At 39.5% G+C, this 123,354-nt stretch overlaps 2 protein-coding genes across 5 annotated transcripts; both read left to right on the forward strand.

Annotated features, from left to right (window-relative positions):
* Positions 1–22,340: 22,340 nt before the first annotated feature.
* On the forward strand, positions 22,341–94,962 carry glceb (glucuronic acid epimerase b). 3 transcript variants are annotated; one of them, XM_061739655.1, is made up of 7 exons: positions 22,341–22,499; positions 48,534–48,605; positions 51,793–51,935; positions 60,234–60,763; positions 77,637–77,882; positions 88,694–88,986; positions 90,197–94,962. In XM_061739655.1, exons 4-7 carry the CDS (start codon positions 60,247–60,249, stop codon positions 90,926–90,928), a joined length of 1,788 nt encoding a protein of 595 aa, XP_061595639.1. In that variant the 5' UTR covers positions 22,341–22,499; positions 48,534–48,605; positions 51,793–51,935; positions 60,234–60,246; the 3' UTR covers positions 90,929–94,962. The 3 variants fall into 3 exon arrangements, with proteins under 3 accessions (XP_061595639.1, XP_061595630.1, XP_061595648.1); XM_061739646.1 differs by having other exon boundaries at positions 51,793–51,905; XM_061739664.1 differs by lacking the exon at positions 48,534–48,605 and having other exon boundaries at positions 51,793–51,905.
* Positions 94,963–106,172: 11,210 nt separating this feature from the next.
* On the forward strand, positions 106,173–119,241 carry paqr5b (progestin and adipoQ receptor family member Vb). Of its 2 annotated transcripts, XM_061739710.1 has the most exons (8): positions 106,177–106,404; positions 106,931–107,058; positions 111,621–111,826; positions 112,062–112,188; positions 113,847–113,891; positions 115,056–115,152; positions 116,507–116,651; positions 118,077–119,241. In XM_061739710.1, exons 1-8 carry the CDS (start codon positions 106,351–106,353, stop codon positions 118,325–118,327), a joined length of 1,053 nt encoding a protein of 350 aa, XP_061595694.1. In that variant the 5' UTR covers positions 106,177–106,350; the 3' UTR covers positions 118,328–119,241. The 2 variants fall into 2 exon arrangements, with proteins under 2 accessions (XP_061595702.1, XP_061595694.1); XM_061739718.1 differs by lacking the exon at positions 113,847–113,891 and having other exon boundaries at positions 106,173–106,404.
* The last annotated feature ends 4,113 nt before the right edge of the window (positions 119,242–123,354 follow it).

A 123,354-nucleotide genomic window follows, 5' to 3' on the forward strand; every position in this document is an offset into this window, starting at 1 on the left:
GCCATGTGAGATGAAAATGGAGGATAATCATCCTAAATAGGTGGAAGCAGCGTGAAACACCTTCAACAAAACCTGTTCATCATCTCCAGGGAAAAAATAATTCGCAAGATGCTATTACAAATAAAATATAAATTAATCCTGCCGCTTTTATTACACATAGACATCGTAATGAAACAAAACGTAACAGTTTCATCCCAAGTAAATGGTTGCGACTGTGTCCACGGGCCACTAGAGGGGGCCATTTACTAAACTGGGTTCAGCATTTACCAGCTCATTTGTGCTTAACGCTTTCCTTTAGGGCAAAATTCCCCCATGATTTTGAAAAGGTCAGATAAAATGGACAAACTATTTATACGGTTCAGTTACAACAGGGAGGAAGAAAAGCTTCTGCTCGTCTTCTTGTTCTTCACAGCTCTCTGTTCCAGCTTTAACCTCCAACACAGCACATTGTGCTTCAAATCTGCTAATGAACAAAAACATCTTTTACATTTTGAAGTCTCTAGTTTAACAAGCTGGGTACAACTAGTCATTGACTTGTAATATGCTCACTGACAGAACAAAGTGTGATGGAAATGCAGATCAACCCACCTGTAACATTTAAAGCCGTCAAACAAAATTGTCCCATATATTCAAAAAACATGTAATCAGGCAACTTGCACATTTAAATATGCTGCTGGCAAAAAAATAGTAGATGTTCCTACTGATACAGCGCTTTTTTAGCATATGCTTCTACATTGTATTTCTTCTTCTTGTATTTACTTGTTGACAAACACAGAAAGCAGAGCTTCTTCTTATGTGACGTCTGTATAAGCACGCAGCCCCTTTAATATTTTTCTCAACAGTCACTCATGAGCACATCAAGACGTGTAATTAAAACTGACAATGGCTCTTTCAGCATCTGAAATTCCCCCCTGTTCACCAGATTCGGTACATGTACTCCATCTCAACTTATTTTTTTTATCTATTAAACATATTTCACCTATGTTTTTTTTCAGCTTTACCAGGTAGTGTCTTTTAGCTTGACATTTCCCGAGAGCTTGGTGGCCCGTCATTGAAGCTAGTCTGCAGTATTTACAGTGACAAAATCTGGGACCAAAATAGAAAACGTATTAAATTGTCGTAGCATGAAACATTATAATGTCATTTGAACTGAGGAGCTAATGTTTTTTTGTTTTCTTTACTGCTTTATCATTTTATGTATATTTTTCTTCTATTTATTCCATAGTTTTATAGATATAGAAAATATATTACATCATATAATATATTATATCAAGTCTCCAAGTCTGTAACTGCATATTTATTTGACCCTATACTGTTCATCTTATCCCAGCTGCATGTATTTCGGTATTTCAGCTGTTGTACAGATTTACCTTTTCTTTGTTTTTTTTTCCTAACTGATGTACAGATTTTATATTCCACTACTGTACATTTTCATTTTAGATTTTGCTTATGTGTTTTGAGGAGTTGCTCATCATGATTTAGTTGCATTTGTGTATATCAACACTAAGGTATAATTTGATTCTGATTCATTTCTATGCGTCTTCGGCATTGATTGTACGAAAGTCATGCAGATGTAGCATACCATACTAATAAAGTGCAACAATTCTACAGCAATAGCAAGTATTTTGCTTAATGGTCAGTGCAGAGATGCTCAAAAAATGTCATGCAATTTGATTTTGATTACATCTTGACTTTTGTTTTTTTCGATTTACATATCTCAATAGTTTTGGGGAGCATTTCCATGAAATGAAAGTCCTGCTGAGGATAGTGCAGTCGTTAATGTGGTTCACACACACACACACACACACACACACACACACACACACACACACACACACACACACACACACACACACACACACACACACACACACACACACACACACACACACACACACACACACACACACACACACACACACACGTGTATATATGTATATGTATATACACTGCCCTCATTCCACACTGGAAGACCTCCACCACTCCCGTTGTCAGTAAAAAGCCCAAAATATAATAAAAGACACACCCTGGACACTCACTGTTTGAACTGCTGCCATCTGGGAAACGATACAGACTCATGAAAACAAGGACAAACAGACTCAAACACAGCTTTTATCCAACAGCAATAACCACTCTTAACAAAAACAGGAGCCAATGTGCAATAACAAAAAAATTATGGTATGTTGATGAAAGTTCTTGTAATGTCCGTATGTTGATGTATGTGTGGAGGGGTGAATGTGTCTAGATATATACATTTATTCTATTTGTTTTTATTTTATTTTATTGATTTATTTTTCAGTTATTTTATTTTTATATGATGCGCTAACTAGAGAGCACATTTAATTTCGTTGTACATAGTGATAATGACAATGGCCTGGTTTCCCAGATCAGTTAAGTAGCTCTTAACAGCGAAATACTTCTTTCACAGGCTCCTTAAGAAGGTTTGAAAGAAGTCTTTCGCTGTTAAGAGCTACTTAACTGATCTGGGAAACCGGGCCAATAAAGATCTATCTATCTATATCTATGTGCGAGTGAGGTTGAGGTGTCCTTCACCTGTCCTCCTGACAGTTTGATCGAATAAACCTTATTGATACCTGAGACTGATTCTGTCAACGAGGACTAAATTCATCGACAGTGAAGCACATAAAGACAAGACAGTAATGGATGTGGTGTGTGCTGTTTGATAATGTACTGTATTTAGTGTGTGTGTGTGTGTGTAGCGTGTTGGGATGTTGGATGTCAGAGCTACAGTCTCAGCTCTCGTCTCAGCAGCTACTCATGCAAGATCTGGCAACACTCATATCTGTAAGAAAAATAAAATGTAACCTCCTCATATGTGGACATCACATGGGTTGTCTATGCCACAGTATTTGATTATGTTTAAGGTGGGCTAAAGCGACAAGAAATAAAAATACCAAACAAGTGCCCAAGTCTGCGGAGGATGAAATTAAACGGTAACGTTTTTCACTTGAGCATTAAAATAAAATGATTTTCTTTAAATCTCTATGTTCATTTGAACTCATTTTTTAGTTTAAGAACTCTCCTCAACACTGCAAGATTGAAGAGCGACTGCCTGCTAAAGTTTGGGGACCAGTACCAGCGACTGGGTGAACATGCCCGAGTCCACCAGCTGAGGGTGTGTGAGTGTGCACAGCGATCTCAGTGAGGCGAGTGATGAGACTGATGCGTGTTGATTTCATGGATCACTTCCCTCTTTAAGAGCCTGGGCAGCTCACGTTTGCGGGGCTGGTGACTGCAGAGTTTGTGGTGTGCGGCTTGTTGAGAACATGCCGTGCCTTTAACCCTATACAAAACATCCTAGGCATCATATCTGCCGTCCACAAAACAATTAGCCTCTTGTTCCCGCTGCAAAATTAAGCTGCTCTGCATGTGTGGGAACAATGGGAGCTGGAGCAAAATGAGCACTCAAGACCAACTGCGTCAGTGAGCATTCATTATTCATGTTAATTGATTCTGGCAGTTTGGAGACGGTACGTTGCAATGCAACACCAGTCCAAGACAGGAGGGTGATAAGCACACAACTCCAGCATGAATATTGAACAGGCCGCTTCCTTTTTATGTGACTCTCTCCTCCCACATAAAACTGTAAAATGTGTACCATGGGATTTTTATTGTTTTGACGTGCATGTGTCTTTACATCATTCAAATGAGAAATGTAATTTTTTTGAGTGTTTTTATGCTTACTATTAAAAGAAAAAGAAAAAAAAACAACGTATGAACATTATTCACCTCCATAATTTTTCTGGCATCAACGTCTTAAATCACATCCTGAAGAGCACGTATAAGATGCTCACACTCATTTGGTGGAAACCAGAAAAAAAGGTCACGTGCATCTTGATGATGGCAATGCACTCAACATCGTGCTGCAATTAAAATTTAATGAGGCCTCTCATTTCTGCTCCGCTAGAGCAGTCAGATGTTGCCGTGCACACTCTCTGCTCTTCAGCAGCTTCTGCTTGTGCTCGTGCTTTCCCACCAGGATGTCTTCCACTAACATGCATTTTCAAAAGAAGCTTCTTTCAGAAGAATTCAAGCTCAGACAGGTCTTTGAAAATAGTACTTCTGTTTAATCTGCGTTGGATTAGAAGTCTCTAAACGGCGGACGTGTGGTTCAGTTCGAGAACAGAGGGATGTTTTGGATCTACTTCTCTGTAGCTGAGACTAATGAGACAGCACATATATTAACCAGAGAAAAAGTGTTTGGTATATTCACTTCATATTCTGCTTCAACGTTTTAAAAACGTATAGCATCCATGTTTTTACTGTTTCCTTTGGTGCATTTACCCCAGGTTATTTCAGCCTGCACTGCTGCTGCACACGTGAAATTTCATACCAAGCCAATAAATGAATGAACAGTGAGTCCACACACAAAGCTACCACTAACACCGGCCATTCTTCCTTGATCCTGATAATATCTAAAAACTGTATAAGATGTACAGTCATGTCGTATTTGCCACGTCCTAATCTACAAAGAATAGTTTTCGTTTATAGTTTGCACATGATCCCAGATAATTAATCATTAAAACTTAGAAACATAAGTATTGAACAACTGTTAAACTTTATTTTTTCTCATTTTATCTGTATTTAGTACGTTTTTGTAATCCACCTTGTATGACTTTGTCACATCAGATGGAGAAATGTCAGCAAAATCTGATGAACCTTGTTTAATGTCTGATAACTCCTCTTGTCGGGCTTAGGACTACAGTGTCTCGTCTTGAATATGTCAATGCCATCAGGAGAGGAAAACCAGTCAGATGTGCCCAGTGTTTGAGCACATAACATCGCAGAACGTCGAACTGAGCGACTGAAGCAGCCCTGGAGTGGTTAATATCTGTTTAGTCCCAGGATCTTGGCTTTTCTTCACACTGTGCATGCGAAAATATTCATACTGTCACTATTAAACAATGCTGTGAGTTCTACAGTTGTTTGTTGTTTTTTTTATTAGATCTCCAGTCTACATTTCTTCATTGATGTTGTGATGAGATTTGGACGGGATTCAAAACAAAAATCCCAGCACACACAACAAAACCAGAACTGAAACACCAGAACGGATGAGAGCCAAGCTGCAAGAGGGGAAGACAAAAACAGATGAAATAGTAGGAGAAGAAAAGACTCAGAAAAACCTCAACGAAGACAAGAAAAGAAAAGAAAACCATAACAACTGAAGATGAGGGTTAAATAAGTTATTGATCACTAAACCATAATCAATCACCAAAGTTCTTTTGTAATAAGAGATTAAACTGTTGGGTTATGGATCATTAGATTTCAGTCCTGGCAGTTGTCAGGCAGGTTGGTCTTTACAGTAAGGCCACAGTGTCCGTTTTAAGGGAACCAGTCAGAACTACATGCAAAACCTATTTTAAAACAGTTATATGGTAATGACATTCTGGGGGCTGATTTGATTTGTTATCACAGAATACCTGTATTGAGAAATGTTTAGACTTTACAAAAAAATTATGCAAGTAAAATGCAAGTTAAGAGAGCAAGCCCCAACCATCTAACATCTGGGTTGAAGCTCATGTGGAACTAAGATTCGTTGCAGTTCCTCGGCTGGCCACTAGAGTTTGGCTGCAAAAGCAAGTCATCCTTCATTGACTCCTGTGTTCAAATGTCCAACCGTAGAAATGAACATTTGTACAGCCTTGTTAAAAAAAAAACTATTTTGTTCTCAATTGTTTGACTTCACACCCATGGCAATGTTGAGGAGCTTGAATTTTTTTGTAACACGCCAGGAGAGTTTATATCCACGAGTGTTTATAATCCCATTCACCATAAAATATCCTCTAAAGCTCCCCTTGATTTTCCGAAACCCTTCTTGATCGGTAAACTCTTCAACTCATTTGATGTTTTGCAGTTCTCAGGTTCCCCGATTTCATTAAATGTCAATTTAATCACATAACTTGTTGTAAACACATTTCCTATCCTACCTACTGTATAGCTGGAATAATTTTGTTTTCAGAAACATTGTATTTTATTCCTCTTTTCAATCAGAATCATTTCAAGAGGTTAAAACCTTTTTTTCCCCGAACTTTATAGATAACATTGTTATATCCTCCCTTTTCACAGAGGTTTTCATCATAGAAGTTGTGATTCAAATTCTTTCGGGGTCAATGAAAACTTCTATTATTATTATTATTATTATTATTATTATTATTATTATTATTATTATTATTATTATTATTATTATTATTATTATTATTATTATTATTATTATTATTATTATTATTATTATTATGCACTGCAAACTGCATCTGTATTGGCTCCTTTGAAAGGGTGTAGCACCTTACTTTGTTAATAGTTTGTGAAGTCATGTCAGTCACATCCACTGCAACCTTGAAACCTCACTATACAGATGAAACAACAAGCCGTGAACCTTTTTTTCTTTTTCTTTTTTTGGCTCCTCTGCAAAAAGGACCAAACAGAAGGCTGAATGTTATTTGTAAGAAAAGCAATATTTTACAGTTCATCTGTGCTGAAAGGAGACTATTTTGGTATGGATCCACTTGCTGTTTTATTTGTTCCTTTTGTTGCTGACTTTACTTTCTTTTTTACTGGAAGCAACCTACGTTTTATTTCATTTTCACATAGAGAACCATCAAATACATAAGAAAATATATCTAAGACATATTTTACATAAAGAGATCTTTCCAAATATCCTGATAAAACTGAAACATCAGAAATGACATTATCCAGTATTTCACAGAGAGCCAAGTGAAAACTATAGCTGAAACAGAAGACACATCGATGCAACAGACATTCGAAACAGCAACGCCTTTACTCCTGTAAAATGGACGCATTTTATCCCTGGTTTCCAGAGAAAAACGTAATTCAGCTGAACATCTCTAGAATCACGGCAGAAAAATTAATGAGAAACTGCGTGTATTAAGAACTTTTATAATTTGCATGACATCTCTCTGTGTTAATTTAGTTTTTAAAGTCTGCCCCTCATTTGCATAATTTCCATTATCCCTCAAGAGGTGGCTCCAGCTTCATAAAGCTGCTCCACTTTTTTAGTTGGACTCATCAGTCTCAACTCCATTCTTGCGAGAAAAAAAAGAGAGGGAGAGAAAAGAAACGTATTCTAGCCTAGCTTTATGAAAAATAAGAAGCCATAATTGTATTAAAAATCACTTTGAATAAATTAGACCTCTTTCTTACAAAAACTGTTCGCTGTTTCATATTGTATTGTTGTTTTATATAACTTTTATACTGACTACAGTGAAGGCGACATGGTCCTTTTTGAAATGCTCTTGTTGACAAGCTGTTTCATGGATGTCCAAGCTGAAAATGTATATGCGGATAATAAGCTGGTAGAAGGAAAAATAATAACGATAATAAGCCCACTAAACTGTGACGTGATTGTTTGAAATCCCCTCAAGCCAGCACCCAGCCAACTATACATATATGCATATATACAAATACATATCTAATGCATTCATTGCCAGAACACACGTTTCTGCTTCTTCAAGCCCAGAAAGGGGATTAGCCTTTGCTACAGATGTTACTGTGGTTTCTGTGTTGTTTTTGGATCCATTCATAAGGTCACATAAACTGCAGCCCTGCAGGAGGTGTATAAATGTATACATGCAAAAATAATGATGAAAACACTGCCTAGTTTCTTTCGTAATACTCATAGGATTCATAAAGAATTGTAGCTTATAAAAATGTATGAGCTCACATCCTGCTCACAAGCACAAAGACAAAACCGGAGAAATCAAAACCCAAGGTTGTCATCTTCATGCGAGCACTCCGAAGTTAAGTTTTAAAAACGGGTGAATTTCCGGAAGTACATCTGTGCCTTCGAGGATTAGACAGCATTATGTTGCAGGCAGTCTTAGGAGTCTTAAAATACAGCAAGCAAAAGCTCATCTGTGAACAACCACCACTTAATCACACACACACACACACACACACACACACACACACACACACACACACACACACACACACACACACACACACACACACACACACACACACACACACACACACACACACACACACACACACACACACACACACACACACACACACACACACACATAAATTTGTGTCATGAAATGATGCGTCTTCCAAACAGAAGCCAAGTGCACACAAAGGGAGCTTGAGGTAGGCTTGCAAAGAAAGCAATTTTACTTTTGGAGCCGTTAAAACAAAACAAAACAACAAGCAATCAAAGGAGGCAGCCCCTAGTAATTGACTCTGGGCAAAAACCAAAACAGCCTGGACCACTGAACATCAGAACAAAAGAGACAGTTGTGCAAAGACTAACATAAGACTGAGGGCTGGAATATGGAGGCTACATTGAACATTATGCACTAGAGTCTTTGTTAGTGCGTAGTACTAAATAAGTAGGGGATCTAATTACGTAATGTATGTTGCAATATTTGTGGCCATCCATCCTGATACTATAACTTTTTAACAGAAAGCATTAGCCCGGGTTCTCTGGACTTGACTCTGACCTTTCACGGTGCAGTGCCAGCGGTCAGAGAAGAAACTGCACCGGACAAGCACGCGACCAGTCAGAGAAATGAAGCATCTCTGTTGTGACCAATGACCACTGCAGTGACCAATTCCGTTATGTTATTCAGCATAACTTTATCTCATCTGGCAATCATGAATTTCTAAAACAACATTTTTGACTTTATAGTGGGAGCTAGTACAAAACAGCATGGGTTTCAGATAAGGAGCAAAAAACAAAAAAACTGTATAAAGTAGCAGAAGCTACAGGAATGGTTCTAAAGCCACGTGTGGAAAACATACAGGCAGGTTTTCAGTCACCAACACATTTGTTTCCACTTGTTTTGCTACAGCAGTCTAGAACAGTTGAACAAAAAAAGTGGTTTCAGACAAAGATGGTGTTTTTCTACATGTTTGCGTCGATGGGTTGAGCTTTTGTCAGTTTTGTGAAATGGTTCATGTACTGCATAGGGGGGTTATGTTTTGGAAAAGTTAATATATTTTAGTAGCATAGTATCCATTTTTACAAACAAATGGCCAAGATGAGCAACAAGGAAGGGGTTTGGATGTCTGTGCTGTTTCTGTGGGGGGTGCCGAGCCAGCGACTCGTCTGCACACTCACAAGATTTTTGATGGCAAAGCAAATTACATCCTTTCTGTTTCTGAGAGTATCAAATGTACTAACTTATCTTGAAGAGAGATGACAGGAATGAGGCAATTACGCATTGCAAGTTATTTGAAGCCAAGTTTTCTTCTGAGAGTCTTTATTGGCTCTTTAAACAAATCACGGCAGGTTTCCTCTCTGTGCATCCGTGGATGACACAACATATCCACCCTCTGAGAAATGAACAGGGCTCACATTTGCCAGTGCACTTTAGCTCAGTGATGGATTGCAAGGGAAAGAGCTGAGTTTTCGTTTGGCTGTCAGGAAGAGTTGCCAGCTTCAGCACTTCTATAAGCTGTTAAAAAATGAGCTACTTTCTGGTAATTGCCTCAAAAGTAGTAAGGTAATAAATAACAAAAGTGAAATGCTGCAATTCTTTTGACCAAAGCCAGTAATTGCTCTCTATCTATCTTAGCTAGTGTAATAAGTGACATTATTGTTGTTACATTTTGCCCCGGATTTGTCAAATGAATTGTGGCTGTAATTATGAAAGTACATCCTTGTTGTGATGATTTTAGTTTGTTCTGGTTAAACAGAACTTCCTGCATGGAAAAAGAAGCGTGAGGATATCTGTAAAAATCAGCTCACCTCTCTTCTCCCTTTGTGTCTCTCAGCAAAGCTCTACTTAAAGTAAATGAAATAAAACTGAAAGTCACAGCACATTAATCTTTTATGACCCTGGGACGGCAGATAAAGAAAGAGACAAAGGCGTCTCTGCTCACAGTGCACTCTGCCTGGATGCTGAGATCAATCAAAAGTCAGACAGACAGACGCACCTTTGTGTGGACTACTAATTGACTGTGACTCAGTGAATTGAAATGTAATTTGATTTGTATACATTCCTGTAAAGTGTTCAGTTTAAGGTCTTAAACACAAGTCTTTTTCATTGGTCATGTTTGTATTAGTTGGTTAAAATCTTTACTTCATGCAATCATCTTATTTTTCCATACATATGACACTGTAGCATTCGTTAATCCTGGCACAAATTGTTCCCAGTTGACTTTGTGTCAGGAGAGCAGAGTTAACCAGACAGGCTGCACAAGTTTGGCCATGTCCAATAGAATTGAACTGAATTCAATTCAATTCAATTGAATTCAATAATATATGAACCCTCAAATGGAAATCATATTGTTGCAGTATAAATTGAAAATGAATAAGATGAAAAGAAAAAGAAATGTTGGAAATATAGCAGATAGGCATGGCTGAAACTTGCAGTGATCTCCATGAATTCATAAGGGTGGTATGTTTGTTGCCTAGCAACAGCTGAGCTCATGTCACATGTAGTATTACAAGGAAACAGTCAGTAGTTAACATAGACAGAAACTCAAACCCAGCAGTTTAATATCTGGAGTGCAGAGATGCTCCTTCACAGTGACATGTCCAGGATTGCCTCATCTGTTGTTAGGATGCACCGTAGTTTTTCTTTCTTTTAGTTTTCCTGCTCTGACTAAAGTCTCCATCTCTAGAATATGCTGGAAGCTGCACAGAGGGGCGTTGGAGGTCCAAATAAACCATCTTTGTCTTCATCAGTGCTCTTACCCTGTCAGCTTTATGTGCCAGTGATCTTACATTCTCCATGACAACTGAAATGGTTTAACCCCCCCCCCACTACAATTTCCCAGTTTAGGATAAATAAAGTATATCTGCTGTACTACTGTATCTATTTCTCTCTATGTCACTCCTTTCCTACTTCCTTGAAGTCTCCTCTTCAGTTTGGTGGATCTGAGGTCTTATTCTGAGCATTATTTGGTTATTTGGTGTTTAGAAAACTCTCATTTGTAAACAACTTTCCCATTTCCGCTGCCATCATAACAAATGTTGAAAGATGAGAGAATAACAAGCAGAAATCCTTTATGCAGCGCAGCTTGCAAATTGGCACAGAAGAACGTTTAGTTTGTATAAACTCTCAAGCTGATGTAAAGAAAAGGACAGCATGACCAGATTTACTGCAACAGACTGGCACAAGTGCAGCCCCCCTCAAGAACTGAAACTATTTGGTTAGATTAATGAGCCAAAACATGGATGAGAAACATTTAAATGCCACGCCCCTCTTCTCTGTATGACCACGCCGCCTTTCGGTGAAACCAAATGCATTAAAACTACTGGTGGAAAGTTGGAAAAATAGATAGATTCATACCACTGGCTACTGTGAAGTACTTTGCACAAGTGATTTAAAGAAAAAGAAGCCTACTAGGCTTTTTGTTGACTTTCTCAAAGAGAGGACAACAGTAAAAAGAGATATATGTGGCTACAGATAATCAGCAGAGAAGATGAAAATGGGAAACTATGCTCAACCAGCTGGTATGTACATATCTGACATCCAAACATGTGGACCTAACTGTATCTATAGTCCTGTGTCTTTTCTCTGTTTCTTTTTTTTCATTCTTCGTTTCTTCTATTCATCCTGCTGTGGCAAAGTCTTTGCTCGAGTAAAGAACATTAAGCGACAATCAAAAACGTATGAATTACTCTTGGCCCACAGCCTCTGACATCTGTGTCTCCTGCACAGCAAGATGTAAGAATGAACTTTAAAAGCTTCATGTATTTGGTATCAAGGCAAGAAATTGCTGAATACAGCAGTAAAATGAACCAGAAGTTATGGTATAAACATGCAAGTCATGCAAAGAGAAAAAAGGCAGATTTAGGTGGTGATGTGGAATACAGTTTTCATATTTAGATGCGGTTATTACAGTTTATGCCCTTCTTAATCTTTATTGAAGGTCTATTTTTTATCTCTGTGTAACATATTAGTGATCTGTGTTTTCATAGAAAGGGTTGAATAATTTCAGGCATAAAGCATTTTAGATTAAGAGTTAACCAGTCAAAGGTTCTACTCAAATCACCTGCGAGTCACCTGCTAGTTCTCCTCAATTAATGCATCAAACGATGGGCCTTTACATATACTGTATATATATATATATATATATATATATATATATATATATATATATATATATATATATATATATATATACCATTTATTTATTTATTTTTTAATTGAAATGAAGAAAACAACCTAAAACTGCAGCTTTGGAAACGACTCTCATACTGAGCTAAGTGAGCAGTTGTCTGATTTTAATGAGCGGATGGTTTCAGGTATGGAAAGGAAAGTACTGGTTCACCCGAGTCGGTTGTCTAACCATGAAACAGGAGGCATGAATAATCTGTGCCTCCACTGTGCCTAATGTTAATTTCATATTCATAATGATACTTACTCCCTGCTGGGTAGGCGGCTTTTTAGACTCCAACTGAGGTAGAAATATTCAGACAATCACCCATCTGGGAGCGAACTGGATGAAAATATGGACGTGATCTAACATGGAGTTCTGAACAGGTGTAGCTCAGTCTCATTTTAATTGTTCCCTGTCACACAGTTTTCCAACAGTAATTAACTCTCTCAGTCTCACTTCTTTTCTGTTTTTTTTTTTAAATTGTCGTTGTTGAATCTGCTTCAGTGCATCACTTGAAGCAGAACAGCTTGGATGCATATAAACTCCTAAAGTTAACTGCACACGGGCTTGTATCAGTTATGTCCCATGGTGCCATGTGTTAAAATTACCATGTGATTATTTCCCTTTGCTCCCCTTCTTCCTCCATTAACAACACAGCTCTACTGCTGTCAGGGACTACGAATGCAATTTAGCTATCTAATAAGCGATTGCTGTCATCAGAATGGTTACTGTGGTTATTGACAGAAAGCAAACCAACCTTAATCAGTGTGAATTGGATAACTCTCAACCCTTCTTAGTCTGGTGCTAAATAAAAGAAATAACGATTTAACTGTACAACTAAGAAGTTTATTTTGAATGGCTCTATCCACAGTAAGACCTCTGTTTCTCCATCTTTCTTTCTCCTCATAGCGCTGTCAGTCAGCTTATTTCTCTTTCTTGTGCCTGAGGTTGAAATCAGATACAGAAAGCTCCACAATAATGTAGCATGCCTAACCTGCTTCTCCAAAAATGTAAATGAGAGATATACATAGAATACAAATAGCAATCAAATGAAGGGTGGGACCGTATCTCTCCCTGCCAGTCAGTTTGGAGTTGACATCTATTGGGCCGCGTTCAGACTGCATGCAAATATCCGATTTTTAGCCCATCCAGATTGAAACTGGATGACTCTTTTGAAGTCTGAACAGTCCCAAACCGCATGAGATCCGATTTTTGCAAACCAGATGGAAACCACCTCCAGGAGGTAGTTTCATATCCGATCCATATCTCATTTGGGCAGATGCGTGTCAGTCTGAACAGTTCCAAACACTCAGATCGATCATGCTTCTGCGTCAAAATGGCGCCGTGCCTACGGCGTGTGGTTTGGATCGACGCAGAGGACACGCCGTCACCTGCGCCGTCACAGACGTGCACCTCCCGAAAATTGTAACTACGCGTTGAGGAGACGCAGACCACACGCAGACAGAGAGCGCTGTGATTGGTTCGTTTGAAAGCGAAGCATTTCCGGTTTCCGGTTTGAATCAGTAGTGAACTTCCAGGGCTCTTTTCTTCGTTTATATGTGATTTTCTTTGTTTTGGTTTTTTGCACAATAGTTGTCCTTATCTCTTTGATTTACTGTGACTGGAAAAAGTCGGATAAACCATTCAGAAAAAGATCGCTAATTAGCGGCCGCGGGGGGTACTGCACCGCGACCAAATGGAGAGACGGAGAAAGGCTGAAATATGCTTCTGCGTCACACCAATGCAGAGCACACGCCGCAGCCGTGACGCCGTGCTGAACCCTTCTGACTTCTGACTTCTGAGCCTGAACCTGCAGCCCGTCAGCCCCTCTCCTCCTAGGAGGAGAGGTTATGGAGCGGGGCTGCCAGTTATTAATTGCTGGTTCGTTTTGTTAACTCTGAGCTTTGTTGGTTGGTTTGTTAGTTTGCTGGTGGTTTTGTTCTGAACACCTTTCTCTGTTTCTCATTTTGCTGGGACGCCGGGTCCCTCCGCCGATCACACAACTTTTGCGGTATGCGTTCATTTTTATGTCTAAAAATGATGCGCAGTGCCGACCCAATCAGAAACGGTAGGCTACAGATATTTGGGGATTTTTTATATATATATAAAAGAAATACATGACTTCACACAATACACGCGCTGGGTGACGCCTCCGCTCCGACGTCGTTGCTACGGCAACCCGTCAGATCAGTCAATGATGTGGCGCAGTCTGAACAGAACCATATCCGATATGGACACTTGCTAAAAACAGTGTGGACAGTCAGCCCTGAAAATTGGATATGAGAAGGAATCAGATATATATCAGATTTGCCTGCAGTCTGAACGCGGCCTTGGAGAGTCAGAGATACTCCAAGCAGGCTCTCTGGCTTCATGGCAAACAAGTACACCTTTGACACATCATATTGAATTTTGCCTTCAATATTTGATCCTGCTTTGATAACTTTTTGTTTCGAAGTGGACGCCAGACGGCCATTTCTGCACATTTTTGTCTTATCTTGGGTATCTACACTAAATTTGCACTCATCATAAATCCAAACAGATTGGAATCTTTTAAGAACACCAAAGAAAAGAATCACGAGTGTGAAAGTTCATTGAAAATGTCGAGGTTCTTAAGTATCTTCTGTTTGGTTACATTTCTTTAAGTTTTTCATAAGCAGCAGAGCTGGTTCATGCACAGCACCTGTTGCTGGTCAAAGATGAAACACCAAATCAAGCCAAACAAAACTCGATAGATTGCTGTAGAGTTGGACCCGAATTATGAAAGTTGTCACCTGAGGAAACAGCACCAACAAAGAAAACGGAGCAACGCTTCCATTTTCGGTGAGGTTAAGCTGGAAATTGCCCCACAACCAAAACTAACCTCGATCCCCGGATGTTACTGAAACAAAAAAAAACGCAGTTTGTTCAAAGCAGAAGCTGATGACTCCTGCTGTTATGGTTTGGATTTAGTTTGGTGTTAGGATCTGGGTTTTGTTTACGGTTGATGCTCCTGGGTCATGTCTTGTGTTCTTACCTCTGTCGTCTTATGTTTCTGTTAACTTCCCTTCCTGTCTTACTTTGGAGGTCTGTCTTTGTCTTGTTATATTCTGTCTGACTTTACTTGACCTCATTTCCCTGTTGGTTTGCACCTGTTTCTCTTCAGCCTCTGTGAGTATATATAGTTTTGTCCGCCCTTCCACCTGTATGTCTTCCTGGTCTATTTGTTTCCCTTTGATGTGGTTAGTTCTGATATATGGAGGAATGCAACTGACATAATTAAAAATAAAAGCAGAAATATATATATATTTTGTTTTTCCTTTTCCTTGTACATGGATTCCTTGTACAAGACTTATGCATCGTAACACTCCACTGGCCATATTGCTGCTTCCCACTGGCCAAACTGGTGACATCGCAACTCAGACAGGAAGACGTTCTCTGGAACATAGATGGACATTATTCATCCCCAACTGGTTAATTTAAGTGTTAAAGCAGCAATGTCAAGGCACAACATACTGAGATAAGAAATAATATACTAGAAACATCTATTCAGGATATATAACATGAAATAAACTCATATTTCAGTGTCAATTCTACAACATGTAATGATTATGAACATACAGACTGTGAAGTGTACAGATTTAAAAGTATGTTATTACTAAATACTAGTAGATTAAATCATGAAATGTCCAGGCTATGAATTGTACACACTATGCTACATATAAAATGAGGTAGAAGTAAAATGTTGAACTCAAGTTAAAAATCTGAATGTACATGTGAGAGTGCAGGTCGTGTGTTATGTAGTATCTGTAAGTTTGGAATCAACATGCAGAGGCCCTTCAGCTGAAATCCCGAAATATGGTCTCCCGCCATAGAATTTGGAAGACTTGGATAAACTAGGTTTATTCTGCACAGACATAAAAAAATGTCTTATAGTTTTCTTTTTTGATCTTATGTAAGTAAGTAGAGTTTATTTATACAGCACTATTCACAAGTTAAAAGCCACAATGTGACCCAAAGACAAAAATAAGACAAAATGGTTTTGTTTTGTTTTTTTTATAAACTTAAAACATGGTATAAAATGAACAGACATAAAGGGCCTACAACCAAACCCTAGTCTGATGAAAAGCCTGTCCAAATGAAAGGGCCTTTAGCAGCTTTTTAAAAGCTTCAGCAGAGTCGAGGCGCCATAAAGATGCAGCCAGCGCGTTCCACAACCTGAGGGCCACTGCTTTCAAAGCTCGCTCGCCTCCGCTCTTAAAATGGTCTCGTGACACCACCAGCAGCTGTTGACCAGGCGACCTCAGACTGCAAGAAGAGGTGTGGAGCGCTAAAAGGTCGGACACGTCGACCGCAATCTGGCTTTGAAAGTGATGGTGCAAGGATATGACATCTAAGGTAAGAATTCATCCTTGTAACACCTCAGATACATTAAGTCCAAATCTGTGCAAAATCCTGTGCACCATACTTGATTACATTTAATTCTTTAAATCATTTTGTTGAGTGCCTGTGCCATTCAACTTTAGAGAAGTTGTTTAATGTTTAAGAAGACTGTTTGATTCCTAATTCTGATTTTACGCTGCTGCTGCTGCTGCTGCTCTGGACTAATCTTAGACAGGTATTACAATTTGAACTGATATTTTTCTTTTTCTTTCTTTTTTTAAAGGTTCACTGAGTCCACATTTCAGCGATGGGTATCTAGACTGAGAACTTGAGGCAGCAAAAGCATCCCACAGATTGTGGCCATTGCTTGTCAGCGGAATTGTGATCAAGTTCATGAAGATATTTAGATTTAATAACTTGACTCTTTCCCATAACTACCACAATTCCCCATTTCTCACTTTGCATTATATAGTCCAAAAGCAATAAAGAAAATGATCTTGTCTTTATTGGACATACATCTTCGGTATGCAGAGAGAGGGCTGAATATTACGCTGCACAAAGGAAATGACTGTATTTTCATGATATATACATGTCGATTTAAGAAATTAGCTTTTATTGCCCATTTTCACTTTAAACTGGTTTAAAGTTTATACGAGATGATGACAGTCTTTACTGTAATAGTCTATCAATATGGATCATCATAAAAACGTACAGTTCACTTTAAAAAGACAATGTCACAAACAAGCCGTATAAAATCAAACTGTCCTCACAGACTCATTTAAATGGTGAGTACTCGTTCTCTTTTCAGCTGCTTTAACTCTTATCTCCTCTTTAATTTCATCAGCTGGAAATAAAAACAAAGTTCTTGAGCGAGCTGTATGTAATCCCTGAACAGTGTAAAATAAAGCCCCTATGGTCATACACACAAAGTTATTTCCAAAAAGTCATCTTGGGCTTCTTTTGGAGGGAATGAGGGGTGCACAGAAATAAAAAATAGTGAACAAGTGGAACATCATGTTAAAAGTGAAAATACTGGACTCTAAAACAGCAAAAATGCTTCACATGCCCTCTAGCATGCTTGATATTGTCATTACACATCTTCGGCTTGGTTCAAGGACCAGCGAATCAACGTCACTCTCAAAGAAAGATGAGGAAGAATAAATAAATCAGCAGTGTTCTTTTTGATTTTATAGAAGATCAACAAAAAGGATCCTGACTGGAGATGTCATAAGGTAACAGGGCACTGCAGAACAGGGGAGTCCTCTCCAGCAGGTGTTTAAAACTGACCAGAACATCTGCCAAGTCTCTAGCATGCTTGATCTGTCTGATTTTGCTGATCATATCATTCAGTTCATGTTTGGGTTTAAATCCAGCTCGACCCCAGGTACCAGTTAGAAAAGTATTCACTGGTGAAGTGGTGTCTGAAAACCTGAGCGTTAACAGAATAAATCACAGTCCACTTAAACCATAATATCTCTGCTTTTACAAAACACTAAAATACAAATGACATAATTTAACTGGGGTAAGCTTAGATTGTTTTTGCCACATGTTTTTTTTCTTTGCCACAACTGATCACCTGTTTCCGTTTTGATTTCGTGGTTGTGACTCTCACTAGGCCCTCTCTTGATGTGTCCAAACGATGCCTATCTAGCCTCTCTTACGTTATCTCCCAGACATCCTATGGCTGTTCCTTTGATGAGCAGATTCTTAATCCTAAAGAAAATCTCACCATCCTCTTCTTCCTGTCTGTCAGTGCTGGTGTCTGTAAGCAACAAAGAGGGGCTGGTCTCGTTAACCTTTACCTTTACTTCACTCTTAACGGCTGCTTTTTCACCTCTTCCACACACTCCCCCTTGCTCTGAAGATTAAAACCCAAGTATTCAAACTCCTGTACCGTCTTCACCTCTACTGCTTACGACAAGCCTGTTCACATTAAATTTGAGTCGATTAAAATGTCTGCAGTGCTTATTGCTTCCCTGATTCCCTCAGGTCAACATGCAATGAGCAGAGCGATGGGCTGCTGCTGCCCCTCTGCCCGGAGTCTGCGGAGTGGGTACAGTCTGTAGACAGAGTACCCTGCTGCTCATTGTCCAGGAGTCATAAAACCAAGAGCCGGGTTACTCATTTTATACAAACAAAATCAGAATTGTATAAATATATCCTTATCAGTGAGTCAGATGCAGCTGATGACCTGCTTAATATTGCTAGCAGTAAATATCACAATCCTACTGCATTAGGTACGTTAGGTAAGTAGGTAAGTACAAAAGGTGCAAATTTGAGGTGTGAGTAAAAAACACTCAATAGAAACATTTCAGTTTTGCAAATATTGTATATTGCAAAGATGCTTCAAAAAAACTGCAGTGGAAACACCTTTCTTGCATCTACAGGTCATGTGATGTACATGCTTTTCTGTAGGCTTCCTTAGACATGAAGCAGCAGGCACAACAAGAGGAGTTATTGCCTTGTATAAACCATCAAAAGTTGTGCAAGTCATGCCCTTCTGAATCCCCTGCTACTTCATGAAATCATGGACCATCCATAAATCCATCAGACATGGCTGGCTCCATGTATAAGAAACTTGCCTTGCAAAATTTCCTCGCAGACATCTATGTGTTTCTCGAGTAACAATAATGATAGGAAGTCGAGTGGTTAGAGAAATGGACATTAACCTGCCAAAATTAGAGGCTCTGGACATCCATCTGCATTTTTCATGGAAGGACTTTTCTCAAGAGAAAAAAAAATCCAGAACTTTCTTCCATAACAGGCATGTTAATGCAAACGCAAGCTCTTTTCAGTTCCGTTTTATCGAGCTTTTGAAATATTGCTTGCGTTTTAAGCCAAAACTGTGGTGGAAAGCACAGTTAATATTGTCATTACACATCTTCGGCTTGATTAAAAGGATCAGTGAATCAACTTCACTCTCAAAGAAAGATGAAGAAGAATACATAAATCATCAGTGTTCTTTTTGATTTTATAAAAGATCAACAAAAAGGATCCTGACTGGAGATGCCATAAGGTAACAGGGCACTGAAGGACACAGGGGGCCTCTCCAGCAGGTGATTAAAACTGACCAGAACATCTGCCAAGTATGACTGATATCAGTAAGGCGTCTGCACAAAGCCTAAAAATACAATCTGTTCACCCTGATGCCGTCTTGCAAGTGATGTCGAGCTGTTTGTTTCTTCCCTGGAGCTGACAAGACTGACTCTGCGTAAAATTAATTTCACGTTTGTTGATCATCTGTTGATGATCATGCTATTGTGAATTGCATAAGATGTACTATATCCTTAATGTAGATACACAACCAACGGTGACATGATGGTAACTGAAATGAGACGGCAGTGATTAGTGTTTTTTAAGAGCGATGTTGTTGTCTTGCATCATGTTTGTGTTATACCCTGGGTTCTTCTTCTCTTCGTTTGTAAGTGAAATATCTTCAAACAACCTCATGCAAGAAACACAAAAACTTAAAGAAAAGCTTTGAATTGCAGTTAATGCGATCCCCTTGAACATTCTAGCAGTGTTCCTTTAATCCAGTATAAAGCACTGCAGAACATTTATTGTAATGAAGAACAGAGGTGCATTTAGTTCCGGGAAACTTATTCAGGGTTGCAGCGGATGGGGAATACGTAGAACAGAGAGCAAACAAAAACAACAACAACCTGAAGCCAATATAGTAATATTAATGAACAGTAAATATGATAATTGTACTGGCTTTGTTTTGAAATCACAGCAGGAATTAGAACCACAAATCAGACAAAGATGAGACGACACAGAAAATGCTCAGTACAAGTACAAAGGAACTCCTTCCATTCAGCAGGTTCAGAGGGTTCCTCGTGTGAGTGTGGATCTTAAGTTGCTTTTACAACACTGTCTGAAATTTACATAACATTATATTTACCAGACTCTTTTATCCAAAGCGACTTACAACAAATGTACTTTCGTTCAGTCTCTTGCTTGGCCTCTGTCCCGTTTTCTATTTCATTTCTTTCTTTAGTCACTTCTGCCATGATGCCCACTGTAGCTCTGCTAGCCAGTTACATCATTGTTGATATGTGACATAGTACCGTAAAATGATGCACCGTTTTGCAAGAAAGCTTTTGTGATTGACAGTGACAGTTCTGAACAACATATGCCACATTTTCTTTCTCCTGTTACAGTATACACAATGATGCAGTTTGATATTGAGCCATCTTGGTTTATGAAATCAAGCCAGAAATCTTGGTGTAATTATTGACTCAGACCTGAACTTCAACAGCCATCTAAAGTTTATCACTAAATCTGCCTATTACCACCTAAAAAACATTGCTAGAAGTAAGGGGATTCTGTCTAAACAAGACATGGAAAAACGTATTCACGCATTAATTTTCAGTAGGTTGGATTATTGCAATGGCATCTTTACAGGCCTTAACAAGAAATCTATCAGGCAGCTGCAGCTGATCCAGAAAGCTGCCGCCAGAGTCCTTACAAACACCAGGAAACTGGACCACATTACACCGGTCATGAAATCACTACACTGGCTTCCAGTGAGTCAAAGGACAGAGTTTAAAATCTTACTGCTGGTCTACAAAGCACTGAATGGTCTTGGACCAAAATACATGGTTGATCTGTTAGTTCCCTATGAAGCTCCCAGACCCCTGAGGTTCATCTGGATCTGGTTTGTTGTGTCCCAAGAACCAGAACCAAGCAAGGTGAGGCAGCGTTCAGTTATTCTGCTCCTCACCGGTGGAACAAACTTCCTGTAGACCTGAGGTCTGCTCCAACTGTCAGCTCCTTTAAATCAGGACTAAAAACATTACTGTTTACTGAAGCGTACTCCTAAATTAAATACTTACCTGCTGTACTCTACTGCCCTTATTTTTAACAACTTGTGCTTTTTATTATTTTACCTCTTTTCTTATCATTTTATTTCATGTATTTGTTATTTAAGCGTAGTCTTAAATCAGCAACTTGTGCTTTTTATGATTTTACCTTCTTTTCATATAATTTTATTTCATTTTATTTGTTATTTACTGTCTAATTATGTCTTGCCACTTTTAATGTCGATGTAAAGCACTTTGAATTACCTTGTGTTGAATTGTGCTATATAAATAAACTTGCCTTTGCCTTGCCTTTTTACAGTTACAGCGTGATTGCCAAAATGCCAAAATTTTTATAGAACTGCTAATATGACTATTGTAAACTGTCCTGTCAGTCCGTTTAAATAACTTTAATAAATAACCACGAAGCATACTCAGAACCAGGGTATATAAATATAAATAGCAATAACAAAAAATGTAAATAAACAAAACAAAGAGGAAAATGTATATTATATAATATTCAAAAGCACTCTGGCTAAAACATATTAGAGGATCAGAGAGGTATCTAAATGTTTTGGAAATAAATCAAACAAATAAAATGAGAGCATTTTTTTTTTTGTCAGTGGTTAGAACTGGAGAATGTCTCCTTGACAAATTACAGATCCTTCCCTCCAAGTGTTGCAACAAAGTATAAAAGTACAATAAGCCTTGAAAATGTATTTCAGTATCCTTACATGTCCCAAATATATTGTGTAAAGTAAACTTATACACAAAATTTTGTTTTTAATTAAGATATATGGCAGATATAAACATTACACATAACTATCAGCAGGTATTTCCCTGCCAAGTTGAGTGATAGGCATGCTGTACAAGAAAAGATATATTTACTTGAATATCATACAGTGATACATTTTTGATTTGTATTCATCTTCATAGGAGTCACACACACACAAACACAAACACAAGTGCCTCAATCCGTCAGATCTGATTGGTCCACAGATATCCATGAGATCTCGCATTCTCTCGCGATACCGAGGACCTTTCCTAGTGGGAGCCAGGCTGAAACAGTTCAGTCGCTGTTGTGGTGAGAGGAGCAGCAGAGCAGAGGAGCAGTCCTGCCGCTCCACCTCCATCTATGGTCCCCGATCAGTCCGCCCGAGCCACGCCGGGGGGATTATTCACCCCACCGACTCATAAACACCAGCCACTCGGCGAGGTGTGCGGACGGCAGCGTTAATCCTGCAGGTGAGGTTATTTTCGTGTTGGCTGCTTCTCTCCAGACACTCATCTGCGCTGCTAGCTGATTCTAGTTATTTATTTATTTCTAATTTTATTTTGGAGTTTGTGCATCAGCAAAGCAGTGTTTAAACCCCGACAGTCTTGTGGTTTTCATCTCCTGTCACGTCCCTCTTTGCACTCGGGTTTTACCTTTAAAGTGTGTGTTTTAAACAGGCTCGTCAGTGCTGTGGGCAGGAACTTCAAAGATCAGACTCTGTTAGCTCGCATGCTAACTCACATCTGCTGGGTTTGAGAGCAGCAGCGTGGATAAAACCAGCCTTTAAAGGGCTGTCCTGGTGGGGGAGCAGAGGGGAGCTGGGCTGGGAATTAAAGCAACTTAACTTGTGGCTCTGGTGAGGTGGTGGTCGCTCGGCTGTGTGTGTGAGGGCAGTTGTGTGTTTGGTCTCTACAGGTTACAGGGATGTTTTACCTGGTTCATTCTCAGTGATCTGAGCCTCCTGCTGCCCTGCTACTATATACTGAAACTAAGATCACCTCAGTGCTGTCGAGAGTACACTATAATCATAAACACACTGACTTTAATTTTGACTTGCAATAGTAACTTGTAGTTGTGGGGAAACATCGTTGTTGCAATATATTGTTGTGCTCTCTGTTGCAATAAATAATCGATAAACTGATGGCAAATATCGATATTTTATTACAACACACATAATGGATTTACGCGGTTGTCATTGCACTGTTGTTCATGCACTTTAATTTGTCCAGCTGTCCAGTGTTTACAAGCCTAGGAGGCAGTGAGGCACTATACAAATGTACTTTCTTTGTACATTGTATGAAGTTTTGGCATTTAATAAATGCATAACTACAGATGTTTTCCTTTTTATGGGTATTTTTTCTTTTTCAGTCACATAGATCGTGAGTTATCGTTGATGAAATTTCTTACAATATATGGAATATCGTAGATATCGTGTATCGTGATATTATCGTTATCGTGGCCACATATCGCTACAGTATTGAATTGTGAGTTACTTGTATTGTCCCACCCCTAGTAACTTGTAGTGTATCCAAACTAACTTTTATTGACTAATTCTTTCTCGTTTTGGTATACAACTATTCTAAAATGAATTTAAAGAAAGTATATTAATTTCTATGGGAGTCTTTTGAAGGCTCCTACCACAGACTCTCACCCATAGATTTTCTGAAGAGACGTTTTGAAGCTTCTTTTTCCTAGTTGAGCCAACTGGAACACACTCACCACATGTCAATGAGAGTTAAGCTTGAGTTATGGTTCTGCGTCAAAACGACGCCGTGCCTACGGCGTGTGGTACGCGTCGACGCGTACCTGACGCCGTCACTAACGTGCACCTCCCGAAAATTGTAACTACGCGAGTACGCGTCGAAGCGACGCAGACCACACTCAGACGGAGAGGGCTGTGATTGGTTCGCTTGGTAGCAACGCATTTCCGGTTTCCGGTTTGAAGCAGTCTGAACTTTCAGCGCTCTTTTCTTCGTGTATGTGTGATTTTTCTTTTTTTTTTTCTTCTTTTTTTTTGGGCACAATAGTTGTCCCTATCTCTTTGATTTACTGTGACCGGAAAAAGTCGGATAAACCATTCAGGAAAAGATCGCTAACTAGCGGTCACAGGGGGCACTGCACCGCGGCGAAATGGAGTGACGGAGAAGTCCAAAGGGTTCACGACGGCGTCACGGTGATGGCGTGTGCTCTGCGTTGGTTTGACGCAGAACCATAATTCAGGCTTTAGCTGTGGCGTTTACAGCAGATTGTCCTGTTTTTAAATGTCTTTTTGGTTGTAAAATCAGAAACAACAATTGGCTTATGTAAGATGCAGATTGCTCTGGTAAGCTTTGTATCATGATGATGAATGATGAGGAAGTAATGATGGCTGGCCATCAGGCATTTTTAGATTAAACCCTGTTACATCCCTGGAAGAAAAACTCAGGTCCGACATGTGCCGGGCAGTGTAAATATTACTGGCTCCCTGTTGGCTGAAGCCGAGTTGAGGGGGGAGGGAAGAGGAGTCGGGAGGTGTTATCAGCTGGTACTGTGTAAAATGATGACCCCACTGTGTGTTTGGTTGTCCTTGGCCTAACCAACATCAGAAAAGCTGGCTGATGCAAAGCTGGGTGCAGGAAATGGAGCAGGTGCCAGATCCATGGTACCCTTAATAGCAATTTGTGAAGCGTCTTCCCCCAAATCATGTAGCACAAATTGAAATATGACCAGTTATATATACTGACTATATATAACTATAGAATACAATTTGCATGCAAAATAGAAATGGTGTCAGAAACTAAAGAAAGATTCATGTGGTATTCCAGAAACCGGGTTTTGTCTTTTACCTGGTAAAGTAAACTTCAATTTTCAATGTTCTTTCAGTTCCAAAAAACACAAGGCACATTAATCTCCATGAAAACTGAATTTACCGGTAACCTTGTTTGAGGGAAAGTTTTGCTTAGTTTATGTTGAGTCCTTTAACTGCTTTTTCACCAAAGCTGCTTGCTTGATCACCATCATAAAAATGGCATACCCCCATCTGTTTCACAGGCCTCTGCCTTTTTCCTGTTGTAAAAGGAAACTTTTTTTTTGTTGAACTGAATGAAACACAAACTGATACACTATCTGATTTAAGAAAAAAAAAAAGAACATTCTTACTCTTTTATTTTCACATGTTGGTACATACTTTTGGATTGCATCTAATTAAAACAACACAGCCTATGCCGTGAGATCCACTAAAAGGACATCATAAAAGTGAATTCTAGTAATAAATGAATAATCTACAATGTCTTCAGGTTTGTTTTGGGTATAGATTTCCATTTACTTGAATCACACGTGGTCAGTGATTCTATGCCAAGCAAGTGCCAGCTATTTGAAAAACATACACGTGTTGCATTTTTAAATTACTGTAGTTTTGCCATCTCTAGGTGGACTTGTTGCTCTTAATACTGAGTAGTGTCTTGCCTTTGTTTTTCCATTATAATAGGGTCTTCAATTCCCCGTATAGGAAGTCTCCATTGGTTTGCTTTGAACGTGTGCAAACCTATGTTAACTAACATGGAAGTTATTGAACTAGTTCAAAACTGGTGTTGTGGATTTCACAGCAAGGGGGTTTAGTTGATCCAAGTATAGTTGACGCAGGTTGAAAAACGTCAAGTTTAGAGTTTTGTTGCAGAGTTTGTTAAACCTGCCTTCTGGACTACCCCTCAAATCCAAAATTAAGAGCTCACAAACATTGTTTAAGAAAGGATGATACATTTTAGACATGTGTCTAAAGGACTTAGTTTTTTTTGTATATTGTATTTGATACAAGTCACCAATTACGTTGCTGGGCAGTAATGCTACACATACATTAGATTTAGGAATAGACATAAGCTAAATAAGAGAGAAAATAACGCATTCTGTCTACCCCAGTGTGTTGTTGGTTCTTTGTGAACGTGGCTCGTACAGGACCTCTGAAGGGACATGTTCCATCATGTTCTGTCTTCAGTACGTTCAAAGCACATCTCTTAAGTCCTGTGAGTTGTTGAGGTTAGTGATGGAGGATTAGACTTAACATAGTTTGGTGTTGATTTGTCTCTCTTAGGCCGCTGCTGGTATCACTTGCCACTTTTTTCCCTCCTTTTTTATGGGAAGCAAACCACTAGTCTTGTATTTTCAAGGACACCCATATTCATTTCTTATTAATTACTGTTCACAATATTGATTGTCTTCTTCATACATACAACTAACAAGCACAACAAATTGTTTTCCTAAAAGAAACATATTATGCTAACTTTTTTAACAAGTCTGACTTTTGAGGTCTTAATAACATGCATGTGACATGCTTTAGTAAAGATACCAGAGATAGATTACATTAGTTTTCTTCCCAGTCATGTCTTTTTGTTCTTAGCAGCCAGATTGGAGGGTTTGAATGAACTCCTCTTCCTTAAGTTGGGCAACCTTTTGAAATTTGGATAGAAATTCATCTCAACCCTTGAAGTATGTTATCACTGCATGACAGAGCATACAATACCCAGCCCGAGAGCTTGCAGTAGTAAATATCAAACTGTATGAACTTGAAAGGGCAGTTTTAATACTTGGATGTGCAGCTCAGCCGCAGATAGTCGTAATCCCTCTTTTAGACATAAACTTGTCACAAGTCATGCATTGAACTGGTCTAGGGGTGACAGCGGAAGACCAGACCAAAGATGAGAATACTGGAATGATAGCCACCCTGCCGTTAATAGACTAGTCATAACTCCCCTTTCACCTGTGGGTTTGATAAACTATGGACAGGGATGGGCATTAGTTGCCCATCCCTGTTTTTAAGGCTTTTAAAGAACAATCCTAAAGCAACATTGCTGTTGCTTGGTTAATCTTGTCATTTTTTCTTCCTTGCTTATTATATTGTCTCTTTTTTGAATCTCTTAGTTTCCTCTGCCTTGACGTCCAGAGGAGCTATGCGAGCAAGTTCCATCCTATATCACTGACCGTCATCGTTAGTGTGTGACATATTTGTGCAGTGTTATGCAGTTGTCATGAGAGATGACAGGATGCAAGTCTAAAGTTATTTTTGGATAGTTTTTGGCAACAGTAGGTGTAGGAGACAACAAGAGCTAAAAAACACTGCATAAAGATAATCAAATATTTTTTCATCTGAAATTGAAGAAATATTTAATATTTTAACATGGAAAAAACACTCCTTGGATTGACTTTAACAAGTCATGAAAAAACTTTTAACTCAAGATTATTATTTCTTTTTCTATTGGTTGACTGGAAAATATCAAAACAAGAAATCAGATGTCCTAGGGGGAAATAATTGAACAGTGTATGTTTCACATATTTTATCTTTTATCTCATTGACTATGTAAACAATCATTATGCGGTACTTAATTTGTTTCTGTGAAAACGAGGGTCTTCTCCAAAGGAAATTGCAGCCTACGTATTTAAAGGTAAATTGGTACCAGCACATGCAGGCTGATTTCCATTTAGATTGGTGGATCAAAACAGAAGGACCGGAGACATGTTGCATATGGACTGTCTTTATTCTGGGAAGAACTGCTTGTGATTAAAAAACAAAATATTTGTGAGACAGTTCATGATTGGTTAGTTGTTTGATAAGATTTTGATTATTTTTTTATTTTATTTATTTATTATTCTTTCTTTGCTTCTCAATATTTGTCTATATTAGTCAGGATCCTCAGAGTTTAAAGAAAATATCTATTCCTTTATGAAGCCGGTTGAATAAACATAGTGAGTGTAACAGCTTTTTATGGCTGATTTCAGGGGGACCATCTTCAAAATAAAGTGGCTAATGTTGTGTTTTACGTTGGTTCTCTATGCAAACTACTGTGACAGGGATTTTTGATGCAAAATGACATCACCCATAACATTTATTTATTTGTATGGTTGTAAATGATTAAAAATGTATTTCTTGTTGGTGATACTTTACTTTGTAGCCTTTTTTCTGTATGCTGTATGTGTAATATGTAATTGAAATACATCTCTGGGTGGAATATTTATAATAATGTGGGTTTTCTATAGGCTCTAGCAGATTCCCATGACCCTGCACTGGAATAAGTGGATATAGATAATGGATGGATAGACATAGGTTTACTTCAGCTGGCCTCTGTAGAGAGATTTACTAATATAAACTTAGAAAAGCTCATTAAAAGTATAAGATGCATAATGTTGTGCCAGCTGGCAGGTGGAAAGAAACTATCAAATGTGCATTAGTGAAAGTTGATATAGTTAAGAAGTTAATATGTTGTTTAGTGTTTTTCTGAGGGTCTCTAGAAATGTGCTAACTGCGGTAAGATTTATAAATAAAACCAGTAATCCATAGAGAGTGAGCTATTTTTGAGTGGTGACAGATTGAAGTAAGACTCACAGAAGCTGGCAGCCTGTTAATTAGACAGCCTGCTAATGAGAACACAGTTGATAGAAATGCCTATAGAAAACAGAAAACAATATGTCAACCTGCAAAATATTTGTGTGCGTTGGTGAAAATTTTGGAATAGATTTTGTTATATTACTTAATAGGAAAGGATGGATGAGATTGCACTTAAAGCTTAGAACAGTTTAAACCCCAGACTAAGAGCTTTGAAATCTATATGTCGGCAGCGAAAAAAGTAATCCTTTAGTCACTGGTATTGATCAACAGCTCTATCCACCCTCTCAGATGTATTAAGGGCATTTCTCGCTGCGATGCATAATGTACCTTTTTTTTTTTCAAAAGTAGAAAACCTCATCCCGAGGTTATTTTAAGGCAATGTCAAGCGATGGCTCTGCGCCACAGTATTAAAAAGCAGATTTCATAATGCTTCATTATGATTTTTCTTTTGGCTTCATTTAGTAAAAACATTATTTCATATTTTACATGTTAAATGCAGAGATCAACATTAAAATATTTTATCAAACTCTTTTGCATTTTAAAGTTGCACTTAAAGGTTGATGGAAATGTAGTAAAAAAAAAAGCTTGTTTTGTGTAGTTTTTGCACATTGTCATTAAGAAAACAAACAAAAACAAAACAAATTAACATTGCCTGTCCACATCTACTCTGTTTCAAATCCACGTCAGCAAAGATCTCATCCACACATTGCACCAACACACATCACATGAGTTTCCATACTTGCTGGGCAAACATGCATGACTGGTCTTACTCAAAACCAGCACTCTATTTATGGCTGAAAAAGCTGCTGAAAAAATAAACTTTTTGTTGCAAGTTGCTCTTATAATGGCTTTCCCCCTGGGAATTTAGGCAGTTGCAGTATTATTAGAGACAGACTTAAGATGCATGGAAGCTAATGACGACAACCGCAAAGTCAGCAGAACTGTTCCGTCTCCAGATGCCAATGTTTGCAAAAGTCTCTATTTTGTCTATTCATGCAAGACTATAACCCCAGCATTTGCTATTTGTATAGTCTGCAGTAAATCTAAAAAATAAAAGTTTTCAGGGAAAAAGTAACAACAGTTTCATAAGTAACAACAGTTTCATAATTTAAAGTGAAATTGCACTGGTCTGGACATAGCTCTAGTTTTAAGCCAAAGGTTTGGTGCTTAGGACCCTGGAGTTGTAACATGGCCAAATTCTTCCTCCAATCCTGTCAGACATTAGGCATGTTTCCACTAGCGGGAATTTGAATAGATTTTTTGGGGGCCGGGCTGTTTGAGCGTGTTTCCATTACCAGGAACAGACCTGTAATGTGGCCTTCACCTTTTACAGGGGCAAAAAACATCCCTGTAGGAGATGTTTTTCAGCCTAGGAGCGCTACCTGGTGGGTGGTCGCTGCTGATTGGGTATTCTAAAAGCAGGAAATTACGTTCAGCCCTCTCGTGTGAACATAAATCATGTGACCACAAATCATTTAAGAATTCTGACCAGAGATATTTTGCTACAAGTACATTTGATGCAGTTAGAGAGTACATGAAAAAAAAAAAAAAAACGACGGATAGACGAGTCGGTTGAGGTCTTTGTCATATTAGACCAATATGGAGGTCCGGTGGTTTCTTTTAATTTCAATCGCTACAACTGTGGTGTATGTTGTTTTTTGTTGATGTTTTTTTTTTATTTTAAAAAGCAAATAGCATCTGTGGTTTGTGTTTCTTCTTCTTTTCATTCTTCTGCTGAACGTTTGTGAACTGCAAAAAATGTACATTACTGCCACCTGGTGGTCAGCTGCGCTATTTTTCAGTCAAAGGTTGTTAAGAAATGAGACTCATTAGCGCCAACTTCGCCACGACGGCCGTCGGGGTTACTGCAGCAAACAGCGAAGCCGGCACGGGAGAACGCGCATGCAGCGTCATGTGACGTCACATCTGCAGGACAGCGCAGGAAATTGGCGCCCGGAATTGCAGCACATTTTGCAGCACACAGCCTGTTCAAGGCAACAGAGAGATACGCTAGAGGGCTCATTCTTTTTGGTGTGGAACGCTTCATCTGACATTATTACTAGAAAACTTAAAATGTATACGGATTTTCTTCTCATAAATCCTGCCTCAAGCTCCTTTTAAGTGGCGTAATAGTGTAGGTCGGGCCTGTTGCAGATTTACCCTGAACTCCTGCTAGTGTGTCTCCATTTACAGTGATGGGCCCATTAGGATGACCAGACTTTGTAGTCTACCTCTCTGTACCACCTGATGGTGGAACTACACCTCATTCACTGTTTGACAACAGCCGATAAAGGAAGAGGAAGACTTGTGGAAAAAAAACAAAAAACACTATAATCATGCGACTATAGTTGCTCAGATGGCTGCTGCATTTCTGTTTCCTGTTTGCATACACTCTCATGGTGGTGATGAATATGAAGAGTTGACTCTTACTCAAACAGGACATGAAACGGCAGATGAACGTCATCTGCCAATATCATACCCACTCAGCACTGATTCAACACACTCCCCAGCAGTCTTTGGCGACCACGCTGAGTACCTAATCAACAGCAGTGAAATGTTTCGTCCCCGTAAAAATTCCCAAATTATTCATGTTGCGGGGCAGTTGATTGATGATAGACACATGCATCATTGATTAAGGCCCCTGTAAAATACCCTACATCCCTGCTAATGGAAACACACCTTATGTCTAATCAGAATTTTATCTCTCAAACTTTTGATCAAACAGATTTTTTTAGTTATAACGACTTTAGTTTGCTGCACTTGCACTGAAAGCACCATTGCAGTGATTATATAGTAATTCAACCACAGTTCAAATATGTGCCTCAGCTTGTCCTCTGCAGACACAGCCTAAGCAGTGAAGGTGCTGCTGGAAGACATTTGATGCTCCCACTTTGCTTGTAGATGCACTGGCAAATCCACATTCATCCCATCAACAACCCCCAAATATTAAACATATTTCTTTATCTAGTACTTCCTGCATAATTTAATTGGCTACCATTTTATGTCAATGTAAATTTGAGTTACTGTTGTCCTATGTCCTTCCAAAGGAATTTCAGTCTCCTCTCTGATGTGAGTGCCCTTCACCAGCACATTTCACCACACTGCGCAGAGCAGTCAAGAGTCCTTTTAGCTCAAGTTCTTTCTTGTTTCAAATGCGGGGGTTTGAAACATTTAGGATCCCAGTGCAGAGAGCTGGCAAAAAGAACATTTTCACTTTTATTTATTTTTTTCCCCCCTGTGACAACAGCGCACGAAAAAAGGTACAATGGAGGTGGAACAAAATGGCAATCGGGTACTTGTAGCTCGTTCATTGCACTACTCTGTAATAATTGCCATAATTAAAGCTGTGACTGGTCTCAAGGCGAGGTTTCTTTTTATCGTTTTCTGTTTGGCCTGTTCCTTAAGGGAAGATATTGTTGCCCACTATTGTCAGGGCCTGAAATGCATCTGGATGGATGTATTATTGGGGCTTAGATGTATTTCTCGAGATTGGGGGGAAATTCACCTTCTTATCTGCCTGTCATAAGGGGGGCTAATGCACATAACTGTGTGAGAGAGATGAGTAGCAGTACATTAATAAGCTTAACGTTATTAATACTATGTTGTAGAACTGTCACAATTATGGCACTTCATGAAATTCTTTTTTTTAATACAGATAATTGCAAATCATAATCTAATTGTCATTTTATACCACTCTGATTGTATGAAGCCACTAATAATTTACTAAAAAAACGGGTTTCCTTTTGGATTTTCAAAATTTGTTGTCTACAAACAAGCCATAATTCATATCAAGATTAAAACTCAGTGTTTCAGTTTATGGATTATTTCACACCTCTCATTACCAACACTTTACAACATATCATGGTGATTGATGTCAGAAAGTTTCCAAGCCCACTATTGCGGGGAGAAAAAAAAAAAAGGAAAAAGAAAACAATGGACACATTTCTACTCGCAAGAGTTCAAGTTAAATCTGTCAGACAGGAACCTGTAACAGGACTGACTGTCTTCTCATCCCCTTTAGCCGGCGTGTCTCCATTACACTGCAGTGCCACACAAAAACCTTTGACTGAAAAAATAGCTCAGCCAACCAGGAAGTGGCGATAATGCACATATTTTGCTATTTGCAAAAGGCCAAGAGCAAAAAAAGACTTGGAAAAAGCTCTCATAACGATTTTAAGATTAAAAGAACCCCCCCCCCCCGCCAGGAGTTTCCTGTTGGCCACCCTGAGGTCCTCTCCGTCAGGGCTGTTTTTCCCCCTGTAAAGGTTCCTGAAGGCCACTTTATAGGACCGTTCCTGGTAATGGAGACGCGCACAAATGGCCCATCCCCGGAAAATCTACCCGGAAGTCCCGTTAGTGTACATGCGCCCAAAAAAATACTTGTGTATGCATACCAATTTATGTTTTATATCCACAAATGAGCACTGTTCAGTAAATGTACTATGTCCCAGAACATTGCCATTTGATGTCCATCTGAGCAATGCAAGGATCTAAACAAAAGATTGTTGGGTTCGGAGTATAAATTCCTTGTTAACGTTAGGTGTGGGAGTAGGAAGTTGGCCTTGCTGTGTCTCTGTGGGAAGCTAATGATGTGCTTGCCCTGTGGCCTCCATAGTACAGCAAGCCTCAGCCTGCTCTAAAGGTAACAGACAGAGGGCTTATGTTGCATACTTTCGAGCCTTATCCCTCCCCCAGGCGCTCTGCATACTCCTCTCCGCCCCTAAATTTTTGCCACTGTGAAAACAAAAGAAAGTTGGCCTCAGTTACCCTCAGGCATGCAGGCATCTGGAATCATCATCCAATCTACGTTTTGGCTTTCAGAGAAACAAGGCTTTGAGAAAAAATTTGGGAAATTTGGGATTATAAGAATCTGTCACTCTCAGCAGCTTTCAAGTGTAACACTGCAGGGAGCTGCTCTGCTTGACTTGCCGTGATCGTGTGTGGAGTGCTCGTGACTTTGTCATCTGACTTATACAAGCCCTTTTTTCAAATTCTTCAATTCAAGCCCAATTTTATATTTTACTGTAGTTTTTTTGTTGATGTGTTGTCCAATTTCTTGCTTTCAAGTGTCCAAGAATTTTGTCATTTGGTGACAAAGCACGAGCATGCATCCTTTGTGATGGAAGCAGTTTATACTTCACTTCTTTTTATTTCTTTATCTCTGCAGACTTAGTTCTGAAATGTGTTCATCATAGTCTACCATGGAACTGACGTTAAGTAAACAAACAATACAGTTTTAGCAGCAGATACACAAACCACACGCTTGTCTAGGCTGTTTTTATTTGTTCCATTGGAGAGTCTTTTCATGTTTTTTTTCTCATATATATATATATATATATATATATATATATATATATATATATATATATATATATTCTACATTTAAAGTAAAATTCCTGGACTCTTTCACATGTTTTTTTTTTTTCCCCTCTTTTTCCCTGATAGTAGCAACCATTATAACTGTGCATTATGCTAATTGCACTCAGATGTAGAAATGTGGGAATGTGGACTCCGAAGGCAGTTTCAGGCTTGTATAAATCTACCTCGGGGAGAAATTAGCTGCAGTGCATAATATTCTCAAGCCAATATCAAATTGGAAATTAAAAACAGCCTAGAAATTAGCCATGCATAAAGCAATGAGTACCAACATGAAGCAGTTACAGGATATATTTCTCTTATTTCCTGGTGTGTTTAACAGTTTTGGATTGCAACCTTTGTGCACGGGTCCTGTTTACACCAGCCAAAGCCGGCACACAGCTCTAGAGACAATAAAACAGTAATAATTTTAAGTTATCTCCCTCCTGTTACCAGTTAATTTTTTTACATTTATTTATTTATTTTTTAAAGACCCTTTTACTGCCGACACACATTCACACTTCATCTGCCACTGTGGACTTGAACATTAAATCTCCCAAAGAAGCACCTTCCTACAGATTTCTGTGGAGGTGTGGAGTTGCTTGTTTTTAATCAACTATTCTGCATTTTTATGCTGCTCAGTAGACTTTTAATGGGTAAAGATATATTCCCTTGGAAGTAATTGATAGTTTTTGGTTAAATTTGACATATGAATACAGTGATTGAAAACACGCATGTTAGTTACAGTCCTATGTCATTGCAGGGGATGTTAGATGTTTGTGAAATAAATACAATATATATGTGTGGCAATTTTTAAGGTAGAATATGACTTCTCCAGATTACAATTTTAAAATTATATTACAAATGGAGAAAAAGTTCTTCCCCAGTTATTTTGATAATTGAAAAGCTTGCTGCATTGAAGTTGTGTTGTGAAACGACCCTGGGCAACCATTCTAGATTCACTCTTATAAGAGCTTTCCATTCCGGACACACAGTCTGGATAAAGGCTGTCTTGGGTAATTGTTTTAATAGCCGTCTTTACCGCCCCACACCCTCCAATATTGCAAAACTGGGGGACTCCAAAGCTGTCTCATCTTCCCTGAACAAAATTATTTAAACATGACCTTCAGTTGCAACACCCCTGTGACATTCACACTTAATTAGGCTTGCAAATAAAGTTTTTCTTCTGGGGCACGAGGTATGACCTTGCCCCAAGAGATCCCTTAAGTCTTTATTGGATTTGCTGGACATACTAAGCTATGGAGTTTTTTTTCTTTCCTTTCAGTGTTATAACTAAGCTTGGAAGATGTCCCAGTAGCCTGAGCTATAACCAATTCACCTGTTTCATCAGTTCTTTATCTCCCCCTGGTAGGATTCAGATAGCTGAGTGTTCCTCTAGGTTTACATTTTGGGAATATGGATTAAAATTAAGATTTAAAAAAAAAAAAAATGTTTAAATATCTATATATATATATATATATATATATATATATATATATATATATATATATATATATATATATATATATGCACTACTAAAGTAAGAAACTACTTAAATTCATAATGTCATCTACTTTCTGTCTCTATCATTTAAGTATTCATTTCGCTGGTCTTTAGAAACAGAATTTGAGACTGAAGACAGTTTAATGTTGTAACTTGTGGCTCACTGACATGAGGGATATACACCGACTAGATTGTATCCTGCAGCTGGATGTATGCCAGTGCACACAGCAAAGCTTTATTCTTTTTTTTTTAATAACCATTTTCCCCATAAATGAGCAGCTCATTTGTTTTGTAATTTCAGCAGCCTCTCTGATAATGAGCTTCAGCTGAAGTTAGCAGGACAAAGAGGATTTAAACTTTTACTAACTGGTCGATTTCAAACTAGTATATAGAGCCCAGAGACACCGCCTTTCCTTTTCTTTCCCTTCCCTTTCCTTTCCGGTGGGTAAGCACATTATGGTGACGCTTTCACCAGGAAGTGTGTGTTTTGTTATGAAAGTTTTTCTTTTTGCGTGCACAGTACCCAAAGGTGGCTTTGTGCTGCCTGTAAGGTATAAGAACGCTGTGGAGCAACCACAAACATCTGAGACAACAAACTGAAAATGATCATCAAGACCTCCTATAGTGTTACATTTGTGTTTTTAGATGATGAGTGAGGTGTTATTTGTTACATTTTCTCCCATTTTTGTTCACATAAACAAACAAACTGGGGCCATCTCATTTTAAGAACAGAAAAGATGTTTTCCTTTATCACCTTTACTTATCTAAACATTAGCCACTTATACACAATAAAAAAATACATTATTTTGCTTTTCTGTTTAGAGTTGTACGGTTGAATACATGTATATTTTTAGCAAATACAATGCATTTCATTTTCAGAGTGAGAGTGGATTGTGCACAGAACACAGACACAACATCTAAAAATAACTGCAATCATGTGCAGTGGCAGCTGCATTTTAAAACTTTCCCACAGCAATCCAACCAGCTATATATATATTTATAAGAATTTGATTAAGGTTATGTTTACAGCTTTGTCCCATACAAAACCACTTTCATGAGGATTGACATTGATAAAAGTAGGATGTGCTTTTTTTTTTTTCCTTTTGTAAATCTGTTTTACTTGAAGTTCCCTGCATCTGATATTTTATCTGTTTTACCAGATTTACTCACTTATCAAAATACTCACTATTGACATCACACACAACATGATAACATTCCCATTTTGAGTAAAGTAAAACTAGTTTTAGTGTTATAGCACATGGTGATCCAGCCTGCTCTCATGTTTCCAGTGGACATTTGGTCGGACATACTTGTGAAAGCCAAGCCATGTGGAGATTTTTGGGTTACAAACTAGAGTTATTCAAGCAGCAGTTCAATTCAAAAGAAAGCTTAAAGATTGGTAGGACTGCTCTCTGAGTATTAATTTGTTTTAAAAGGCCAATTAAATGTATTCTTGCAGAATAAAGGAAAATCAAGGACTGTTTTGAAAGAGACATTCTCTGAAATTACCTTGCAACATCTCCACTTTCATACGTTTAACCAGGTATGGCAGATAGTGTTCTCTTTCTTTCCGCTTTCTCCCATCCTCGCATGTGGCACAGGTTCAAGATGACAGGGCGTGTAAGAAGCAAAAAATTGCATGTTTTTGAATGGTCTCAGGTTGGTTTCAAGCCTCGTTCATATTTGGAAATAAATCAGATGGGAATCAGATATGTGTGTTTGCCATCGTAACAGACGGATCAGAAATTCCCCTTTTTTAATGCAACTCTTGCATCCTTGAAAAAATAAAAATCGCAAATGGGATAAACACAAGTGGGCAGACTGCCCTCTTCTCTGCTCTAAAATATGCCTAACCATTTCCAGAGCTCCAAGAAGGCTTTAAGGAGTAATGTCATGGATGATATGTACTGTTGTGTTTTTCACCAACATTAGCTGGATAGCTCAGTGGGCGCCATTTACAGAGGCTCTTGTCGTCGTGCAGGCAACGCAGGTTTGTACCCCGGCCTGACGCTCTTTCCTGTGTGCCCCCCCCCTTTCTAAACTCATTTCCTGTCCATCTACTTTGAATAAAGGCCACTAGTGGCAAAAAGGCTTAAAAAAAACAAAAAAACAAAGCAGACTCAAGCCTCTTTTTTATAGCAACGATTCAGACAATTGACAACATAGCAGTATAACGCAGATATGTGGAACATTGAGGAGGTTGTTTGAATACGCCAGTGGAAGTAGATCCGTATATTACATCTTTTAGTGAATCTTCCTTGAATGCCATTTCCCCAGCTGAAGATACAAATATCAGGAATGAGTCACTTTTTAAAAGATGATGCACACAACAAAAAAAAAAATTGGATATAGGCAGTAAATTGGAATTGCAGTGTAAATACATGTTCATGTTTTTCAGTTATGTCACCATTTCTGTCATTTTTCTTGCAAATATCTTGTATTGGTGACTATTTCAGTTGTTACCTGTGGTATTTTAGTTTCGCCTAGAGAAAAAAATAGTAGCAGCAGTGATTACACCCTGCTTGGCTCTGCTCTTCATCATAAAGAAATGCCTCCCCACCACATCATTACTGTTCCTCCTCTATGACAGGAACGACTGGAATCGGAAAGCTAATCTTCCATGTCACATTGCATTTACTTTCTAAAGCTTGGTTTTCCTTCTATTCAGCTGCTTCCTTTTCCACATGGAATAAAGCGGGAGCGGTGCCATGTCTTAAGGCATTGAGCAGGATGGGCATTTGAGTGGCTATTAACGACTGCGCCCTGCATTTGTACATTGCTGGGAGTGATACAACTGCCCTATTAAAGTGCATTTTTTATGATGAAGTGAACTGACCTGAAACATTTTCCTGCCCCCCTTTTTGTTTCTATTTCTGTCTCTGTATGGCTCTCCATCTTTTCTGTCACACATTTATTGACATTTTGAGAGTGATGCTCTGATTTGAGATATGTGCATATTCAAAATTCTACGTAGTGAAAAATAACGTCTGCCTCCCTCATATCTTCTTTGTTCCACTGCCTTTATTTATTTTTTTTCTTCCACAATATCTGCCGGAGATTGAGTGATATATATCATCAAAGCCTTTTTGAGGCTTTTTACTCTCCTCCAAAACCCCTTTGCTTTTCTGACTGCATGAGCTGATTAATATTCCAAACTAGTCTGTGGCCTTTTTAGAGAACTAACAAGGTTCAGAAGATGCACGTCTTGTCTTTGCATGAAAGGCAGCTGGGGCACAGCCCTGTTCTTATTCTGAGCTCTCACTGCAGTCTCTTTGCAGTTAACAAGTTGAGAGCTGTGCGAGCTGTTGTCAAATACAAAGGGCTGAGAATACACCCACTTCTCATTTGTCTTTCACCACATAGGAGTGGCCACATTACGTTATATGTATGGCTCCTGATTTTGTCTTGCAAGTAGGGGTGAAAATGATTAATGGACATTTGACAGGCAATATTGTACTGTCTTGTTGTTCTAAAGAAGAAAAAAGAAATGTCTCACCTGAACTGGTTTTTTTATGTTGTTTCAGATTGTCTATATTTATTTTCTCATTCTGCGGCTTATTGTTTAAAATTCAGCTTTTGCCCACCACAGAGAGCCCCTCAGAGTCTTGACAGATACCATGGGTATTTGTTCAGCATCCAAAAACTGTTCTGTTACTTTTGCTGCTTCTCTCTCCAAAACATATCCTGCCACAAACACTTCAGCCTACTATTCTTTTTTGTTTTTTGTTTTCCCTATGTACTGCGTATCGGCTCTGCCTGCTTCCCTAGGGCGTGTATGCTTATTCTCGCTGTCTTCTGCCTTTCCCCCGACTCCGGAGCCCCTTTCAGACATGCGTTGCATTTCGTCATTTGGACTGTAACTGAAGATTGGTCTCGTGTCTGAATGAGCACCCTGGTGCTTTTCTAAAACATTTTGTGACAACAATCAGCCAAGTTTAGACCTGATAACATACGCATATCACTTTCAGTATGGCATGAGCCTAAACTGCTGGACAAACATTAACTAACACACGTACATGCACACAGAGTAGATGTTGATTAATTTTGTATATGGTTAGCTTTTCAAAGTAATCAGACAAAATGCATTCTTATGTTATTTTACCTGAAGTAATTGGGGAAAGCACCGTTTTTTTTTTTCTGTTTTATGGTGTCTGAACCAAAGTGCTAGTTCTGCAGATGAGGCTGTCTGATTATACCTCAGACAGAAAGGAAGATATTTTGCAATTTCAACCCAATGCTGTATATTTTCTGGCATGATGTTTCTTTTCTTTTTTCCTTTTTAATGGCAAAACAACATTATGTAACAGCAAAAAGTAACTTGAGCATGATTTGCAGAGTTTTATGTGGTGCACATCATCTTCTGCGGTGATGGTGAAGACAGCATCCTCATGTATCTTTTTTTATTTTTTTTTATTTTCACCCACCTTTAACAATTTATCATCATTCTTGACTGGACTTGTTGTCCAGTCTCACCCAAATGGTAAATATCACACACACTGTGGCCCCCTCTCATTTTTAATGGGCATGTCTGAACATAATTTACATTGATCAACAACTTAATGTCGTTAGTGTTTTGTATTTGTATGTCTGAAAAACTTATATTGCTGATATTATAGTGGTCTAATGATTCCATGCAAATCATTCTTTTGTTCTAGGTTCATCTTTTTCATTTTAACAGTTATGAATAAATAAATGAGCAATTGTTCTTCAAAATATAAGCAAAAGACTACTAAATAACATTAGCATTTACGATCTATAGTCCTAAATGCTTGTGACAGCCACAACGCTTCTCTCAGCTTGTGACGCAGACCAACTGAAACCCTCTTTGTTTTGCTTAATCCGGTGTGAAAATTACCCTAATGTTTTGAGAACTGGAAGTGGTTCCATGGGAATACAGCTTTTCGGAGAATATGCCACGCATTGTTGACTAGTTTTTGCCCATGGGTTTGTGTCCTTTAAAGAATGTTCATTGACTGAACTGTCTGCGCGCCTCCATGCGAGGTTCATAAAAATTAAGCAGTGAGTTGGACCTAGTTTGTGACTTGTTGTTTTGGAAATGTCTTGATTTTTGGTATATTTGTGTCTAAATTAGACCAGGTCACTTTTATTGTTTTGAGAACTCATCATACATGGCTAATGAGGATATGTCTATGGTTCACTCAATATTTTACACTAAAGATGATTTAAATTACCCTGAACACTGACATGTTTTCTCTGTCTAATAACAGATCTTTCTTTCAATACATACTGTATTACTGAGTTGTCTGTTTTCATCTAGCAGTTCCTTTGGACTGATTTACTTCGCTAAAACAGCATTTTATAATACTTTTGGTTTGGTTTGCTTCTGCACACAGGATGAGATGTAATTAAATCTAATTATTTCAGTCCAGCCCTGCAAGCAGAAAACCTCAGTTTTATTGAGTGCTTCACTTTGCAGACTCAGAATTCTTGGATATTTCTCCGGACATCAGATGGTCATTGATGGCTGGCACCGTAATGGTATCAGTGGTGCTATCGTTCAATGTTTGGCCAGCCACAGACTCTTTAGAGCAAGTGAATGTGTTATGAGAGCCCAACAGATGGGTCTTCATCTCATTTTACTCTCACTACTAGTCCTGATAGATGGCTGCATGTGTCAGGATGGCTACACATGAGGAGGAACTAGAATAATAAATGAATCAATATAATTTCCCAGTCAAACTGTTATAAAAGGAATGTCCTCAGCCTTATGTTCAAAATGTACTCACAAGAGAGAGTCATAAAGTTAATCTCCTTGATTAATGTGCTAGATGTCAACCACTTCCATCAGAGAGGTCAGTTGAATGGTACGATATGTAAAGGCGATGAAAATGGCATCGGCATGGTGCTAATCTCAAGAGTCATGTGCTTAAGGACTCTTGTAGAGAAGTTGGTGCTGCTTTGCTTTCTCTGACCTTCCAATAATCCTGAAGAGATTATTGGCATTTTCTTTGGCTGCGTTCAACCTAAACTTTAAACATGCATTTTAGAAAATGGAAATACAAAATTGTGCAAAAAAAACAAGCCTGCCAATTATTCAGTTGATAGGCTCCAGCAGATCCCACTGAGTCTAAGAAGGAATAAGTAGGTACAGTATAATGGATGGATCAGGAATGGATGGATGGATTATCCAGTCTGAAGTAATCGTGATGTATATTTATTAGTGGTGGGACTCGATTAAAAAAATTAATCTAATAATTAATTAGAGGTTTTGTAAATAATTAATCACAATTAATCGCATATCAATATTTGACACGAGAAGCAACATTTTTCAATTTAAATGGATCTTTGTATATGACTGAATCATTGAATTGACACATAAATGAGCTTAAACAACAAAATTGTGTTTGTTTTGATAACTGAGTGTTAACATAAAGTGGAATATGAATATGATTGCATTGTCCACAAGGCACAAACTTAAATTCAAGTTAGTGTGTATGTATGTACAGTATGTACACACACATATATATATATATGTATATATATATATATATATATATATATATATATATATATATATATACACACACACACACACACACACACACACACACACACACACACACACATAAATAGAGGCACAATAGCTAGCTAGTGCACTACAGGGATGACTATATAAACAGATGTAGGCAGCATGGTCAGGTGGTCAGAGGGCGGGACCACAAGCCAGGATGTCGGTAGGTATCAACAGACATCCAGACAAGTGGAAGCAAGCAGTGTGGGTGGATCTGCAGGGCAGCAGGCAGCTCCTGAAGCTCTGGCCTGCAAACATGAACAGAAGAGAAAAGGAGAGGGTAGACCAACACAGCAAACTACAAGCACAATGCAGAACAATTATGGTTATAAGATAACTCTAATTTATAACTGAGGGTTGATCTGAAGAAAGTAAAGAGGAGGAAAGATGATGGGCACCGCTCAGTGGATCATGTTGGTGTCCCCTTGCGTAGGTCTACAGCAGCAGAAGCTATCTTTAAGACGTTATTTGCGATATTACGGAGCTGTTTTACAAACCTGATTAATATACTGTTTAAATGACAAATTCAATGTGGACTGCTTCGAGAGGAAGGCAAAGGTCAGTTCCTTCCTTGGTTTGAACGTGCTTAATAAGGTCATGTGTATTCCACCCTCCTTGTTTGAGAGAGTGTCGTTTGTAATCCAGCAGGTCATAAAACCAGGCCAGGATCACTACAGTGGGACCAGTGTTTTCTGCTATGATAAAGCAGTTCAATCAATCACTGTGGGGCGTCCCTTGAAAGTGGACGCGAGTTGCATCTTCTCTGAGAATTCCCACATTATGCATTTATTTGGATTTTTGCCCTTTTACCAGATCACTATGGTGGCTTTTCCCCCTTTACATTCGTAGTAACTTTGAACAGTTTAATTCTTACTGGAAACATGTTCTTTTTGGCTTCATTCACAAATCACTGGGTGATATTGACAAAATTTGTATCATGATATACTTCTTAATTTTGGCCAATATATTAGTCCGATATCAATATGAATGAATGTATATGAAAATCTCAGTAAAACTGTCATGAATGCCCACAAAGGATAACTGTAACCACAAAAGTTAAATTGTTCAAATAAATCAATTTGATTTTTTTTTTTTAGATTCATAACCAATAAATGTGGCATTACCATCAAACAAACATTTCTTTTTTGCAGTTTTCAGTTTCAGCTTATCTTCTCAGTTTATAACAGGCTTATTCCTAAATAATTCAACTGCTAAAAAATATGTTAAGCTATGTGAGCTTACTGTAGTTTATTGAACGGCACACATGTGAAATACTTTAATATAAATATCAGCTGCAAGAGTAAAAAAAAAATGTTTGGTCTTGTTACAATGCAGTGGTCTAGTGGGTTTATGAACCGATTGTAAATACTAGTTAAGACCCAGCACTCAGTAATGATTACCTCCAAAAAACAATGGTCTCACCCTGAAGGAAGATGCATCTGCTAAACTGAAAAAAGTCTGCAAAAGAAAGTGATTAAGAAAAAAAAAAAAGGCACTCAAACAAAAGACCCAAAGGAGACTCCATCGATGTGCTGGTTCAGAGCTGTGAAAGCAAGTAGGCGTGCACACTCTGACAGGTGCAGAGTCTCAGTCATACCACAGTAATCCTAAAAATCTTAAGGGAAGGCATGCAGACTTTTTTTCTCGGTTGTTACAGGCGCTGCTGTCAGCAGCAAAAGAAAACACAAAAGGCTATGTATCTGCAATGATACACGCCACTATGGATGCAAATCTTTGACATAATTGAAATTAAAATGGATTAATAAAAATGCTTTTTCATTTTCAGAACATAGCTGCTTTTTTTAAACTCAAGTAAAATTAATAATACATCATGCAAACAGCTTTTTAATTTTCTTCTTCTGTGACTTAATTAAATGATAAAGAAAAGGTCATTTAAGATTCAATTTTCAAAAAGTCCCCTAGCAAATAATTACCAAAATTCAATTTGAAATGTCAAATTTGAAAATCAAAATGCATCAGCAGAAATACTTTTTCAGTTTCAGAATACAGCTGCATTGTTTGACTCAAATAAAATGTATAATAAATCATCCAAATTTAATTTTCTTTCTTCAAGACTGCTTATTCTGTGACTTAATCAAAATGATAAAGAAAAGGACACTGCTTTTTCGTTTTCGTGTCCGCCCTGCAAAAGCGTTCCCCAATTCAAAATTAATTGAAGGAAAATTACGTCAGTGGTTGCTTTTCCTCAGTCCCCAGTCTGACCGTGCTACGCATCAAATACGTTACGGGGCGCTGTGCATATTTGACCTGGAGCAATAGAGGAAAAGTAAGGCGAGGAGAATGTGAACCGTAGAGCAACACACCACAGCTTGCAACATGATGCGAAATGTGCTGCATGGTGGTGCAAACAAGCAGTAGTAACACTAACAATACAGATGCTGACAGGCCGATACGGGCACTCTCACGTTTGTGCACATCGGGGCAGAACTTTGCCTCGAGCAATACAAAGAAAACTTTTAATGTGTGATTGCCAGAGGTGGACAGAGTACTCGACCCAGTACTTGAGTAAGAGTACAAATACTACTGGTCAAAATTTACTCCGTTACAAGTAAAAGTAGCTCAGTCAAAATATTACTCGAGTAAGAGTAGAAAAGTACTTTCTTTTAAAGGTACTTAAGTATCCAAAAGTAAATGCTTTTAAATTTACTTCAAGTAAAGGTAAGAGTAAGAGTAAATTTCTTATTTTCCACATCAGTAAATTACTATATTTTTTCTAAATTAATTTAAGGATCTTTTAACTCTTGTTTCTGAGAATTAACTCTTTGAAACCAGCTGCACTGATGTGCTGCTTTTAGAACCACAATGTTATATAAAACCTGCAGAAACACCAAAAACAAATCAAATGAATGGGATCATAAGAGGACAGCAGATGATGCAGAGTTTATTAACAATCATGAACTGAAACCAAATGAACCTGCACCATCCAACTAAGTCTGGATCCCCCTCAAAGACCACTGTTTACCAAAAACTACATCTCTGCTTTCAATAACTCAAATGCAGCTCTGTTTTGACAAACGCAGGCTACTTTGGCGGTATCGTTTTGAGGAGGCTTGACGTATTTCCGCTTTACGTACATCCCAGTGGAGAGCGTGCACTGTGATAGGTCTCCCCCTTTTGACAAAAACAGCTTGTGTCCAATAGGATTTTAGGGAAGAAGAAAAAAGACTAGACCTGAAAGTAACGAGTACTTTTCAGCCTTCCTAGAAATTTACTCGAGTAAAAGTAAAAATATTTGTCTTGGAAATGTATTCAAGTAAGAGTAATGAGTACCAAAGAAATCTAATACTCAAGTAAAGTACAAATCCTCTGGATATGTACTTAAGTACATTACTCAAGTAAATTTACTCCGTTACTGTCCACCACTGGTGATTGCGTGTCATTTGCGGGGCCAGCTCAACACGCCACCCAGTGTAGAAAGGACAGACAACGCGCTAGATTCAAGTGTATAATGTGGGGTACCCACCAAGGAAAAAGGGGCTATTAACGGCTCTTGAAAACATGATAAAATTCTCACAAAAATCTGCTGCCGGTCTCCATCTCCCTCTCTTCACTCACTGAGAGGGTTTTTAGTTCTGGCGGCAGTATTGAGGGATGTAAAAGTGTGGGTTTAATGCCAGACAACATGACATAACATAGCTTAAGTTCTTTTAAAAAACGTAGTTTTCCACATGAAGTTAGTTTTCTCGTAATCAATAACCTGCTAACTTTTCATAAGTCACAATCTACTTCAAGTTGGTATCAACGTACCAATCGCTTAGCTCCATCACTCTATAAATGACCTTTGGCGTGTGACGAAGGCCCACACATCTTTTCCATGAAACTTAGAATAATGTTGTATAAAAGGCCACTTTTCATTTGACATGAGTCAGGTTTTTGTTTTGTTTGCTGTTAAGCCAAGAAATCAATTATCCATTTTAGACACTCAGTTCACACTCTGGTCACAGATGTCTTCAACCATTCAAAAGTAAATGGCCCTCTCTCTGGGATGGCCTTTTTTGGGGTAACAGAGATTATTACTCTTTTAGTCATCCTTTTTTTATTACTATTATTATTTCTTTATAAATGTATGCCTCTTCTATAAAAAACTGATAAACCTAAAAATGATAGATCGATAGATAGATAGATAGATAGATTTCAGAAAACGTTGCTTTTCAATTATCTCAAACCAGATGCTGCTACAAAAGCCAATTCAGAGCTGCTTCATGTCTGCCTCATTCTGCTGCATCTTTCACTTTAAAAAAATTGATTACAAGTTATTTTATTTTATTTAGAGCCGTCATTTTTCTACCTCATACTGCTGCACCTTTCAGTTTTTTGACTGTATATATGTTAATAAGTGCCACATCTGTTTATTTACTGTTTTCTATTTTTAAATCTGGGTACAGTGAGCGAAATAACCGGAGTCAAATTCCTTGTTAGACAATGTTCAAACTTGGCCAATTAAGCTGATTCTGATTCAGATTCTTTGGAACATTTAAAGAAGTGGTAAGCTTTTCCGTGTACACAGAGCCACTTCAGTAGGTCTTTATCTTGTGATATCTGTACCTCCCTTTACGTACCCCAAATTCCTGTATGGGACCAGGGTGTATAGCTTTCATTTATCTTTTTTTTTCTATCAAAACCATTGTCTTTTTTTCCATTGCTGCCATTTACCATAATATGAAAGACAAAATTATTTGTGCTTTAGCTATCAGGAAAACGCCACCTCGACAACATTCAGACTGGAACGAGCTTATGCCTTTTCATGTCAATTTACTCTACAAATAGTATTTGTATCCAATGGTTGAGTGGGATCCATGAATACTAGCACGTGACAAGGGAGACACCCAACGATGCTCATTAATGAAGTTGAATTCAGTCACTGAAATCTCATGTCAAAGTTTTTCTTTCACTGCTGCTTCCACTACATTTCCATGTTAAAGCCCTTTTGTTCAGTCGACAACCAATCAATAAATCAATTTATATTATTTAATTTCTCTTCTACTACCTTGGCATGGACACAACTTATCAATAACATCAATTAATTTTTTGATTGGTTACTATTATCCCACCTCCCTCTACTGACAGAACTGGTTCTTGGCATCTACACCTGCAGAGGTTTCGTGGTCAGAGTAGCTACAGTTTTTATTGCTCTGAAAACCACAGCTCTTTTCCCTGTTGGCTGTCAAAAATCAAAAAACTGGGTCTGAGTTGCACTGAGCCCCTGGCTCTGAACCGTGGTGGAAAAGGCCCAAAGTTACTTGCAGTTGCAACAGGGACCGGTTTAATTTCTTAAAGACATGCCTGAGAATATGCACACTGTATTGTAATATTTCATATGATCATTGTTATCCGTTATGGCCAACATTAGTATCGTTTTGTTTCAGCTTAAGTCGTATGATTGAGATGTTACATGCATGTAAAGCTGGAAGAAAATATTCCCAAAATGCAAATATGTATGAGCAAATCTTTGTAATAAAGATTCAATATCAGTTAATAACAGAGAATACCTGACACATTGTATTCTATTATTCTTAGTTTGTGAGGTTTCCTTTAAAGGTGCTTGAGGCCGGATTGTGGCAAGATTTATGAAAAAAATCCGTATACATTTTAAGTTTTCTAGTAATAATGTCAGATGAAGCGTTCCAAACCAAAAAGAATGAGCCCTCGAGTGTATCTCTCCGTTGCCTTGAACAGGCTGTGTGCTGCAAAATGTGCTGCAATTCGGTCCCGAATTTCCCGCGCTGTCCTGCGGATGTGACGTCACATGACGCTGCATGTGCGTTCTCCCCGTTCTCCCGTGCCGGCTTCACTGTTGGCTGCAGTACCCCCAACGGCCGCCTTGGTGAAGGGTGGCGCTAGAGAGTCTCATTTCTTAAAAGGAGCCTCAAGCTCCTTTTAATTGAGAAAAACAAAAACAAATTTCCAGCATAAATGAAAAAAGAAATCAGAAAATTCCCCAAACTGGTATGGGAACATTTACAAGAATGCAGGAAATGCTTGTTGCACTGCTGAAAACTCTCAGTGGGAGGTTCTGTTTATTGTATTTTCCCCCAGTGTACAAACAACATGCCCCTTAAAAAGATGACAGGAGTTGTGCTGGATAACCACAATTATCTGCACTCCGCAGATGTTTACTTTCATTTCTAATTTCTTACCTTTAGCCTGCAGCAGACCTGCCACAACAAGCTTTACTGGCCTCATACAGCAACCTGGGTATATTGATTACAGCTGCTGACATTTCTGCTTCCTTTGTGATCTGTTGGGAGTGTTGCATCTTCAGGTGAAAGCTGGTTTCATACTCTGACAAGCAGTTACATCCTCCTCATATGTCATCAGAGTTAAATAGGGTCTGTGACAATTTTAATTATTCTGCTTTTTTGTCATCAGCCTTGAATTTTTTTATTACAGGTTTGAACATTATTTAGCTTTAATAAAATCAATGTTTGCCCTTTTTAGACAGTGGCTTACTTCAAATTCACCAACAAAAATTGCATCCATCATATTTGGAGTTTGGATGTTTCATGGTGAAAGGTATAACGTTTATTTAGGCACACACCTTGCAGAAGAAATGTGGAAGTCTGGGGGAAAATGCCAATGTTAAATTTCAGAGATTAATTGGAGATTAATTGCTATGGTAATAAGCTGTGCTTTGGCTAACTTGACTCTAAATGCCTGCAATATCTTGGATGGAATCTACATTGATTTGTCCAGTTAATCAAGACTCATTCTTGGCTTTGTGTCTGTTTTCTCTTCAAGCTCCGTCAAACTGCAGTGGGCCATGCAATGACAGAAGGGAGCCCATCTGGTTTTATTTCTAAAGTATCTCATGTAAGTCCCTTGTCAATAAGCACACATCAATTAAAAAATCAATATGTTGTTGTATTTTATCTGGCAATTTTAATTGAGTAACTTGTTTCAGCTGGGGCTAGAAATGAATCAGTAAGATTAATTGTGGTGTAAACTAGCCATGCGACCCGCTGCATATTTATACTGATGAATTGTCTTTACATTAATAACCCTGCTCTTCAAAAGCATGTAAATGAATCATTGCTGCTGTTACAAATATACAATTGCCTTCTGATCTTAAATGATTGTGCAGTGTTAAAGTCTATGGAGCATCGATGTAAGGCCATAATTAGCCAAATTGAAAAGAAATTAAACCGGTTATATATGATTTTGTTTCTGAAAATGTATTGAAAAGTTGCTCCAGAAAAATCTGTCATAATTTAACACATATTTCTAAATAACTTATTTTATTAATGAAAAGCATAAATAAAGCATGACGCTATAGGAAATATTGAGGAAACATTTACATATCATTTTTATCTGTTGATATACAAACTTTCCCAGCACAGATTTTACCGGACTGAACCATGTCTAGTAACAATAACCAGGACAGTGCATTTCTCCTTTAGCTCATTGCTTTCTTCCGTTTCATATCACTCCTAATTAGTCTGGCTAGTCATCCATATTGTTTTCCTGCTTGATCCACAGAATTAGTTTGGTTCCCCTGGATTCAACTTTGATTTCTAGGGGGTGGAGTCAGCAGACGCAGATGAAAATGCGCCTGGACAGTCAGATATAAGAAGCATGTGCCATTGGCAGAGTGAAAAAGCAGATTAGCACGAACAAAGAAGACTTTTAAAATGACAGGAACTGGAGTAGAAACGTGAATGACTGTTGTTGGTTTCGCCCTAAAAACCTGTTAATCCAAGGTGTTAGTATTTGATTTGATTTGATTTGTTTATTTGCACAACATAAAAAAAACGGTACAAAAGTTTAAATGAACATAAAAAGCATGAAAATATGTGCAGGTGAGAAAGGAAGCCCTAAATGGGCTTATTCAAAGTTCTCACCAGGAAAAATACATTGTATTGAAATAATAGCAAGAACAAAAAAAAACAAAAAAAAAAAAAAAAAAAAAGAACAGCGTTCAAAAAAGATGGATATAAACAGACAATTTCTCGGTGTGCACGTGCAGAAGTGAGTCCACATTAAGTGGAAGCACTTCTAGACGCTTGGTCAATAAGGCTGGTCTTCAATCTCTGTTTAAAACTATTAATAGACAGTGAAGATTTTGCGATAAGTATATGAGAATTCCAGAGTGAGGAACCTCTGTCTTTGATGGAGAACTGACTGCTATTGGTACGACTGAATGAAGAATGGAGATCCTCAAATTGTCTGGTATTATAGTTATGAATTTGCGAATTGGTCTTAAAAAAATCTTTGAAAGTACTTGGAAGCATATTTGCAAGATAAGTGCATTTGTAAATGAAAGCACATGATTGGAGTATGTTAATATCATAGATGGATAATAAATTTAATGTTTTAAACAAAGGGGCAGATGGGGCCAAATAGGAGGCAGAAGTAGCTATTCTTACAAATTTCTTTTGAGTAATGAGTAATTTGTGTAAATTTGATGAATATGTACTTGCCCAAACAATGTTGCCATAAATGAGATAAGGATAAATTAAACTGTAATACAGAGTAACGAGACAAGCCTGATGGACCAAACCTCTGATTCTTCTGATGATACCAAGGGATCTAGAGATTTTGTTAGTTACAGAATGTATATGCTCTTTCCAGGACAAATTCTCATCCACAAAGACACCTAGAAATTTGGTGGATGAAACCTGATTGATTGTAATACCACCAATAGAAATCTTAGCTTTTTGCGGACAATATTTTTTGTTTTTACTTGCAAATACAATAAAATTAGATTTGTTAACATTTAAAGACAACTTGTTTGCAAGGAACCATTTTGAAAGCATTGCTATACCAGAATTAGCTTGCTCAATAAGTGAATCAAAATTTCTGTGAGTTAGTATGAAATTGGTATCATCAGCAAATAAGATTGGTGTAAAGGATGAAGATACAGTAGCCAGGTCATTTACATAAATGAGAAATAAAAGGGGTCCTAGTATTGATCCCTGAGGGACTCCACATGACATCTTAACATTGGAAGAAAAACAACCGTTGGCATGCACATGTTGTTCGCGGTTATGAACATAACTAGACAACCATTTCAAAGTAATATCATGGAAACCATAATGATGTAATTTGTCAAGTAATATAGTATAATCCACAGTATCAAAGGCTTTGGAAAGATCTATGAAAATGCCAAGAGCAAATTCTTTATTATTAATAGCAGTATAGATTCTTTCCACCAGTTGTAAAAGGGCCATATCTGTGGAGTGATTTTTTTCTAAAACCATATTGATGCTCGTATAAGATATTGTGTTTGTTTAGATGGTGCAACATTCTGTTGTAAACCAGTTTTTCCAATATTTTTTGAGAAACATGGTAAAATTGATATGGGGCGATAATTATTAAAAATTCTTGGATCTCCAGATTTAGTGCAGATTTAGCTTCAGATTAGTACGCTGCCATTTTCATCATCCGGCTCCCCATTTATCTTTACCGGGCTGACATCAGGTGTTGCTGAACTGCATTGTTGGTTCAGTGCATCGCAGGGACAGCACTGCTTCCACCAAAAGTTTGGGAATTTTCCATGCTTCAACACAAGGATCAGCCAGTCAAACTGTGGCTGCACATCTCGTTCAAGCCAAGGAAATCATGCATGTGTGTGGGAATGTTTCAAAGGAAGATTTGTTATTAATGGAACGACAAAGGCGTGTCAGGAAACTCCACCATCAAGGGTACCACTGCGCTGCTGCATGGACCTCCCAAACCTTCACCGGCTTCTGTAATAACAAATGGTATCGGTTTACATTAGGATGACAACCCTTATTAAAATTGTAACAAAATAGGCTTTAGTGAATTTCATCACAAAAACAAAAACAAGAAATGGTAAATACCAAATTGTAATTGTGGTGTTATATACTCATGAAAATTATTGCTTTGCTGTTTTCATGGCCTTTGTGACACAAGCAGTCTTGATACATTGTTGGTACATTTATACACCAGTATTATACTCTTCTATATCATGCACACATTTGAATCCAAGTTACCTTTTGAGTGTGACCTTTTTGAATTGTTGTTCTGTCATGTTTAGGTGCCGAGGAAGCTGCAGGCAGAGGCGGCCAGAGGAGCGAGCTGTGTACAGACTCTGGTGAAAGTGGACGGGATGGTCAGCCAGTTTGTTTTTTTCTGAATGGAATAGAAAAGGTGAGAATCCTTACAGCAACAAACTTCTGGGTAAGATGCAGTTAAAGTCTTTAAGTCCCAAATACGCACAGCAGAGAGGTTATTCAACAGAAGACTGAAATGCACACTCCTTGATCATGACCTTGTTTTAACACTGACATTTTTGTTTGCTCTATTGAAATGACACACCTAATGTGTGATCATTCAGATTCCTATTTGATTTTATTTAATAGAAAAATGAAATGTCTTTTACTTGCATCTAGTGTAAAAAAAAAAACCGACCTGATCTTGATTTGATGGTTAAGGTTTTAAGGCAAACCTGCTTCTATGATCCTTGAATCCTTTTTTTTTTTTTTTTTTTTTTTATATATACAATTTATAGAAAGGCAGAGCTTTCTGAACAAACCCCAATTCCATAAGCATGTATTACACAGATGATTTTATATTTCTCTGTTGTCACCTCTGAGGAGTCACACACCTTTTCCTACCAGGGTCAATGTCATGAGGGTTTCATGTCAAATAGTCAGCAGCTTAGAATTATCCTCAGTGTTGCCATCTGGTTTCTTGTGTCTAATTTATCAAAATGTTCAACGCATTACTCATAAAACCGGTCTGAAGGTATCCCAGAAGTTGCTGAAAGATGCAGCAAGATTTTGTGTGAAATTCACAATAGAAAAAGGTCATTTTATTTTTAGGTCTCTTTCAACACAGCAAATGGTCGATTTTGCCAGTCTTGAATGTTTCCACTCATTTTAAGAGGGAAAACTGAGAGAACAAAAGATGAGCTGTTCATCGAAAGGAACACATCGGATCAGTTTGACATTAGAACAAAACACATGCATGTGCACGGACAAAGAACTCAAAAAGAAAGGGTTTAAAATGAAAACATCTCCAGATGATCACTGATGATCACATAAGCTTTTGTCTCAACTTCCTCCTTTCCTGCTTGTTTTGAAAAGGACACAGTATACAATTAAAAAAACAAAAAAAAAACATTTATTTCTTTATATTCATTTTCAGTCAATTGTTTAGCTTAAATATGAGCCATTAAACCCCCAAAAGTAACTTGTTCACACAGTTTTAAGCATCTCCAGTGGGTTTATGCAGTCCAGGTTCTTGTTGCAGTATATGTAACATTCTGTCCTAAATCGTACTACAATGTTGTTGTTTTTTATTTTATTAAAGCTTTTACATCCTCTATTCTCGTGATGACAGCATTATTTGCCTTTCTGTCATTATTAAATACACACTTTCAATGGTGGTTTTTAGGACAACCATCTGGCTTGACTTTTCTCTCAAATGATGGCTTCATTTCTCTCCTGTATCTCCTCTGTTTGACTAATAGTTTGCTTAATCCATCGGCAGACCTCGGCTGTAAGCTTTCTGGTAATGACTTGCTTAATCCTCCGTAGCAAAACACACTGGCGCATTAACTTCAAAGCAGTTTACTCACTTACTGGCAGCCTCTAAACAATGCGGTATTATTCTGTCAGTGCTGGTTTATGTGTAGGAGTGTCATGTTGGTGAAGGTGTGTTATCTCAACACCTGCCAGCCTTTTAAGTGACACAGCAAGGGAGGTGGTCAGGTTTTCTTCCACAGGCCTTTTCAGTAGGAATGACTGGATTGAGTGCAGTTTGGAGCCAACACATTGTTTGTCAGATGGGTAACTAGGACCATAACAACAATAATAATGCTTGATGGGAAGACTTAAGTGGATATACTCACCGGCCACTTTATCAGGTACACATGTCCAACTGCTCATTAACGCAAATATCGGCCAATCACACGGCAGCAACTCAATGCATTTAGGCATGTAGACATGGTCAAGACGATCTGCTGCAGTTCAAACCGAGCATCAGAATGAGGAAGAAAGGTGATTTAAGTGATTCATGGTTGTTGGCGCCAGATGGGCTGGTCTGAGTCTTTCAGAAACTGCTGATCTACTGGGATTTTCACGTACAACCATCTCTTCGGTTTACGGAGAATGGTCAGAAAAAGAGAAAATATCCAGTGAGCGGCAGTTCTGTGGGAGCAAATGCCTTGTTGATGCCAGAGGTCAGAGGAGAATGGCCAGACTGGTTAGAGCTGATAGAAAGGCAACAGTAACTGAAATAACCACTCGTTACAACCGAGGTAGAAGAAGCAGAAGAGCATCTCTGAACACACAGCCCGTCAAACCCTGAGGTGGATGGACTACGGCAGCAGAAGACCACACCGGGTGCTACTCCTGTCAGCTAAGAACAGGAAACTGAGACTACAATTCACACAGACTAACCAAACTGGACAACAGAAGAAAGAAAACGTTGCCTGGTCTGATGAGTCTCCATTTCTGCTGCATCATTCGGATGGTCGGGTCAGAATTTGGTGTCAACAACATGAAAGCATGGATCCATCCTGCCTCGTATCAACGGTTCAGGCTGCTGCTGGTGGTGTAATGGTGGAGGGTATTTTCCTGGCACACTTTGGGGCCTTTAGTACCATTTGAGCATCGTGTCAACGCCACAGCCTTCCTGAGTGTTGTTGCTGACCATGTCCATCCCTTTATAGCCACAGTGTACCATCTTCTGATGGATACTTCCAGCAGGATAACGCACCATGTCATAAAGCGCGAATCATCTCTGATTGGTTTCTTGAAGATGATAATGAGTTCACTGTACTCACATGGCCTCCACAGTCACCAGATCTCAGTCCAATAGAGCACCTTTGGGATGTGGTGGAACAGGAACGGAGTGGATCCGCGTCATGTATGTGCAGCCGACAAATCTGCAGAAACTGCGTGATGCTATAATGTCAATATGGAACAAACTCTCTGAGGAAGTTTCCATAACCTTGTTGAATCTAAGCCACGAAGGATTAAGGCAATACTAGCAAGGTGTACCTAATAAAGTGGCCGGTGAGTGTAAATTAGAAATGGTCTCATCTTTATTCAGCAGAGAGAAGGTCTGGAAGGACGCTCGTGATTCTGAACAGAGATTTCTGATCCTGAATATCTTTCATATAACAGAAATGTATGATTGGCGACTGCAAATAATTTACCTTTTTTCTCAAAAACTGTACCTGGTAACAGCGTTTTCTCTCTACCACTGGAAATCTAAAAATAAGGAACTGAAGGTTTTTATTTCTTGGTACATCTCAGAATATGAGAGGACATCTGAGGACAAGTTCAATTTTTTTTTTTTTTTTTACACAGCGCTTCAACTTGAAAAGAAGGTGCAGGATTTGTACTTCTGCAAATTTGATCAGGTTTAATTCAATTTAGTTTACTTATATTGCGCCAATTCAAAATTTAAGTAATCTCAAGGCACTTTTCACAGAAAGCAAACAAGTACATTGCCATCCTGTTACATATAATCAAATTCAGTCTACTTACATTCCAACTTGGTCAAATTTGTTGTCATCCATTTACCAACCAATTCATTTCAGTAAAGCACTTCTGGTTCAATCAAGAACCATTTGAAAATTCAGAGTTTTTATGATTTTGCATTTACGGATTAGAAATATAACAGTCAAGATGTGATCAAAGTGTAGATGTTCAGCTTTAGTTTGAGGTTGCACATGAAAAAAGGCATTTAAAATGCTGGAATTACAGCCATTTTAATCGAAGTACATGCATTTTCACAAACTCAAAAGTATTTGGTCAGTTACCTAAAAATAAGTTAATTAGCTAGGTGCGGTCTATTCCTCCGTTACCTAGAGTCCAATGAAGCAGTTGAAAGGTCTGGATTTGATGTCAGGTATTGAATGGGTATTTGTCAGCTTTTTGAGTGGAGTGACTGATATAAAGTCCACAAAAAGTTCAATACTATAGGCCATCATAATTAGCTCAACAAAAAGAGATCAATATGATTCCATAAAAGGAAGAGCAAAAAAAAAAACTTTGTCACCAAATATTGGTATACTGGTATGATTTAAATAAAATAAAAGTGGACGACTGCTAAATCCTTTCCTTGGTGAAGTAAAAAAGAAATATCAGCTGAACAATCAGGAGACGCCTCAATAAATATAAACACACAGGGTTTACAACAAGGTGCACGTGGAATGAGCTCACTGGCGTTTATTGATGATGTGACTGCTGACAGATGTAGAAAGATGAATTCTGAGGTGTGTAGGTTGTATCCTCTGCTCCCATTCAGCCAAATATGAAAGACTAATAGGACACCACTTGCAGGGAGGGTTTGCCAAAGCATCACCTAAGAAGAAGCTCCTTTGGAAGCTCTTTTGGATTGGTTAATGTCCATAGGCTCTAAATTTCAGGCAGTCATTGATTGCAAAGGATTTTCATTCAAACTGACAATATCTCTAGTCACTTGATCCAAATAATTTGGAGCACCTGGAAATAGAAGCTGTTTGCTTAAATTAGCTGTAATTCCTACTGTAAATGTCAGATGCCTAATTTTTGGAAAGCCTCTTAAAACTTTGAAATAGCTACTGCGTTATTCTAATATATACATATAAAGGCAAAATCTTGACAACTCAGTTATTGTCTAAATACTTCTGATCCTAAATGTATATTAGTGCGTAGTTGTGTTTTTTTGTTTGTCTGTTTTTTTTCTGTTTCTATAAATAATCTAGTTCATCTGCTACAAAGCAGTTAGACGCTTTTGTTTGCCAACTTCCAACAGCAGGTTTGTTAGTAGTGTTAGACTTTTTACTGACAGGTTCATTCGTGTCTGCACTCCATACTGATGCCGATGGAACGTGTAGTTAGAGCAAGTCTGCTGCGGTGCTAAATGTTTGTGGGATAAAGATGCAATTTAAATTTTCCTGAGTCAGCTGTTGCCTTGGAGTTTTCTTGGAGACTTCACAGTATCGTAATCTGGCTCAGAACCACAGCCACAATACTTGTCCACACCCAGGCGCCAGCTCCACAGGAGCTAATGTTCATCTCAGCTTCATCATAATCCGATAAGTTACGAGCAGTTTCCAACTGCTACCTTGCTCCAGCCAGTGGAGGACTGCAGTGAGATGACAGGAGTTCGGTTCAGGCTTGTAGCACCTGAACATCAAGCATACCAGGATTGTGCTCCTGTCACTCCCCCAGGGTTCCTAGCAGGCACTTCAACATTTTACTGCTATGATGGCTGCCTTTCTTTTCTACGCCAGCAAATCCACTCCCATCACTCTGCAGTTGCACTTGTTAACTAACATTTACATGTTTCACATGTTGTTTTTGTTATGCAGCTTGTATGCAGGGACCATTTTAGATTTTGCTGCTGGGTTAGTTTAAACTATCTGCTGAAGAGTTTGGAGGCGGTTTTTAAAACAGTTAACCCCCTTTTTCGTGTCAAAAATAGACAGTTGCAGTAGGTGCCAGGGAGATTTTTTGTCCCCCCAGCTGTATAACTTAAAAAAAAGATAAAAAATGAATCCATATATTGGCTTGTTTTTAGAAAAGAAGCCAACACTTTAGTACATCAGGTTATTTGAACATCCATCATATGCTACATTCAGCACGGATACAGACACACGCGTTCAGAATCAAAGTTTAAGCCTTTGATGTTCTGCAGTAGCAGCAAAACTGCTTTGTGTTATTAGACATGTGAGAGCCCTGGGACCTCAGGGATTTATCACGGCAGTGAAGTTACTCGACCTGTCAGTCTGTGAAGCTGATGCCGAACAGGCTGCTGCAGTGGGAAGCTGTCAGCAATATCAAACAGGAGTGAGATGTCACTAAATTTAACAAAGTTAAATATGGTTAACCAACAACTTGTCTTTTTGGCCATCATGTCAGAGAACTGTTTTGTACTTAGTAATGAATATAATGCCTGTTTTAATGGTCCGATTAGTTAATCGATTAGTAAAAACAAGTTGTTTTTGTTTTGTTGGACTGAAATAATTATTAGAATTGGATTATTGAGGTGCTTCACACTTAAACATCAATTTTGGTTGTTTTAAGCTGTAAATGAATCAGATTACATGGTCGACACCCGCGTGTTGACATCATGTTGGCCCATTTATAAAAATTAATGAATAAATTTGATGTAGTTTTCATTCCAAATCGATTATAACCAGAGGGGTTATGTTGAGCCAAAACCTCCCAAGATGACTTGGTAAATCTAAGCACAACATAAAGATTTAATGTTAAAAATTGCTAAAAGATAGTTCAAATTGATAGTCTTTACACTCAGGCTCTCATCTCCTCCCTAACTTGTTTTTGTAGTCATGAAGCAAGTATGCACAAAGGTTGTCATTTATTCGCTTGTCAAGACTTAAACTACAGTAATTTATAGCTTTTGAAGCAACAATCGATGCTCTTGTTTTTTTGTTGTTTTTTTTTTTTCTGTTGAATGCAGCCTCCTGATAGATGCAAGTGAATCTGGGTCAAAATACTCCAGGGACAATGCAGCTCTTTCTGCGTAACGAGCTAAATGTTGTTTGTTTGCTCTGTTATTAACTGGTGCATGGCACCAGATATGACTTAACAAATGTCTTGATTTGTGGAAACCAAGTTGAGTAGGGTATAAATAATGGTGTTAAACCTAATTTTCTGTCAACTTTGCACGCGTCTGGGGTCGTCGGAGGAGGGGGTTGTTAGGACTGTTCAGACTTTTTATCCTCCTGGTTGGCTGTATGTAGGCACTAAAACAGTTTTCGTTTCAGCTGACTGAATCATTTATTTCTCATTGTGGCCACTTCACCCTTTGTGTTTTTCTTCCACTTGTGGCAGTTGGAACATTAGAAACGTCTGATCTAAGAACAAACGTCCTGTTATGCGTTTATCCATACCATTAGCTTTTCTATTGAGCATCTTACTCCGGTGTTAAGATGGATATTACGCTGGTGAAGTGGGACATTCCTTTTAGATGAACTGCATCCAAGTGAGAGAGCAGCTCTAGGATATTCTTCATGCTTCTGTGCTTAAACCCCTGTATATCCACCTTGAGCCAGAGCTCAACACCAGCAAGAGAGAGCTATAAAAAGAGCCAATTATTTATAGTCTGTTCCTTGACCGGGGCGGTCCTACTTATCTTTCAGGGTGCCGTCCACAGGCCTTCTTCTACGGCGCATTTTCAGCATCGTCAGAGTTCACATAAGTCCAATGTTTCATCACTGTACCAGACTTCAGTGTCTCTAAACATCAGTTGTAGTTTTTGCATGTGGCAGTAATTCAGGGAAACATGCACTAAAAACTTTTCCAGCAGTTTTAATTTCTAGCTCTCGTGAGAAGACACATTTTCTTGGTTTCTGTGTTCTAAGCCCTTTATTAATCTTTTCAACTTGTTTTCCTAAGTGTTGGTGTTGTTTTCATTTGTCCCATTTCATGCATATTAATCACACTGATCTTTGAGGGCAGCGTATTTAAGATGAGATGGTGAAATGAACTTTCATTGAGGGACATTTCCATCCCCCTCCTCTGTCATCACCACAACAGTAAATTCAATGGGCAGTAAGCTGTAATTAGTGCAGAGGAGGAAACCTAACAGTTTGTATAGATTTTTCTTTTGCTTGGTGAAAATGTCAGAGAAACAGACATTCAATAACATCTTTAGCCGATGCAGTTTAATTTAAATACTTCTAAAAATAAATATTAACCATCCAAGTAATTACTATCAGATGTGCATGTTTGATGGGAATGGATATTTAATTCAGAGTATAAATGATACTGTGATGATGACCTTTTTGTGAATCCATTTTGGGGGTAAAAAAGGTCTGAAGATTGCATTAAAAAATGTCAGTGTAAGACATGAGTGATGGTGTAAACCTTTTGAAAGGGTAATTGGGCTTTGGCTCAGCAGGACCTGAAGATGTAATATGGACTGTGTTGGTCAGACGAGCAGTGCCCTAAAATAAATAAAGGTGAAAGAACACCCTTACGATAAATGATGGCATTTTTTGGTAGCCACTGATGTGAGGTCTGCATCAGGAAGTTTACCTTGCCTCTACAAGATCGTTTCTCACTTTTGCAGCAAATGAATGTGATGTTTTAAGAAGTTATTCAAAGTGTACTTTGAACAAGATGGGGATTTAACATGGGTTAGTTTAATGAAACGGCTCGACTGACTTTTTTAAAGTTCAAGTCTTCTTTTAAGCATTTGTTGGGAATTTTGTAAAATTGTTTCTCTGCTAGGGGCAGTAACTTCCTGGAATCTGTTTGACAACTGTCTCATGCCCAGAAATCACATGATGATAGATTTTTAATATGCATGTTATTTTATCAAGCAGGATCAAATCTGTTAATTAGTCGTGGAGAGTTTTGCTTGATGGTTCATGTTATGTTTTACTGATCCAGAGAAGGTGTGATGCTTAAAAAAAATGTAACCAAATTACATTTTATCAGCTTAACCAAATGTTGACAAATCATCCGTTGTACATGCTCCTAATTTACCACTTGTGGTTGTGTCACTCAGGCAAGTTGTGACCATGCGCTGCCTAGCTGCTCGGGTGAACTACAAGACCCTCATTGTTATCTGCGCCCTCTTCACGCTCATCACTGTGCTGCTGTGGAACCGCTGCTCCAGTGACACCTCCATACGCTTCCTGCCCCGAGCTGCCTTTGTGTTCCCGAGTCCTAAGATCGGGGATGCTAGCATCAGCAGCCAACAACATCCTCCGCAACCTCCAGAGCCCCCTCCTGTTGTTGGGGCTGTTGGTGGGATCAAGTTTGAAGAGATTGACTGCCTGATCAACGATGAAGCTACCATCAAAGGCAGGCGGGAGGGTGGAGAGATCTACCTACCCTTCAGCTGGATGGAAAAGTACTTTGAGGTGTACGGCAAAGTCCTTCAGTACGATGGCTACGATCGTTTTGAATTCCAGCACAGCTACTCAAAGGTGTACGCCCAGCGCGAGCCCTACCATCCCGAGGGAGTCTTCATGTCCTTTGAGGGATACAATGTGGAAGTTCGCGACCGGGTGAAGTGCATCAGTGGAGTCGAGGGTGAGGAGTTTTCCTTTTTAATTCCACAAAGAAGTTCTTAAAATCTCAAATGCATCAAATTGAGTCACTGTACATTTGAATTTAAAGGCTTAAGAAATCCTGACGTCTTCTAGGTTTGGAAACTAGAGAAATCAACAGTACAAGCTGAATTCTGAATGAGTTGGCACATTGTGAAAGGTAGAGCTGAACCCAAATGCTCATAAAATCAGAGGATTGTATGTTATAATGGCATAGAGACTTTTTATTGTTAATGGAACAAAGAAGACATAATTCAGTGCAATTTAGTTCAGCTTTTTTTTTTTTTTTTATATATAAAATGGCAAATTCTATCTCAAGGCAGTTCAACAATACAGTTCAACTCATTCCAAAGTAGTCCAATTCATACAAAGCCAATAAAATACCAATAATGATTATTTGCTAAGGAAACCAACAGTTTCATCAAAATGTAACAAATGTCAAATGTTGAAAGTTGGCTTTAACGTGTATTTGTAGATAAGGTGAACTGTGTTCTTAGTGGGGGATTTCTGGAAGTCTTCCCGAGCAGCCTAAGCAGGCTAAGCAGGGGAGGCCCAGGCTTCCCTCCCCCAGCCACCTCCTCTAGCTCCTCTGGCTAGCTCCTGTGTGGGGGAATACCAAGGCATTTCGAGGCCAGCCGAGAGATTTAATCTCTCCAGCGTGTTCTTCCACGTGTCCTCCCAGTTGGACATGCCTGGAAAGCCTCCCCTTGGGAGGAATCTAGGGGCATTCATCCTCCCCAGATGCAGGAACCACCTCAGCTGGCTTTAGTCAATGTGGAGGAGCAGCGACTCTATTTCCGAGTCCCTCCCAGATGACTGAGCTTCTCACCTTATCTCTACGAAGGAAACTAATTTCAGTCCCTTGTATCCGCAACCTTATTCTTTTGGTCACAACCCACAGCTCATGACCATAGGGTGGGAACGTAGATCGACTGGTGAACAGTCTCAACTCTCTTCACCATAGCAGAGCGGTATAGAGTCCGCATTAACTGCAGACACTTCACCGATGCACCCGTCAATCCCCTGCTCCATTCTCCCCTCATTTGTGATTAACACCCTAACCCCAAGATACTTAATCTCCTCCACCTGATGCAGCACCTCGTCCCGCACCCAGAGAGAGAACATTCCCACCTCATTTCCGACTAAGAACCATGGTCTCAGATTTGAAGGTGCTGATGCTTATTCCTGCCCGTAACAGGCAGCAGCCGAAAGTGTGGGCCGTGTCGAGCTGATCCTCGCCTTCCCCGCCATCTAGAAATTATTTTATACAGTTTAGATGATAGTTCTTTCTTTTTTTTTTTTTTTCTTTTTTTTACAGATTGGTGAACCTCTGCTCACTTAGGGCCCAATTTACTAAGATCCTAAATAAAGAGTACTAAATTGCGTGTGCACTGAAAAAGTTTGCACGTGCTGTTGTTGTGTGTTTTGCGGGTGATCAACTAAGATTGCGTGCGCAATTGATAACAGGTGCAAACTGCAGTATTTAAATGAGGTGTTGCGTGTCTTTTGCGAGCACAAAATGAAATTTGACGAGTTGGAGTTAGAGATATTAGTGGAAGAGGCAAATTGTTGTGCCGTATTCAGCACCCCTGCCGTGAAAAGCACCCCCTCGTATATTCAATGATAAGTAGACCAAGAAAAAAAACAACACACTGACACTTCAATATATTTATATATACACACTCACACAAACACATACTTAGGATTTTATATTATATATATTTACAAAGACATGGAAGACAACACAGTAAGCAGGCTATTAATGAATGACATCAATAACCATTTACCCGATTTTTGTTATCTGTGACTGTGATTGTGGGAAAGTATGACTATTGTGGAATCCATGAGCGCATTTAAACATGAATCATTAACACAAAACTGCACGCTAAACAGAACGTGACACGGAATGAGAATTCTCAAAAAATATATTCATATATTTTTTGTCAGACGAGGTGCTTTTCACGGCAGGGGTGCTGAATACGGCACAACACCGGGGTATGACAACTGCAGAACAAGTATAGGCGCACAATAAGAAACACTTTTTTCTCCATGAAAACACGTGATTTATTTATTATCACAAATAAAAAAATGAATGTGCCTCCTGTGGCAACCTTTTGCTGAATAATACTCGATTTAACAGTTGAGCCATCCCCACCCCAGTCCTCAAATCAGGCACCAACAAACATCCCTGCGTAATGCTGGCAGATTAGCACCTTCCTTTCGAACGTATTAAATACAGACGCAATCACAATCCCCGCAAAAACTTTCAGGCTTGGTAAATCTCATTGCGGGTGGTAAATGGACATATTTGTATTTTCCCCTCCCAGTATTTAGCGATTTCTGGCGGGTACGCCCCATATTGATTATTCATCAGGGCAAAAGTACTAAATGAACAGCGTGTGCTATTTTGCTCATTTCAGAGACGCAGTCCTCTTTGCACGCTGTTAGTAGATCAGCTTGCACATTGGTTTGCGGGTGATGTCAAGTTTGCACACGTTTTTACGCACGCAAACCTTTAGTAAATCAGGCCCTTAGTGTGCTCTTTAAGTTACCCTTTATAAACGTGGTCATGTCACTGACCTGTACTAGCTATCCTTATTAGTCGCAATATGATCCCCCAGGTGTTTCTTTTTGGCACCACTTACTTGTCCAGCCTTTTGTTGCCCATGTTCTAACTTTTACGGGATGTATTACAGCCATAATGGGCATATATTTTTCATGGAAAGGTTGAATGTCTCACTTTCAGCAATTTGATATGCTCACTATGTAGATGAAATATTAGTGTCATCTTGGCTCTGGTGGTTGTAGTAGTAGAAGTAGTTTATCTTCTTGAATTAAGAATTTTATAGAAATGTTGTCAGTTGTGTGTTACCAAGATTAACAGCATCATCTCACTGTTAAGAAGGCCCACACACTCGCTAACAAAAAACAAGAGGCTCTTGCATAAAAGGATCACGTTATATGTGTAAAAGGTAGAAAAAACAAAAAGTAAGAGTTGTGACGATACATTTTATTTCATTATCTCACATTTGTCACACGTGTAATAATTAATCTACATTTTTGTCTTTTATCTATGTGCAGTCATATCAGTCATTTTACCTTTGGGTGTGATATACAAGAGCGTAACCTATTTATCACTCCAGTGCACACAGATCTACGCATTTTATGTCATAGTTGGATTGGCATTTCACAAATTATTTTTCTGGCAACCAAAAGAAAGACAAAACAGGTTTTCAGGCTTGTCCTTTTATGTACCCAAGAGTAAAATATACTTGATGTCGGGAAGGATACGTTTTGATTAGGGTCTTTTAAATGTTGCAGACAAATGTGTGATAGACTTAATGAGGTGTATCTCATGAGTTTGCAGTAAAGTTTTAGTGAAACAACACTTGATTAACTGTTTGAGATCAGATTTCAAAAACTTCCAGTCGTTATCTGCCATCATACATTTCTTAATGGGATTTACACCAATACATAGTATTTCTTTAGTATACAATATTGCCTCGGTTTGTGTTTGTCTACAGTCTGTATTTCTCCTCAAACTTTCGGAGGTTCCTCTAAAATAATTGCCAGAGGGGATCAATAGTTCATTTTAAAAGGCTATTAGCCTAAACCACATTGTCATCAATATAGTTCTGTTCCTCGCTTGCTTAAAGAAGTAGCTTGGATGAAATTGCATAATAGATATCCATTATCATTCTGTTATTTTAAAATATTTGTAAATGCCAATAAAAGAACCTGATAAGTGTAACGTAATGAACTCAGAATGTAGATCTGAATTTAAGTTTCAAAAAATTGCCTCACACATTTAACAGTTTCATTGTTATCAGAGAAAATGACTGTGAATGAAGTTGAGGCTTTACATTTTTCAGATTTTCAACAACAGTCTTGAATCACATCCATTCCAAAAAAGACCCATGTTTTGAAGTGGAATGTCCCGGTTCAGAGTTCTGTTTCACGATCAGTGATGGCCTTAAGCTATCCCAACAGTTCGTCATCATTAAATGTGTTTTTTCCTTTGTTTTGCTAATATGAATAGTGGAATTTCCCATGATGCCTTTTATCTTTTTTAATTTATATGTTTTACATAGTCTTTTTTGGGGATCAATTTTCCTTTTATATTACAAGTAACACACAAGATTGATACACCACATTTTTTCCAAATGTACAAACACCATCCATTTCTTTGTTGTAAACTTGGATATGTCACAGCTGTTAGAGCAGCAGCAACAGAGCCAGCTGCCACTTTCACACAGAAATCATGGCATAAAGACAAACAGGAGATCTTCTTTTTATACCGCCTCCACTCTACACTTGTGCATTTAAAATGCTCTTACAGAGGCACTCGTAATTACTTTCAGAAAAATGCATGCTTTTACAAAGCATTGTCTCATTTCACAACCATAAGAGGGTACATTTCCTTGTGTTTGGGTTCCATGAGCAGCAGTAAGTCCTCATTGTTTCTAGACACTTTGTTCAGTTGGTGCTGAATACATAGCAGCATTAATTAAAATGATCCCCTGGTTGTTCTCACGGGGCACACACTGCAGTGGTGGTCTCAGTCTTGCCGTCGGCACTGCTGTTTGCATTGTTTCCACCGATGCCGCTACGATGCAGTTACTCCAGCATGGACTCAGAAGATGGAGTCTCCTCCAGTTTGCTTAGCCAACAGCGTCTGCTCTGAAAGTAAACCCTCCAGTTTTCTGAGCAGCACACACGATTGTTAGTTTTAAATGATTGATTTTCTCTTACCAAAAAAATATTCAAAAGGTCAATTTAAAAGAAAAATCAAAAAAACTTTTTTTGTTTAACTATATTTTGCTTATTGGGATAAATAAAGTGCAAATTTAGCTTTGAGACTCAATTTATTTTGAAATAAATAAGCAATAAAGCATCACAATAAACAGTACCATGGCCTTTGTCCCTGTGTAGCAAAGATCTGAAGTAGTTAGGCTTCTGACGGGGTCTTTGCTATCCATCCCTATGATGTGCTGATTCATTCTGCCTTCTTTGCCGAGTTGGCCTACATGTTTGTATCCCTGTAATGCCTTTCAGGATCATCATTTCACACAGGACTCATTTTGCCCCTGTTACTACCTCCTAAAGTTAGAGGTGCTTCTATCTACTGCATTTCACACAGCACAGAGTGACAGAATAAAGGCTCTATAGAGGAGCGACTAAAAGAGTCAAGACAAAATGGTAAATAAGGCTCTCTTTTCTGGAGCTTACTGTAAAGCAAAGAAGAATGTTGAATAGGTTAATAGTAATGGACAACACTGCACATCCTCTAGTACAACACAGTGATTAAACATAGTATCAGTCAGAGGCTTTTCCAGGTTCACTGCAATACAGACTAGTACCAAAGGTTTGTTCTCCATGTATGGAAGAATGGACACTGAAACGCAGAGGGCAGGAATCTCTGACAGCCTGCCCGTGACCTTTGACTAATTTTCAAGTGTGTATGGGTGTGTGGAAATAAATCCCAATGGAAGTCAAACTCTGAGATTATCCTTTGCAAAACCCCCATAGTAAAGTTTCAGAAGAATAAATCCACTTCCTTTATTATACTAACAGAAGGAAGCATGTAATTTCTTTTTGTATATTTAGTGGCTGCACCCTCGATATGTGCTGTTCTGCTTTACACTGTTTGAGGGATTTCACTACCAGCCATATTACTAGCAGGAAGTAATGAAATTAGAAGCTTGTGGCAGCTTAGATGAACCTGTGAAGGAATAGTTTAGTTATACTTGGTTGGCTTTTCACTTTTACTTTTTGAGGTATTGATAAATTGATTTAAAAAATACTTTATTAATCCCTGAAGGGAAACTAATTATAAAAGCTACAATCTAAGATTTTTTTAATATCAAATTCATTTTATGATTTTTATTCACAATTCATTGTATTGAATTGGCCCGAGTGATCCTAGGAGCTATGTTGTCGGGGGCACTTTCGCCCCTGGTAGGGACTCCCATGGCAAACAGGTCCTGGGTGACGGGCCAGACTAAGAGCGGTTCACAAGCCTACCATGATGAAAAAGATATCAAGGACCGTTACGTCGCCCGGATCGGCGTCACCGGGGCCCCGCCCTGGAGCCAGGCCTGGGGTTGGGGCTCGCAGGCGAGCGCCTGGTGGCCGGGTCTTTGCCCGTGGGACCCGGCCGGGCTCAGCCCGAAACGGCGACGCGGGTCCGCCTTCCAGTAGGCCCACCACCCGCAGGAAGGACCATGGCAGGCCGGTGCATTGTGGGCTGGGTAGCAGTCGTGGCGGGGTGCCTCGACGACCCAATCCCTGGACATCAACCCTCACAGTGGGGACATGGAATGTCACCTCGCTGGGGGGGAAGGAGCCGGAGCTTGTGCGTGAGGTTGAGAGATACCGGCTAGAGATAGTCGGGCTCACCTCCACACATAGCTTGGGCTCTGGAACCCAGCTCCTTGAAGGGGGCTGGACCCTCCACTACTCTGGAGTTGCCCAGGGTGAGAGGCGGCGGGCTGGTGTGGGCTTGGTTATAGCCCCCCAGCTCAGCCGCCATGTGTTGGAGTTCACCCCGGTGAACGAGAGGGTCGCTTCCCTGCGCCTTCGGGTCGGGGATAGGTCTCTCACTGTTGTTTGTGCCTACGGGCCGAACAGCAGTGGGGAGTACCCGGCCTTCTTGGAGTCCCTGGGAGGAGTACTTGATAGTGCTCCAACTGGGGACTCCATTGTTCTACTGGGGGACTTCAACGCTCACGTGGGCAATGACAGTGATACCTGGAGAGGCGTGATTGGGAGGAACGGCCTCCCCGATCTGAACCCGAGTGGTGTTTTGTTGTTGGACTTCTGTGCGAGTCGCAGTTTGTCCATCACGAACACCATGTTCAAGCATAAGGGTGTCCATCAGTGCACGTGGCACCAGGACACCCTAGGCCGGAGGTCAATGATCGACTTTGTTGTCGTTTCATCTGACCTTCGGCCGCATGTCTTGGACACTCGGGTGAAGAGAGGGGCTGAGCTGTCAACTGATCACCACCTGGTGGTGAGTTGGATGCGCTGGCGGAGGAGGAGGTTGGACAGACCGGGCAGACCCAAGCGTATCGTGAGGGTCTGCTGGGAACGTCTGGCTGAGCCCTCTGTCAGGGACATCTTCAACTCCCACCTCCGGGAGAGCTTCTCTCGGATCCCGGGGGAGGTGGGGGACATCGAGTCCGAGTGGACCATGTTCTCCGCCTCCATTGTCAACGCGGCGGCTCGAAGCTGTGGACGCAAGGTCTCCGGTGCCTGTCGTGGCGGCAATCCTAGAACCCGGTGGTGGACACCGGAAGTACAGGATGCCGTCAGACTGAAGGAGGAGTCCTACCGGGCTATGTTGGCCGGTGGGACTCCTGACGCAGTAGATAGGTACCGGCAGGCCAAGCGGGCCGCGGCTCGGGCAGTCTTGGAGGCAAAAACTCGGGTCTGGGAGGAGTTCGGGGAGGCCATGGAGGAGGACTTTCGGTCGGCCTCGAGGAAATTCTGGAGGACCGTTCGGCGCCTCAGAAGGGGGAAGCAGTACTCTGCCGGCACCATTTATGGTGCTGATGGGGAGCTGTTGACCTCGACTGGGGACATTGTCGGACGGTGGAAGGAATACTTCGAGGATCTCCTTAACCCGACTGACATGCCTTCCACTGAGGAAGCAGAGGGTTGGGGCTCGGAGGCGTGCTCATCCATCACCCAAGCCGAGGTCACCGAGGTGGTTCGTAAGCTCCTCGGTGGCCGGGCACCGGGGGTGGATGAGATTCGCCCTGAGTACCTCAAGTCTCTGGATGTCGTAGGGCTGTCGTGGCTGACACGCCTCTGCGACATTGCATGGAGGAAGGGGACAGTACCGCTGGGGTGGCAAACCGGGGTGGTGGTCCCTCTGTTTAAAAAGGGGGACCGGAGAGTGTGTTCCAACTACAGGGGGATCACACTTCTCAGCCTCCCGGGGAAAGTCTACGCCAGGGTACTGGAGAGGAGATTACGGCCGATAGTCGAACCTCGGATTCAGGAGGAACAATGCGGTTTTCGTCCCGGTCGTGGAACACTGGACCAGCTCTATACCCTCCGCAGGGTGCTCGAGGGTTCATGGGAATTTGCCCAACCAGTCTACATGTGTTTTGTGGATCTGGAGAAGGCATTTGACCGTGTCCCTCGTGCCATTCTGTGGGGGGTGCTGAGTGAGTATGGAGTCCGGGGCCCTCTACTAAGGGCTGTCCGGTCTCTGTATGATCGAAGCAGGAGTCTGGTTCGCATTGCCGGCAGTAAGTCAGACTTGTTCCCGGTGCATGTTGGACTCCGGCAGGGCTGCCCTTTGTCACCGGTCCTGTTCATAATTTTTATGGACAGGATTTCTAGGCGCAGCCAGGGGCCGGAGGGGATCCGGTTTGGGAACCTCAGGATTTCATCTCTGCTTTTTGCAGATGATGTTGTCCTGTTGGCTTCATCGGACCGGGACCTCCAGCATGTGCTGGGGCGGTTTGCGGCCGAGTGCGACGCGGCAGGGATGAGAATCAGCACCTCCAAGACCGAGGCCATGGTTCTCGACCGGAAAAGGGTGGCATGCCTTCTCCGGGTGGGTGGAGAAGTCCTGCCTCAGGTGGAGGAGTTCAAGTATCTCGGAATCTTGTTCACGAGTGAGGGAACAATGGAGCGTGAGATTGACAGGCGGATCGGTGCAGCGTCCGCAGTAATGCGGTCGATGTACTGGACTGTCGTGGTGAAGAGGGAGCTGAGTCGAAAGGCGAAGCTCTCGATTTACCGGTCAATCTACGCCCCTACCCTCACCTATGGTCATGAACTTTGGGCAGTGACCGAAAGGACAAGATCGCGGATACAAGCGGCCGAGATGAGTTTCCTCCGCAGGGTGGCTGGACGCTCCCTTAGAGATAGGGTGAGGAGTTCGGTCACCCGGGAGGAGCTCGGAGTCGAGCCGCTACTCCTCCACATTGAGAGGAGTCAGCTGAGGTGGCTTGGGCATCTGTACCGGATGCCTCCTGGACGCCTCCCTAGGGAGGTGTTCCAGGCATGTCCCACCGGGAGGAGACCCCGGGGAAGACCCAGGACACGCTGGAGAGACTATGTCTCTCGGCTGGCCTGGGAACGCCTCGGACTCCCCCCGGAAGAGCTGGAGGAAGTGTCTGGGGTGAGGGAAGTCTGGGCATCCCTGCTGAGGCTGCTGCCCCCGCGACCCGGTAACGGAAAAGCGGGAGAAGATGAGTGAGTGAGTGAGTATACTCCTGTGTCTTGCAGAATAGTCTATAAAAATGAAGGTCTAAATTCCATAAACACACAGTTTAACATGATCTGCTAAGTGAACTCAAGGCCTCTCGCTATTTAGCATTCACATCTGCGCGCATACACACACACACACTTCTCCTCAACTTAGCATATTTTTATAAGTGAAAATTGACATTCATTAATTAAGCTGCTGAAGTCGGAGCCCCCGCAGGGCTTGAACAAGGTCATGGATATATTAAACTTCACAAGTGCCACACTTCACGTTGAAAAGTTATTTGACAAGACATTGAGCAAGATGCAATGCCCCGTATACATCACCCCAGCTCGTGACCTGCACATGGTACATGAGGAGTCGGTCGAGTGTTGAATCCTCTACCAGATTGAACAGTTTTAAAAAATCTCGAATATGCACACATTTTTTTTTTTATATACTACTGGGAAAAAAAACATCACATTTTCTTTTTAAATGACCATCATTCTGGCAAATGCAAATGTATGCCCTTGGAGCTTCTACTGATTGGCATTTTAAACAAACACAAATGCATGTACTTTTTTGCATTTAATTACTTGTCCCTTTCCTGTAAGGTTCTTTGTTTTATTAAAGACATGCACACATAGAAGTCATACTTTCAGTAGCCAGAGCACTGTGTTGAATAGAAACAGCTGGTCCTGTCCTTTCTTGCACTTTAAGTCATTATCATCTGGTTTTACTTATTCTTTCATATTTAAACATTTGACATAATTTAAATATTTGAAAAATACACTTTCTGAACAAATGTGTTTCAAGGGTAACCTTTCAAGGGTTTGATTAAAAATGTAGCTGCTCCATTTCCTTAAATAAAGACCAGCACTTCAACCTGGCACTTATGGACACTCCACCAAGATAGATGGAGCAACTGAATACTAAAATTAAACTTTTGTAGTTTCTGTCCACCAGCTCCCTCCTTACAGGCACATTCCCCATAGATTATGTTGTTGTTTTATTTAATGCAGATAATGTGTGCACTTCCTTGAAACTGAATACCACTCAGGAAGAGGTTATGCAATTATAGGGTGGCACATCTTTAGCAACATGAATATCTAATATGCCAGATATACGAAGCTGTCAGGAAACTTCCCATTCAAGAAAAAATGCAGTGAGAGAGCAAAGCCACGGGCTGAGGTCACTGCAAACCATTGCAAACCAGATCGAAACCACCTCTGGGAGGTAGTTTCATATCGCATTCATATCGCATTTGGGCAGATGCGTCTCAGTCTGAACAGCTCCAAACACTCAGATCGGTTTTGACTGTCCGTGACGTCACTCTACGCGACACCAGACCAGACCCCTGCGCAAAACCACCCGCCCATTTCGAGTTGTGGAGCTACGTTACAGGTATGGAGCAGTCGGAAGATGCCGAAAATAGCAGCCCGACAGAGGAAGAAACGAAAGGCCTCATTAATCTGTGTGTCGCAATTACATGACGTCACACAATACACACGCGCTGGGTGACGCCTCCGCTCCGACGTCGTTGCTACGGCAACCCGTCAGATCAGTCAATGATGTGGCCCAGTCTGAACAGAGCCAGATCCCATATGGACACTTGCTAAAAACAGTGTGGACAGTCAGCCCTGAAAATCGGATATGAGAAGGAATCAGATATGAATCAGATTTACCTGCAGTCTGAATGCGGCCTAATTCTCTCGTCAGCCACCAGGTTTATGAACATCTGCACCTCAGAGTTGGATCACCGAACAGACGTTTGCGCTTTATAATAAAATCACCGCGAGCCGACTCCCGCTTCCTGATTCAAACGCCTGACGGCCCTGCCCCCCGACCAATCAGTGGCGTGGAGCGTGGTGATGTCAGATATAGTGCCGGCTCAGCCCGGTTAGAACCTCGGCAGAATGGTTACAGAAAAAGTATCTGCTTAGCACGGCTCCACCCGCCTCAGCCCGTAGTGGAAAAGCGCAAGACGGGGCGGTGGCGGGTAGAAGCGAGCTGAGTAGATACTAGTGGAAAAGGGCCATATGAGGAAGGGAAGGTGCTGTAGCAAGGAGGGGGGGGGGGGTCCTGTAAATACTCAGTGATACATGATACACCATACTAAAATACAAGCAGGAGGTTGCTTTTTCATCAAAAAAAGATTATTGTACAGGTCTTCAAATCTTTCTGTGGCACAGAAAATCCCTGCTCTCACACATGCTAAGTCATTTCTTTACTCATATTCGTTGTCTGTTCATTTTTCATCTGTGCTCTGAACAAAGCATCACAAATAGCTTGCAATGCTCATTTCTTTCCTCAGACCATTTACCCAAAAAGAGTTGGGTGTCACACACACTTCACAACGGCAACTCAGTCAGCCCTTACCCCTCAACCACATAGTGTGAACACAACAGTAACTTAAGACTCCCAATTTACGGGACTCTGAGTTGTGCGTTATGATGCAGATACTTAAAATTGTGTAGCGTGAATGTAGCCTGGGTTTCAATTAGTTGTCAAAGACTTTATACCCTGTTCCCTTTTTTTTTATATATAAAAAAAAAAAAAAGGGAACCAACAACAAAAGGGCAAGGCGAAACATTTAACAAGATGTTACACTTCAGCTACTGCGTGAATGTCAGTAGGCTTTGAGAGCCCTCTGGAACTGGCAGGAGATCTAGTTTTTTTAGATTTCTGAAAAAGCCGGCTTTCCGGAGCCATGAAAATATGTGGAGACTTACCATCCAGTTCCCCATGGATTACTTAGTGTTAGGCAGTGCAGCTCACTGCTGCAATGTTAGTATTTTGAAAGCCATTTAACTTGAGTTGTCAAGGGAGATGTCAGTAACAAGACAGACGGAGAGACAACATTTTGCAGGGAAATGGAACTAAGTGTGTTTGTGGACGTATGAGTGTACACACTTCTTTTTCTAGGCTCTTAACACATAAATCAAGGCAAGCAAATCAGTACTGTCAAGTTTGTGACTTTACTAAAGAAATGTGGCATTTGTCCATGCTATTTACCTATTTAGATATAATCATTCAAATAATAAACCTATCAATTAGTAACTGAGATAAGAGTGAATGCATAAATGCAACACCCATTTACATCAAATGACATGAATTTGTTCATGTTATCAAAAAAGAATAAAATGTACTGTCCCGTTTTATTAGCAGATTGCCTTTATTTTGTTGCTTTCTAAAGAATTTCATTCATAAGGTCGACCGCTTACATGTCCACAGTTTAAGTCTGAAAACGTGCACTGTACTGTGAAAATAAATATTAGTGAAATGCAAAAACCATTCAACCTTTCATTTAGGCAACACTTGCAAGAATTAAGCATGATGTGCATGAATTAAGTTTAATTGAGTGGTAAAGCAAACAAAGTACAGCCTCGGCTCCGCCTGACTTGACCTCTGGAAAGGCTGCAAGCAGCGCCAGAGTATTTTAGATAATCATCCACTTTTGGTTTTCAGCATAACTGTTAGATATAACACATTTATAGTGATTTACTCTGTTCTTGGCCATGGATTTGAAATGGATAACCACCTTTACAAAAGAGCGAGCGTCTTAAAGGTATTGTGACATAATTTTTAACATGCTTTTAACACTATTAAAAGTCTTGGCCAACATCCCTCAAATGTGTCTAAAAGAGTGTAACAAGAAAAACTTCACTCTAGTACTCTTTTCCTGGCTTTTTATTACAGTGTTTTTTTGCGCCGTGAAAAATGCTTCCTTTCCCCCCTTTCCTGTCAATCATTGCTCCGCTCCTCTTCCAAACCTGCTCCTCCTCCAGCCATACGCTCACAGCGGCGTCGGAGAGTTAAGCCGGGAGCGACAGGCGAAGCATGCACGGAAAAGCAGCAGGGCGAACCAGAGCAAACAATCATAAAAATAAAGGCATGCAAGCAGCACTGTCCCCTTATCTTTAGTCCAGTCAGTGGCCGCGGGTCTTCTTAGCAGTTTTCCTCCGGTGATTAGAACAAAAGACGCTCTAAACAGCTCCGTGTTAAGCCTCATTTATGGTTCCGCGTTAAATCGACGCAGAGCCTACGCCGTAGATTCAGCGTATGGTGCGCGTCGCCCCGTAACCATACGCCGTAGGCTCTGCGTCGGTGTAACGCGGAACCATAAATCAGCCTTTATGGTGCGCTGGAGAGGAGAGGAGACAGGGAGCTGGGTGGAGGGGGCAGTGATTTAGCGGGCCCTGACGTCACGGCCCGCCACCAAACCACATGCGCCGTTTTTGCACAGTTATGCGGAAAATCCCAGAAAGCACACAATACACTGAATGTTAAAAGTTCGTTGTTTTTTGGGTGTAATTTGATGTCAAGCCACCCAACAAAACACAAAAAATCAAGAAAAATGTGTTTTTCATGTCACAATCCCTTTAAGATTATCTAAGTATGCACGTCTTCAGGTACTGGCATCGATCTTAAGTGGGGTTGAAGCTTAGGGTTGAATCAAAGGCAGCTGAACTTCTTTGTCTTTTGTTCTTGAAGATGTTTCACCTTCCGTCCAGAAGAGTTTCTCAGGTCAAACTGACTGGTGACTATTTTCAAGCTTATACTGTAAGCTATTGAAGTTATGCAGACCCCGCTGTCCCTCCTGTGGGTAGTTGGAGCCTTTTCGTCTTTGTAAGTTGTTTACCGTGTCAGCTTGTGAGATGTTTTGGTCTCATTAATCAAAGTGTGAATTTTTGCAACAATGCCTGAGTAGGATATTCAAGGCTGCATTGTGAAGTGTTGGATAGATGAAACCTGAGGATCCCTCCTTTTATTGTTGTTCTCATTTGACACAAGCCACTTTCACACAGAGACCGTCCTATAAAGACATGCCCTCTTCATTATTCACTATCCAGCTGTGCTTTCAAAGAGATCCAACCAAGGTGTAATATTGTCTTTCCAGTATGTGCTTTTAAAAAGTATTACATAATTCTGCAGTATGAACATGGTCCCTGTCCTTTACTTCACAATCCACAGAACAGTCAGTAGCAGTATCGGCCTCTTTCACTAGTCGCATTTCCACTAACACAAGAATTGTGCAACACCTAAATATTGCAACGAAAAACCTATTATGGAAACACATCTCCTCCATATCCTCCTCATTTTTTTTTGAAGAAAAGTCTCACTGAATGAGATTCTAGGAGAGGGTGACATTTTATGAGAATCACAATCATTTACAAAACAGCATTCTATGGAAACGCCAGGCCCCCACAGTGGTACCTTACCGCAATTTCAGAATTGTTGTTTTTGATTTGTAAGAAAGTTTAATGAAAATCCACCAACTGTCACTGCTTGAGTCTGTGATGTTACCACGGCTGTAGGAGGAAGCTTTTATTCTGACAGCAGGCCTGAAGCCTCTGGTAGGAGTACACAGCCATCTTCATGCCCCAGTTATACCGTTCTGCATTATCAATTCACCAAGCACTCATTGCACCCATTATTCCTGTTACTCCCTCCTACGACGGACCATGGCCGTAGCAGCGGCCAAACAAAATAATGCACCTTCCATCTCCATGTAAGTCACACAGCAACGAGAGGTGAATATCTATATTGTTGTCCACACGAGTGTTTCTTATCTGTGAGAAGCAAGTGGGTCACTGAATCTTGTGTTGTGACCATGAACCAGTTTTTGGCAGAAGGTTGTGTTGTGTCTAAAGCACACTGAGAAGTTGTGGTTGGAAGGTTTCTCAGAAAACTGAGAGGCTTCAACAGATATGTTTGCATTAGGGCTGTTCGATTTTGCCCAAAAATAAAATCTTAATTTTTTTTTTTCTCTCAAAATCCGATTTACGATTACGATTATTTTGTGAATTGACAAAAGGCAAAGAAATTATTTCAAATATGCTGTTTTTTTATTGAACATTTGCCCCATTGGGCTTTAAGTGCAAACTTTGCTCTTATTAAAGCAAAAATGAATGAATAAAGTGCAAAACTCTGTAAAATAAGTTGAAAAAAAGTTTTAAAAAATATAATAAAATATAAAGTTTTATCTCTGGAAAAAAAAAAATCAGCAAATCAGCACTTGCAAACATACAGTAAGTTATATTTCCAATTAAATAAAACAAGACATTTTCTAATTAAACTAAACTGGGTCTTTGCATGCTAAATAATAATGCAACCCATGAAGGAGGTAGAGGTGTGTAATGTCATTACATTTGCTATTCACATTTGCAAGTTTTTTGCAAGGAACACGAGCCGGTCTACCGCATGTGGCTTGAGGGATGCCCGGTGGCATGTTACAACGCCCCCTCCTACACTAAAGAGCCTCTCCCATGGGGCACTTGTCGCAGGTATTGAGAGGTATTTCCATCAATCATTAATATGTGTGCAGACAAGGTAAAAAAAAAAAAAAAAAATTTAAAAATCGATTTTACAATTTTCACGTTTTAACATCGTTCTAATTACATAATCGCGATTACGATTTAAAATCGATTAATCGAACAGCCCTAGTTTGCATCTTTTCCCGCCTTACCATTGAATATTAATCCTGAAGAAAAGGACATCAGTGAGGCATCTTAAGAAGAACTGGATGTTTTGCCTGCAGATAATACTAGTGTTTAATATGTTTTCTTTCACAGTTACTAATTTGGTGAACGTTTTTAACACATTAGTCATGTGTTATTCTAACAGTTGCTGCTTTAGTTTTGAGATGCACTTTTTTGCCGTAGATTTAATTATTTGTTACCATCATTAGACAATTAATATACTCTGTGGTCTGTAAACATGTAGAGAACAAAGCAATGGAAATGTCTTTTTCATTTACAATGTGTTTTTGGGCACAGAACATTTACAGTTTGTTCAATGTGTTGGTAGGTTTCTGGCAGCAGGACTTCTATCACGTATTTAATGAAACTAAACTTGTCTTGTTGTTTTTTTGTTTCCTCTCTCCAAAGTCCATCCCAAACAGCACAAATGACAATTAGGAAACCAGTTATTATCACTAATCACCACGGAATACAGTAATGTGTGCAGTGGTGATTTAGTTTCAGATGAGAAGGGACGTTGTCAACCCTAATGTGTATGTAATCCATTCTTGTCTGAAGGATGTGGGTTTGGGTGGTGTATGCAACCTCCCTGTCGCTGTTTGAAACAGAGCTATCTGGTAATCAGTGATTCTCCTGCCTGAGCTATTTCTGCCCGCCTGAGTAGGGACAGTCGCCTGCAGCGAAATGCTGCAGATTAACTGAAATTTCGCCATGACGTCCAGTTCTTTATCTTCCTTGGCTGCTTTTTTTCTTTTTCTTTTTTTTTATACCTTTTTTTTGCACCTGGAGAAAAAAGAAGAAACTAACTATGAAAATTTTAATTCAGAGTTGACGTTTGAAATCTTTATTGTGATGTTCAGTTTAATCCGCTCACTGGAATGTTTGAAAAAAGCTGATTTTATTTAGGAAAGTTGTTGTGATATGAGTTTTTTTGTTTTCGTCAAGCTAAATGAGAAGAATTGAGACATTTCATCAAAACAGCACATATATTTGAAATATACTTCAGATTAAGAAAAGACAATTGTGTAAAATATTGAAGCATTTTAAAGCAGTATAAAAGTGACTGCCTGAAATAAAGTCAAGATAAAAACATTATTTCTTTTCATAAGGTTGTTTTCCATCTTAGTTTAACATCTTCCTGTTCTGCTTCCTTCCTTTCAACTCAGGCGTGCCTCTGTCCACTCAGTGGGGCCCTCAGGGTTACTTCTACGCCATCCAAATTGCCCAGTACGGTCTGAGCCATTACAGCAAAAACCTGACGGAGCGTCCTCCCCACGTGGAGATCTACGACACGGCCGAGGAGCGGGACAGCAGGGCCACCGCGGCGTCTTGGAGTGTGCCGAAAGGTTGCAGTCTCAGCCGCGTCTCTGACAAGAGCAGATCTACCTCTGTGCGTCAGTTCAGTGCTCCAGGTATGTAAGCCTTCCATTTGCCCATATGGCCTTGAGGCAAGCGGCTTATCTCTTGTAGACTGTGGCTGCAGCAGGCTTGATATGCCACTACTCCCTCAGGACAGTATGATTCTCTGCAGGGGAAGAATCCTGGCTCTTGTGGTGGACAGTAGATACCGCATAATGGCATTCCTAGAAATGATGATTATTTAAAGGAGTGCTCTCTCCTTGCAGAGTGTATTTGTATAAGTTGATTGCAGTGGGCAGACATGACCTGCTGTACTTATTGGAGCAGTGCTGAAAACTCAGCTGCTGCATCTCGTGGTCCAATATAAATCTGACTTAAAATGTTGTCTTTATGCTCATGTGCCAATATTTAAATATCAATCATGTACACATGCACATGCCTGTTGGATGTACATGCATTTAATCATAACTGATCAGTCCATATCACCTTCAATGCCATTTGTGACTTTTATGGTGAACTGTGGAGAATCATTGATTTTTAATTTTTAATTTCGCATAGTCCTCTAGCAGTGCTGGTTTACCCATGCAATCAGTCTTTTAAATGTCACCACAGTAATTGTGTTTTTAATAAAAAACATCTTACCAAGATACACACTAATCTGTAGTATCTGTTTCTTGGGGGTTCATAAATTTTCTCCGATCTTGGCCGTTCAAGGTGACATGGGTTGGCTTCCTGGTTCCATAAGACGTAAATGTGAGATGATTAGATTGTGGAATCGTTTACTTAATATGCCGGAAGACAGGGTCAATAAGAAAGTTTTTATTTGGAGTAAATTAAATGGTTCGCCATGGACTAAAGAAATATTTGCATTATTTGAAGACGTTGGATTACAGTATATGTATAGGAATAACTTAACCTATTCAATAACTTCAATTAGTGATAAGTTTTTTGCTTTATTTAAGACAAAATGGTTAAATGAGATTTTGTTTAAACCCAAATTACGAACATATATCCAAATCAAGCACAATTATGGCCTTATGTTAAAGCAAACCTAACACGAAATCAAAGGTCTTTAATGGCTCAGCTGAGAACAGGAATCCTTCCCTTGAATCTTGAAGTTGGTAGATTTAAAAACATTCCCGAAGATGAAAGGTTGTGTGAATTATGCAAACTTAATGAAGTGGAAAGTGAATCACATTTTTTGTTATATTGCCCTCTGTATGATGAACTGAGAATTCCCTTATTTACCGAAATGTTTGTTAAAAACCCAGAAATGTTCTGGTGCTCTGACGATGATAGAATGGACGGGTTGTTTAGCTTCCATGTTTTTAAGTTGGCTCATTTTGTTTCTGAAGCCTGGAGAAAGCGTCAGGATTGTTTATATGTTTAATTGGTACAAGGTCTGTTGTCTGGCTTTCATTTGCTTTATGTTCCTTTCTCTCTTTTTTTGGTGTCTTGTAAGCCCACTCGGGCTGGGCACGTCATGTGCATGACACGTAAATAAAAAGTTCAAATCAAAAGTATCCCCAACCCAGCTCTCTGTTGCATTAAAATCTGGCAAAGCGGTACCTTCAAGGCTGTACCTTAACATAGGATTCTAAATACTATGTTAGGTGCCTAAATTCAGTTTAGTTTGATTAGGTATAATCCAATGGCCATTTGTGTTTGGATGAAAGTTTCCTAGCATGTGTGTGTACATTTGTGTGGAAGCCTCTTTCTTGCATATGCAGTGATCATAAATGAAGCCCTTGAACATTACAGTGAGAACTTAAAATCGTTTCAGACTGATTAATATTAACATGTATATTACTGTGTGCCCCCATCAGTGTCGCAGTAATGGGCATTTAGAAAATGTGGAGTTTCATCACTTGTAATAAAACTGTCTGAAGAAGGGCACTATCCGTGGTGCTATTTCCTAAAGTTTCAACCCGGAGGACTCTTACTTAATTCAGCTCCTTCTCGTCTGATGCTCATGTGGAACAGAGAACACTACTGCAGCTTTGTCAGATGTTGTTTTCATTTTCTCGAGTACAGCATTGTTCCTTTTGCCATCTAAAAATTGATCTGAAAAGAAACATTTTTTTCATTATGTCCCAAAAAGAATTGTATTCAGTCTTGCAGCATCTGATAGGAATTATGCCGAATGATTCAAATGCCGTAATTTTGAGTTTTAAGAAGTTTGAATCTTACTAAAGAGAGAGGCAGCACAGTTTAGTGGCCTGATTTCCAAGAGTCCCATTGCTGTCATGTGTAAAGAGGTTACGTAATGCTCTTTGTGTCTTGTCTTACAGTACTTTCAGTGTCTTGTATAGCTGTTTGTGCATTTAAAAAGCCCGCCCCCTGGGGTTTTCTATAAAGCAGAGTCTAAACACACAAGATGTGTTATTCATATAAAACCTGAATGACTTCTGTGTTAATTTCCCCAGCAGCTGTGATCAAATCAGCTGGATCTCTGGGTCTGTCCTGATGAGAGTTGACTTGAACTGGTCTGGTCAAGCCTTATTTGTAAACTATAGCTTGTTATTAGAAAAAAATGTGTTTTTCCACCCAAAACACTGTTGGTGATTGTCTCACATCAATTTCATATTAGCCAACAGTGAACACAGTAGTTATTGATTGTAACCTGTAGACAAACGGCTATGAAGCTCAGATGTTGGACTGCTGAAGTACCATTTACACCTGGAAGCTTTATTTGTGTTTCAACACAACTAGAAATGTTCATAAAGTTGTCCTCTCCCTAGTATATTTAGCTACAACTGTTAAATTAATCTGAAAAATCTATTTGTATATTTGCCTTCAATTGTTATGGCAGACTGCAACATCTATAAATAAGACAGAGGTTGGAAACCGTGGATTAACAGTTGTAACATGAGTGAAGCAGTTATTTTTGGAGTTGGGAAAAGTCTAAATCTTTTACCTGGTGTTGGCTGTGAGCTGTTTCTGTTCTCCTCTGATCTCCTGCTGTTATTTCCAGGGCACTTGTCTCTTCTTTGTCCTCTATTGAGCTGCTGTCTCTGCTGTAATTTGCTCCTCCTCCTAATTCTTCAGCTTTCAACCTCTCATCATCACCAATTTCTTTTCATTTCACGTCCCTGCAGTTTTTTTTCTTTTTTTCCCCCCCGTTGCTAAGCTTGCCTCGCAGGTCAGCCTGTCATCATTGCACATCTCTGTGTTTTCATCACTCCTCATCCTCCTCCAGCAGCGTCCATTCTCCGTTAATCTTACCCGTCTACTCCAGATCTCTGCCAGTCTTCCGGTGGTGTTTACTATTTTCACACACTTATCACCCCTCAACACTCCCGTGACTCGTCAACATTGCAGTCTTATGTAACTGGTGCATTCTAACCCTTTATTCTTCTCTCATCAGACTTCATCATTTGCTTCATCTTTTGTCAGTTTCTCCTTCTTTTGCCATCTCCTCCTTCCAGTTTGGCCTTGCACTATCTAGGGCACGAGTGTTGAATAATCTCTCAAAGCCTCTGACAAGTGGATCAATTGTCTGCCCCCTGATAATAACCGGCTATCTACTATCCACGCATTCCTGCACAAACAATGTCTGCCACTGAACACCTTTATTTTTTCAATCTGTCTGTGGTCGATTGGTGCTTCAGAAAAGTATTTTATGCTGACCATTCCCCTGATAACGCAGGTTCAACCTTTTTCTGTATATGTGTCATGTTGCGACATCTCAGTCGTGTGACCGTGATGGTCTGGCAGACTTTGTGTGAGCACGGCTAAGCACTACTCAAAACTGCTGGGAATACAGGGAATCTAATGAGCCTGCTTCTGTTTGAGTTTCCCAAACTATACAATAACATAGTCATATTGAGACCAGAGTCAAATAACATGCCCGAATGGCAGCAAGTACATCCAACTTCCAGGATTGTTGCAAAAACATAATGATTTTTTTAACTCTTCAAACTACTACTATGAAAGCAAAGCCTTAAATTAACTAATAAGTACATATGTCAGAAAGATTTTAGTCGTGAAAGCATTGGTGAGCAGTACTGCGAACACTGCGATACTTCACTCTTAAAACTTATTTGCATTGCTTAAAGGGGACCTATTATGAAAAACAAGTTTTTTCTTGTTTTAACATATATAAAGTGGTCTCCCCTCACCCTGCCAGCACAGGGGAGACAAAATACCATGAATTTCTGCAGGGTCTCTGACCCCCGCCTGACAGAGTCCCCCAGTGTCACGTGGTTTTTTTTGAGCCGATTAGAATCTGCTCCTGTCGTTACGTCACGACGGGAGCAGATTTCCATAGGTTCAGCCTCCGCTGCTGAAACCACGCCCACAACCAGCTCTCTCCGCTGCTGGAGCGGTCCATCCTTCAGCCTGTGGGACACGGCGCGGCGGCGGAGCGGATCCACGTTAAATCATCCAGGTTCCCGGGTGGTTTAGGAGCTGGGTCCTCGGGGGTCTGTCCCAGGTCGGACCAGCTTCACCCTCTGAGATTTTCAGGCAAATCTGTCGGTTTGATCCCCGATAACGGGCGATGCGCCGCGGATGCGCCGCGGAGCCGATCTGTGCGCCCGCCGTGCGGTTGCGGCGCCCGTCGCGCAGCATCCGCCGGGCAGATCCGGCTGAAATTCCGCTGGTCGGTCCCCGGGAGTCCCTGCTACCAGTCCAGGCCGGTTCCTGCGGTCCCGGCCGGTCGGAACCGCTCAGATTCCCCCGTTAAAGCCGCGGTGATGCGCGCTGCTCCAGCAGCGCTGCTCCCGGGCGCCGGGCGTGGCTCCGGGGCCAGCGTTCAGCATCCGCCGGGTAGATCCGGCTTAAATAGTGCATAAATGTTATTTATATACAACTCATATTTTATTTTTTTAACAATAAAGTGGCCATTTGTGAAAATTCAGTGTTGGGATAATTTACAGGCTCGGGCTACTCTGGCGGAGCGAGGTTTATGCTCCTCCCCTGCTACACGTCATTCAGGGAGCCAATCAGCACAGAGCCTCATTATCATACCCCCCCTTTCCCTAAAAATGAGGCACAGAAAAAGAGGTTAGAAGCGGTAAAACTAGTGACAGGGCCCACAGGCTGGATTTATGATTTATGTAGAAAAAACAAGCTTTAGATTGTTTTTAAGACATTCAAGGCCTGTTTAAAATATACATTAAATGCCATAATAGGTCACCTTTAAGACTTTTCGTTTCTTCAGTTGCTTTAATTAACTGACCTCAGAGCCACTTGTATTGCTTTTCTAAGTCTAGTTTGAACTTTGTGTTTGTGTAACCTGACATCATTATCAAAGCTGCAGCGGCTCAGCCTCATGATGTTTCAGCTCATCATTTCCTGCTGCATCCTCAGCCAGAACTGCACCAGCAACACAGGAGTATTTGTTGACCTGCGTTTAGTGGACCAACGTGAAGCGTATCAACATGTTACATTATTTACAAGAGAGTTTAAAGTCTTCATCTCTTGCAAATCTTGTCAGCACTTTTCTGCATATCAAGGGGTTTGATTAAAAGCACAAAAAACCTTTGTGTCCATTTGGGTGACATTTGATGGAGCCAACCAGAGAGTTTGGCCATGAAGATCGCAGAAAATAAACCCACTCCTCACCTGAACATGATTGTCTGAGATCAGCAGCTTTATCATCCTTCACTGACCTTTGAGAAGTTATTTACTTTGCACAAATACTAATACTAATACCATCCGGTACCAGTTAATCTGTGAATGTGAATTACAAAGTTGCCATCAGCTAAATACATAAAACAAATTAAACCTTTCTCGAATATGAGTTTTCTTTTTTTTAAACACTGCACAAACAAGCATTAATGATTAATTTTTTTGTTATCATTAATAAGATGGCAGTAAATAATGCCATCCCATAATTTGCCATCATGCTTCAAGTACCGCATTTGTAAATCTTTGAGGAGATGAAGATGAAAAGCGGCGTGTTGAATCAGATGTTCGACTCCGAAGCAGCAGTAGTGGAACGTTGACAATCACTAAATACAGCTCTGACATCGCTGCGGGACAGTGAGCAGATTATAGTGAAGCCGACATCAGAAACGGTAATACTGGGTTACTCGCATGCAACGAATCCCTCTGAAACCATCACATATCATTAAGAAATCTGAGTCCTGCACAGGAATAGGACTCTGTCACTATCAATAAACACTATTACACAGAGTTTATCACTGAAGTAAAAAACTGTTTTTAAATGGTACCACAAATACAAATATATTTGACTTAAAGAAAAACCTATAGGCAAGATTTCTTTAGGTCTTAATGAAGTATTTGTGACATCCTTTAGTCAAAATACCAGAGATGTAGGCACTGACTTTTTTTTTTTTTTTAACCATTAATTTTTAGAGGGTGGAGTAAGCTACTCCACTACACTTTACCCTCTACGTGCTTGGGCTGTATACTTTTTCAGATCTGTCCTTCCGCGTTAAACTACCACTCCCAATGTATTTTCAACAGGTTACACTTAATGGCTTCTGGAGTTCTTTATTACCCTGCCAGAGAGCATACGACAGACCTTAAGAGCTCACGTTGGTACACCAAATTGTCACCAAATAGGTTACTTGCAAACTTTTCCCCTCGTTTGCTGTTTTAACCAAGATGGCTCGTGATGATTCCTATTTTAGGCAAAAGTCTCAAGGAGTCATAAAATGACCTGCTCCACATTAACGAAATCCAGCACCACAAATAATAATGTGTAAAGTAATGTTTATACACTTGTCAAAAATCATAAAGTTCTCCATTACACAGCAGCCTTATAAATGCTTCTGTGCTATCTTGAACAACATTGAGAACTGTTGCGTATATTGGCTCATTTTCACCAAAATCTAAAGAAAATTTTTGTGATTGACTTTTTCCTCTCAAAGACAAATGAGAAATGGCATTTTCAGACAAGGATACAAATGCTTTAGGATTGTAAATTAGATGGCAAATTTCCTTTTGAGGGTGTTTAAAAGAGATTTGTTCTTATAGGGACTTTCAAACTTTTTCTTTTTTCTTGAATTAAGTATTATATAACTGCTAATGAAAGTACAATGTCAATAGTGCAACAAGAAGCAAGAACAATTGATTTTAGACCTCATCTCCAAAGTACAGCAAATGTAGCGACATTTGAAGTTCAAGTTGGACATAAAAACGAGGAGGCTGCCGAGTTCTGCTCAAAGCCTTACAAATGATGCATTTTCAAACTTAGAACAGTCTCTTCCTTTTTTTTGACCTGATAGTGACTTCAGACAGTGGTCCCATTTCTTTTTCTTTCTTTTTTTCTTTTTCCTCCATAATGTCCTCTTCAAATGCCAAAGTGAAACAGCTTTAGCAGCTGAGTCCAGATCTCCGTTCAAATGAGAATTTGAGTGGACTCGAAATGAACTGCTCACCCACGAACCCCATGAAAAAGAGCGGCTCTGCGAACAGAAAGGTGAGGAATAGTGTGGGGTCCAGTTGAAATATACTTTGGGCTTGGGCGGATCAGAATGGCTTCTTGACTTCACCCTCTACAAAAAAAGAAATGGGGAGAGAAGTGAGTAAACTTGAGACGAACAGTTCCCCAGTAAGTGGTCCAAGACACAAAGTGAACAACTTTTACCAGTACTTTTGTGTGTTCAAGTGGGTCTTTTAATTGCACACTTGAACACGATGTGCTTCCGTCATTCTTGGAGCGGAGGCTGTAACAACTGGGATTCCTATTGGACGGGGTAGTAAATACTATAAGTTGTGTAATTGAGACGCTGCAAAAAAGTTACAACACTTTCATGAATTACATGATAGATGAAGATCAGACAGGCTTCATTAAAGAAGGAACCCAGTACAACATAAGAAGAACCCTAGGGTAACGTTAAAAATGTTAAACATAACAACATCAGTACAATCTTAGTAAGACATAATGCTGAAACAGCTTTTGAAATTTTAATTGGATGCCCCTGTATCAAGTACTTTTGAAATATGTGAACCGACACAGAAGGTCTTAGTGTATTAAAACACTGTAAAGGAATAAAGGTTTGGGAACATGTAGTACTCAAGGTGTTCAGTTGCTATAATGGACATCGTTTGAATCTGACCAAAACACAAATATTAATGTTCAGTTGCCTCCGTTCTAAAAATACAAGTTGAACTAGAGTGCAACAAAAATGAAGCACCTTGGTGTTGATTTGACAAAAGTAATTGGAAAATTGTAAGAAACTAACTAACCAATGTGGATAAGTACTTCAGGAGGCATCCTATTTTAAGATGAAATGTGCTTTCATTCGATTTAAAGACATGAATAGAGACTTAAAGAATATTATTCCTCCACAAGTTATTTATCTGCTCCAGTCGCTGCCCATAGAGATACCTGGGAAACGATTCAGAATGTGGAGTAAAACAATTTCAGGGTTCATGTGGAATGGCCTCAAGCCAATTTCCCTTCAGGGATTAATAAAGTCTTTTGAATTGAATTGAACAATTAAAAATTAAAAAACTGCTTTGAAAACTTAAGAGGTATGGCATTGCCAGAATTCATGCAGCACAAATTGAACATTTGGGGATTGAAGATTTTGTACAAGTCAGAGAAAGTCCGACGTTCATGGAACAAAAAAGATTTTTGAAGAGAAGGCATCATAACATTTACACCGAAGGAAACATGGCATCATACGTTGCATGAAAATATAAATTAGGAGATGAACTAAGACTAATTTGATGGGTGGTAGCCTATGACAAAAAAATATTACTCCAAATTTCTATGACCAGAGATTGAAAAAGTGCACGTAAATTGGAATAGCTGCACTGAGTGTACTGATAAAAGATGCAGATTTTATTCAGGGTTTTCAGGAAATTAAACTGAACCTCGCATTATGCAAACCAGGACCACTTCGGTTAGGGGATTGTTATTAAACAGATTCAAATCCAGTAGGAATTTGTCAAACATGGAATAACTGGAGCTGTGTTATGTTTTGACTATTTTGATTTATACCAACAACTAATGGAGGCAAGGAGATGTACAGTATAACAACATATGTAAAGAAATACATAAATTAGCAGTATTTCTGAAGAGAAATAGCTGGAACACAACAGTCCACTTCATGATTGTGTACCTAAACAAAGTACTACATGCACGTGAAGAATTTAATCAGATTATTTGTAAACTTCTCAAACTAGGAATAAAGTTCTATATCTTGGAGATGTAGAACTGTAAACATGGACATCTTGCACAACTCGAAGATTTGGAGCTTTGACAAAACGAAATCATGTGCAGTGCTGTATTTTGATATTGGAGACAGAAAATATTTTGTCAGAAGAAGATGGAAATTTGTCAAAAATTCTGGTAGCAGCTTGTCATGAAGCCATCATAAAAACATGGCCACAAACCAGATCCACCAACACAATAGCAATGACTGAAAATAGTGAATGAAATGTGTGTAATGGCATCAGTTGGTGACAATGTTGCAGAAAATGAGAGAAACGGACCAGTTGTACGTGTCAATGACAGGAGGAGGATTGAAAAATCATGACTCGGAAGCAAACTGTAAAGAGAAAGTGAGCAATAAAAACTGCTATATTGATCATTAAAATAATTTGAAGCCTTATAAACATTGAAACCTCCTGCTGGGTGAATATTTTGACTGAAGTGGTTTATTTCCTCTGTGCATGGATGAGACGAGCAGCGTGTGGATGGCAGATCACGTATGGGCTGCCTGTCATCTTGTCACATGTTTTGTGTCAGCAACTGCACAGCAGGTACCAGCAGCGCGTATGCTTTCAAGTGTGCATCTCTCATGCTCATTCATGTATACAAGCGTAGTTTGCACTGACATATTTCCAGCAGCATGTCATCTCTGTCTCCTGGCTGATTGCTAAACAGCCAGAGAGCAGAGCGGTGGAGGTGAAATCTCTTCTGTATTCTCTGCCTATCCTTTATTGATGGCAGAGTAATCACAGGGCCAGAGTACAAATCCACTTACTCTCTGCATTGCCTTAAGTAATGGATTTATGAGTGCATTAAAGAGCCGTAGTCATCCAGAGGCCCCTGCCAGACTGTCTCTCTTCATTCTCCCCCTGATCGACTGTCTTTGTGTCTGAGTCCGCCTCATCTGCTTCAGCTCTTTCGGCTCGTGCCACGTGAGATTTCTCTCTTCCGTTTTCTCATTTGTCTGCTCGCTGTTGGCTCATTTTCACTCTCTCCAGTCGAGGGCTGGCGTTGAGAGCTTTTGTGCAAACATTCCATCTTTTCATTGACTTCTACAGCCCATCATCTTTTATAATTTGGGAGCTCTGATTAGATTGATTTATTTTTATGCTTTTCCATTTCTGCCTCAAATGCCAAGGAACCAGGCCAAGGGAGAGCTTGGACGAGTTCAGGTTGGAGAAGATGTCGGAGCAGAAACTGAACCACTCGAACTAAACCAACCATAGCACTGTGGAAACTGACGTTTCTGTTTTTGTAGGGAAGAGATGCGGAGGAGCACTTTGAAAACTTGCTGCAGTGCTTTGGCTTCTGCTTTCATTTTTTTTTCTCTCTCTTGCTATTACACATTCCTTTTCCTCCCTCCTTTCCTCCTAATTAAGCTCCGTGTGCAGTGACACATCTGTACTGCTCCTCCCATGAGAAGCGTGTCTCTGACACACACACAAATACACGCAGTAACACACGTCACACAGGTAAAAACGATACAAGACTCCAGTCATGAATATGGAAGGACCAGAGATAATTTCTTCCTATTCCTTGTCGTCAAGTTGTCATACAAAAGACGTAAGAGAGACGGATGCTGATTAAAAGGCTTTCAGTAGTCCTCTAAAAATAGTCCGTTGTCATTCAGAAGCTGTCAGAATCTCGACGCTGTACAACCTCCTCTCCTGCAGTTTTGGATCATTAAACACATCCTTCTTTCGCCTTCATCTCTTGTACCCCACACAGAGTCCTCCGAAGGCGTGTCGCTCCAGCTGGGCAACTCCAGAGACTTCATCCTCAGCTTGGACGTCAAGTTTGTCTCCAACGGGAGCCTGTCCGTGGTCCTGGAAACCACAGAGAAGGGCCCGCCCTTCACCATCCACTACGTGACCAGTACGCAGCTCATCGCCTTTAAGGACCATGACATCACGTACGGCGTGGGGCCGCGGACGGCCTGGAGCTCTCTGACCCGGGACCTGCTGACCGACCTGAGGAAGGGGGTCGGCCTGTCAAACACAAAGGCTGTCAAGGCCACAAAGGTGGGTTGAAATCAGACCCAAAGGGCCGAAAGCACATTTGATAAAACACTTTTGCTCCTATAAATTGAGGAAACAATTCCTCAAACATGAATATAAATAAAATGACAAAATGATTTCATGTCTCAGCTTCCCCAGGCGTGTTGATTTTCTGTTTTCCTTTCTCTCAAGTAACTGTAGATGGCATGTTTTCAAAAAAATCCATTTGAATACATCTTTATTTTTAAACAGTCACACTGGAGATTTTCTGATATTTTGTAGAAATGTGATCACTGAAGCCTTTGCATACGTAAAGATTGATCAACTTGAAGCTCTATTTCAGTTAGTGTTTTTCGTAACACTGATGTTTTTGTTGGTTTGATTTCGGAGGTCCGTTTTATTGTAACCTTGAACTAGGTGATCAATATGTAAGATTTAAAGTGCACTGATACAAATATTGTGCTTGATCTACTTAAGAAAAATAAGTCAACTTTTTGCATGAGATTATTATGTAGATGAAGAAAGACTAGTCTTTGTATAAACTACTTAATTGTATGTATGTAAATAATACATTTTGCAAGTACAGTCAACTTAATTGTGTTAAGTTTACTTTATTTATCAAAATTAAGTTGACTTTTAAAAGAAAAAAAAGGAAAAAAGAGGGGGAAAAATAAATAAAAAATTAATTTGACTTTACTTGCAAATGAATGTTGTACTAAAAATTAAGTAGTTTATACAAAGACTAGTCTTTCTTGATCTACATAAAAATCTCATGTGAAAAAGTTGCCTTAACTTTTTTTAAAGTAGATCAAGCAAGATATTTTTTACTGTGGTGTTCTACTTAAACAAATAAAGCATGTTTCATCTAAACGTTGGTCAATCTGCCCAATAGATTAAAATTGTTAAAGGAAAGGTAAATACAACAAGAGCATTGCTTGTTGTTTGTGTGTAAATGAAAAGATTGCCTGGGATTACATAAATGCTGCTTGTTAAGGAAAAAAAAGCACAATGTCTTGTTTTTTGAACAAATGCAGATTAAGTTCAAAACTAGATGCATTCATGTAAAGCAACAAACTTCATTTTAAATTTTTAACATCACATATTTAAATATGTTATACTTACATGTGCTTAGATTTATTTTTTTCAGTGTATTTGAATGTTGGCAGCAGTATTAATGAAATGACCAGACGTCCTGTTCCAAAATTAATTATTTTTTTCTTTTCTTTTTTTCCAGATTATGCCCAAACGGGTGGTGAGGTTAATCCTACGCGGGCGTGGCTTCATTGACAATGTCACCATCTCCACCACGGCCCACATGGCCGCCTTCTACGCTGCCAGCGACTGGCTGCTCCGAAACCAGGACGAGCGAGGCGGCTGGCCCATCATGGTCACCCGGAAACTGGGCGACGGCTTCCGGCCCCTGGAGCCCGGCTGGTACTCGGCCATGGCTCAGGGCCAGGCCATGTCCACCCTGGTGAGAGCCTACCTCCTCACCAAGAACCAGGCTTACCTCAACGCTGCCCTCAAGGCAGTGGGACCGTACAAGGTGCCTTCAGCGCAGCACGGGGTCAAAGCCGTGTTCATGAACAAGTACGACTGGTATGAAGAATACCCCACCACTCCCAGCTCCTTCGTTCTCAACGGCTTCATCTACTCCCTCCTGGGACTCTACGACCTGGCCGAGACGGCCGGGGAGAAGCTGGGCAGGGAGGCGGGGCAGCTGTTCGGCCGCGGCATGGATTCGCTGAAGGCCATGCTGCCCCTTTATGACACGGGGTCCGGGAGTATATACGACCTGCGGCACTTCATGTTGGGCATCGCCCCCAACCTGGCCCGCTGGGACTATCACACCACACACATCAACCAGCTGCAGCTGCTGGCGTCTATAGACAACTCCCCCATCTTCAAGGATGTGGTCAAGCGCTGGAAAAACTACTTAAAAGGGATTCGTGCCAAGCACAACTAAACAAGCGAGCTACGGGTTTCTACGCTGAGATGAGAACGGGGGCCGACTCGTTCGCTCTGTCGGAGCTGGTCGGGTGCTTGAATGAAAGCCGAGCCCTCGCTTCAGGTTAAGTTTCACAATCTGAGGGATGAGTTCAGTCGGCTGCAGCTCTCACCACTAAAACTTTCCTGTGTGCTCTGTTGCAGGTTTTATATTTTCTGCAACACTGACTGTAGCGTTCTTGTTTTTTTGTTTCCCTGGAGCTAGTGTTTGTAATTATGCACAGACCTAGTTTCAGAGTGTGGGTTTTATATTCAGGAAGAATACGTTTTTTTTTGTTTTTGTAAGGGTAGACGTTGATGGAGAAGCAAGGAACTCCTTGAAACACATTTCTGACATTCTTTAATCCACCACATTTCTCTTCCACGGTTCTTTTCAGTTTCCTTTTCCATTTGCAGAGTTTATCTAAAGGAATCAACTGTGAATAGCAGAGTATTTTATAAACTATTTGAAGAAAATTGCCAAAAAAAATTAAATATAATCAATATAAGAAACTCAAATCTTTTATTTTTATTTCTTAGATCCTTTATGCTTCATTACAGTTACCTTTGAAGCCCCTGTCCTTTAAGTCATAATGATGATAAATAATTACAGTTGGGTGTGCCTGGTTAGCTATTTGATATCGGTTCTAAAGAATAGATAAATGGAGTTACGCTCTGCAAAAACATGACGTCCCTGCTGCCGTCGCAGAGATAAACACTTGAGGCTCACAGCTCTCTTTAAACCCCGTCTTAATAATTCATCAAGGTTGTCACAAAAAAAAACACGAGCGCAGCTACAAACAACAGCCTCTGCATCACTTTGAGTTCTTCCTAGTTGCTAAAACATCTGCGTTACTCCAGATGAGTCGGTTTGACCACCAAGATGGTTTCAGCCGAACACAAATCCCAGGAAAAGGTTGCTGAAGAAAGTCACTGTAACGAGGCCCTGGTCGTCTTTAGTTGACTGAAGAAAAACTTAAATCAGAAGAGTTTTCATCTTTTTTTTAAAGGTGCGTTGTCACCATTTAAAACTTGAAACTAAGACTGCAGTTGTAAAGGAGTCATTTCAGTCACGCATTTAGATTTTTAAATCATAAAATGAACTAAATTAGCCCCTGACGGATGTTTATTTGATGAAATCTCAAATCTCATTTATTCCATTGATTGGTTCTGGTTCCATCTTTGTTCATTTTCATGCTCCGTCATGATCCAGCTCATCCTAAAAGCTGTTCCCATGTAGCTCATACTTGAGGATGATAATGACAGATACGTAGGTGGTGTTAGTTGTCTGTTGTGTGTTGGGATAGATGGATGTGGGCGGCAGAGGCACATCTGCCGCGCCACTTGGGTGCATTTGAAGAGACGATGGCAGCACTAAACCGTGAGGCAGATTCTTGAATGTAAAGTTGCCGTCAGACCCCGCAGGGCTGTCGCCGCTCTACTCGCCTGCTGTGGGCGCGTGAACTCAGCATTTTCATTGCGAGCGCTGCCCGATTCACTGCTGAGCGAGGAGAAACGTGTTCGCAGTTCAGTCAGCTAATAGGGTGAGGAGGCTGCAACGGTAACATCGCTCCTCACGGGTGAGTCAGCACTCACATTCAATGAGGATCTCCTCCATCTGCTGGCAGGAGACTCGGGATGTTCCCTGGTTTTGAGGGCGATCGCATCGATTTTTCTTATAAAAGTGGTCTAATCTTGTAGACAAAGCCGGCCTTCAAGTTGTCATGTGAGCCAATTACACAAAATCTAAGAAACGTGTGATTCTACGGGCACAAAATACCAGTATGAACATTATTAGGAACTCACTCTGAATTAGACACTGCCATGTTAGCACCAGGTCATATTCAGGGCTCAAGCAGGATTTAAAATTAAGCTGTTTTGGGTATTTGGTTGCATAAAAGTGGCACAAAGGAGTTTTTACAACACTGATTGACTCTTGTTTGGTCTCCACCTTCTCCATCATGAACTTTCTTGAGTCAGTTAGTTGCCTTTCTCATGATATCCACTGTAGCTCTGTGGGCTTATTTCATCACTGTTGCTACGTGACGTAGTAAAGCGATGCACAGTTGTAGCAACAAGCGACCAGGATGAGGGTCCAGAGGTGACTTTGCCTGGTTTTTGCCAATTACAAGGACGAGAGACCTCAAAGGCTTGACGACACTTTGTAAAAATAATCAAAAACAGCCCTACATGTGAAATGAAAGCATTTAAATGCACTAACGGGTTGTGCTTGAGTTTTCACAGCGTTTCACAACACACACTCCAGATTTACAACTCATGCCTTAGAGTCGGGACAGAGCAGAAACGCTGGCCGTTAAAAATGAAGACGCCCTTTAGAGGCGGTGAAGAAAACCAGGAAAGCATGCTGTGAGGGGACACGAGCGTAATGACGACTTTAAATGGACGTAAACCTGGTGTAGGCGAGCTTCGGGTCAAACCTTGAACATAAAAAGTTGGAATCCTGCCTCGTGTAGATGAAGGCCAAGAGTCAGTGTTGTGGATGTGAACACTGCCATTTTTGTGTAGCACTACATAAGGAGAAGCTGCACCATCAACCCCACTGGACTGGTTTAGTTTAATTTGTCCTCTCCACCTAAGAACATCACCTGTTACTCACATAGAAGAGTTGCTGTTAAGATGCATCATGGGAAACGTTAAAGCTCGTCTGTGGAGATATCTGACGTCTGACCACTTGGGGGCAGTGTACCTCAAGATCATGCATTACCCACAATGAAGTACACTTTTAGTGGGAGAAAGAGGTGTTACAAGACATGCCAGACCTTCCCCACACATTGGTACATGACCCCTAGTGGTCAGAAGTGGTATTGCTACATAGATTGGCTTTTAAGCATAAAGTCAGAAATTCTGAGGTAAAATTAGTGGCAGATATGTACTGTATTGTATAAAAAATGCTTAAACATGCACAGATAGTCCACTTTACTCACAACATATAGAATATATGAACAATATATAACACTGAAACCATAACTTGTCTTTTTTTTCACTTTTATAGCTGAAATAATACATTTTTACACTTCCAGAAGACCAACAATGATTATTTTCTTCTTTTTTTTTATGTCAATGCTGGTTGTTCTTTTGTTCATTTCCTTTTGTACTGTTCTTCCCGTGAATATTTGCGTAGTTTACACTTTACCAATTTAACAGAACTAGCTGAAGCCTGTTGATTAAAAAAAGAAAAAGGGAACTCGAAAATGGAGGTTTTATGTGAGAATCACGAGCTCCGTGTTGTTTTATACCAAAGTCGATTTATTTGAATCTGTATTTTTGTGCAGACTGACTTCCGTTTAGCATTTAGTGATTAGTCTCCTGGGAGATATCAAGGAGCGACGCTGCCTTTAGAGAAGTGCTCGTTTTTCCAAGCGTAGTTTGAGTAAGTTACAGCAACAAGCTGACATGTAATACTTGCTTATTGTGATGGGGGTGGTGCAACTAGAGATTAGCGTGTAGTCAGCTACTGTTTTAAAGGGAAATGAGCCAATAGCTGCAAATTCTCCTTTAAAGTGTTTTATTTTGATTTTTGTTAGTGTCATATTCATCTGTAGAGGATTACGTTTTGTTAGGTTAACAAAAGCACAACTTGTTGTTTGTCATGTGATTTTTAGTTTCTCTTGGATTCACAGTTTTTTTTTTTCGTTTTTTTTCCAAGACGATGTGCAAACGCCTTCATTAAGAAAGCTGCTGTTCACTGTGTAACCGGTTTGTGTGTTTCTCTTTTCTCATTTCAGTAGTATTTTTCTTTTATCTGACACACACAAACAAACAACAGGCCTCAGAGGTCAGTGTGATTTATGCAATAAGATGTTTACTGGGATTCGTGGCGCCACGACGGACCCAGAGCGGTTGTATAGACTTTGCAATGGAAGCACAAAGTGCAAATGCTACCATTTTTCTAGTCCAGGGATGAGAAGTGTTTATATACAGAGTCGATCTTTGTGCTTTAAAATTTGCTTTTTAAAAGTGTTTAAAAAAATTAATAAAAATCTCTTTTCCTAAGTCTCTTGTCTTGATCTGTGCTTGTTGACGATTCATCAGTCTAATATAAAATCAAAGTACAGATGTGTGATTGGTTTATAATCCTCTGTGCTACTTCTATCGCTAACGATTTAGTTTGTTGCCAGAAAACTAAAGATTGTTTGGTACCAGGTCATCTGCGTTACTTGTTCTCCCAGTTTAATATTTTTTTTTCAAACTATACAGCAAACTTGTGTAGGATTGTCGGAGCCTCTACCTGCTCTCTGCAGGCAAAAGGCCGGGACATCCTGGACAGGTCGCCCCTGTAAAAAAACACAATTTACACACACATTCACTTCTCGGATCATTTGACAATCGCAACGTAGCCTGACGTCACAGTACCTGGTGAAAACTAGAGATGCACCGATCTCCAAAATCAGTATTTACCGATCACGGCGTGAAATCCATACATTCGTCAATAGTGTTGTCTCATGTACACAACACTGACATTGTATTATCAGGTATAAAATTAGGAGATGAGAAAGTATCATGAATTGTTTGTTTTATTGCAGGCTGAGGCAATGTGCAATATTTCACACTCTAGAGACTCTTAGAGACGACTTAGACTCGGCTTACAAAGAGTAAGTGTAGCTTACTAGCTTTCCTGCGGCGGTTTGTTGTTGTAAACGTTATCTGATCGGCCCGCTTTGAACTATTATTTTTCCGATCTCCGATCAAAACCGATAGGGGCATTATCGGGCCGATACCGATCGGTTGCCGATCGATCAGTGCATCTCTAGTCAAAACCATTATAAAACCTCACACAGCCTGGATTTGAACCTGGAGCCTGCGAGGCAACGTCTAGTTAGCACTAACACTAAAACCAGAGAGTATAAGTTCTGGACAAGGGAAGCATGAGAGCCAATTCATGAGGAGCAGGTGGGAAGCCAACAGGTAAGCGGTGGAAAAAATCCCAGAAAAAAGAGGAAAGATGCATGTTGTGCTGCAGGGAAGCATGGTAGACACTTACATGCATAGTATAAAAACTGTCCTGATTAATAATGTATCCTAATGAGACTATTAGGATCCAGTGAGAGTCGTGTCTCACACCTGAGAAGGACTGTCTGCTGCCACCCGCTTGCATTTTTCATTATCTCCTGGCATTAATGCAATCCTGCCTTACATTCTCCCTACCAGACACATGAATCACATTCCCCCTGTTTCCTTAACGATATTAATGTCCCCTTCGGGTCCGTCTCCCGTTCCTGTAATTAGCCCGATATAAACCTGATAAACTCAGTCTCCTCTGCTGTGACTCTGATGTCTTTGAGATGGCTGTGAAGACGTTACGCTAAATCCTTGGACCTCTGGTGTCCAGATACGTTGGCCATTTGTTGTCCATATATGTACCCACTTGATCTGTGTGTGGTCGGGGGTCCCAGAGGAAGTGGGAAAAGAAGACCGATGGAAAGGCATCAAACGGGTGCAAATTGACACACTCCTCAGGGGATCTTTTAAAGAGGTCATAGGTTTCATCCCCCCTTTGCCTTCAGTGTTTTATAGCAGAAACAATCTGCAGTTACTGCATAGCTCCGTTCAAAACAACTGTAGTTCAGTAAAAACCAAGAGAGTCATTTTATCCACTCACTCCTTGAGTGTTATTTAAGAATAAGGTTCAATAAGGTTCAATAAAGCAACTATGCAGGTTTTTTCATTCTATTTTATTTCTAACAAACTTAAGTGCCAAAATATCTGGCAGTTAAACTCGTGTTAGAAATGAGTTCCAACACTGAAGACAAGAATCTCGACTCAGTCAGACTGACGGACTTACTCCAGCATTTAGAAAAGAGCGGGTTATTGATTTAGAGAAATTAGTGAAAGGGATTATTGGAGGACCACAGTGGCGTTGAAATGGTGAATAGGATTACTTTTGATTCGGGGGTTAAGTGGTTCTGATGAAGGAACAGCCCAAACTAAAGAGACAGAGAGACAGAAGGAAATAAAACTTGTGTTCAAGCTTCATAGAAACATTTGAAAGCATTTTAAAAATCTACACTACACACTCTATGGAGTTTTATATGTAATGTCCACTGATGACACTACACGTAATGTTTTTCCTTTCTTTCTTTTTTTCAACATCACAAAATCGATTTGCAAAATGCTCTATTTAGTCGGCACTGAATAAACCAACAGGGCTGATTAAATGCTGACATGAATTCAAATTTCTACGTGATTTTTCCCATTGACAAACAGTTATTGTTGCTGCTGCAGGAGGGTGCAGCAGTAGCCATTTCAGACACCACTTATTCAGTCACTATGTGTGTTTTGCTTTGTCTCGACGTGGAGCAGACATAACAGCGGCTAAAAGGAAAAAAAAAAAAAGTAGTGAAATACCCTTACGGGTTCAGTAAAGGCGCTACAGGGCCGGAAAAAACTGGCTGTGTAACGGGTTTCATTTTGATCTCTGCTTCTCCTAGAGCAGCTTTGCACATAGCATAACTCCAAAACCCTGAACTTATTTCAGAGTGACAAAAATCACAGGGAGGCTCTTCCAGAAAATAATAAAGAGGTGTTTTTTTGAAACATATCAACGCGTTATTGATGAAAGGTTTTCAACATTTCCCATAAATGACCTTCACACTTCAACGTCAGCTGAAATGGGCTGCAGAATTAAAGCCTTAATAGTGCCCCTAATGGAATTGAAATATTTCAACCGTACACCCCACAACCCTACATTAATGTTATTTTAATATTCCTCAATGAATTATTGAAGAATATTCAAATAACATTAATGTTTATGGTCAGATTAATATGTTTAGATATGCAGTGATAAATTCCCCATCAACAAAATTAGCATTCACCTGGAGTATAACGCTCTAAGAAAACTTTTCTCTCTATCATAAAGAACCAATGTTCTACTGAATGAAGCATTCTCAGCACCCTGAAAGCCAAATATTTTGTAAGATGATAAATGATCTTAGACAACATAGAAAAGCATGACATGACCATTCAGAATGGACAAATCTGTGCAGATAAATATACATTTAGGGAAATATAGAGAGACTACGGCTACTTAGCTTAGGTTAGCATGGTGATAGCAGCAACAAGCATAGCCCTGATGTCGTTATAGTGGGGTTGTTGTTTTTCTTCTTTGTGGGACTGAGTTTCAGGCTGCCAAAGGTGTTTCTACACTCCACACTTTTCTGCATAGATTGCACAAACTAGATAAAAAAATATGCCTCTGTGAGCTTTAGATGTGACGTGCTCGTTGCAGCCAAGTTCAGCGGCTGCTGGTTGTAACTTCATGTTCAGCAGACAGAAGTGAGAACGTGGAGAGTTACCTCTCTGCAAGAGTGAGAACAAGAAGGAGTTCACAAATGTTGAGGGATTCCTTTAAAGTCCAACCTAATTAGCAGCTACCTCAGCAGTCTGCTGTCATCAGAGAATCTGCTTCTCCACAAGCACATTTTTCACTGCTCATTTTGTTTCATTTGTGACTGTTGAGAAGACAACCATGTCAAATTCTCCCCTTCTGAATAGAAGCCAAAAACAGAAGAAGAATGATTTGCACTAAAATCATATAATGCAAAGTCTCAGTTCCCATAAACAGGTGCTGGTGAAGAACAATCAGGCGACAGAACAATAAAGGGAGGGGAAAAAAAATTATCTAGCGATGTAAGGGAGACAAAGCAAGCCTGCGGAGGAGGCGTTTGTGGATGAGTGCAGGAGACAAAGCTGTGAAAGTCAGAAAAAGAAAAAAAGCGCGCCTGGAGTCTAGCAACTATTAATAATGTATCAGGGGGGCGGCTGGCACGTGTGCACCTCATTTGAAGACACAAACTACACCTCATCAGCCAAAACACCAGGGAGCCACAAACTCGGTGCAGCTGCAGCGTTGCAGCATGTTTGCTCCTTTTGTAATGTCACGCAAACACAACAGATCATGAATCTTATCAAAAATACGCACTTTGAAACAGGAAAATTAGTGTTTGAGTAATTAATGATTATGAAACAGCTAATGTGATGTATATATATATATATATATATATATATATATATATATATATATATATATATATATATATATATATATATATACATATATACATATATACACACACATTTTTTTTATTGGTCTTATCCACATACATCTATAGTTTATAGACTATAACTTCCACAGAGTTTGGGCTTTAACTCAATATTGACATAAATAGATTCAATTAATTTAGCAGACACATTTATGCAACATTTTGGAGCAATGTAGGGTTCAGTATCTCACCTAAAGGCGTGTTAGCGTGTGAACTGAGGAGGTCTCCTAATAAGCGACAGAAAGGCCAGTCCATGTGCAAACAGCCTGCTATTAAAAATGTACCGGTAGCTGTTCCAGATTCTAGCAGCCTCATATCATCATGCAATTGGATTTCATTAAACTTATCCTGCAGTATTTTAATAAAATCTGAATCTGAACAGATAGCAAATAAATGTGGACATTTCTTTTTAGGGAGAGAGTGTAAAATAGTAGAAGTTCCAATGTGAAGTACACGGAAATGTTCATAAAAAAATTCAAATTGTATACTTGTTTTGTTTTGAAGTAAGAGATCAATATATGATATCTGAGCCCTAAGAGCATATTCCAAGAAAAGAAAAAGTAATTACAGAAAGCAATATGTGCGTGAGCAACAAGGACTCAATAAATACTCGTGAAAGTCATTGTGCTGATGTTACACAAACATCCAGGATCTCTGGAGACTCGGTTTGGCTTGTACTGCGAAGGGGAACAGTGGCCTCAAGCAAACTTGCTTCTTTTTCTCATTAACAGTCAATTAAACAATAATGCAATGTTCCCAGACCCCTCCCCACCTCCCCCACAGTGATCCCTTTTAATTCCTTGTAATGTTCCCCCCAAAAAATATTGTTTTGCAGTTGACAGTCACAGGCTCATAAATAAAACAATGACAACATAAAACAAAATTAAAAAAAAGACTACATCCGGCTTTTAAACCTTTAACTCAGGGTAAAAGACTAGGTGCACAAATGTGCACCTCTCAGGGCCTCTGCTCCTGCAGACTCCCCACCAGCAGCTGCAGGAGCTGCCTGCTCTCTTTGCTGACACTGACATCTTGTGGTGGGATAAGACCTGCAGCTGTCAACACCAGCAACGACAGGTATCCAGTTCAGTGATGGTGAATCATTATGCAGGATGGATCAAGACTCTGGCTTTAAATGATGTAATATGGCACAAACTTTTATTTGTTTAGAGACTATATGTGATAGTCAGGTAAATTCCAGATGTGCTCAATTGAAAAATGCACTTACAGGTATGTTAGCAGTGGATTATAAATGAGTAGGCCTACACAGGTATGTGCATTCTTGTCCTGTTGTTCCTCTTGTATACACTGACACTCGTCAACATTTAGGTTGAAATATAGTTCTTTTTACTTTAGTCTGTTGATGTACATGATTTACAAGCACTCACATTACAATTACAACCAGGTTCTTGTTGTGGATTGACTCTAAAACCCCAAATCTGAAAAAAAATATTGGGACAAAACTGAAAATGCAAATAAGAATTAATTCTGTCAATCTAACATTTAATTAGACTTTTATTGATATAGAGACAGGATGAACTCAATAAATGAAGATTATAATTATTATTGTTTTTTTTATACTAGATTTCAGTTTTACTCGATGCTCCGATCCTGTTATGGTTTGAGATTTCTGTAAGGTTTTGAGTTTAATTTGCCGTGTTTTACTTGATTCTTAAGTTTAGATCTTGTGTTTAACCTGTTTCCTGTTTTATTTTGAAACTCTATGTCCTTGTGATTGGTTAAAGTTTGGTTTCCCTTGTTACCATCTGCCCTGATTTTTTTGCACCTGTGTCTCGTTAGTCCTGTGAGTATATTTTGTCTTTTCTCTTGCTGATCTGTTTGTCTCCCTGACTGTGAGTGATTCCTGGTTCTGTGGGGTTTTTCCCCCCCAAGTTCTGTTCCTACCTCAACTCAAAACAAATCCTTGCTCTTCTCCACCCTCTCTCATCCCAGTGTCAGTCCCAATTTTTTTCCAAGTCTCTGTAGCTCTTTCAGTCTCTGAACTCTCAGCATTTCCAAACCCAGGCCTTCACTCTTCTTCAGCTCCTGCTCCTACAAAGAACCCCACCTCTCTGGCTGTCTCAGTTCCTTTGCCTGTCTCTTGTGTCTGTCCCAGTGTTAGAACCTGCCCTCGTCCCTGTATAAGACCCTCGCCTGTCCCGCCAGCTTCCTGGCCGCTCCTAGGAACTGTCTTTCCTGTCCGTCTGCTCTCATTCTGCCAGCCTCCTGGTTCCCCAAGGATCTCCCTCTGGCTGGGTCCTCAGTACCTCCACTCCTCATAAGTCGGTAATACATATCCACTTTTGCATTTCTGCTGTGCAAAATGTTTCCAAAGAAAAGCGTATAACTTCTTTGTAATTTAGCGTTTCCCTTTCAGAACACCTCAAATGTGTCTTTGTGAAGATACCCAGATATTTTGTTTCAGTTGTTTTGTTTTCTTTCAGCAAATATCCCTCGAGCTATGCAGCACTTCCAGGTCATAGCTGTTGCACTTTCCAATTTCTCCACACACTTTCTATTAGGGCCAGATCAGGATCTCATGCTGGCTAGTTTAGTGCATGCACACACTTTTCTCAACCATGCCTTTTGTAATGTGTACAGGATGCAGTGTTGCACTGTGGCGTTGAAAAATACATGGATGTCCTTGAAGAGATCTCATCTTGAAGCAGCAAACATTGTTTTGCTATGAAATTTCGGTGCACTTTTCTGCACCGATGCTGCCGTTACAGAAGTGCTCATTACCTTTGCGAGAGGCACTGATGCAACCCCCTGTACCAGCACAGACCCTGGCTTTGGGGCTTGTTGCTGATAACAGTCTGGATTGTCTGGTGTGTTTTTGGTATGAAAAGCAAACCGTCCATTTCTTCTGAAAAAGATGTCTATATTAGTTAGTCATTCCACAATATACATTTCCACATTCCGATAGTCCGTCCCAGATGCCTCTGAGCTCAGAGAGGTGTGGCATGTGTATCTAGGGTTGCCACCCGTCCCGTAAAATACGGAATTGTCCTTTATTTGAGAAAAAAATGTTGCGTCCCGTATTGAACTAATACGGGACACGATTTGTACCGTATTTTCATTAACTTTTACACCATATTCTAGTTGAATTATTGAAATAAATTAACCTTTACACCATATTCTAGTTGAATTATTGAAATAAATTAACTTTTACACCATATTATAGTTGAATTATTGAAATAAATTAACTTTTACACCATATTATAGTTGAATTATTGAAATAAATTAACTTTTACACCATATTCTAGTTGAATTATTGAAATAAATTAACTTTTACACCATATTCTAGTTGAATTATTGAAATAAATGAACTTTTACACCATATTCTAGTTGAATTATTGAAATAAATTAACTTTTACACCATATTCTTCACCTGTAGGCTATATTACATCTGGGCTGATATGGACATACGTAGCATAGGAGGCTATTTCAGCTGCTATATGGTTGGCTGTCTGTACAGTCATGCAAGTTCAATGCTATTAAAGCACTTTAAACTTTAAATCAAAGCATTTTGTTTTTTCATATAAAATATGAAAGTTTTTTCATATAAAACACATTTTTATTCAGTTTAGAAGTTTTGGGGCTTTTTTTTGGCTCCTGCGCTGCTGAAATCAGGGCATCCCTTATTTCTATTTCTGAAAGGTGGCAACCCTATGTGTATCTCATGAATGGACACGGATACTTCCCTACTTTACCCGCCTACTCCTCCTGTAGATTTAATTCCTTTTTCTGCCATCTGCAAAATCAGAATTTCCTCTAAACATTTGCACTCGTCGGGAGTCGCCCATCGACGCCAGAGCAGCCGTTCTTTCAAGCAAAAGCATGATGAAGTATTTATGTCTCACATGTGGACGAATTTGATTGTACCGCTCCTTCTAAAGAAAAAAAACCCTACAATGGGCACTAAAACAACTTAAAATTGGCAGTTGTTTTGTAAATTATTAACTGAAAAACTATATTGCTTTAAAATTTTGATACAACGGAATCATTTTTTTTTTTTTTAAAGCAAATGAATCTGGTCAGGATGAATGATATTTAATACTTTGTTGCACAAATAATTGGACTCAAGTGATTTCTGTACCCCTCAATGACACTTCTGCACCTGTGGATGGGTATTTTGGTCCACTCCTCATGAACAAACTACTCCAGCTGTCTCAGGTGTGAGGGGTTTCTTCGCCAGACTGCAGGTTTCAGCTTCTTCCACACATGTCCAACCGGGTTTAGGTCAAGTCTCATAGGACACCCCAGAGTAGTCTGTTTTTTTTTTTTTTTGTCCTTGTGTTTTTAGCTGTCTTTTCGGAGGGTCCGTGAGCTGCAAGCTGCCTGACACTGGGCAGCATAATTTGCTCCAGAGGGCTTTGACAGATTTCATTGTACAGATTTAAGACACCGTGAACCAGATGCAGCAAAGCAGCTCCAGAACATAACAGCTTCACCCGTGTTTCACAGTAGCCACATGTGTTTTTGTCTTTGAAAGCTTCATTTTTGCATCTGTGAACATGGAGCAGATGTGTCACCTGTCCAAAGGACATTCTTCCCAGAGGGCTTGAGACTTGTTAATATGCATTTTGATCTATTCCAGTCTGGCGTTTTATGATTTTCTTCCAACCTTGGAGTCCTCTGCAGTCGTCCGCTTTGGTTCAAACAGCAACAGATGATGTGATCTGACACTGATACACCTGGACCTTGGAGTTCACCTGGAATCTCTTTGTAAGTTGTTCTGGGATCTTTGGTTACCTTTCCTGTTACTTAATTTGTCATCAGTTGTTTTTGTGTCCACCTCCAGGGAGGTTTGCTACAGTCCTGTGGAGCCTGAACTCCTGAACTGAATTTGCATCTGTAGAAACAGGAACATCAAGCTGCTTGGAGATGATCTGATAGTCTTTACCTTTTAACGTGTTTGTCAAGAATGTTCTTTCTGATCTCCTCAGACAACTTTGTCTTTTATTTTCTCCGGGCCATGTTCAGTGTGGTGAACACCTTTAATACCAATGGTTCAAATAGACAGACTGACTGATATGTTCTTAAGAAATGTCTTAAGATCTAAAGTTAAGAAGTTCATAAGAAAGTTCTTAAGTGCAATTCCTCAATATTTTCTTAAGAACCATCTTAAGAACTGTCATTTCTTATGAATTTCTTATTTTTCCTACTGAAGAACTTCCTAAAATATGTCATTGCATTGAACGCGCCAACAAACAACATATATACGGATAGTTTGCGTCTTAACCGCCAGTCACTCACTAAAAAAGTCAAAAACAAATTTAAGAACTTTTATTTCAAGAATACCATTTATTCTTAAGTTTTTTCTTAAGAAGAAACTTAAGAAGAAAGTTGAGAAAATACTTAGAAATTTTGACGTCTTCTCTTTTTTCTTCTTAAGACTGAACTTAAGACAAAAATGACACTTAAGAAGATTTTTTTTCTTAAGATGTTTTGTGAATCTGGCCCCTAAGTTTCTACAGGACACACTTTAGTTCAGCATGTCACCATAGTCACATGATTTTAGCTTTTTTCCAGGGCACCAACTAATTTGTCCAGGTCAGTTTCACCTTTTTGTTGCTTAAATGATTCTGTTGAACCACAGCTGATTTTCATTCATCAGGCTTCAGTAAATTTTAATTTATAAAGAGCCATTGTGGTTTTTTTTTTCTTTAATAGAAGAGTACCAACAAATATGCCCTAACGTGTATAAGTAAAAACTATAACAATCAAAATCTGAAGAAAAAATTCAGTATCTTTCCATTGATTTTCTTTTTCATTCTGTATTTGAACTGAATTTTTCTTGCATTATTTCCAACAGGGTCACCGTTTTTAACCTTTCTACGAGAAGAAAGATGAATCATAGCTTTCCTTCCCAGAGCTGCATTAAAGTGTGGAGACGATAAATGAACCAAAAATGTTAAGTCTCAACAGAGAAGCTGTGATTTTCCTCGCAGTCGGTGTGTTTGTAACATACTCCAGCCAATAACTTTGTTTTTCTATCCTCTGGCCCCCGTGGGATCACAACTCTCTGTTGACACAGTTAGAGATGATGGTCATGATGAATTACATATTAACGCTTGTTTTATCTGGGGCAGCTCGCCGTCCGCCAATCCAAACACGCTCCCGGTCAAACACGCACCAACTGTGTTGACTGGTTTTCTGAGCTGCTGCAGCGACTTGCAGCTCCGCTCCTGTTGGAGGAAGCGGTGTGAGGTCCCAGGGGCCCCCAGGGGCCCGCACCGGCGGCTGCTTTAGTTCACGGCACTGGTGGGTTTACTGCAACACAGCGAGGTGGATTACTCTGGACCGTTTTCATAAGATCACGACGACTGGTGGTGTGAGATTCGTGCTTATTCATTTACAATAATTTGGACTGAATCCTGAACAGAAGTTTGATGAAGTGGGTTTAGTCATTAAAACAGAGTTTTCCATTAATCATTTGAGCTAACGCATTAACCAACTCTAGTGACTGAACTAAAACAAGCAGTAAAATCATTTATTTAACTTCAACTCAAAGTAAAAACTTTTTTGTTCTTACAAGCAAAATATAGCAGTCTTGCTGTGCAACGCTCATCTCCTGCAGTCAGTTCCTGCTTCCTACTCCTGCAGCCATGTTTGATTTGATTGTTTCTGAGTTTAAACAAGATAAGAGACCCCTGCTGGGTGTGACGGCGGCCCAGCTGAACCAGGAGACGAGCACGAAGAATGCAGCTCTGTTGACTTTAACACCAGCAGGATTCAAACCCTTCATTCACGGCGGCAGCCCGAAACTCAGGCCGCATGCAAGCTCAGCGCCGAGCTCCTGCTGCACCTGCGGGGAGTTTAATGCAGGGAAAAAAAGGGTTGAAAGAATTCACTTCAGTTGCCATTCAAGTCAATGACAGTTGCATTTCTGTCTGATGGAAGACTGATGACTGAATCCTGTCATACTGGCTTGACTGTCATCTTTTGTGACCTCACGATTACGCAATGACGAGAAGAAGTCCTTTTTTTGGGGACGAGAGTGTTTTGATGTGGAATGGATGTTGTGTTTGAAAGTAAACTAAAAGAAACGGGTCAATGTTTAGAAAATTGTTTTTTTTTTTAAAAAGGTGATAAATGTTTGACTCCTTGTTTGTGGCCCCACAGCTACCGTACACCTGAAGTTCACGCCCTCCACCCCCGCAGAGACGGGAGGAGGAGCGGTGCAGGTACTGGATATTCCCGCTGGGTTGGAGAGGGAGGAGATGAAGGGGAGGAACCTTGAGGACGGCATGGCAACGCAAACCTTGTGAATCAGAGACACCTCAGCTCCTGTTCAGCTCTCCCCTCACAGCAGCAGCAGCAGCAACCTGCGGTGGTCATGCTCAGCCTCATCAAGTTCCAACGAGTCCTCACCATCAACCAAGTGCCCAAAGTAAGTTCATCTTCACTCCACCTTTTACTCCTCATTTATGCAGTTTCAGCTCTCTGGAAAATTGGACAAACATCCCTGGGTGATTTTGGGAAAACTTTTATAAGTGTGTTATAAAGTTTGAACCTGCTCTGCACATAAATCTTTATCACTCAAATGCAGTTATTTTAGTTGAATTTATCTTTTCTCTCTTTTAGCTGTGCAATGAAAGATCAATAACGCTGTTTGCTTGATTTGAAACATTTTCATAAATGTCAGAGCACAATATTTACATTAAAGGCCTAAAATCTTAATGTAGGTCCACTTTTGTAGTCGATCTGTTTTAGACAATGTTTTCTTGCATACTCGCAGTGACAATTGTTTTTTCCAACAAAGGTCTGACATTGAATGTTTGTAAGGTTTCATTGTTTTGTGTAAGTCAGCTGTGTTCACAATAGTTTTGTTTTTTAGAGTAGAAGAGGAACAAAGGTTTCTAAGATTTGCCATAGAGAATGAACCCTAACAAAAGGTTGATCATTTTTATGATGAGGTTTTCCATGAGGACAGCATCATCTCTGGGTACCGGCACCCTCGCAGCTCAGCCACGGACTGTGTCCTGAGCCTCTTCCAGCTGACCAATGAGACGCTCAACATCTGGACCCACTTCCTGCCAACATGGTAAATGTGATCATCATATATTTTTTAAAGTAATGCTCAATAATCTTGAATGTCTGCATCACCATAGATAATTTAAAGCTCAATTTTTCAAGAAAACATGCAATCAAGTAACTACGTATAGTTTTACAACCATTTTCAAAACATACAAAGGTGGGATGGTATGTTAAATACCACAAAATCAAACAAAAGCACCATTTTTTTCTTTGACTTTCATGTAATTTTAATCAGTAATAAGACATGTCTTGATTTAATTTGACCTGAGCTCTTGTTTGGCATGTATGTTATTTCTTGCCACTTAAGCACAATTATGTTTTAGACAACTCGACGTGTGATGTCCAGATACATGGACACCAGGTCTTAAGAGGTCAAGACGCATCCATTCCTGCATTTCTGACCTGCAGCACATTCCAAAACAAAAACACTTGGAGTGGTACTATTACCGTCTCATAGTTGGGTTCAAATAAATCACTGAATAGTTTCAAACTGGTGATTTCAGGTTTGGAGTGATGACTTATTGGAAAATCATCATTTTTGAAAAGTGGTGTATTTTAGAAGCGTATAATCTCCACTTTGTCCAAATCTAGTCAAAAAAGTAATCAGAGTTCTTACAAATGATGCTTATCAATTAAATATTGAAAGATACTTCCTTTCAAGAGCACAGTATTGATTGATGCAATGAACCTGGATAGCTCAGATGGCTCTCTATCATCATTAGTTACAACCATTTGTGCAAGAGATGACTTCAGCAAACCTTTTTAAATCTCTCTGACAAGGTCAGGTTTACAAATGCAACTTCCATGGTGACTGTCATTAACAACAGAAGGAAAGAAACATGTTCAGGTTGTTCCAGAGGTGATCAGGGATGATCCATAGGAAGTTTGAGGTGAGATGATCTGAGATGATCCATCACTCAGTGAAAACAGGTGCTGTGACATGAAGAAACGGTATTACAGACTGTATTTGGAGGAAATGTGTGCACCGTACCTGAAGCCAAAGACCAAATATTCTTTAAAGAAATTAAGTAAAGCATTTATTATACATTGAAATCAAAATGATCGCCAATTGTGTCTTTAAAATTTTCAAAATATTTTTTTAACATAATTCAGTGGGTAGTTTTATACATTTTTTTTCATTTATTTATTTTATCTTTTAGCTTGTTTTGTATAAAACTTTGTAGAAAAGTACACCAACAACAGCATCAATGTATTCTTGATTTATCTTGTTTCCATCTCAGGTTATATTTATTCACACATCTTTGATTTTGGATTTCGTCAGAGCAGATTGTGGCTTTTACTAGATCTAAGAACAACAGGAAATGTTTTGGAGTGTTTGTTTTCACAACAACCAGAAACACTCAAGGAGGCAACGTCTGCTTCATGATGAAGGAATCCTGCATAGCCTGTAAGGCTTGTATGTCAATATCAAACATATACTGTAGCCTCCCTTTCAAGGAAAAAAACATAATGATCCCTGAACTGACAGAAGAAATAAAAGATCATTATTAACTGAATACTGAGTAATGACAATCATCCATTTCTTTTGAATTCTGCTTCAACGGAACCTTCAAAAAAAATAAAATAAAAAATAAAACTGGAAACAATTATATTTGTTGCCCAACCTTTTGAAGCACTCACTGCAATGAAGTGATTTCTGTACCTCTCAATGAGACTTCTGCACCTGTGGACAGGTAATCGGGTCAATTCCTCCTGAACAGTCTGCTCCAGCTGGTTTGAAGGGTTTCTTCTCGGTTTCTTCTTCTTTATTTGTAGTGTACATTTCATGCATAAAACAATTCAAAGTGCTTTCCATTAAACCATTTTAAAAAATTGATTAAACGGTAAAAAAGACAGTTTCATGCACGGTTCAGATTTTTCTGCAGATGTGCAACAGCATTTAGATCAGCACTCATAGGAGGACGCTTCAGAACAGTCCCATGTTTTGTTCCTAAGCATTTTGGGATGTTTCTAGTCGTGTGTTTTGGTCGTTATCCTGTTGGAGGAATTTAGTAACGATAACAACTAATATGTCCAAGTCTGTATATTGTTTCTTTTTTCTTTTCGGTCACTGTGAAGTTTTCTGGAATATTACTGCAGCTAAGTTTTAGTTGACTTTACATTTTAATTAAAAGTTTTTGGCTACAATAGAAACTTGTCACAGGACACTTATGAGCCTGACAGCCGTCATCCTCGGTTCTTCTTTTAATCCGAGGGTTAAATATATAGACTAATATGTTTTGAAGTCATCCTCCGAGCAACCGCATACGTCCCGCAGACTTCACGGGGCTTCCTCTGCAAACCCAAACACGTGGGTTTGACAGAACTAATGGTATTTGTTTCCAGACTGAACTGAGATACTACGTTAGTTACGGCTCCTGCTGCACTTCCTCCCCGCTGAGTTGCCAGTTGCTTTGATCGCAGAGCCGAGGGACGGTGTGTTTGTGTGGGTGGGTGTGTGTTTTTAATATGTTAAGGGCACTTGGGTGTTTGAGTCAAGGGGCTCGGCGTAAACCTGCACTAATGAGCTCCAGCTCTGCATGTGAATAGCTATGATTAGTTAACTGCTCAGCAACGACAAAACACTGTCAGGCAGCAACGCTGCAGCTTTCTGCTAAGATTCGGGTGCTTGTGTGCAGCATTCTCAGCTCCTCAGTGACTGATGGTTGCATGAGAAAACAAGAAATCATTATGAAGATCTTGCTCCGACAGGGAAGATAACTAGATGTTTCTGCTTTGTTGTTATTGTTGTGCACATTAGCAGGCATTTCTCTTACCCACATAATGAATCAGTGTTTTTGTTTTGCTTTCACCGAGCAGAAAGAAGCTTTTGTTAGTGTGAAAGGTTGCAAGTTCTCGTTCCTCTGGTCTGAAGACTGGAAGGTCAAGTAGCGCTAACACCCACAGACAGCAGATGTTTAAAAACCTCTTTACCTCCTTGTGTGGGAATTTACTTGTTCTTCTGAAAGACTGCTGATGTTGCTGATACGTGGCAGCGGATCAGGCGCGAGCGATCACTCGTGTATCACATCACTCACTCAGCGTAGGAAATTTTACATTTTTCTTTATAATAAATAAAAATCAAAGGAGCATCGGGAAATATAATGTGTATAAATGTGTTTTTATATCTGCATACATTTCACATGAAACATCTTCAGACTGAAGCAGTATGTCCAATTTAATAAGTTGACCTGTACAAGTTAAAGAACATTATATTTGGTCAATTATTTATTGACAAAAAAAGATTGCAAGTGACAAAAGTGTGTCAACCTTTACTTTTTAGCAACTATAACTTTAAAACAGGGTGAATGATTTCTGGATGTTTGAACAAAACGCCAAGATCGGGTCCGTCTGTAACACTCCCTCTCATGTCCCCAAGGGAAAAAAAGGCCCCGTCGTGAACTCTCCTTCCCTCTCTCACACTTCCCAGTCCCTCCTTTGGTAGTGACTGGTCAAAGTGACGTTTGTTGTGGTTTGGGAGTCATGCTGACCCAACTATGCTTCCAGTTCACAGAGCCAGGACAGTTTTGTTTTTATTTTTACAGTGTAATTAGGAGATGAGCAGCTAATGGAGGGAGGAGGAGAGATAATTACTGAATGTGACACAACTTGTTCAGGGTTAGAAATCATGGAGAATGACTTATCCTTTCTGATAACTTTTGACCACTCCTGCATATCATGTAACATGAGCTGTTTGTTTCAAGTCCATTACTGCATTTCTACAGAATTATGGTCAATACTTTTTACATTATGTACATTTTTTTTTTGTCTTTAGCCATTCTTCAATCAAACAACTTGTGTGTGAGCTTGCACCGCACAGCAGCGTTCACGGACGTACATGAACAGGTTTTACAGTATAATTCAGAATTTGTCATTTATTGGCAGTCCAGATTCAGCAAAACAGTCATCCACAACACGTGAGCGGATAAGACCAAACGGTGTCCAAGCCTCCAATATATTCTCAAAATGTTGTAGTAATAAAAATGGAAAACAAAATCATGTTATTTCAAACTGGTGATCACAAGTGTTTTTTTTTTTTTTTGTTTTTTTTTTTAATCATGATTTGGTCCAAATGCAGAATCAACAAACATGAGCGGATGAGCTCCAGTTTAGTTCTATAAATGTTTGACAAATTAGGAACAGTCTGAGAGCATTCTGATAAACTCTTACAGGAAGGCAGAAAAAAGGAAAAAACAGACCTGAAACATTTTATTGTTAATATCTTTAATTTAGAACTAATTTTTAAGTGATAAATCAGACACCACACGTGTTAAAATGTGTGATGGTAGAATAAAAAAAATAAACAAAGCTTTAACAACCTCAGAACTGTTAGACTTCCTCTGCTGGCTGTGACATCAATATACAATTAACACAGTTTTACACCATATATGGAAACATTCAGGCTGTTTTTCTGTTGTGAACTCAAACAAGTCACTTAAGTGTTATTATGACCGTAAGAATTTAAACTGCGAACAGTAACTATCACTAAAACATTTTTGACACAGTTGTGTTATAATTTTTTATAAAATTGACGGTTTTGGCTCAAATGCCATTCGTTTCTCCTGACAGGTATTTCCTGTGGAAACTTGTTACCGTGGTGCTGATGCAGACGGCATGGCAGGACGCCTTCACCTGGCCTCTGGTGGTCTTCCTCATCTCCTGCTGCATTTATCCGCTCGCATCGAGCTGCGCTCACACCTTCAGCACCATGTCTGCGCGGGCACGCCACATCTGCTTCTTCTTTGATTATGGTGCACTTAGTCTCTACAGCCTCGGTAGGTTCCACGGTTCACCGTTTAATCAGAAGTATTTAAACTTTTCTGAAACACTGTTAAGTTGAAGTTAACATGTTTGAGCATCACATGTTTGCTGATGAAAGTATGAGACGGAGATAATCACTGCAACACAGAACTCAACATGAACACCATGTAAACAAAAGCACAAATGATGAGTCTCTGTGACTGAGCTGGCTTGATGTAAAATACCTGTTGTTTTGGGTTTCTGTTCTAGGGTCAGCTGTCATTTACTCAGCCTATGTTTTTCCCGATAAGTGGGTGAACAGCTCTTTTCACCGATACTACATCCCCATCGCGGTGTTTAACACCGTCTCCTGCACCACCCTGGCCTGCTACTCCAGGTATGCGAGGAAGGTCATGTTACACTGATGCTTGTAATCCCAACCCTGTTTTAGCAAAACAGTAGCAACATATCAGGAATACCTTTCATTCTTTTAAGAGTAAAAATGCATCATTGAATCTGGACCACTGTCAAATAGCAAAGCAGTCATTCTATAGAACCAAGTGGGCTGCAGTTTTTCAAAAATTCTCCATCATCATGAGGAAGCAAGATTTCTTTTTGGTGATGTTTTGTTTTTTCCTCAGTCTCACGTCCCCACTGTTGGTAAAAATCAGCCGCAGTAACTTGAGACTCCTGATCCTCCCTAGCAACAACTGCCGATTACTTTACGGCACAATATTAATAATCAGCAATGATGAAACTAGCTCAAGCAGCTAGAGTGGCCGTCATAGCAGAGGCAAATGATGGGCTCAAGAGAGAAATGATGGAAAAAGGAAATAAAAAAGCAGCCAAGCAAGAGACAAGACAAGGGTAAATCTCAATGTTGTAAAAGCAACTTGACCTCCACGCCTATAGGTGGACCCGCTGAGCTAAATATTACGCTTTTAAAACGTCAATGCAGCAACTCCCGTCCATCCATCAACCCAACAGTACTGTTCTAGTTATGTGCTCATGTTAGGGAGTGTAGAAAGCACAATTCATATGCATAGTAATTCGGACAATTGTGCTATTACCAGAGTTGAAATTTTTTTCAGTTTTGCTTTGTTTTAGTCTTAGTTTTTGAGGTATTGTTAGTTTTAGTTTTCTTTTTAACGTTTTTATTTTTATTTCAGTCTGTGGGATTATTTTGTCACTTTTGGTTTCAGTTCTAGTCTTAGTTTAGTCTGGGTGGGGGGGAGGGTCATTTTGATGAAGAAACATGGACTGTAGTAAAAGAAACAGCAGTAAAACCTGATTTACAAAGAAAAACAACTTGAGTTTGGTATAGCACAAATTTTGTGCACATACTGTTGATAATTTGTAGTGTTTTTTACAAATAAATAAAAACAGTCATGATCTTGACTAAAATGTAAAACGTAGTACTTCCTAATGCACCTTAATATTGAGTGTATGAGTTTTCAAGCTAGTTGATTTCTCTCCAATTCCTTTTTTTATTTTTTGGAAAAAAACATTTTTTTCCCATGTGACTAAAATATGAATCATCCATAAGTGCAGATGCTAGCTTTTAACTCTTGCATGTTTACATAATAAGTGGCCAAACAGCTGAGCATTTTCAGAAGCTGCATTCACTAACTAAATGTCAGCAAGTTAACGATGACTACAGGTCAACATGTGATGGTGTCAACATCAAAACTGGCTTAAAGCTGAACATAAAGTCTTTACTACAGCAGGTATTCAGTCAGTTGTAGCCCAGACACTATAAATCAGTCACATTTGTGCTGGGCTTTAAATGGTGTACTGCAGTTTTTTGTAATTTAACTTGTAACCAATCACTGTGGTCTGAGTTACAGTTAAGAGGCTGTGATTGCCATTAAAATCAACTGTTTCTATAGAGATAAATGCTAAAAATGGTTAACTTGTTGGACCTTCACTGGGGACAAACATGTTTGGATGTATAAAAACAACACAGTTCCATGTCTTGTATTGCTTGTGTGCTGGATAATGTTGGCTTGGTTCAGCTAATGACTGTTCTTTCACTCATCTCTCCCTGCTGCTAAGGCTTGGCTTGCCATATCTGCAATATAATCATGACACCGTAAAGAGGTAAAGAATGTGCATTTGATAAAAATCTTCTCTTTATATCTCTTCCCTGCTCTAAATCAATCTGTTTTCATTTCATCTCAAAGTCTGGTAGCATGCCCACTATCTCCTCTTGTAAAATATGCATAAATCTTTGTGACGCTTTTATCTCTGGCATAACCTCACACAGTCTCAACCGGCAGTTTTTGAAAGGGATTTCAAAGGCTCTGTTGAACAACTCACCTTTTAAATACAATGGGCTTTGCCTCCCAGTGATGACAGGGACAGACCTAAACAGTAGCTGACCTGGGTAGTTTCACCCCGGCAGGTTGGACCAGCCGGCACGAAAGCAGCCAAACGTGTTTTGTGACAAACTGACTCACTAACTTTATTCTAGTAAAATCAAAGCCAATGAAAGGCTGCTGCTGTCAGGTACTATCTGAACACAAAAGGTTAACAAAGCGCAGTCATTGCAATTAAATTAACCTTCCTTTAATGTCTCCATTTCACAGCAAGCTCATATTTAGGCACTTTACACAACCATGTAAACTTTGCTGAAAAAATGTTTGCAAGTTTAAATATTAGACATTGAAGTCTAAAGAGAATTTTGTGTTAGTTCTTTATAATTCATGCATAATCAAATTAAGTCCAATTGAGTCCAAAGTTCTGATATCATGTAATCCCAATTCATTTAAAAAATGGTAGAAAAACTGCTTAACTGAGGAACCCAACAGATTAAATTGATTCTTTATTTTGGTACAATCCTCCATCCTGGGCAAGCCTTAGGTGACTGTGAAACAGTCTCATTTAAATGTTTACATCTGTTTCAATTTGAGACTAATATGATAACATCTTCTACTGAAGAGCTTTAATTTTTAAGTATTTTTGTGTGTGTATTTAACAACATATTTTCCTTTATTGTTGCTACTTCATGAATTACAGTCATAATAAATGCAACTCTCTTTAATTCCCTGTTGTAATAATGATGATTAAAAATTGACAATTACAATGGAATTCAAATCCATTTGCATTAAAGATGATTTCAAGTTAATCATTTAACAATATAAATCATCGATGGTGTCTGGAGTGATAGTGATACTTGGCATTAACTTCAAAACTATCACACACATCAGTTTATATAAATGTGGTTTATCATCACTGAAAAAGATGTTTCCTCTCTTGTTTCAGATTCCCTGAGTGCCAGAGCCCAAAGTTCAGCAAAGTTCTTCGTGTTATTGCATTTGCCTTCCCCTACATGTTTGACAACATTCCTCTGTTTTATCGGGTAGGGCCACTCTCTTAACCTTCACACATCAAGAGTCTTTGCTCTGGCCTCCTCTGAGAGGATGAATGTCTGCTGCAGGACTCATACATGTCTTTTTAATTGCAATTCCAATCGATGAACTAAAATCTCTTTTAAAGTGCTCACTTCCATCTCATTTACAGGTTTGAAATTTCATTTTGGAGGTCAAATTGTACATGTGTAAAGCTTAAAGGATGGTCTGCTGTGCACTGTAAATTGCTGTAACACCTTTTGTATGAGATATTTTACTTTCTCCTGTCTTTTTAAGACCATGTTTCCTAAAATTTCTGTCTGCTGTAACTCCTCCAAAGTGATGGAGCTCACGACAACTGTTCATTCTTTATTTGACACATACTAAACCGTCCCTGGTGATGACATAAACCACAAACCCAGTTTTCAGGCAATATAGGGGCAAGAATGTGTTGCAGGTGAAAAAAAACAACCTTCTCGCTGGCTAAAAGGTGGCTGTTGTCCAAGTGATGGGGAATTGCCACGTTCAAGTAGACAACCCGTGATACACTTAACAAATCACTCCATTTAAAATACTTCCAAAAATGATATATTGGGATGCATTTCAAATGTTACTGCTGCGTGAGTAAAGGAAGAGTTACTGGTGCCAGAAAAGACAGTTTCTTTTCCTGTTGGACATATAATAATATATATATAACTGAAGACTGATGCAAGTAATCTTCTTAAGTCATAAGATTTATAAGTAGACAATGTTGCCTCCACTGGAAAATAAATATATAAATAACCAAGGGAAATGCATTTGAAATGTTTTCTTATATTAAATCACAGTGGAAAATACAAAATGTTGCATCAGAAAATAAAATAAATAATTTTACTGAAGATAGTAATGATCTTATTATGACTATACAGTCTTTGGTGAACAGCAGGCTAAAATTAAGATTTTTCTCTTTAAGAGTTACGTAATAACCTATTATTACGAGATAGTCCCCATCTGAATATATATTGTTTGTATTATATTTGTGAAAGTGTTGACAGTTCATTTTTGGCTTTACTTAAATATGACAATTTTGCAATCCTGTAAAAACCCAACAGATCTGAGGCCAAATAAGGAATTCATGCATCATTAAAATAAAATAAAACGCTTACTCTGCAAACAACCCCTTTTTTTTTATGAAAGAAAAATCCTAAAAACGAAAAAGGCTACAAAAGAAAAACTTTATACTGCTCAAATAACCTTTTAGGGCTGAATTGTTTTGATTCCAAGTATTTCATTGAATGCCCCTACAAAAGGTTTGGAGACATGAAGCTGCTACAGAGGTTTCCTGCTCAGTCCGTGCCGGTGATACTCTGTGTGTTGCGTTCACAGGTGTTCCTGTGTGCAGGAGAGGGCTGTACTCACAACGAAGCCAACATCCTCCACTACTACCACATCGCCTTGGGTCTCCTCACAGGCTTTCTGTTTGCCACGCATTTACCTGAGCGTCTGGCACCTGGCAGCTTCGACTACATAGGTAAGAATCCTCTGAGGGGCAGTTTCCATCAAACATTCCTTCTTCCCGATAATTCCACTGAGAATGATCACCCTCGTTCTGCAGAGTATGTCAATATTTCAACAGTTTCTTTTCTCTTTTTTTTTTTTTTTTTTTTTGAATCATTGAGTGCTCTCGTTGTTGTTCCCAACAGTTTAAAAATCACTTTACTACCTGCTGAAAGAAACAGGCAAATGAAGCATTTATGAGCTAAAGAGACAAATAGTGAGGAAGAAACAGAGTACAGTTTTAGGGATAATTTTTTTGCTCAAAAATGTATTACTGTTTCAGTTGCATACAAACCTACAGAATACTTACCTCAGTGCTGCACTCTTTGCTTCACTTCACGTTTTGCTCGTCTTCCCCGCCTTTCCTTCCATTGTAGATCAGCCATTCTAGCAAATTTTCCTTTTTTAAATAAAAAAAAAACAACTTTTTGTCACACTGTGTTCGAATGGATTTTTTGCTATTAAACAAGTTAACACCGTTGTGATAAAGGGAATCATTGGTTTTAGGGTGAACTAAAGTTATTATTTTCACCCTTAATAACAACAAATTAGCTTGAATAACCCTAATAAATGAAGAAAAAACTGATTTATTGATTTGATGTACGTGGTGCTAATCGACAACAAAATCTCGGAACAAGAAAACAAGAGAAAAAGTCAGAAATTCCCTTCAATACTGTAGATTTTCTTTTTAATAAAAATTAAAAAAATAAAAATATTTTTTTTTTCATTAAACAGCACCTACTTCAAGAATAACTTTAATCAAGATCTTAAAGTGCTGATGTCTTTTTGCAGCTCCCAGTTTACGTGCAACATTTTGGATATTGTAATGGTTTTCAATAACTCCACACAAGTTGTACGATCCGATAGTTTACTCCGAACTTCGATAGGCAGGTGTAAAAACAACAGGCAGCCGGTAGTAAACCGTTATAACCGTTACGTCACCCGTTGGATCTGTTTACAGCACGACAGTGACGTAACCCTGGCAACGCAGCACTGCCCAAAGATGCAGAAGCATACATGTATTGCATTATATGACATATCCCCTTTTAAACTTGTTTTCTCCTGTAACAAAACAACATTAGGCAATGCAATAGAACTTCTCAATATTCAACTGAACCGAAACAACTAAACCGAAACAAAAACAGCATAACATCAACATACACAGAATATCACGTTTCAAAATCTTAAGTGCTGATGTCTTTTTGCAGCTCCCAGTTTACGTGCAACATTTTGGATATTACACCACAAATGCTGTAGTTTCAAAACATGTTGCTCAACACTGGCTTCAAGTTGCAGATTAAAATACTTTTTTTCTTTTCTGTGTTAAACATTGTTTAACAAAGCTAATGCATAACCATTTTTTGATTTTCTAAACATGCCTCCACCGCTCCCTCCGCAGGTCACAGCCACCAGCTCTTCCATGTGTGTGCCATCCTTGGCACCCACTTCCAGATGCAGGCCATGGAGCAGGACATGGTGGCACGACGGCCCTGGCTCACCCTAAACTCCATTCCCATCACGTTTGCCAACTCAGTGGGTGTAGCACTGGTTTGTGTGGTGCTGAATTTGATTATCATCGCTCTTTACAGTCTGCCTCTGCTCTCTGCCCCAGTGTGCCCAGAGAAGAAACATGACAAAGGTCCAAAATGAGGCTCAGCTGAACTCTGTCCAGTTACGGATGAGTGAAGAGGGTGCATTGCAGTGTCATAGAAAAGCATGTGTAAACGCATATCAGCTCAGTGTTTAGACATCACTGTGACAGCGTTTGTAAAATCTACAGATAAGCTAAAAATCAGAGCACAAATACTTTGCAATGAATGTAGTGGTTTGTGCAAAGTCAACAAAGCATGATACCACAAAATGTAATGAATTTAAATATTTCTTGGGAAACATATTCTTGCACAAAGCTAACAATGCACTGATTTGCTACAATCTAAAGCAATGAGTTGAATGTTTTTGAAGATTTCTTTTATTTCCTTCTCTGATAAACACTAAAGTGGTACATGAAGAGACTACAGCTAATAAAGATCTCAAGTTTAAAACTGACTTTTAAAGCCATTCTTTGTAGCAATGGCATTTTTGACCACACAAGGGCAGCATATCACAAAAAAAAGTTAACTGTCAGCTGCTGATGTGAGACACGGCAACTTAAACTTTTAGAGGGACAAAGTGATTTTTACCAGTCAAGCCGGACCGTTCCCACAAAAAGTATTGTCAGGCTTTTTTGTAAACACGGCAGAGCTATATGCCCCCGTGTGGTCAGAAATGGTATTGCTATATAGATCAACCTTTAATTTTGAATCTAAAAACTGAATTTTGATGCTGTACTATACTTTGTATTTGTAATTTTTGTGCTTGTACCCAGCCTAATGAAATGAACTGTACAGTTTTGACAGATGTCAAAGGTCACTGATAATTTAGGCTGTTTTTAATAAGGGCTAATACATTCCGATGAATTTATTCCTGCCAAAAGTAATGTGTCTAGATGTTACTGCACTGATCCTTTCAACGTTTTATGTATGGAAAAAGTGTTCACAAAAAGTGTTGAAATGTAAACTTATTTATTAAAGGTTTTTCAAATAAACTTTAATCTAAAACCTGGCTGTATTTCATTCTGAGCACCTTTTTGCAGTATGACTAACGAGCACAAATATTTTAACTATTCAAGCACAATTATTTATATTTTACATTTATGGTTAGTCATTTAGCAGATGCTTTTGCCCAAAGCATCTCACAAGTGAAGAACAATGGTCAAACTAAAGTGCGGTAATGGTATTCTAGTACAAACACTGTACTAAATGTATTCAAAGGAAAAAATACAGGACTATGAAAAGATGTGTCAAATAAGTAATACACTTAATCCATGGACAAGATAAGTGTGTTTTAATTTATAGGCCATTAATTATTTGCCAGGGATTTGAATTTATATTCATGTTTTATTTTTGTCTGTTTTATTGATGTTGACTTTTTTTTTCTCACGAAGGAAACATCTGCACAAAATTCATTCAAGTCAATTCACTTCAATAATACTTTATCAATCCTAAAGGAAAAATAGATGTTGCAAAGTTTCTTCAAAGATTCACTGGCTGAGTTTTTTGGGGAGGACTTTTACACTCATTGTTGGCAAGCCTGATGACTTACTGTAATAAGATTGTATGATTTGTTTGTGTAGTGTTAACTTTTTAATTTATTTGATTCGTGTATTGGGGTTCGGGAAAGTGGCAGCAGTAATGTTTTATATGGTATATGAGTTGCTCTTACCATGATGGATCAGACACGCATCTAGAAAGATGAAGTGGTGTGTCTAGATTTCGATGCTTAGTTGATCCGCGTGCCACTGGAATGTATGTAACCATGGCAACTATGTATCATGTTCTTTTCTGACTATGAAGTTGCAAAAAGGCAACTGGCAACTGTATCGTACAGTGTTAATATTCAATTAAATTTATTTTTATAGCGTCAAATCATAACAAAGGTCATCTCATAATGCTTCACAACACAAAAACAGAGATAAAAGTGATTAGATATAAGATAAGAAATCCTTTAATAGTCCCACAGAGGGGAAATTTGCAGATTACAGCAGCAAAGGGGGATAGTGCAAAAAACAAGAGGCATCAATAGAAATGGTAATAACAAATACAGTAATAATATATATATATATATATATATATATATATATATATATATATATATATATATATATATATATATATATATATATATATATAATACATCATAGAATAATGTATAAAAACATAAGCATCAGACAAAGATCAGCATCAGTGATAAAAGTAATCAGATATCACACATACAAAAAACACAAGCATCAGAAAACATCAGCATAGGAGAAACAGAAGAAAAGCAAAACATCCCAAAAACACAGTAACTAGCTGACTTTAAGCATAGGATTTTTCTTAGAAGCAGGTTTTAAGCCTATACTCTTAAAGGCAGAGAGTGTGTTGGCCTCTTGGACCAAGACTGGAAGATTATTCCAGAGGTTAGGGGCCTGAAATTTGAAGGCTCTGCCTCCAATTCTGCTCTTGGAGACTGTAGGAATCACAAGTAATCTTGCATTCTGTGAACTCAGTGGTCTAGCAGGATAGTAGGGGACTATGAGTTCTTTGAGGTAGGATTGAGTCTGACCAACACTACAGGACCTGCACGCCTCCAGGACCCTGAAGCGTGCAGGAAAGATTGCGGCAGACCCCTCCCACCCTGGACACAAACTGTTTCAGACTCTTCCCTCTGGCAGGAGGCTGCGTATGGAGGTAGATTTGTTTCTTAATTATTCAATCAAAAAAAAGATTGCTTCAATCAAAAAATATATTTTCAATTGAAAAAAATTCACTTCAATTAAAAAAAAATGATTTCAATCAAAGAAAAAAGTGTATTTGAACACTGTTTTTCTTTGATTGGAAATGTTTTCTTTAATAGAAGTGAAGCTTTTTTTGTTTGAAGCAACTTTTTTGATTGAAGTAGTGTTTTTTGTTTGGGCCATATTATGGGTAGGACATTTGTGTCTTTATCATTTAATCAAAAAAGAAGTTGCTTCAAGAAGAAAAAAATATTTTCAATAAAAAAAAATCACTTCAATTAAAAAAAACTGTTTAAATAAAAGAAAAAACTTGTTTGAATGCAAAAAAATATTTGAGACCCAAAGAATTGCATTTGAACACTTTTTTTGGATCGAAAATATTTTTTTCGATTTGAAGTGATTTCTTTTTTGATTGAAGTGAAAAAAGTTTTGAAGTCTTTTTTTTTTGATTGAATCATTTTGACACAAACATCCCGCAGTGGGCGGATGCTTCCCCTTTGGTCAGCCCAGAGTCAGACATGTTTGAGTGACAAGTGTCTACACCAATGTCTACATTCCCCCGACTTTGTCCAAAATGGTCTTGTTTGTTTGTGCTGCGTTAGTGCTGGTTTGTGCAAAAAAAATCGTTTGTGCTGCTTTAGTTTTGAAGATATAATGGGTTAATTATGACACAATGACGTCATGCAGCCCCCCACTTCATTGATGTCCAGGTGAAGCGGTGGAGTGAGCGTCGTTTCCGTGAAGAAAGTGCGACGTTCCTGCTTTGGAGCTACTGGGCCACACCATTATATGTTGAAACAGTAGCAATATCAGCTAAAATTACACACATTACTCTCAACTAAAATAGGTGAACTTAGAAAACTTGCACAGATTCTCAAAACTGGAAAAAAAACACCCGAAGCAGGAACGTCACACTTTCACAAGACCTTCTGTGGGTTTTTTCAGGTGCAGTTTTGTGGACCTAAACCATGTTTTATTTTTAGAGACAACCTTTCCCAAAAAAGGCCCAGCCAGGTTTTCAAACTAGTGACACGTATTATCAATATTAACAGGAGAATAAATGGAATTGTGACCCACTGGCTTGAAAACTGCTGCGTTCAGGTTCTCTGTTTGTAGTGTTGATGGTTACACGTGAGCCGGGCTTCCCACATGGCCTTTTCCTTCATGCCCGCCGTTCTCCCTGTTTCTGTCCCGCCACGCCCTCGTCTCTCCCCCCCTGCTGCCGTGAACCTCATCCTGTGTTCATGTCATCATTTTGGTCACAAAATAGCTAAGTAGCTGCTACTCCTACTGCTCGTACGATGGCTCAAGCGATGCGTGTCTCGGACCGTGGTCCTCTCCTCTCCTCCTGAATCACAGTTGCAGCTCCAACATGTGCTTTTGTTTGTTTGTTTGTTTGTTATGTTTCTCCCCATTCACAGTGGCCAAAACAAAATACAAAACAAAACGAGGAAATGTAATAATCATTGTTTGGTAACTGTTTTTACGGCTGTTTTTTGAGCATTAGTATTTTCTAACATGTTACAATAAAATCTTTTAGTGTACAAATTCACATTTATAAAATATATAAATATATATATATATATATATATATATATATATATATATATATATATATATATATATATATATATATATATATATATATATGAGAAATGTTCTTCTAATGCAATAAAGTGAGATTAAGAATTCTGAAAACTAGATTGAAGTGGAGTCATATTTATTGTCTTTCCGACATAATTTCTGTGTTTCAGCTTTAGATTTATGCTCATATTTTCTAGTGGACATAAGAAAATGATGACACTGGAGGACAAAACAGTTTAATCATTTTAATCCAGGAATGCTTGCCTGGAAAGCCGCTGGACTACTTTTTCCGGGGAGAACGGAAGTTCCGGTTCATTTCCTGTAAGACACCACAGACGGATTCATGGTCCTGCCAATAAAGACTGTTGAACATCTTAAATCAGTGCTTCCCCACTGGTGCGGCTTCAGGACCCACCGTTCCCCCCTTGATGATGAGCTGCGACCCAAATCGAGGGAACCCTTTAGTTTCTCACATTCATGAAAAGATGGTGCCGTTTAAACCTCAGATTGTACAGATTGTCACTTCATGCACAAACATAAAAAAGTGCAAAAAGTAGTAGTTTCAAAAAGACGTGTTGCTCCAGCTGTGGGTTTGGCTTCTACCTGAGGAAGATCCCCCCACCCACTGAAGATGGGGCTGCCCCTATTCTTAAAGGGGACCTATTATGGCATCTAATACCTATTTTAAACAGGCCTTGAATGTCTTAAAAACAAGCTTTTGATTGTTTTTGCTAAATAAATTAGAAATTCAGTCTCTAAGCCATGTTTTTATCTTCTC

This window comes from Cololabis saira, chromosome 2, assembly GCF_033807715.1.
Source record: "Cololabis saira isolate AMF1-May2022 chromosome 2, fColSai1.1, whole genome shotgun sequence".
Classification (NCBI taxonomy): domain Eukaryota; kingdom Metazoa; phylum Chordata; class Actinopteri; order Beloniformes; family Belonidae; genus Cololabis; species Cololabis saira.

What these genes read in the sequence shown, in the direction of transcription:
- glceb (XM_061739655.1), top strand. Translation starts at nt 60,247, where the DNA reads ATGCGCTGCCTAGCTGCTCGGGTGAACTACAAGACCCTCATTGTTATC. An exon ending in GTGCATCAGTGGAGTCGAGG is followed by an intron (nt 60,764 to 77,636) that starts GTGAGGAGTTTT and finishes CTTTCAACTCAG; the next exon opens with GCGTGCCTCTGTCCACTCAG. An exon ending in GCGTCAGTTCAGTGCTCCAG is followed by an intron (nt 77,883 to 88,693) that starts GTATGTAAGCCT and finishes TACCCCACACAG; the next exon opens with AGTCCTCCGAAGGCGTGTCG.
- paqr5b (XM_061739710.1), top strand. Translation starts at nt 106,351, where the DNA reads ATGCTCAGCCTCATCAAGTTCCAACGAGTCCTCACCATCAACCAAGTG. An exon ending in ACCCACTTCCTGCCAACATG is followed by an intron (nt 107,059 to 111,620) that starts GTAAATGTGATC and finishes TTCTCCTGACAG; the next exon opens with GTATTTCCTGTGGAAACTTG. An exon ending in AATCATGACACCGTAAAGAG is followed by an intron (nt 113,892 to 115,055) that starts GTAAAGAATGTG and finishes CTCTTGTTTCAG; the next exon opens with ATTCCCTGAGTGCCAGAGCC.